This window comes from Argentina anserina, chromosome 2 (genome assembly GCF_933775445.1).
Source record: "Argentina anserina chromosome 2, drPotAnse1.1, whole genome shotgun sequence".
Lineage (NCBI taxonomy): Eukaryota > Viridiplantae > Streptophyta > Magnoliopsida > Rosales > Rosaceae > Argentina > Argentina anserina.
The window spans coordinates 11,304,212-11,448,390 of NC_065873.1; the positions used below are offsets into that span (position 1 = coordinate 11,304,212).

The 144,179-nt window shown below is 37.8% G+C and overlaps 10 protein-coding genes and 1 pseudogene across 19 annotated transcripts; 2 read left to right on the plus strand and 9 right to left on the minus strand.

Moving 5' to 3' along the window:
• Nucleotides 1-40,750: 40,750 nt before the first annotated feature.
• Nucleotides 40,751-43,414, minus strand: LOC126783420 (sucrose transport protein-like). Its single transcript, XM_050508890.1, has 4 exons — nt 42,075-43,414; nt 41,454-41,517; nt 41,301-41,344; nt 40,751-41,182 (listed from the first exon to the last, which is right to left on the minus strand). Exons 1-4 carry the CDS (start codon nt 43,329-43,331, stop codon nt 40,997-40,999), a joined length of 1,551 nt encoding a protein of 516 aa, XP_050364847.1. The 5' UTR covers nt 43,332-43,414; the 3' UTR covers nt 40,751-40,996.
• Nucleotides 43,415-45,263: 1,849 nt separating this feature from the next.
• Nucleotides 45,264-55,013, minus strand: LOC126785062 (protein PSK SIMULATOR 1-like). Of its 7 annotated transcripts, none has more exons than XM_050510645.1 (13): nt 53,731-55,013; nt 52,200-52,494; nt 50,140-50,468; nt 49,919-50,011; nt 49,748-49,838; nt 48,419-48,512; nt 48,144-48,241; nt 47,571-47,640; nt 46,943-47,046; nt 46,377-46,493; nt 46,140-46,225; nt 45,799-45,843; nt 45,264-45,710 (listed from the first exon to the last, which is right to left on the minus strand). In XM_050510645.1, exons 2-13 carry the CDS (start codon nt 52,440-52,442, stop codon nt 45,470-45,472), a joined length of 1,611 nt encoding a protein of 536 aa, XP_050366602.1. In that variant the 5' UTR covers nt 52,443-52,494; nt 53,731-55,013; the 3' UTR covers nt 45,264-45,469. The 7 variants fall into 7 exon arrangements, 6 of the variants coding, with proteins under 6 accessions (XP_050366602.1, XP_050366601.1, XP_050366600.1 ...); XM_050510644.1 differs by lacking the exon at nt 53,731-55,013 and adding an exon at nt 52,982-53,058; XM_050510643.1 differs by lacking the exon at nt 53,731-55,013 and adding an exon at nt 52,807-52,973.
• Nucleotides 55,014-55,057: 44 nt separating this feature from the next.
• Nucleotides 55,058-62,467, minus strand: LOC126785056 (protein PSK SIMULATOR 1). Of its 3 annotated transcripts, none has more exons than XM_050510636.1 (13): nt 62,157-62,467; nt 61,462-62,016; nt 60,621-60,946; nt 60,298-60,390; nt 60,122-60,212; nt 58,515-58,608; nt 57,962-58,059; nt 57,410-57,479; nt 56,734-56,837; nt 56,460-56,564; nt 56,223-56,299; nt 55,933-55,977; nt 55,058-55,849 (listed from the first exon to the last, which is right to left on the minus strand). In XM_050510636.1, the coding sequence occupies exons 2-13, from the start codon at nt 61,798-61,800 to the stop codon at nt 55,333-55,335; spliced, it is 1,959 nt and encodes a 652-aa protein (XP_050366593.1). In that variant the 5' UTR covers nt 61,801-62,016; nt 62,157-62,467; the 3' UTR covers nt 55,058-55,332. The 3 variants fall into 3 exon arrangements, with proteins under 3 accessions (XP_050366593.1, XP_050366591.1, XP_050366592.1); XM_050510634.1 differs by having other exon boundaries at nt 56,448-56,564; nt 62,157-62,465; XM_050510635.1 differs by having other exon boundaries at nt 56,448-56,564; nt 61,462-62,098; nt 62,157-62,465.
• Nucleotides 62,468-65,049: 2,582 nt separating this feature from the next.
• On the minus strand, nt 65,050-69,594 carry LOC126785065 (pentatricopeptide repeat-containing protein At2g13420, mitochondrial-like). 2 transcript variants are annotated; one of them, XM_050510652.1, is made up of 4 exons: nt 67,981-69,594; nt 67,406-67,508; nt 65,819-66,586; nt 65,050-65,735 (listed from the first exon to the last, which is right to left on the minus strand). In XM_050510652.1, the coding sequence occupies exon 1, from the start codon at nt 69,510-69,512 to the stop codon at nt 68,016-68,018; it is 1,497 nt and encodes a 498-aa protein (XP_050366609.1). In that variant the 5' UTR covers nt 69,513-69,594; the 3' UTR covers nt 65,050-65,735; nt 65,819-66,586; nt 67,406-67,508; nt 67,981-68,015. The 2 variants fall into 2 exon arrangements, with proteins under 2 accessions (XP_050366609.1, XP_050366608.1); XM_050510651.1 differs by having other exon boundaries at nt 65,050-66,586.
• Nucleotides 69,595-70,034: 440 nt separating this feature from the next.
• On the minus strand, nt 70,035-73,388 carry LOC126785070 (protein-tyrosine-phosphatase PTP1). The gene is made up of 9 exons (XM_050510657.1): nt 73,151-73,388; nt 72,972-73,068; nt 72,799-72,881; nt 72,556-72,696; nt 72,092-72,226; nt 71,504-71,652; nt 71,259-71,400; nt 70,523-70,596; nt 70,035-70,363 (listed from the first exon to the last, which is right to left on the minus strand). The coding sequence occupies exons 1-9, from the start codon at nt 73,319-73,321 to the stop codon at nt 70,360-70,362; spliced, it is 996 nt and encodes a 331-aa protein (XP_050366614.1). The 5' UTR covers nt 73,322-73,388; the 3' UTR covers nt 70,035-70,359.
• A 5,247-nt stretch (nt 73,389-78,635) lies between these two features.
• LOC126785069 (alpha-galactosidase 1-like) lies at nt 78,636-81,833 on the minus strand. Its single transcript, XM_050510656.1, has 15 exons — nt 81,608-81,833; nt 81,328-81,386; nt 81,089-81,145; nt 80,936-80,970; nt 80,754-80,857; nt 80,566-80,641; nt 80,421-80,479; nt 80,218-80,283; nt 80,032-80,115; nt 79,757-79,821; nt 79,568-79,650; nt 79,368-79,458; nt 79,222-79,271; nt 78,968-79,108; nt 78,636-78,825 (listed from the first exon to the last, which is right to left on the minus strand). Exons 1-15 carry the CDS (start codon nt 81,754-81,756, stop codon nt 78,733-78,735), a joined length of 1,212 nt encoding a protein of 403 aa, XP_050366613.1. The 5' UTR covers nt 81,757-81,833; the 3' UTR covers nt 78,636-78,732.
• Nucleotides 81,834-88,505: 6,672 nt separating this feature from the next.
• LOC126785064 (protein DETOXIFICATION 54) lies at nt 88,506-92,748 on the minus strand. Its single transcript, XM_050510650.1, has 4 exons — nt 92,520-92,748; nt 92,303-92,407; nt 91,349-92,224; nt 88,506-89,497 (listed from the first exon to the last, which is right to left on the minus strand). Exons 2-4 carry the CDS (start codon nt 92,363-92,365, stop codon nt 88,922-88,924), a joined length of 1,515 nt encoding a protein of 504 aa, XP_050366607.1. The 5' UTR covers nt 92,366-92,407; nt 92,520-92,748; the 3' UTR covers nt 88,506-88,921.
• Nucleotides 92,749-97,134: 4,386 nt separating this feature from the next.
• On the minus strand, nt 97,135-100,433 carry LOC126785054 (G-type lectin S-receptor-like serine/threonine-protein kinase At1g34300). The gene is made up of 2 exons (XM_050510630.1): nt 97,382-100,433; nt 97,135-97,282 (listed from the first exon to the last, which is right to left on the minus strand). The coding sequence occupies exon 1, from the start codon at nt 100,270-100,272 to the stop codon at nt 97,765-97,767; it is 2,508 nt and encodes an 835-aa protein (XP_050366587.1). The 5' UTR covers nt 100,273-100,433; the 3' UTR covers nt 97,135-97,282; nt 97,382-97,764.
• Nucleotides 100,434-108,689: 8,256 nt separating this feature from the next.
• Nucleotides 108,690-113,661, minus strand: LOC126785052 (RNA-dependent RNA polymerase 1-like). The gene is made up of 5 exons (XM_050510629.1): nt 113,556-113,661; nt 112,589-113,140; nt 110,523-112,405; nt 109,909-110,059; nt 108,690-109,702 (listed from the first exon to the last, which is right to left on the minus strand). The coding sequence occupies exons 2-5, from the start codon at nt 113,099-113,101 to the stop codon at nt 108,881-108,883; spliced, it is 3,369 nt and encodes a 1,122-aa protein (XP_050366586.1). The 5' UTR covers nt 113,102-113,140; nt 113,556-113,661; the 3' UTR covers nt 108,690-108,880.
• Nucleotides 113,662-129,569: 15,908 nt separating this feature from the next.
• LOC126783943 (uncharacterized) lies at nt 129,570-130,508 on the plus strand (annotated as a pseudogene).
• A 6,737-nt stretch (nt 130,509-137,245) lies between these two features.
• On the plus strand, nt 137,246-140,771 carry LOC126783944 (protein FAR1-RELATED SEQUENCE 5-like). The gene is made up of 4 exons (XM_050509470.1): nt 137,246-137,268; nt 137,636-137,751; nt 138,190-139,243; nt 139,647-140,771. Exons 1-4 carry the CDS (start codon nt 137,246-137,248, stop codon nt 140,581-140,583), a joined length of 2,130 nt encoding a protein of 709 aa, XP_050365427.1. The 3' UTR covers nt 140,584-140,771.
• Nucleotides 140,772-144,179: the final 3,408 nt, after the last annotated feature.

The window sequence follows — 144,179 nt, forward strand, 5'->3', positions numbered from 1 at the left end:
ATCGTTAGTAGTATAAAGTAAGAGGGTATCGTTCACAAACCGGGGATTCAACCAGGGTAAAGAATCACAAACATTTAACAACGAATTCATAAGATATATAAAGATTTGATATAGGATCGTATCAAGAACATAAAAATAAATCCTAAACTAATATATACATGTGATCAACCAACCAACACATAAACATCACCAAACAAAACGTCACAAGTAGCTTCAAAATCATAATCTCATCCTATGCAATCACCGAGCCTTAGCGGACAAGTATTGAGTGAACAAACAACAACCTAATGCCGAACTAGGTTACGTAGCGCATCCCTAACTCGAAACATGGCCTGGTAATCATATCTTAGCGCTTAGAAATTACAAGGTAACATGTCATTCTCAATCTTACCACTTCATTGATTCATCTCTTATCTAATTACTTAGCGCATCTTAGATAACAAATGGATCATGGTTAATTCCTAGTGATTACTAACAAGTCAAGCATGTCACTTACTTGAACAAGTTAACAAAAACACTTAAGAATCCTATATGCAAAACTAACTTAGCGCCTTGAATCACATATAGTTAACGCACAAGAAAGAGAATCATTAAATCATTGAATTATAAACTCACGAAATCTACATAGAAATCATAGAAAACAAAATCAGAACTACTTTATAACATCTTGCAAAATCGTAAACTACATAAGAGTATTCCACAAATTCGGAACTAGCTAAAAACATAAACACAACATCACATAAAGAATCCAAACCGAAAACATAAGTGAAGAAGTAACGAGTTACACTTTGTAAATCTCCTTAGCGGTATCAAAACAAGGCAGCACGGCTTCAACTTGAATGGCAATCCTAGGCGTAGCGCTTTGGATCGAATAGAATGAAGGGAAGATGGTGTTATCGCTTGAATGACTTTGAGGATGATGAGTAGTGTTTAAGGCAGAGCTTTGGCTAGTATTGTGAGCAAGCTTAATGATCATTTTATGTAGAAACCCAAGGGAGGATGGCCACAAAGTCCGCAAAGTTGAAACCAAATTGGTTGAGGTTTCCTAGATTCGGCAGATCTGACCTTTGTCCCTTGTTGTGGCCATAAAGTTCTCTAGAAAATAGATATTGAGATGATTCCAACTGGCAATTTCAAATAGACTTCCGTGGCTTTTCATCCATATATCATGCATTTTCTCAGTCATTTTGAGCTGTCCAAGGGAGTCCGTCAAAGTTGGATGATCTGCACTGCCAGAATTCTGATTTCTATAAGGTTTGCATATCTTTTGCATTAATTGCATATCTTCTTCCTCCTTTAATGCTGACTTCTTTTGCACAAATTTCTTTCTTTGAATTAGAGAGGCAACAAAAGTCTTAATTGTTGCAGCCATGTTTGATTTTCTTACCTCTCCTCATTAAATTTGCTGCATGCCTTCTTTGGTTTTCTTGCCTTTCTCATGTAATTTTCTGCATGCCTTCTTTGACATTGTTTGGTGCAGGGATTTATGTATATTCTGATACATATCTGTGCTCTATATGTAGGAGAAACAAGGTCCCAAGTTTCCCTCGTAGGCCTTGGATCAAAAGCAAATCAATGGCTGAGATAATTCCGCCATGCTTATTGGACCTCCGAGCAATGATTCAGTCATATCTCCCTGTAGGAATAAGATATTAATTTGATTCCAAATCCTACATAAACTAGACTCAAAATCTTTTTTATTCATATAAGGTACATCTTCTAACGCAATCGGAGCTATCCAGGGGAGCCCGTCGAAGTTGGACTACAAATCTTGACAGCATTTTCATTCTTGCATGGATTGGGCTTTTAAGTGGATCTTCTTCTCTTTCCTTGTGGAACTAGGATTGCTTTCCTTCTCCAACATGGATTTGTATTTCCTAATAAGAATAAGTATATTAGAAACAAAGAAATACACAAAGATGAATCCTACTCGAACAAGGAATCATATCTCAACAAGGATTATTAAAACTTAGCACGATTTCATCATCAATTCATTCATAATTGATATAAGCTCTACTTAGACACTTATTCATAGAAAAGAAACTAAAATATACTATATAAGAGGTAACAAAGAGTAAGAATAGGGCATAAACGCATTAAGAACGTCACACTTTGTGCTCTTATCAACAACCCCACACTTAAACATTGCTAGTCCCTTAGCAAACACTAGAAAAAGAAATCAAAACATAAAACAAAAATCAATACAACTAAACTAATGACTCAACTATAATGCCTTCAACATTTTGTCTCAGAGATCTTCAAACTCATAGCATCAAGAATAACACTTAATCGAAATAGATAGAATGAATTCAATGGTTAATAAAGATGAGAACTCGCATAACAAGTAAGACATGGCAGAAGGATAGGTGATATTAAGCTCAACATGTTCAAAACAAGTTCAAATTCTACTCACAAGGGATATGCACTCCAAATATTTTCTCTTAAGAACATGGCATATGCTTAAAAGCTTTTCACACATAAGAGTTATGAACACATAGTGAATTCAAAATCCTCATGAAAGATACCAATCATATGCACAAATGAACCAAAACCATATGCTTACTCATGAAACAAACTCCACAAATCAAGAGCTACTCATTTTAAGAATCATGTGGATCTTTATAAAAGGTAGGCTTAGGCTCGGTAAGGATATCATTTTTCAGGTAAAAGGAATCACAAAGGTCATCCTCAAGACTTAGCAGAGCAATAATCATCCACCTTATGTCGCCATACTCCATTAAACAAAGGCCAATTTTATCATGTTGGACCCATTCTTCATTCTAAACATTGTGAAAACGAACAAAGGCTAAAGTGCAACATTATTGAGCCTTCAACAAATACATCACAACATTATTGACTTTCTTATCTCTTCTCATTTAATTTGCTGCATGCTTTCTTTGACATTCTTTGGTGCAGGGATTTATGGAGATTCTGATACATATTTGTGCTCTATATGTAGGAGAAAGAAGGTCTCAAGTTTCTCTCATAGCCCTTGGATCAAAAGCAAATCAATGGCTGAGATAATTCCGTCGAGCTCACTGGACCTCCGAGTAATGATTCGGTCATATCTCCCTGTAGGAATAAGATATTGATTTGATTCTAAATCCTACAGAAACTAGACTCACATATATTTCTATTCATATAAGGTACGGCTTCTAACACGATCAGAGCTATCCAGGGACCCCGTCGAAGTTGGACTACGAATCTTAACAGCATTTTCATTCTTGCATTGATTGGCCTTTTAAGTGTATCTTCTTCTCTTTCCTTGTGGAACTAGGATTGCTTTCCTTCTCCAACATGGATTTGTATTTCCTAATAAGAATAAGTACGTTAGAAATAAAGAAATACGAAAGGATGAATCCTACTCGAACAAGGAATCATATCGCAACAAAGATTATTAACACTTAGCACGAGTCATCATCAATATATACTAAATAAGAGGTAACAAAGAGTAAGAATATGACATAAACATATTAAGAACATCACACTTTGTGCTCCTATCACTTGGATATGAGTACCGCATTTCATCCTCAAACTGATGGACAGACAGAAAGGGTGAATCAAGTGATGGAGGATATGTTGAGAGCTTGTATTCTTGATTTTAAAGGAAGTTGGTAGGATCACCTGAGGTTGATTGAGTTTGTCTACAACAATAGTTACTATGCTAGCTTTATGAGACTCTTGACGGTAGACCATGTAGATCACATATCTGTTGGGCCGAAGTTGGTGATGAAGCACTAATGGGTCTTGAGGTGGTTTAGGAAACCTCGGAGAAGATCTCAATTATTCGAGATAGGATCGAAACAGCACAAAGTAGACAGAAGAGTCATGCAGACTTAAAGAGGAGACATGTCGAGTTCGAGATTGGGGACCACGTGTTCCTAAAAGTCTCTCCTATGAAGGGCGTCATGAGATTTGGCAAGAAAGGAAAGTTAGCTCTGATGTATGTTGGAGCCTTTGATATTCTTGAGAAGGTAGGAGATTTGGCCTATCGACTAGCTTTACCTACGAGCATGTCTAGTGTTCACAACGTCTTCCATATTTTCATGTTGAGGAAGTATGTACTAGACGAGTCACATGTGATTGATCACAGCTCCATAGAGGTGAGGGAGAATGTCACCTTTGTTATTGAGCCGGTTCGTATTTTGGATAGATCCACAAAGAAGTTTCGTAGGAAAGAGGTGCAGTTAGTTAAAGTGTTGTGGAGTCACCATGATGAGGGCGATGTCTCTTAGGAGTTAGAGTCGGATATGAAGACAAGATATCCGCAGTTATTTGTTGAGTAGAGTACTTGAATTTCGGGATGAAATTCCTTTAAGGGGGGTAGAATGTAATACCCCAAATTTTCGGGTTAAGTCGTATAATTCTTGTAATTACTAAGATTGGTAAATCGAGTGAAAAATCACATTTTTCCGCCTACTCGTCGATGTTAAGTGACACGAAACCAATCCCAAAAATTTAAATTGAAAAACGTTACGTTTTTTATGACTCGATAGTCGACTTTTATTTCGTCGCTCCTTCCGGAAAATTTCATTCAGGGAAATTGTAGAGCTCGTTGATACGAGCTCGTGGACGCGTGGCTATAAAAGGAGCTTGTGGACGTTTCTATTTTTCTAGATGTGAAAGTTATTATCGACGGAATTTGGTTTCCAATTTTAGAAGGCTATAAAAGGACCCTTTTTGGAAACTTTCCAAAACAAATAAAAACACTCTCCGGTTTCTCTCTCCTCCCACCCCGATTCTCTCTCTCGTCGCCGCTCCCTCTCTCCGACGATCTCCCTCCCCCGGAGACTGTGCATGACACAGCCGGTGTCGTTGGGACCGCACGGTCGAGCCACGACGATCTGTGGCACCGGCGAACCACCCCGCGCCGTGATGTGACACCACTGAGCAAAGACAGTCACTGCATCGATGAACGCGGCGTCTACGGTGACGCAGGTGCTCGGGGCCATGACGGTGAGTCTTCCTCCTTCCCCCTAGGCACGATTCCACATGCAGTGAGGCTAAAATCGAGCCGCTTCAGCTCCGATCTCCTCTGCCCAATCCGAGATTTTGCAGCGGCAATTGCGGCAATTTCCTGCCAACTTTGGACAAGCTGAAGGTATGGTTGTGTCTCTCTCCTTGTGATCTACGTTTTTCATGTTGGAAGTTTGTTGATTTGAGGATTTTACATTTCCATTTGTTATAATACTTGAATTACAAACTGGTTTTGTAATAATCTAATCGACTGAGTCGTACTATAAACTCAGTTTTGATACACTGTGACTAAATCTATTTGAGATTGGTTTAGAGTTTTCATGCCTTCGATTTCGAGTTTTATCACTCGAAATTTCGGGGTTGTGACAGATCAATTGTATATAAGTAATTTATGATTTATTTTCAGTATTAGTTTTATAATCAATCTTAAATCTCTCAATAACATGATAAGTTTTTAGGCCATTTTGATTCCTTGGACTGAACGATCCATGCTTATTCTATACTAACAATGATGTTTATTATAGACGTTCTTAGTAACAGTCTATCATTTTGAAATTCGCCTCCTCATACGTGTGCTCCTGAAATGGCTTATAGTAGGGCTTGAATGTCTGACTTGTTTTAACACTTGTAATTTCAATAGCACCATAAGCAAACACATTAGTAACAACAAATGGACCAACCCAACGAGAACGTAATGTGCCTGGAAAACGTTTAAGTCTAGAATGGAATAAAAGAACTTTTTGGCCAACTACAAACTCTTTCCCACGAATCATCTTGTAATGATAAGCTCTCGCTTTCTCTTTGTAGATCCATGCAGCATCAAAGGCATCATTCCTTATTTTCTCAAGCTCATTGAGCTGCAACTTCCTATAAATACCGACTGCATCCTTGTCCGTGTTGAATGTCTTCACAACCCACCATGCTCTGTGCTCTAACTCAACTGGAAGGTGACATGCCTTCCCATAAACCAATCTGAATGGTGACATCCCAATAGGCGTCTTGTACGCGGTCCTGTAGGCCCATAATGCATCATCTAATCGATCACTCCAATCCTTCCTTGTTGGTCTTACAGTTTTCTCCAGAATTCCCTTGATCTCTCTGTTGGACACTTCTGCCATTCCACTTGTCTAAGGGTGGTAAGGTGTCGAAACTTTGTGGGTCACACCATACTTCTTGAGCAATGCCTCAATTTCCGGTTGCAGAAATGTGAACCTCCATCACTTATCAAACCACGTGGTACTCCAAACCTGCAAAAAATGTTAGTTCTCAAGAAACATACAACCACTTTTGAATCATTAGTCCTGGTGGCATTTGCTTCCACCCACTTCGACACATAATCAACAACCAATAAGATATATAAGAAACCTCTATAGGAAGGAAATTGACCCGTGAAATCAATGCCCCAAACATCAAAGATTTTGACAATTATGATAGGGGAAAAGGGCATTTGATCTCGCTTACCAATATCACCAGTCCGTTGACACCTATCACAAGAAACACAAAACAAGTATGCATCCTTGAAAATAATAGGCCAATAGAATCCACATTCCAACATCTTCAATGCTGTTTTACGAGTGCCAAAATGACCTCCACATGTCTCATTATGACAGAAGTTAAGAATTGACCTATGCTCATTCTCTGGGATATATCTCCTAATGACCTGATCACTACATTATTTCCATAAATATGGTTCATCGTACAAATAATGTCTAGCTATTTTCTTCAATTTAGCCTTATTAGCATGCGAAAGTATACTAGAAAAAGTCCTAATAACTAAATAAATGACAATGTCTGCAAGAAGGGAAAGATACATACGAAATAAGATTAGTTTTAACTAAATCATTTGAGTTAGCATTTGTACCTTTTTATGCCTCATGGAACGACACACTCTCCTTTTTGGAGGTAGCTGGATCTTTCTCCAAGTCCTTCTTCATTTCCATTTCATCACTCACATCCTCTTCCTCAAGATGGGCCGTTTGGGCCTTTTTAGCAACACTAGACCGCTCCTTAAGCTCGAGCCCACTACTTGTCATGATAGCTTGGGTTTGCTTATTCCTTGGGTTAGGTATGACACCACTTGGCAACTTCTCTTGCTCAGGAAAACGGCCCATGAAGTCTACTACCTGGCACATATGCGTCTTCAACTCTGCAATGTCCTTGCTATTAGCTTGTTGACTCACCACCAAAGTTTGAGTCACGGTGTTCAACTGACTTTGCCCAGCAACTAAAGACTTCAACATCTCATCATAATTAGGAGCACTTGCAACGTTGGGAGGTGGAACATTAAGAAGGGGAGCTTGTGGTCTTGCAAACAAACCAGATGGACGAGGCCCATATTGCATAGCATTCTGATGTGGCCTAAGCACATTCTCATTATTGGACCACCGAAAATTTGGATGATCATGTAGGCTAGGGTTGTAAGTATTTGAAAATGGATTGTACCTCTATCCTCCTTGATAACCAAGGGCATTAACTTCATCATACCCTCCACTAGAAGCAACTTGAGGACACTGATCAGTAGGGTGCCCCTCCGTACAGATACCACAAACTTGAGCTCCACTTATTCTCATGAACTGACTAATCATCTTGGAACTTGTCAACCTTGTCTTCTAGAAAAGAGTTCGAACTTGAGTTGGTCTCATGTACCTGCCTTGTGGAACTAGCAGATGTTCCAAATTGTTGATTTTTCGTGGCTCTCTTCGCCAAAAGATCTTTTGCTACTACATTGCTCTTGTCCAAAAACGATCTACCAGCAGCTGAATCAAGGAACTCCCTTTCTATTTGTAGCAACTGTTCATAGAAGTACTGAAGCAACATGCCTTCTCTAATCCCATGGGCTGGGCATGATGCTACAAGAGATTTGAACCTCTCATCATAGTTGTAAAATGACTCATCTGCCCTTGCTTGATTTTTGTTATCTGCTTCCTTATGTGAGTCACCTAAAAAGATGGAAAGTACTATGACGAAAACTCAAACAACCATTTCTGAGCACGATCCTCCAATGAGTAAGGAAATACTCTCATCTTCACAATCTGAATATCTGCTCCTCTAGGGCACATAATCTCACAGTGGAACTGAAACACAGTGAGATGTTGATTGGGGTCCTCTCCAGAGAGTCCATGAAGCTTGGGAAAATGATGCAGAAACCCACTCTTTAACACAAAGTCACTAGTCTTGCCATCCTCTGGAACAAGGTATGCAATTTTAGAGGGTGTTGTCCCACCAAATGCTTCTTCAACTTGGCCATTTCGCTCTCTAATTGATGCCATCACTTGCTCTGGAACGTGATTTACTTAAGTTGGAACTTGAATTGGAGGCTATGGATCAGGTAGATCGAAATTCAATTGGCCCAAATGACATAGGCTTGTCAACAATTATAACTCCAGATCCTCAAAGAACAATGGATTGAGCCCACTACAACTTGTTGAACCTGGAAATGGCGAAATGGACCCAAAGTCTCTGTCTTCATGAAATGAATCTTAATCGATGGAAACATTATCTATCTCAACTTCAGGCTGAATTATTTTCAGGGCGTTCACTATTCTCTTCGGACCAACCACTAATCTTGGACATTCATGAGCCTGAAAAAGAACAAATATTAGCAACTTTACAAAGTATGAAATACAAGTATAAGTAGATACAAACTCTCTTTTCCTTTCTTTTCTTTCTTTAATTTTGTCTCTTCCTTTTTCTTTGTCTTTGTTTCTTTCTTTGTTTCATAATTACAAAAGTGTAGGAGTAACACTAAGTCTAATTGATTTTATTCACACACGATCCTAAAATTTAAGGTACTTAGAGTAGAGGATCTAACTGTGCAATGCACTAAAACAGCCCCAAGTAGGGTCTTGCTTTATCCGATATACCTTAAAAGTTAGAATATCATGTTCTTTTGAAACTATATACATCTATTTATACAAAGTTATTTTTAAGTTATATAGCAAGGTGGATGTGCGGCCTAAGTACGTCGTCTAGACACAAACTAATTCCTTTGTTTCAGAAGGCTAGATAACTAGATTCAGAGATAGTCACAAGGTATGACTTATTTGTTGGACACCACCGGGGCCACACCTTTGAAATGATGATTTCCTAATCGACTCTATCACTGAGATGTATGTCAATCTATGGGCCTCTGAGATCCAATTTTTTAAACCTTGAACCAGGGTAATGAAAATAGCATGCCCCTTACTTAGCTCAGAATAACCTTGTGTGTTAGACTAGCCCCAAAGTGTTAATAAAAGCCGTCCTCAACCCCAAGTGACCTTAGCAAGGTACAAATTGAGGGTTAAGGCTAATATTAACAAAATTAACTTTACCTATTCCGTTCACTTTATAACTTACAATAAACTAAGCATAAATAAATATTTAGATTCCTTAAAAATTTAACCAAGTATAACAAGTATCATATATGCATACTACAACATTGTAACAAATAACAACTACTTAACAAACACAAACTCTATCACAATTACAATTTACGATATAAACTTTTTTTTTTCGAGCACTATTCACATAAGCACTATTCAAGATACTGTTCACAGAAACGTTTTTACAAGTATACAATTACACAATTCACAAAATAGCACAAAATTAACACTTCAAATAATTGAGAATTAATCAATTCCCCGGCAACGGTGCCAAAATGATAATCTGTTACTAAGAACGTCTATAATAAACCCTGTAAAACATCATCCTTAGTATAGAATAAGCAGAGATCGTTCAGTCCGGGGAATTAAAAGGGACTCAAAACTTATCATGTTATTGGGGGATTTGAGATTGATTATAAAACTACTACTAAAAATAAATCCTAAATTACTTATATACAATTGATCTAGCACTCATCACATTACCAAACACAAAATATACTCATGAACATATAAGATACACATAAAACAACTAAGAGGCAGCAAATAATTTCGATTCAATCCAAGTTCATTTTAATTTCAATTCTAATTAGAGCCTGAAGTGGTTCATCTAACCGTTAAGACTTCATAATTATTTAGAATCAACGAAGCGTTCAATCCTAAATATATGTTAAAAAAAGTCCAACATTACGAAGCGTATTAGTTAAACACAAAGAAGCACACAAGCACAATAAGCCTAATTGGAAACATATAAACATGCATGCCGTCACTCATCATGTTTAAGCATGCAAATTTCTAGAACTATCACAGCCCTATATAAGTAGCAATAATTGAGACACGAAGCGCATAACTCGATCAAATACTACTTTGGTGAATGAAATCGTAACCCAAGAAGAGTCATGGCCGTGGCTTCCTCAAGCATTGATTTAGATGTACAAGTTCAAGGAATTAATCAAAATAAAACCTAAATAAAAATTGGAATCCCACTGCCCCTAATCATAATACATGGCATCCATACATAAATATGAGTTTATACAATCAAAATATAAAACCAAACAAGTCTAAAATTATGTTCTTCATATATAAAAACGAAAAATACATCTAATAATCCATACATAGAAATCGCAAAAATCATAAAAACAAAGAATAAAATACAAGCCATGGATGAATCACAGTTTAAGAACCTTGAAGGATTCGGCAAGGATGATGAAATCAGTTATGGAGGAGGAAGGATATGAACACAGTTTGTGGTGGTGATGGATGATGTTTGTGGCTTGAATTTTCTGAATGTATTTTGGCAGAGGTTCGGCTTAGCTTTGTGAATGAGAGGTGATGATTATTTGAGGGGGAATATCGTGCTATATATAGAGGAAGCAGGGGAGGAGAGCTGCACAGCATGGGCTGGATCAATCATGAATGCACAGCTAGGATCTTGTCTCCATGAATGAATCGAATGGCTCTTCTATTTCCTTGTTAATTCAGCCTTTATCTCCTTATTTTCCTCATGTATACACATGACATGACTCTTATCCAAGAGCTGAATGGCTAGGCACAACATGCACTCTTACAAACTCTCAAGCACTCCACACGGCTATGACTCCTTCTCCTCTTTGTATTTGGACGACATCTCCTTATTTTATGTCGTGAGTTATCTTCTTTCTCAAGCCTTGTCGTGCCATCTCTTCAGCTGATCCCACACAGCTTAGGACTCCTAGTTTATCTCTTCATTCAATTAGATAATTCACTCCTTTATTCTATATATCTCTCAAGCCGTGAGTTTTCTTCTCCCTTTATCTCTTTGCACGGCTAGGACTCCTTGTTTTCCTTTAGAATTATCTCTTGAATCCAATTTGAAAATAAGAAAAGAAAATACTAAGTAAGAGATAATTCATTTGATAATCTTGTCCTAATCTGGACAATTGTTGTCTTAAAGAGACACGCATGAGCTCAGCTAGATTATGAAAGTTTCTATTTCGCAAAAAGGAAACTTACTAGAACATGAAAGTTCATTTAGGAAAGTTTCGCAAAAAGAGTTTCAGTTCAAATAGGACTCTCTCAAATGATACGTTTCCTAGTCTAACAAGGATTCCTAGTGCAAGTAGGACTCTCAAAATATCACCAATACAACTAAAACGTAGAAAGATGAAGACTCCTAATCCAACTAGATTTCCTAATCCTACAAGGATTCCTACTCAAATTAGGACTCTAGACCAATTCTGCGTTTTCAACTCATTTAAGCACAAAAATACATCTAATACCGCCAAAGACTCCTACTATGACTCAATGACTTGATAATACAACAATAAGAGCTAAGCAAAGTACAAAATGGAGGTGAAAACATGTTAAGAACGTCGCAAAAAGTGCTCCTATCACCAATAATGAGTCGTTCTCCAGCGAAGTTAGCTTTAGCTGTAGTAGCAATATACCTTTTGGTTGTTGCTCCTGCAACTGTTGTAGTTTTTCCTCATGGTAATAACTTCTTAATTCTATAAAGTTCTTCTATTTTACCATTTATTCAGTTGAACTCTGCATTATAAGTGAGATATTAATATTCTTGGCTTTAGTAAATTTAAGTTTCCAAGGATCCTATTCTATATAATATTTCTTGCTTTGCAATTTCCTATGACGACTGTAGGTGATCAGAAGAGTTCATTGACGAGGATACTTGACTTGACGAGGATACTTGAAAGAAAAGAAGGTAACTATGTGTTAGAACACAGGTTCAGTAAGTAATGGAATCAACTTAATCAACACAAGATGTTGTATAAAATAGCCTTTGATTTATACTTCTAATTACAGCAGTAAATTGAGTTTTAAGAACCCAATTCCAATTCTATAAATACAGTAATATTACAACTATAAAATGAATTTGAAGAACACAATTTCAATTCTATGAATACAGTAATATCAATTTCAATTAAACTGAAATAAAAAAGATTGAAAACAAAGAAACTGACTTGTTGATTTTGATAGAAGCTTGCTTGTTGCAATCTCCTAAAACAGAAATTCGCCCATACACTTGTGCTTGTAGATCTTTGGACGTCTGTCTTGCAGGATACAACTATCGAATTCAATCAAAGCACTTCAATTGAATCCCTGGCAAATTCTACTTTGTGTTTCTCAGAAATATTGAAGAAAGAAGAGAGAGGAGAAAATTGATTAAAATTGACCATCTGCTTTGGTTTGTCATCCTTATATAGAAGATTGGTGATGCTTTGAAAGGGTATGACCATTCACTTTAGTTGAAACCCAGAAGTCGTGTCCTTTCGTTCCAAAAGACACGTTTGTTTGGTTTGTTCCATCTCCACAATTCATTTTTACCCATAAATTCTCCAACAATACCCCACATTTTCTATTCAAATAAGAAAATACCCCACATTTGAATAGAAAATAAGCTACATATTAGTCGTCGTAACTTAACGTCATTTCAGAGAAAATAGAATCAATATGCGTCGGAAATGGTGTCTTTTGGACTTGAACCGTTCCTAGTGATAACTTATCGGTATTACCTAGTGAAACAGTGAAATTTTTCATCTTGAACTGTTCACTATATGGTAGTAATACGAGACAACAAGTATCACACATATATCATCTTCACATTTCAAATTTATACGGTTGTGTTCATTTTGGTCCTGAATAAATCCCGACTTCATGAGAGCTCTAGAGAATTTAGCCATATCAATTCTCATGGATGCGACCCACATTACTCTCATATAGGTAATGCTAATTAAGAATAGTCCGTTCTATCCCACTTTAGAAAGTTATTAGCATTATTAAGAATAAATTAATATTCATCCCTTAATCGTCAACGGATTACACACATTGTTACATCATAGGAATAGGCACATGTGTGTCATGCTTTTGAATCTTCCTTAACCAGTTTGCCTATTGAACCTAGACCATGGGATCTCCAGTGTTGCTAGGTTAGGTTTCCGCCAAGTAATGATTCATTGTATTGGCTTGAGACCCATTCCCCTCAATGTAAATACGACTTGCTCTTTAGGTAGGCCTATGGTCAAAGGATCGGCTAAATTTTCCTTTGATTTGATGTAGTCCAATGCTATTACTCCATTGGAGAGCAATTGTCGTATTGTAGCATGTCTTCGCCTTATATGCCTAGATTTCCCATTGTATATTTTGTTTTTGGCTCTATGTAAGGCAACCATATTATCACAATGAATACAAATGGGTGTTAGAGGCTTAGGCCACAATGGAATATCTTCAACAAAATTTCTAAGCCATTCGGCTTCTTCGGCAGCTATATCCATGGCAAAGAATTCTGATTCCATTGTAGATCGTGCTATACAAGTTTGTTTGGATGACTTCCATGACACGGCTCTTCCACCAAGTGTAAACACATAACCACTTGTGGACTTACTTTCTGTGCTACCCGAAATCCAATTTGCATCACTATATCCTTCCAAAATAGGAGGATATTTTGTATAATGTAGACCGTAGTTCATTGTATACTTTAAGTACCTTAGTACTCTTATCAAAGCATGTCAATGGTCTTTATTAGGATTGCTTGAATATCGACTTAATCGAGTTATAGAATAAGCCAAATCCGGTCTTGTACAATTCTTAATGTACATCAAGCTTCCTATTATTTGTGTGTATTCTAATTGAGACACACTTTCACCATTATTCTTTGCAAGCTTACATGTTGGATCAAATGGAGTCATCATCGTCTTATCATCATAGTGTCCAAATTTCTTTAGTACTTTATTCACATAATGAGATTGAGTGAGTGTATAACCATTACTATCTCTTTTAATTCTCACTCCAAGAATTAAATTTGCTAATCCCATATCTTTCATTTCAAATTTGGAACTAAGCATCTTCTTTGTGGAGTTGATAATGTCTTTGTTAGTTCCCATTATCAACATGTCATCCACGTATAAACATACAATGATGCAAGCATTTTTAGTTTGCTTGATATAAACACATTTATCACACTCGTTTATTTTGAATCCAGCAGACATCATTGTATAATCAAACTTCTCATGTCATTGTTTTGGGGCTTGTTTAAGTCCATATAATGATTTAACAAGTTTACAGACTTTCTTCTCTTGCCCTTTAACAATGAAGCCTTCGGGTTGTTCCATATAGATTTCTTCCTCTAATTCTCCATTTAAGAATGTCGTCTTGACATCCATCTAGTGTATTTCAAGATCATATATAGCAGCAATTGCTATTAACATTCGAATGGAAGTAATTCGAGTAACCGGAGAATAGGTGTCAAAGAAATCAAGATCTTCTTTTTGTCGAAAACCTTTTGCGACTAGTCTTGCTTTATATTTATCTATGGAACCATCTGGTTTTAATTTCTTTTTGAATATCCATTTATAACCAATTAGTTTACATCCAGGTAGTAAATCAACCAATTTCCATGTATGGTTATTCATAATGGATTCCACTTCACTTTGGATTGCTTCCTTCCAATAAGATGCTTCTGCAGATGCCATTGCAGCCTTATATGTTTGAGGTTCTTGTTCAGTAAGAGCCACAAAATCCGGACCAAAGTCTTTTGCAACCCTTGCTCTTGTGCTTATTCTTGGTTCTAATTCTTGGTTTTGAACCTTTGACGTAGAAGCATTGTTATTATTTTTCTGTGTATTTGAATCTTCATGTACTCTTTTCTTTGGAGTACTTAATCTATCTTTGTATGGAAATATATCCTCAAAGAATTCAGCTTCATTGGACTCAAGAATCGTGTTCACATGCACTTCTTCATTTCCAGATTTATGAACTAAAAATCTATTTGCTGCACTATTAATTGCAGGTCCAATATATACACAGTCTACTGTTTTAGGTCCAACCGTTTGCCTTTTTTGAGGAGGAAGTCTTACTTTTGCAAGACAACCCCACACTTTCATGGTTTTATATGAAGGTGGCCTTCCTTTCCAGATTTCATATGGGGACTGATCATTCCTTTTAAGAGGAATTTCAGTCAATATTGAGTTTTCATATAATAGAGCTTCACCCCATAAACTTTGTGGAGCACCTGAACTGTTCAACATGGAATTCATCATTTCTTTGAGAGTTCTGTTCTTACGCTCAGCAACTCCATTTTGCATTGGAGTGTAGGGTGCTGTTGTTTGATGAATAATTCCATGTGTAGAACAAAATTCAGAGAATTCATTTGATATGTATTCTCCACCACGATCTGATCTCAGTATTTTTATCTTCTTGTCTAATTGATTTTCAACTTCAGCTTTATATATCTTAAACATACTTATAGCTTCATCTTTACTTGTTATTAAATAGACATAGCAAAATTTGCTACAATCATCGATGAAAGTAATATAATAATTCTTTCCAGATCTACTTGGACTTGATTGGAAGTCACAAAGATCACTATGAATCAGTCCAAGCACTTTATTGGATTTTTCAACAGATTTGTAAGAGTGCCTTGCATATTTTGATTCAATACAGACTTCACATTTATGCTGATCAGCATTATTTCTGCTGTTTGATATGCATTCTAACTTAGGCTTGCATTTTGGTAACAAACCCAAGTTTATCATCCTGTTTAGAGAACGATAATTCACATGACCTAATCTTTCATGCCATAAATCAATTGAATCAAGGAAGTAAATAGAAGCAGTGCTATTGCCTGCATTATTATTATTATTATTATTATTAATATCAGCAGTAGGAATTACATTGAGTTTGAACAACCCCTCAGAAAGATAACCTTTTCCTACATACATCCCACCCTTGGTGAGTACAAATTTATCAGATTCAAACACTAACTTAAAGCCTTTGTTGATAAGAAGAGAACCAGAAATCAAATTCTTTCTAATCTCAGGAACATGGAACACATTGGTGAGTGCAAGTTCTTTTCCAGAAGTGAGTTTCAGTATCAATTTTCCTTTTCCTTCAACTGCAGCAGTGCTAGAGTTTCCCATATAAAGGTTCTCTCCACCAGATCCTTGCACATATGTTGTAAACATGCTCCTTTCAGCACACACATGCCTTGATGCACCTGTGTCAATCCACCAATCCTTGCTATTGGTCATCAAATTTACTTCAGATACAACAACAATAAATTGGTCTTCTGCCATGTTTGCCTGATTTTTATTTTCAGCAGGCTTGTCCTTCTTGTGGCGACAATCCATAGCTTTATGACCAGGCTTCCCGCACACCCAACATGCACCTTGAATTTTCTTTTTGAACATAACAGCTTTTGGGGCAGTAAGTGCTCTCTTGGCATTATCTTTTCCCTTCTTCTGATTGTGAGAAAACTTGGACCTAGAAGTATTGCCTTCAATCACATTGGCTTTTGCTTCCATTGAGGACCAATCAGATTTTTCATTCTTTTGATTCTCTTCCTCCACACGAAGCTTAAGAATCAATTGCTCAAGGTTCATCTCTTCAGATAGGTGCTTGAGATAAATCTTAAAATCCTTCCAAGAGGGAGGCAACTTTTCAATAATGGAAGCAACAAGAAAAGTCTCATTGAGTCCCATACCTTCAGCAACTAATTCATGAGCAGTAATCTGGAGTTCTTCCACTTGCTTCACCACAGATTTGGCATCACTCATCTTACAATTCAGAAATTTTCCAACAACAAATTTCTTGGCACTTGCAACTTCAGACTTGTATTTCTTATCCAAAGAATCCCACAGCTCTTTTGCAGTTTTGAATGTAGAATAAACATCATACAAAGAATCATCTAATGCATTCAGGATGTAATTCTTACACATAAATTCGTTGTGCTCCCAAGCTTCAACAGTTTTCATAGTTGCATCAGGGATATCACCCTCTGCTGGAAATTCAGGAGCCTCAGATGTAATCACTTGTGCCAAGTTCAACGTTGTTAGATAAAACAACATCTTTTGCTGCCATCTTTTGAATTCCACACATTTGAACACAAAAGGCTTCTCAATGTGGTTCTTAACACCAACAGCTGCAGGTTGATCCATTTCAACAAATAAAATTTCGGTTTTAGATTGTTAGAACACAGGTTCAGTAAGTAATGGAATCAACTTAATCAACACAAGATGTTGTATAAAATAGCCTTTGATTTATACTTCTAATTACAACAGTAAATTGAGTTTTAAGAACCCAATTCCAATTCTATAAATACAGTAATATTACAACTATAAAATGAATTTGAAGAACACAATTTCAATTCTATGAATACAGTAATATCAATTTCAATTAAACTGAAATAAAAAAGATTGAAAACAAAGAAACTGACTTGTTGATTTTGATAGAGGCTTGCTTGTTGCAATCTCCTAAAACATAAATTCGCCCATACACTTGTGCATGTAGATCTTTGGACGTCTGTCTTGCAGGATACAACTATCGAATTCAATCGAAGCACTTCAATTGAATCCCTGACAAATTCTACTTTGTGTTTCTCAGAAATATTGAGGAAAGAAGAGAGAGGAGAAAATTGATTTAAATTGACCATCTGCTTTGGTTTGTCATCCTTATATAGAAGATTGGTGATGCTTTGAAAGGGTATGACCATTCACTTTAGTTGAAACCCAGAAGTCGTGTCCTTTCGTTCCAAAAGACACGTTTGTTTGGTTTGTTCCATCTCCACAATTCATTTTTTCCCAGAAATTCTCCAACACTATGGTTGTCAGAATGTCATTGTTAGAAACGAAATAGTGCCCGCTCGTGGTCTAATAGTAACAAGAAAATCCCCTCTGCTGCCACCCGCTAAGAATAGAGCAAGAGCTTACAGTGCTCCGTTATCTCCTCCTATGTTATTTGTATAATCTATGGACGGTTGTGATGTTTGTTAATCTGGTGCTGTATTATTCTTTATGTTCAGAGAATAAATTTTCAGACCTCTATCACAAAACTATGATCTATTTGTCATTCATTCATCACCAATATTAACTTGAAAATGTTATGTAGCATGACAGACATGGATGTCAAGATTTACTTAAAAAATCTGTAGCATTACATGCATGAATGTCAGGAATCAGGATAATGTTGCACCATGAAAAGAGGTGGTGATAATAGTTAGCCAAGTCTATGTTTGAGTTTATGATGATGTTGAACCAGCTAAATTTATTGTTACATAAATATCCACACATGCATAAGCTATCTGCTGACTTGGTTGATAAAGCACTTTAAAACATGAAAGGTATGTGACTAAAACTTAAGGTTGAAATCATCCGTGGAAAAAAAAATCTAAACCAAAGCAGGCAAGAGCAAGACTCCTCTTCAAGTAGCCAACCATCCAAAGTCTTTTATCCTCCATAGTATGCTTACTCCTCCTTTATGTATTTGCACTGCTTACAACACAGTTGATGCGTTTTGAAGTTATTGATTCTGGCTCAACATCGATGATGAATGGTTTTCTGGCAAAGTTTTTAGTGATTGCATCCCTACTATTTTTTATTCTTATGGGGGATTCTCAAGCAACTTCTGGATTGATTCCAACTGGTAATACAACTTTTTCATGTTAATTAATACTTGTGTTGTTGTGCCTGAGAAACTGGTATGCAACTATGCATATATAATTTTCATAAAAAAAAAACTGTACATATATGGAGTTTATAACTGTGTAAATCATCAGAATCAGTGCGGCTAAGTGGCTTCCACATAATCATGTATGGAACAAAAAGAAGAATTTCCAATCTTGCTGAAAAAAATCTGCAAAATTCTGTACATATAACGCTGCCCTGCTTCTATTCAATGGCATAAACACCAATGTTTTCATGTTTGTAAGTAGATTCATGTTATCTTACATTGCTTGCAATTGACTCGAGTAATTTCAATCAGGTGGGAAAGAGTTGTATGGCTCAAGAAAGACATTTTGAAGAAAAGAAGGTTGCTTTGGAATTGCATGTCAAAGAAAAGACCTATCTCATGATACAGGCAGCCAAATGCTGGAGTTCAGGTTGAGGAGCCTTCATCCACCACCACCACCACCACCCAGACGTGGCTTCCCAGTTCATCCACGTCCAAAGATCAAACCACCATCTCCACCTCCACCTCCATCACCACCATTGCACTGACTCTAGGACTATATGAGCTTTCTATGTTAAGATCTTACTTGTGTAATTGTCTGTAACATTTTTCTGTAAATTTGTTCTCGTCCTCCATCACCACCATTGCACTGACTCTAGGACTATATGAGCTTTCTATGTTAAGATCTTACTTGTGTAATTATCTGTAACATTTTTCTGTAAATTTGTTCTCGTCCTCGTCTAAGTCTACATTTCGTCCCAAAAGAAATTTTCCAGTTAATGATTAATTTGCTGCAAAATTGGTTTGTGGGGGGACATCTGAAAACTATGGTCTATGGGATTACAAGTTTAAATGTTGAATTCTTTTAGTCCCATATCTTTCATATCAATTTTAAAATATTGACTTTTGGGACTTATTCAACCAAAGTAGGCAAAAAGGAAAACTCTTATTTTAGATTTCTAGCCATGTCTATAAATAATTAAAAAAATGGTAAAGACGAAGCCAACTGTAATTGTCCAAAATGAGTACCAACAAAGTTTGAGAGGCATAAGATTAATATTAGCTAGGAAATGTACAATGACGATGCGACACTGAAGGAAGCATCTCTCAATTGATAATGTTGTTCAATATCATTAGATGCATTGTCTCCAGCATGGAATCATACAAATATTATCTTTAAAGTAATTATATATGAATTTATAAATGTTTGTTTGAACAAGATTTTTCGAAATGTTTCTTCATCACTACAATATAAAACTAGCAACAACCACCCACACCGTGTGTGGGAAAATGAAGTGGGGAGTTATAAGGGGAAGTTATATGCAGATTGTTGTAGGAAAATCATCTCCTATTCATACTTGGTGTATCTTGTCCTAATTAGTATATCCTAGTTAGATAAGTGATAGGAGCACAAAGTGTGATGTTCTTGCCCTATTCTTACTCTTTGTTACCTCTTATTTAGTATGTTTTAGTTTCTTTTGTATGAATAAGTGTCTAGGTAGAGCTTATATCGATTATGAGTGAATTGATGATGAAATTGTGCTAAGTGTTAAGAATCCTTGTTGAGATATGATTCCTTGTTCGAGTAGGATTCATCATTTCCTATTTCTTTATTTCTAACGTACTTATTCTTATTAGGAAATACAAATCCATGTTGGAGAAGGAAATCAATCATAGTTCCACAAGGAAAGGGAAAAAGATATGCACTTAAAAGCCCAATCCATGCAAGAATCAAAATGTTGTCAAGATTTGTAGTCCAACTTCGACGAGCTCCCATGGATAGCTCCGACCGAATTAGAAGATGTACCATATATGGATAGAAATCTGTGTGAGACTAGTTTATGTAAGATTTGGAATCAAATCAATATCTTATTCCTACAGGTAGATATGACCGAATCATTACTCGGAGGTCCAGTGGGCTCGATATGTCACGACCCCAAAATTTCAAGTATGAAACTTGAAATTCGACGTCATGAAAAAACTCTCAAACAATCTCAATAAATCGAAATCGTTTAAATGTTTCAGTGGATCATTAGTGAGTTCGCAATACAACTCAGACAAACCAATTATTACAAACCAAATTTATAAATCAACATTACATCAAATGGAAATGTAATAATCCTCACAAGTTCTCACACAAATCCACATAAATCCTAACCACAAGATGGAAGATGAACGACTTCGAATCTTCAGAGTTGTCATTCGATTTCCACTAATCGACACCTGCGGAATTATCTCCTACACCATCGAATAGGTTCACCGGGATTGTAAACACAAACCCGGTAAGCTTTACAGCTCGTATGAGTAAAATAACAAATACCACTTGCATATCAATATATACGAAAATCCACAAATCAATAAATATAAATGCACTCATGACAAATTAGACGGCCCATCTGGTTGTCTAATAATGTGAAAATATATGGACTCATGAGAATTGGGTAACCCCTATGTTTACCCAAATGCATTTATAATACGGGTACTCATGAGCGCTGATACACCTCTGTTACCCCTCATTTAGTACACCGCCGACATTGGACAACCATCTGTCATCCAATATCAAAAATATATATGGGTACTCATAACCCGATAACCCATCTGTTACCTCATATGCAGTACCCCGGAAAACAGACTAGAGCTCTAACTGTATCGTAACTTTCGCCCGGCCAAAGGCTAGGTTCTGACATGTCAAACACGTCCGAAGACATAAACACGTCCGAAGACATAAATCACGTCCGAAGACAAACACGTTTTAACAAACCTCAATGTTAAAACCACGTACAATAATCATCATGTTATATTGTAAAAAACATATCACATGCTCGATGTATAAATCTCATTCACCAAAATGATCATATTCACAATGAAATCACGACAGTAATAAATATAGCAAACTATATATATATGTATATATTTACCATTTATACAAATATATATATTCCACTATATCAAATACATGTCATATTTAATTTTTTAAAATTTTGCAAAATCTTTAATCTCCGCAAGGGTAGATTCGTAAATAAGTGAGATTTTACTCACCTAATAAACTCGATCGTAATTCCACAATTCCGACAGTAATTCCTTCCCTTGAATTATTGATCACCTTGAAATGATAAGAAAAGAATTTAGATTCGTTACGTAAACCTTAAATGCAGAAACAGTAATAATATGTTACTGTTAAGCAATTTCTGGTTTTACGAATTTACTGTTCACGCATTTACTATTCACATATTTCTGTACAAATACACATCAATTACGTATTCATGTATGTGTACATACTGTTTACATATTTTTGTATGTATGAATACTATTCAAATGTAAATACTGTCTCAGTAAATAATAATGACTAATTTACCCTTCCGAAATTACTTTTTATATTTACTGAAAGTAATTTATATTTACATTTACCGTACGTAAAATAAATTTACATTTACAGTACGTAAATCACCTTTTTACATTCACCGTCGTAAAAAAAAACTTTTACAAATTACTGTTTGAAAACACTATTGACGCGCCTCCGGAGACCGCGCCACTCACTGTGGCAGCGCGTGGGGCCCACGCGCCGAGCCTAAGGCCGGCGCGTAGCATGCCACCGCCGCCCCAAAACCCCTCCTTTCTTCCCCCTCTTCCTCTCCATGGCCTCACTCCGCCCCTAATCACCTCCACGCATCAACACGCGCTGCCTAAGGCGGCGGTAACCCCTTTCCTCCAATCCTCCTCCGATCTCCACAAATCCAACCCAAAATCATCCAAAATCAACACACAATCACACACAACATCAATCGCATCAATTTCTTACCTAGATTTCACGTCAGAGCCCTTGAATCATTGTTGGAGGTGCTTGAGGTGCCGGTAGCGTCGATTGAGCAGAGGTGAAGGCGCGCGGCGAATCGAGGCTCAACCCTTGTCGTGGAAAGCTCCACAGATGAGGAGGGGTGGAGGCGAGCTTGCCTTGAGCTCGGCGTCGACGGAGGAGCACGGCGGAGGAAGTCTCCGAGCTTCGATCTGTGGCGTGGGAGGTTGCGGCGGCGAGGTGAGGTGCACCGGGCTCGGGGTCGACTGCGGAGGTCCCTGCAGTGCTCTGGAAGCTTCCGGTGAGCGGCACGGCGGCCTGGAGGCGGAGATCGCCGGCGTGGTTTCGAGAGTGAGGGAGAGAGACGATCGGGGAGAGAGAAAGAGAGAGGAGAGAGAGAGAAAAGGGCGCGGGTGAAGGGTTTCCATTAATCCCTAAAATTTTCTATTTATACTCGTTTCCAAAATCGGAAACTACTTCCGTTGTTAATAACTTTCACGTACGATATCTGATTCGAACACGGCACGCGTCCGTGAACTCGTATCGACGAGCTCTACGACTTTCGTGAAGGAAGTTTTCATAAACGATCAACAGAGTAAAAGTCGATATTCATGTCGCGGAAAGGTAACGTTTTCCTAAATAAATGTTCCGAGAACGTTTCCGTTTTCGCTTCAAATTGTCGCGAACCACCAATTGTCGTGTTATATGAATTTCAAAAACTTTATAAATTGAAATCAACTCGATAAATGGTTCCGAAAAATTCGGGTTATTACACGAAAGAATTATCTCAGCCATTGATTGGCTTTTGATCCAAGGGCTATGAGGGAAACTTGGGACCTTGTTTCTCCTACATATAGAGCACAAATCTATATCAAAATCACCATAAATTCCTGCACCAAAGATTTTCAAAGAAGGCATGCAGAAAATTAATGAGAAGAGGTTAAAAAGTCAAAAAAGGCATGCATCAAATTAATGAAAGAGGTAAGAAAAATCAAACATGGCTGCAACAATTAAGATTCTTGCTGGCTCTCTAATTCAAAAGAAGAATTTGTGCAAAAGAAATCAGCATTAAAAGAGGAAGAAGATATGCAATTAATGTCCAATCCTTATCGAAATCATAATTCTAGCAGTGCAGGTCATCCAACTTTGACGGGCTCCTTTGGACACTCACAATGATTCAGACAATGCATGATATATGGATGGAAAGCTACAAAAGTCTAGTTACAAATGCCAGTTGGAATCACCTCAATATCTATTTTCTAGAGAAATTTATGGCCACAACAAGGCACAAATGTCAGATCTGCCGAATTGAGAAAATGTAGGAAACCTCAACCAATTTGGTTTCAAATTTGTGGACTTTGTGGCCAGCCTCCCTTGGGTGTCTTCCTCTATATATAGCACCTTAGTTCCACAGAAAAACACCACCAACCATGCACACAAGTATAGCCAAAGCTCTGCACAAACACTTTCATTCACCAAGAACCATAGAATCCGAATTCACCACCCTTCACCATATTTTATGTCCAAAGCTTGGGAGCCTAGGATACCATACTCTCTGAATTAGCTATCCGGCCTTCTGAAACACCGATTCAAACTTGTGTCTAGGCATCCATACTTAGGCCGCACGTTCATCTTGGTTTACAACTTAGAATCAATCGATTATTGAATTGTTTGAATGATAACTTAAGAATGTTGAAGCATGAAATCGATTGAAAAGTAACTTGTAAAAAAAAATGTTGAGTTGAGAAATTAAAACGAACTTAAACATAAGATTTGACAATATGTTAGATTGGTTGTTATGCTAGTTTTCGTTTTTTTTCCTTAACTTGTGCTTATTATATTTGAATGACTTTTGACATGTTTGTAACTTGTATATCACAATGACTACCTAATTGTTATTCTCTAACTTTTTCATTACATCTTCATCATTTCATTCTAAATGATTTCATTATGCATTTCATTCATTTTGCATCTTATTCATGTTACATTTTAAATTCCACAGAATATCATATGGCTAAAGGAACATAGTCTCTTAAGGACCTCGTGTCCTATGTTATGTTTGGTAGGTTCCCACTTTCACTAATGATTTTAATTGAGATTCTACAGATTTATAGTGAAGTGACCAGCAATGAGCTCCAGAATATACTACAAGGTTGGACAACAAAATGGAGGAGGAGAAACCCCATAATGTGTCACCTACAAAATGATTGAAAGGAAAACTCGGTTTAAGCTATTAGACTTTAAACTTAAGCGCTTGTTGGGAGGCAACCCAATTTTGATTGTTTTTTTACTCTTTATTTGGTTATTTTTTTTGTTCTTTTTGATTTGTTTTGTGCGTGTGTAGGTTAGTTTTCGAGAAATAAAAAAAATGAAGAGGAGCCAAAAAAATTTCGTTCAACAGAATCTGGCAGAAGCAATCCGTCGACTTGGACATGCTGTATCTCCCAGCTCACAAGGAGTTGCAATATGTGTTTATATGAAAAAAAACGGTTTTTGAGTCTAGTTTATGTATCTTTTTACATAATTGGAATTTAGAGGTCTACATCATTCCCAATTGCAATTTGAATGTAGCAAGGTCGTGTGAGCAATTCAGAACTCATGCAGTTGTAGTCCGGAAACGGCAAAACAGGGAGCAAAACAGCCATATATGGATTGAAATCTTGTTGTGTTATCTTCAACTTTCATTCAGGCCACTTTTCCATTCCGGCTGTTTAAGTCAACGGAAATCAGGTATAAAGATGTAAAGGTCATTCTAATTTTTGATTCTATGAACCTGTGTTTTCTAACAACTTTGCAGGGGCATAACTTTCTCCTCATTTGGAGTTAGCGGACGTACTTTATATGCTTAGAAAGCGAGAAACACCCGCTTTCTATTCCCATTTTCTATCTTACTGATCAGAGATTATTTTCAAACGTTATGAAGCATGGAATGCATGATGTTGGACTGCGCCATGGGGGAACTTTTCTCATCTTTTTCTCATGTTTTTATTTTTGTGTGTTTGTTTACTTCCACTATGCTTTTGTCTTTCATTGTATTATTTATTTTTGACATTCATTGAGGACAATGCATGATTCGAGTGTGGGGGAAGGTTTATAAAATAAAAAAAATAAAAAAATGCATTTTTTTGTTTTGTTTTTATTTTATAAACCTTCCCCCACACTCGAATCATGCATTGTCCTCAATGCATTGTTTACTTCCACTATGCTTTTGTCTTTCATTGTATTATTTATTTTTGACATTCATTGAGGACAATGCATGATTCGAGTGTGGGGGAAGGTTTATAAAATAAAAAAAATAAAAAAATGCATTTTTTGTTTTGTTTTTATTTTGTTTTGAGTCTTATGTATGCCTTTAACTATCTAGGATGAGTTGATCTTTGAATGATTGGTTGATAGACGATCACAAGATTGGAAATTGAACTTCATTGCTATTTGATGGTTAATCGATGTGTAGAGATTGTACGAACATGTAGTAGATGAGGATTTTGAAACTTAGGTACAGAATGAGCATGTTCCATGCTTGTTTTGAATTCATGTAACCTTTGTGAGTTTCGCCAGATATGTGCCTTTCTTTGGAGAGTTTAATCTATCATTTATTGGCTATATAAAACCTCATTATGATCTATTTTGATCAATTCATATGCCATAGAATTGCAATAAACTAGAGAATGCTAGAACTTACTTTGTGAAACTTTCAAAACTTTTATCATAATATACTTTGATTTTTAAAATGATGGTTGGATCTTTTTAGGAATTCCACCACTTAAGCCAAAAAGCCGTATGCCTTATTTGTTCCCTGCTTGGGACACCTTAGTATCTGATAGGAGCACTTTGTGCTACGTTCTTAATATGTTTTTACCTCCATTTGTACTTTGCTTAACCCTTATTGTTGTAATATCGAGTCATTGAGTCACAATAGGAGTCTAGGACGGTAATGGATGTGTATTTGTGCTTAAACGAGCTAAAAACGAAGAATTGTTTTAGAGTCCTAGTTTGAGTAGGAATCCTTATAGGACTAGGAAACCTAGTTGGATTAAGAGTCTTCCTCTATCTACGTTTTGGTCGCATTGGTGATATGTTGAGAGTCCTGTTGGCATTAGGAATCCTTGTTAGACTAGGAAACGTACCATTTTGGAAAGTCCTACTTGAACTCAAACTCTTATTACGAAACTTTCCTAAATGAACTTCCTTGTTCTAGTAACTTACTTATTCTAGTAAGTTTCCTTTTTGCAAATTAGAAACTTTCCTACTCTAGTTGAGTTCATCTATTACATGTGTCTTTTTAAGAAAACAAATATCTAGATTAAGACATGATTCTCGAAATGTATTATCTCTTACTATTGATTTTCTTTTCTTATTTTCAGATTTGAAGAGATAATTCAAGGAGAATAAGTTCTTGCCATGCTATCCAATTCAGCCAAGGAGAAGGAGCCCAGCCCATGCCATGCTAACCCTAGAGAAACAAGGAGATAAGAGCTTGTTCTACAAGGAAAAGAAGGGCAGCCATTAGATCTAATTAAAAAGAAGAAATCCCAGCCGTGCATACATGGATCAACCCATTCAAAACCCTAGCAGCCCCTCCTCTCCTCCTTCCTCTATAAAAGGCATAGCCTCCCTCACAATTCATGATCTCCATTCTCTTACAAACAAAGCCGAATTGCTGCCTAAATACATCCAGAAAATTCAAGCCAAAAACCTTCATCCATCATCACCAAGCCGTGCTCATCTTCCTCCTCCACCAATTCGAATTTATCCTTGCTTCATCCTAGAAGGTTTCTAATGTGTGATTCATCCATGGCTTGTAATCTTTCTTTTTATTTTCTGCAAATTTCAAATTCATTGTATGAATCATTGGATGTTATTTTCGGTTTCATATATGAAGAACATAAATTCAGACTTCTTTGGTTTTATGTTTTGATTGCATGAACTCATGAAATATGTGTGTATGTCGTGTGTAGCATCTATGGGCAGTAGGATTTCGAAATTAATTTAGGTTTTATTTCAATTAATTCCTTGAATTTGTACATCTAAATCAATGCTGGAGGAAGCCAAGGCCATGGTTCTCCTAAGGTTGCGATTTCATTCACCAAAGTGTTCATTGATTGAATATGCGCTTCGTGTTTCAATTATGGATACTTATATAGGGCTGTGATAGTTCTAGGAATTTGCATGTTTAATCAAGATGAGTGACGCCATGCTTGTGTAACATGTCTCCAATTAGACTTAATATGCTTATGTGCTACTTTGTTGTTTAACTAGACGCTTCGTTATGTTGAACTCTCTTTAGCATATGTTTAGGATTGAACGCTTCGTTGATTCTAAATAACTAAGAAGTCTTAACGATTAGATGAACCGCTTCGGACTCTAATTAGAATTGGAATTGAAATGGACTTAAGAAGAATCGAAAATACTTGCTGCCTATATGTTGTTCTATGCATGTCATACATGTTTCTTGAGTAGAATTCGTGTTTTGGTTATGTGATGAGTGGTTGATCAATTGTATATAAGTAATTTAGGATTTATTTTAAGTAGTAGTTTTAGAATCCAAATCAAATCCCCCATAACATGATAAGTGTTGAGGCCCTTTTGATTCCCCGGACTGAACGATCCCTGCTTATTCTATACTAACGATGATGTTTTTCAGGGTATTTTATAGACGTTATAACAAAACGCTCTATCAGTATCAACCCATTTGAGCCTACGTTAAACCTTTTCTTTCATTACCAACATGTTAATATCCTTGCTTAGTTTAGTTATATCTCTACCTTGTTCTTTGAGGCTTGGCAGAGCCATTCTGGTGTTAATATGGAGTGATGATTTGATTCAAGTGTGGGGTTATGCTATATATGTATGTGTGCCGTATGAAAAGGGTGAAAAAGAAAAAAAACTAGAAAGATGTCGTGAGAAGAAAAAAAGAGAAAAATACATGAACACGGCTTGAAAGAAAAAAAAACATATTTAAAGAAGTTACGGCATAGCTATGTTTGATGTGAATTTGGAGTTGTGATGTATTTGTTGAAGGCTCAATAATGTTGTACTTTAGCCTTTGTTCATTTTCACAATGTTTAGAGTGAATAATGGGCCCAACATGATAAAATTGGCCCTTGTTTTATAGAGTATGGGGACATAAGGTGGATGATTATTGCTCTGCTAAGTCTTGAGGATGACCTTTGTAATTCCTTTTACCTGAAAAATGATATCCTTGCCAAGCCTAAGCCTACATTTTATAAAGATCCGCATGATTCTTAAAATGAGTAGCCCTTGATCTGTGGAGTTTGCTTCATGAGAAAACATATGGTTTGGGTTTATTTGTGCATATGATTGGTATCTTTCATGAGGTTTTCAAATTCACTATGTGTTCATAACTCTTATGTGTGAAAAAACTTTTAAGCATATGCCATGTTCTTGAGAGAAAAGATTCGGAGTGCATACCCCTTGTAAGTTGAATTTGAACTTGTTTTGAACATGTCGAGCTTAATATCACCTATGTTTCTGCCATGTCTTACTTGTTATGCGAGATCTCATGTTTATGAACCATTGAATTCATTCTATCTATTTCGATTAAGTGTTATTCTTGATGCTATGAGTTTGAAGATCCCTGAGATAAAATGTTCAAGGCATTATAGTTGAGTCGTTAGTTTAGTTGTATTGATTTTTGTTTTGATTTCTCTTTCTAGTGTTTGCTAAGGGACTAGCAAAGCTTAAGTATGGGGTTGTTGATAGGAGCACAAAGTATGACGTTCTTAATGGGTTTATGCCCTATTCTTACTCTTTGTTACCTCTTATTTATTATGTTTTAGTTTCTTTTGATGCAATGCCTATATAGCCTAGTTAGATAAGCAATGTTATCTTTTTCCTGATTCATCAGGATCTTTGATGCAATGCCTATATATAAGGCTCTATGACTATTAATAAAAGTATAGTTATTCTCTCGAATTCATTCTACTGTTTCATGTTATCAAGCACGTAGCTCTAGCCCTGAAAACCCTAGGCCTAGAACCCGAAAAAAAAACCTAAATCCTAGATTTTTTTTTTCCGACCGGCTGCACCTTCTCCTAGAGCCGCTAGCCTCCTCCCAAACCCCTTGTCTGGCCACTGCCTCTCGGTGGCCCAACCCCTTTTCCGCCGTACTAAGTTGAACTAACATCTTCAATGCTTTTCTTGTAGATGCCTGAAAATACATGAACAAAGTTTGACATCCTACATTCTCATGGAACTGAGTATCATCGATGGGTGTCCAACGTGCAAATCACGTTCGTCGGAAAGAAGTTTACTGCTGCCATCAACCCTCCAAAGGAAAAAGTGGACCAAGCGTCCGATGAGGTGAAAGCCCAGGCCCTGATGTTTCTCAGGCGCCATATGGGCAAGGTGCTCAACAAGCAGTGCCTAAAGTGTACAAATCTGAGTGTTCTTTGGGAAGCTCTCAAGGAACGGTTTGATAATGTGCATGACGCACGGTTGCCAACTCTTTTGGCAGAATGGAGATATGTTTGTCTACTGGATTTTGCCAAGGTTCATGATTACCATCAGGTGATATTAAATCTCCAGGCAGACTTAAATGTGTGTGGCAAGGAGAAAACTGACGATGACATGATCGAGAAGACCCTAGAGACCTTCCCAGAATCTACGAGCGAAATAGCTCACCAATATCGCCTTGATTATGAGGCCAAAAGAATCAAGAGTTTTGTTGTTTGATGAACCTTCTCAAGAAGAAGGAACGTCATCATGAGATCAGTCTCAACAACAACAATCTAAGACCTGCAGGAACAAAAAGAGTTCTGGAAGCTCATCAGGCAAGTAAGGGAAAAAGTCGTAAAGAAAAATTAAAGGATCGATCTGCACCGTATCAAATTGGAGAAAACAGAGGGACTTGTCGCAACATGACTTAGACTAGGGATGGCGCCGCCACCGGCCCCCTAATCCTCGAGGCCTTGGTGCCTTCCGTCCCCCCAAATCCGATAACTTGGCCAAGATTCCAAATTCGAATCATCCATGCTACAAGTGCCGTTCAACTAAGCACTTTCATAAGCAATGTTGTGCTCTTAAGGAGATTGTTCGAGCTCACAAGAAGGGCAAGCAATACTTGTCCAATGAAAGCAACTATGTTGAAGATGTGGAGATGCTTAATGCTAATGCTACCATCAAGCTTAAAGTTGAGGACTTTCAGACAAAGGAGAAAGAGAAAGTCGGTCCTAAGGCTCATTCCACTCCTGATTTTGAATAAGATCCATGTCAATTGATTGTCGTTATATCACTTATTTTATTTAAACCTTTAACTTTGATTTGTAATGACAGTATCGCCTTAATAAGACTTTTTCATGTCAAGTGTTTATTTTTGAAGAACAATGTTGATGTACGCTTAGTTTGGCAATTAATAAAAGTTCGTTTTTGGTTATTTTTTATACGAATGTATACACGCGTTACCTTATTTTCCTTAAAGCATGAATGGTTTGGAATCTATAAACGGAAGGATTCATGGAACTAAATTCCACCGGTTTTTGGTGATGATTGAGAATTCATGGTTCAACAATTGAACTAACACATGAGACTTAGGGGGAGTGGCAAACTATAATAGGTTTGCGAGCTACGGCCTTAGAAATTCACCAAGATGTTCCGTCCGCTGCCTGGTTTATCCCTGAAAGACATTTTAAAATGGAAAAATACTTTCTGGGTGGAAACATTTTGGTTTGAAAATTCACCGAAAATTGGCCGGAGATGTCGCAGGAGCCACCGCTGCAGCCCTACCGGACCACCGTAGCTTTGTTGCCAGCCCTGCAGACCCCCTGTAGCTCCTCCGCACGCCCCCACACAACCCATGCATGGCACCCTTGCAGTCCCCCCTGCAATAGCCCTGCACGACCCTTGCGGCTAGCCCGCAGGACCCCTGCAGCAGCTCTGTAGCACCCCCGCATAGCCACCCCGCAGCCCTGCACGGCCCCTGCAGCTCCCCTGCATTGCAACACTGCAGCCCCGCCTAGGCCCTGCAGCCCCACTATGGCCATGCTACCCTGCAATGCTACTTTATTGTCTTTTACCGATCATAGTTACTTGATCTAATGACAACGTGCTTACTCTTTGGCACACATAAGTTTCTCATGTGATTTCTCTAAGTATCTATGATACCGTTATGCACACTTAAGGGATCACAACTTGTTTTGACCCTTCATATTATCAGTTTCTCTTATCTTAGAGAATACTCTCCTTGTTTTTTCGAAGACTAATTATGTTTTACAATTTACTTGTAGATGTCAACCGGCGAGATAGAATGCTTAGCAGATTGTGGAACGACTCACACATTTTTGCGGGATAAGCAACTCTTTACACAATTTGTGTCTTACAAATCCTCTGTGACTTGTCTCATTGGGACTGATCAATTATCCAAGGGCGTGGTATAACACAATTCTTGCTACCTAACGGTACTCCCATCACAGTCAAATATGCACTTTATGTACCAGAGGGGAATTGAATGTTGCTCAGTTTTAAGGATATTCACCTGAACACCAAAGTTGTTAATGGAAAGGAGTATCTTTGTGTTACCTCATGTTATGGACGTCATCGTCGCACCAGAGAGATGTTTGAGCGTGTTACTAGTGGGTTGTACTTTACCACACTACGTGCAATTTAATCCAATGCAGTTAACAAGTCTTTCTGTGATTCTGACGCTTACAAGCTATGACATAATAGTCTAGGTCATCTTGGACGTGATATGATGATTTGTATATTAAAAACTTCACACGGTCATCCACTTTTCAAAGCCAACAGGCATGTGGGAACCCCATAACCCGTGAATGATGCTAACACGGCCGTGGCACATGTGTCCAGCCATGGCTCGGCCTCTCGACCTACCAAGGCTTTCCCACGGTCCTCTAAGGCCATTATGGAGTTCAACAAGTTATGCGATGCCTTTTCCGCAATCTGTAATGGCCATAAATCATTTTGTAAAACTTGTACATTCGGAAAGATGCAGGAAAAGCCTTCATTTGTAGTTGATAATACACAGAACATTCTATTCTTTCAAAGGATCCAAGGTGATATATGTGGACTAATACATCCAGAATGCGGACCATTTCGATACTTTATGGTACTGGTAGATGCATCAACACGCTGGTCACATGTCGATCTATTGTCCACACGCAATGCTGCATTTTTGAAGCTCCTTGCTCAAATAATTAAACTCAGGGATCGCCATCCGATTAAGTATATTAGACTGGATACTGCAAGACAATTCACTTTGAAGACATTTGATGATTAGTGCATGTCAATCGGGATTGATGTCGAACATCATGTACCCCACATCCATTCTCAAAATGAATTGCCAGAAGCGACAATTAAGCGATTACAACTTATAGCTCGGGCTTTAGTTATGCATTGTAACTTGCCCATAATTGCTTAGGGATATACAATCTTGCATGCAGCTGTACTTATTCGTTTCAAACCAACCGCCAAACAACATGTTAGTGTGTACCAGTTGGTAATTGGATATGAGCCTGACATTTCACATTTTTACACATATGGTTGCACGGTTTATGTGCCTATTACGACTCCACTGCGTAAGTAAGAAAATGAGTCCACAGAGACGAATAGCAATTTATGTTGGATATAACTCTCCAACGATTATCTGCTACATTAACCCTCATATAGGAGATCTATTTACTGCTAGATTTGCAGATTGTCAATTCGATGAGACACACTTCCCACATTGAGGGGGAGATAAGAACATATATGTTCACGATAAACGTCGAGAATTGACATGGAATATTCCCACTATGTCTCATTGGGACCCCCACACATCTCATCCTAAGATTGAAGTGCAACGTATTTTGCAGTTATATAAGATGGCAGATTCGATGCCTGACGCCTTTTTGGATATTATAAAAGTGACGAGATCAAGTATACATGCTGCAAACTGTACTGCGAGGTTAGAAGTCCCGAACTTCGGGCAAGATGCCTCCGTACCAGGGCAAGGCTCGGCCGAGCCTTGTCCTGGTACGGAGGCACAGCGACGGTCTCGGCTCCTCCCAAGAAGAGGGGGAGGCCGAAAGATTCCACTGACTCACAGCCAATATAACGAGCTAAAGTCAAGGCACAAACTGATCCTCTCATCATAGACTCATACAACTCGAGCTTCGAGATTATCTATGATTATAGCTATGTCCATGAATCAATACTTGATGATCTGAGGGACGCTTCAGACCCTCATTGAGCGAGTTAAATGCTCTAGAAGTCATGGATATGAATTCCATGCGGAGAGATGATGTGTTTGCTTATTATGTCACTCGGAAAATCATCGATGACGACGACATGGAACTGTGCTCGGTTGAAGAATGTCAATGAAGAGCAGATTGGCTGAAATGGAAGGAAGCAATCCATATGGAACTAGACTCTCTGAATTAAAGGCAAGTTTTCGGTCTGGTCGTTGAAGTATTGTCGAATGTTAAGTTTGTTGGACATAAATGGGTCTTTGTTCGCAAGCTGAATGAGAAAGGCGAAGTCTTGCGGTATAAAGTGTGACTCGTTGCTCAAGGATTCTCTCAGCATCCTGGTGTTGACTATGAGGAGACGTATTCTCCAATTATGAATATCATTACCTTCTAATATCTGATAAGTCTAGTGTTATCTGAAAAGCTAGACATGCAGCTGTTAGATGTGGTGACCGCGTATCTTTATGGGGATCTAAATACAGAGACACACATGAAGGTTCCTGAAGGATTTCAAGTACCAAAATAATTAGATCTAATTAAAAACTATTTTGGTAATTCAAAGTACTTATTCCTAATCGAACAATAAAACACGCACATAATCTGGGGGAGAATCAACTTGGAAATGCTCCAATTTATTCTGTATCAACAATCTTCCATTTTTTCTAGGAGTCAAGTCAGCCACGCAATGCCTATGCCATTTGGTTACAATGCTCACTTTATGGACTTTAACAGTCCGGTAGAATGTGGTATACACGTTTGAGAAAATACTTGATTGGGAAGGGATACAAGAATGATGAACATAATCCTTGCGTGTTTATCAAACGCAATAGTTCTGGTTTTGCTATAGTAGCTGTCTATGTCGATGACATGAACATAATTGGATCTCTTAATGAGATTGGCGAGACGATAAACTACTTGAAAGAAGAATTTGAGATGAAAGACATAGGAAAGACTCAGTTTTAATATTGAATTGAAGAATGTGAGATATTTATGTTATATTGAACCTCAATGCTTTTGTTATTGAGGTTCAGTAGTTTTAGTTTTAGCTTGTAACAATATTTCCGTATGAATTTATTTACATACATTATTTAATGTTAGCAGTTTTAGAATTACTAATATATTGAAATATGTTATATGCAGATTGAACACAAAAAATGGTAAAGACGAAGCCAACCGTAATTGTCCAAAATGATGTACCGACATAGTTTGAGAGACACAAGATTAATATTATGAAATGTACAATAACGATGTGACACTGAAGGAAGTATCGCTCAATTGATATTGTTGTTCAATATTATTCGATGTATTGTCTCCAGCATGTAATCATACAAATATTATCTTTAAAGTAATTATATATGAGTTTATAAATGTTTGTTTTTTTTTTTTGAAATGTTTCTTCATCACTACTATATAAAACTAGCAACCACCACCAACTACGTGTGTGGGAAAATAAAATGGGGAGTTATAAGAAGAAGTTATCTGCATATGAGTTTTTAAGATTTTTTTTATGATTCTGATCTTAATTTTTGTCTTCTTATTTCTGAAAGGGTGTTAATGTAATTTTACAGGTATTTTGGTTGACAAAGCATGTTTGAGTTATTATAGATGATTGTTTTGTATCTAACTATCATTTAACCGTGAATATTTTTACGGAAGTTAATTTTGATCATAACTTCCCACTACCCAATACCCATTATCCAAGTCTCTTTTCCACAATGATCTCTTAATTTTATTTATTTTGCCTTTTACTTTATAGCCCCTATGTTTATTTGTGAGATCTTGATGACATAATGCTAAATCTGTCAGTTTGAAATTTGGTGGTATTCTCCTGCTTGTGTTATAGTAATAGAGATAGAAGCATATATAGTTCTAAAATGTGATAATAGTCTGTCTAATACCCATTGGGTGCAATAGAAATTTAGAATATTATATTACATGTGCAGGTCTTTCATATATTTTAACAAGGGTGATTTGGTAAAATTAATAATAACATAACTTAATTAAAACACAGAACAACTACTTTCGTTAAATTGGGGGTTTGCGCATGGTAAAAACAAACCGTGTATTCGTTTTGGGTAATTATAACCCAAAACGTGTATTGTGTTGAAGGGAAAATACAATTAGTGTGCCTTTGTTAAAGTAAATAACAGAATGAGTTAATGACGTTTATGATCAACGGACACGCTGCCGGGTCTAGGTCGGCGACGAGGAAAGCCCGATTTGGGCTAACCAGAGAGGAGATGGGGTGCGTAGAAAAGATTTATGGGTGCCCTTAGGACAAACGAATTTCTTTTGTCTTCTTCTGCTATTTTTCGGCAAAATGTTTCTAAGGTTTACATCTCTCTAATTTTCTTCACTTTGGATTTAAACTCAAAGGTCAAAGCAATGTGCTGATAACGTGTTGTAGGGAAAATAGAATGGTTTAATCATCTCATTGATAATCCCCTTTATATAGGGGTCATGATTAAAATAGAAGTAAATGGTAATTAAGGCTACATAATAGTAAATGAGTGATCCCAAAGCGATGGGATTAATTTCTAGACCGTTTGATATGAGCACTTTGTGTGACGTTCTTAACATGTTTTTACCTCAATTTGTACTTTTCTTAGCCCTTATTATTGTACTATTGAATCATTGAGTCGTAGTAGGAGTCTTCATCGGTATTAGATGCATTTTTGTGCTTCAATGAGTTAAAAACGCAGTTTCGGTCTAGAGTCCTAGTTTGAGTAGTTATCCTTATAGGACTAGGAAACCTAGTTGGACTAGGAGTCTTTATTTTTCTACGTTTTGGTCGCATTGGCGATATTTGAGAGTCCTTCTTGCACTAGGAATCCTTATTAGACTAGGAAACGTATCATCTGGGAGAGTCTTACTTGAACTGAAACTCTTTTTACGAAACTTTCTTAAATGAACTTTATTGTTCTAGTAACTTACTTATTCTAGTAAGTTTCCTTTTTGCGAAATAGAAACTTTCCTAATCTAGCTGAGCTCATCTATTACATGTGTCTTTTTAAGACAACAATTATCTAGATTAGGACATAATTTTCGAAACAAATTATCTCTTACTTATGATTTTATTTTCTTATTTTCATATTGGATTTAAGAGATAATGCTAGAGGAAAAAGAGGAGTTTCAGCCGTGTAAATAAGGACTCAAAGGGATAAGGTACGGATTGAGAAAATAAAGGAGAGACGTGCGTACATGGAGAGACTCATGACAAAACAAGAAGAGATAAACAAGGAAGCTGTGCATAGAGAGGAAGCCTAGATGCCGTCCATATACTTTGAGAAAAAGAAGGAGATGTCGTGCCAATTCATTCAGGATTTAAAGGATAGAATTATCTTTTTTTTTTGAAGAGATAAATGAGAGGATTGCAGCCGTGTATAAGAGAAAAGAAAGGAAGTTGATGCCGTGAAAAATTCTTGAGGAAAAGAAGGAGATCAAGCCGTGCACAAGGGAGTTTCACATGGCAGCAAATAGAGAAAATCAAGGACTCCTAGCCGTGTCTTCAAATCAACCAAGGGATAAGAGTTCAGCCGTGATACACTTAGAGAGAAATAAGGAGAAAAATGCTGAATTCAACAATGAAAAAGGAGAGCCATTCGATCCAATCATCCAAGGAAGATCCTAGCCGTGCATTGAAAGACTATTCAGCCCAAAACCGAGCAGCCATCCTCTCTCATTCCTCTATATATAGCACGGCTTCTCTCTCAAATAAGGATAACTTCTCATTTGCATTCAAGAGCCGAACCTCTGCAAAAATACTACTTCAAACATCCTTCACCAAACAGCTAAGCCGTCCCCCCTATACCTTCACCATCTCCACCGAAATCACCATTGAAGATACACTTCCAAGGTTCTTACAACATGTGATTCTCGTAACTCATCTCCATGACTGTTTGTTTTTGATTTTCTACAATACTTTGTCGATGAACATTGTAGTATGATGTTTGTGTGAGATTATTGTTTTGTATTAAGAATCAAGATTTTCAGATTGTTTTATTGGTTTTTGGATATTTGTCGAATTGATGGTTTATATGATTATTGAGTTTGTATTTCTATTGCCGTGTTCTAATCTTCTTTCTCATACTTTTAGATAATTTTAGATATGTGCATAAACATTTAGTGCTTGGATGCAGTCCCTAAGATTTTGTTTGAGTGCTAGATTCATTAACCATATGGACACAAATCGAATCATGCCCTAAGTAGGTTCGGTTTGTGTTGATTAAAGTTGTAAAAAATTATGTAAATTTGCATGTGAAACCATGGTGGGTGACGCCACACATGAAACATGTCTCTAACAAAGATTTGGCGCTTAAATGTAATCTTGTTTGATTTCTACTATAAGTGTTATTGAATTCGATTGCATGCAAATTTAGATTAGGTCCTAAGTCAATCTAAATGTTAATTGAAATCATGCATGATTAGATGATCTCCTAAGGCTCTAATTGTATTGGTGTCTAAAGAGTATGTAATTGGTCGAATTAGAATGCATGATAGGTTCGAACTCGTAATTATGAGGTGTAATGGTAAACTTGGTTTAAGATTGTTACAGAGAAGTCGATCATGTAAATAGTAATTTAGGTTTATTTTCAGTAGTAGTTGTATAATCAAACTCAAATCTCCCAATAACATGATAAGTTTTGAGGCATTTTTGATTCTTTAAACTGAACGATCCATACTTATTCTATACTAACAATGATATTTTACAAGATTTATTATATACGTTTCAAGTAATGATCTATCATTGTTCCTTGAGGCTTCAGGTTCATCGCCCCCCCCCCCCCCCCCCCCCCCCAAGGCCTCTATCTTTCTCATGGGTTTCTTGATTTTTGACTCTGCGTGTTGAAGAATTCAATTGGGTTTTTTTTTTTTTTTGCAATTTTCCCACACTGACCGGATCTCCTTTTCTTTTCCTTCTTCTTTGCAGTTCTCATACGACTCGGTTCAAAAGCACGGCTTGGCTTTAGTTTAATTTATATTCAGTCTCCTTCGAGTCTAATAGAAATTTTATTAATTTGATTGAAGGGTGGTTGATATATTGATATTAGTTTGGTAGAATGGTAGATACATTGTGTATCGTTCAGTCAGAAAGAGAGAGTTGCATTGTCATACCTTAATGTTTTCTACAATGTTTTCTTTCTTATTGCAGAGATGAGATTGAAATACAATGTTCGATGGGTATGCTTCGGCGGTAAATTTCATTATGTTTGTTTATAGCACTCTTTGCAATCGGCTTCGGTTTTCTATTCAATTTTGCTTCACTATCTTATATAGTTGATCATGAGTTTTGATCAGGGAATTGTTGTTCTTTGTCTTTTGTCCAGGTAAGTTTGCTTTCCATTGCTTAGTCTTAATATAGTTACCTTTTCATGTCATCTCGATTATATTTTCCATTTGCTACTCATTGGGAAGAGAGAGAGAGAGAGAGAGAGAGAGAGAGAGAGAGAGAGAGAGAGACTGAGAGAGAGAATGGTGCTGGTAGGAAGGGGGAAGATCAAAGGAAATAACTCCATATCATTGTATCCATAGTGTATTTTGATGTGAGGAAGAATTCGAATTTGATAAAAAAAAAGTGTTGTTGTCAGTGTATGGTGTTCTAAAACACACTTCACCTAATTCTATTATGGAGGTACATCACAGACTTCTTTGATTATTAATCTTACAGGTTGTTAAATAAGGAGAAACTCCATTATTGTATACACTTGAACACGTACTCTTGAAATTATTATCGCTTTTCAAGTACACTGTTCTTTGGAGGGTAGCTTCCTTCAATGGTGAATTGGTGATACAACAAGGAATGAAATTAGAATAAGGAATGTAATTGGAAAGATGATGATCCTTCTGTAATCTCTTCTCTTTTTTGTCCTTAATTTCTTCATTTGTGTTAGCACTTAGCAGCAATCAAATTGTATATGCATGAATCAACCATCGTAGTTGAAGTATCAAGTTTTTCCCCTTTTGTCTTTCTCTTCTTCCTGCGTCATTGTTCTTATCAATGATATTGCAATGTTTTGCTAGGTTGATCACATATGACTTTGATTAAGAGCACTAACCGAAAACTGAAACTGATGCCTTGGTTTTGTATTTGTCAAAACCGAAACCGGAAAAATATCTATTAATCACAGTTTCGGCTAACCTACAACTGATTCGGTTCGGTTTCAGTTACGTAACCTACCATTTGCAATAACTTTTTACACTTGACATAAAACAAAAGTTAAAATCAAAATAAAGTAGTAAGCTACAAGTTAGTAAATAAGTAAACTAGATTGCGATGAGTTAGAAATAACAAATAAAATCAACAAAGTTACGATAGAGTATTAATTAAAACGTAATATTTAATGAGTTAAAGACTGTGAGCAATTAAGTTAGACATTTCGAAGCCGTAATCGTGTAAAATCTTGTATATCGTATGTAACTCTTAATCAATAAAAACATGACGTACATCTATTATTATACATATATGTCGATTTGGTTCGGTTCAGTTTGATCGGTTTTTTACACGGATGAAACCGCAAACTAAAACCGAACTACTCAGTTTGATGTTACAATCGGAACCGATAGATCAATTTTTTGCGGTTTCAGTTTTTCGGTATCAGTTCGGTACGATTTTAGTCGGTTTTCGGTTTTCGGTTTTTCGGTGTCTAAAAATCCATCTCTAGTTATATCCTAGCAAACAAACACGGCCATAAGGTTTCGACGGTTGACGAAACCCTCATCCTATTGTGGTCATGCTCTGACATCATTAATTTTCATGCCCCAGTAATTGCAACGTCTAGAAGCGATGATCGTGATCATATTTTTATGTTCACTTTCCCAGTGTATAGGTTAACGTTAAATTTAGATGCTATATAAGGTGTTGCGATTGGATTTTCAGTTAGTCTAAAGATTGAAGGAAGTATTAGTGTGTTCATCCTTATCATAGTGCAAGAAACCATAAACATGCCACTGGCTGCTAGATGAAAATGAAGCAATTTACAAAGACAGAGGATTTTTGGGTCAACCATGCAACGGTTGTATCGACGTTCTGTATCCTGCTTACGCGTGGATACAGATCACAGAGTATTGCTATGCCATTAACAAATGGCAATTCAGCATTTTGTTTTTGAACTTCGAAGAAAGCTACCTACAGGTACACTAGCTAGTAAGAACCCCATTAAGATAAGAACTAAGAAAATTAGCAACACAGCCAAAGTTAAAGCTCTGTACGTAGAGCTCGATCGGAGTCAATGGAATGCAGCAGCTGCAGCTCTTGCGTTCTTAATTGTAGGAAGATCCAGTGGAGGAGATGGTAACATAGTGAGAGCCAATATACCACTTAAAACTGCTGCAACTGCGCCAACCACAAACGCTGGTAAATTACCACCACCAAATAGAGCATCCCATGGTCCACTCGCTACTGACACTACCATCTGCATATTACAATTCACATGAGAAATCGAAACCAAAACGGAAACTTCTTCTGTTGCAATCAGCTGGCCAAACAAGTTCATGCATTAAGACATTAACTAATGTTGGTGATGAAATTACCTGGGGCACAACAATTGCAAGATTCAAGACTCCTAACGAAAGCCCTGCGCGCAAGACAATCCAAGTAAATGAGTGTTGCATTGGTATATAAATTACAGATTTTTTCTTCATATTTGTAACCTCCATATACCAAGTTCATGTTAGAAACTTTACCTTGGCCTGCACCAGAATTGCTGCAGAATATGGATGCCATAGCAAATGGAACACTGTAGGTTATCTGTAGGTGTAGAAATAACGAAGAGATCGATTAGGGAAGCTAGCGGAAGATAGTAAAACTAAGCAACAGAATCGATACTGGGACCAAAAATCAATAAAAGACTGCAAAACTTGGAAATAAATTACATAGTTGACCAAATTTGGCTGGACCCGAAAGAAAAGCACAAGCATTGCCAAGAAGTTTCAACACGAAACAGCTAGTCTTAAATCTTAATCATTAATATAATTACATTCATCGTTTTACTACCATCTTTGATTCTGCAAACTTGATTCCTACATTCAGACCAGAAATTATTTATGAATTGTTCCACATACGAGACCTAAACACCAGTTATGTATGTGTATATAGCAGAAGTTGTTGTATAATTTTTTGTCGCAGCTAGGTCGGATATAACTACCACTTTGTTAATTAAGAGGTGGTGAAATTAATATGAAGGTGTGTTATCCTTATCTGCATGCAGTTGTATATAAAGCAGAAAAATGACGCATGTATTTCCAGACAAAAGTTAATTAAGAGCGTTAGACATAGAAATCGATCAGGGACCAGTTTTTCCTTACCGCCTGAGGTATACCCAAGAGAGCAAACAGAGCCAGCGCACCGGCCTTGATACCGGCGGGGGGAGGCGGTGGCTCAGCTCCGGCAGTCAAAACGGCTCCGTGTCGAGCGGACTGAGCTAGTTTAGTGATCAAGACAGTCATGGCCAAACAAATGGCGAGGAGAAAGTTGACAACTCCCCACAAGCGCTTGACACCACCAAAGGCACGCGTCAGAATCTCAATAACGAGAGAAACGCAGCCCAACACGACGGAGTTGAGCATGAGGCCGAGGGCGCCGGCTCTGACCCCCAAGTCGTACATCCTGCCCTTCCCGACCTGGCCACCGTAAACCTCCCTCCCCATCCAGTCAGTGTCGAAGAGTAAGAAAGGGAACCATGCTATCCAGTTGAGGCATGTCACGACCAAAAGTATCCACATCGGTCTCTTCAGCTCCTTAAATGCCGCTATGATTTCGGTGAAGAAAGGCACCGGCGCTGCTGCTTTCCTCTCCTCCTCTTGTTCAATCTCCTCCTCCACGACGACTTGCACTGTTTCCGGGGGTTGTGGTGGTTCCGGGACGGAGGAGAGGGCGAGGATGGTGAGGGCGATGAGGAGAGCGATGGAGAGGAAGAAGCAGGTCTTGAGGTTGGCGCAGTAGACGTCGCAGGCTATGGTCTTGGTGAAGGGGAAGAGCCTATGGAGATGGGTGTAGGACCCAGCGGAGAATCCTAGGACGTTGCCGACAGCCATGAAGAAAGAGTAGAACCCGTTTGCGGTTCGCATTTTCTTCGTGTCGGAGCCGCATATGTCGGCGAGGAGTGCGCGGCAAGGGCCCTGCAGCATGTTGTTTGCCACATCGAGGATCCAGAACCCGACGACGAAGACGGCGATGGCGCGAGGCTTGGTGGGTTTGTCGAGCGAGTCGCCGAAGAGGTGGCCGAGGTCGGCGGCGTAGCCGATGAGGAAGACTGCGATGGCGACGAGGGAGGACCCGGCTGCAATGAAGGGACGGCGGCGGCCGAAGCGGGAGCAGCAGCGGTCACTGTGGTAGCCGACGATGGGCTGGACGAGCATGCCGGAGATGGGGCCGCAGAGCCAGATGAAGGCGGCCCAAGTGTGGGGAATGCCGAGGAGCTGGACGTAGGGGGTTAGGAGGGAGAGCTGTAATGCCCATCCGAATTGGATTCCGGCGGCGATTGAGGCCACGAGAATGATTCTCCTCAATGGGGTTGATATGGGAGCCTGTGGCTTTGGCTTGTGGATGGTTTCGACTTCCATGGTTTAATGGCTATGGGTACTCTGATTGAGAGAGTGATACTGGGTTTGTTGAGGAAGCAAAACCCTAATGGTTGGTTGTTTATTGCAGAGGGGGGATCGGATAAGGTGAAAGTGGGAAAATGGAGCAGTGAGAGTGAGGGATGAGAGGCGGAGGTGCATGGAGATTTAAGGAGGGGGGAGGTGGTGTTGGATAATGGCAACTGGCAAGGGCTGGCGGCCTTATCCGTTTAGGAGTTAAGCATCACAGTCAGAAACTCATGCCAAGTGTAGAAAACGCCATTACTACTCTGTTACCTTCTCTCGGAAATCCAGAGTTCCAGACGTGGTACCTTCATTTCTGGTCATATAGTCTTCATTTCTATAGAGTTTCACCTGTAATTTCTAACTAGCTAGTAATAAATGGAAAATTCTAATATATATACATCAATGTATGCTATACATTCTACATTCGACGGTCGATATTATTTTATGAGTAGGGTCAGAAAAATAATATCCGTTGTCAATCGTTGGATGTGAGATGTATAACATACATTGATATATACTAGATTAACCCGTAAAAAATCCATATAATTGAAAAAAAAGGAAGGTAATCTAGTTACACAACATGTTAATTATACCATTTCTGTTTGATGACTATATAAACTCCTAGTCTCTATATAATTATAGAATTTCCCCATTATCGGGGATCGAAGAGTACGTACGAGTAATTTTATATATTATACGTGACTTGGAACGACCAAAACTAGTTTTGACTATACCTCGGTGTTTCGAACCCCCAAAATCTGCAGCAAATCAAGAGACAACACAGATTTCCTCATTCATTGTTGACATTAGAGCAAGGAGTGACCACTTGCTGTTGCCCTTATCAACTCATGAGTGTAGTTGGATAAACGGTACTCTATATATATTATAATTTCCCATGTCTATAACAATACTCAGACAACCATATGACGGTTTAGTTATATAAGAATGCGAACAACACTTAACGGCTTCTTTTTCCTTGATGAGGGGAACACACAACGGTTTAGTCATATACATATGCTGATATGCATACAAAGTCTATATATGACCATGTGGCCGGTCTCTAAGTTTGACTCGAGGACAACCCAGTATATATGCATTCACTCCTGCATGTATATAGGAATTAGGAATTAAATATATATGAGAGACACTGTATGTTATACAAAGAGTTTGCAGTGTAATATATTGTCAGTATGTTCATATATACATACTAACACACTAAACTTGGAGCCTGCACATTGTGTCAACTCCATATCAATGACATCCAAGGACTTCACCTAGGTGACGGTATAGGAGTCTATTCGCCTAGCCAAAAAATTTTCAATGGTTAAGTTTATCTTTTGCCAGGAAGTCTAGCTCGATCTGCTACTTTTACTCAGCCTATGGTGACAGTATTTCTTAAATATGAATTCGGATTGCATGATCGAGAATTTAAGATCGGTAAGTAACAGGTAACAATATGACTGATTAGTAAGAATGAATTTGGACACAAAGCTGGAAACAAAACTTGTATACCATAACACTTGAAGATTTGAAATAATGTAGCGAACTAGCAGTTTTACTTGGTTGTGTCAATGGAAATAGGAAGAAACCAATCCAGAGAGTGGCTTCTATTTCAGCGTTAATTTGAGCAATGATGAGCTGCAAGAGCATCATATCTAGAGGTAAGTTGTTTACGAAGTGCTGGCAAGCAGGCATTCTGCTAATAGCAAATAAACATTTCAGGTTTCTCTAGTCCCCGCCACTGCGTATCTACTTTATATTCAAAGTAAAGCAATGACAAAACAAAAGACCTTAATCTTTGATTGTAGTATGGAGATCTCAAAACTCTATACCATTGGAAAAAAAAACAAAAACAAAAATCAGCTCTAGGTTTTATAGTATTAATCTAAAGGAGAACTGCAATGCAAAAATAAATTCAAATTATTTATGTAATTTCAGGTTCCATACAAATGATACCAATTGAACATCATAATTACATTGTTTAAACAAATAGAATGGCATCACTAGAAGTAGTTATGTATTACAAATCAACATCGACTACAATTAAGAAAGAATTGATCACGTCTATCATTCACATATTATAGTCCAGACTCCAGAAAGACTACGACAATGTATTAGCATTTGGACTGTTGGCCTTGCTTATAGATCAATAAATTGTCCTCTCGTTTGGGGAGCAGAAGGGGATTGAATCGGAATCTGATTCGATTATTTCCCACTCTCACTTGGTTGACCAGATGATGAAGCCATACAACCAGCTCAAGAATGTAAGACTCCGTTTTACTTTTATCGGCATGGTGTAGTGTCTCAATCATCAGCAAATCAGTCTGAACAGTAGGTTTCCGGTTCATCTTACACCTAAAAAGAATTCAGATATCTTAGAACTATCCATATATGACTGAATGATACATAAATAAGGAAAAGGCATCTGCAAGTCAGAACTCACCCAGTGTTTGCCCATTCTCCAACCCAACCAAAGCCATGATGAGCTCTAAATGAACACAGCAAAAAGCACCACTCATTACTCATTATATATATATATATATATATATTTATATAGACCTAAAAACTTTGAACGATTTTGAATCATAATTTATATAGAGAGCACAACTTATATTTTATCTACGTTTATAATAACTGGAAATAACTTGAGAGAAACAAATTGCACAATTCCTCTTTCATTTCCATAGCAGCGTTTGCAAAGTACTAGAGGTGAAAAAGCTAACCCAGAACACAAAACAAAACAGACATAAAGTTGATAATTAATCAAATAAAATGGAGCCTTACTTTGTTGTATTAGCAGCAACCGGAACAAGCCACTGCAAAGTTTTTTCCATTTCATCTTTGATTTGATTCATGTGAGGGACTGTGTGCTGTGGGAATAACATTTGAAGAGGATAGATGTAAATCGGTACATGGATGAGGAAACAATTTACAGTCAATCGTGAAATGGATAAAATCATGCTCAAAGTAATATAACTTGATTTGTTAATATTTCCATGAATTAAATAGACTATAGAATACCTCTTCCTTAACCTGAGCCGACTGTAGTTTTGAGCGCAGAGCAGACTTTATAACAGGTGGCAGCCCTTGATATAATGTATCTCGTGTTTTTGGAGGCACAGAACATGATTGAGACACCTGGTTACATTCGAATGTTAAATCATACGAATGTTTCCAAAATATTAATCATCAGATAGTTATATTGCTGAGGAATGGTTACTGAACTTGTAAACGAAAAAAAATAAACTTTCATTATAATCCAGAAAATTACTATAATCGTGTGTTTGAAACCTTGAATCTTGAACTATGTGTTCCGAAAAATGAAGTGGATGCAATGCAATGCACGCTCACTCTCATAGGTTGGTTGTACCAATCTTGCTTTTAGTTAATATAATGATATTATCACCTTCTCCCTCTTTATTAGCTGAGGACTACAATAATACGTTTAGCATGATAACATGTGCATAAAGCCATAAACAAGGAGAAGAAAAGAAGGAACAAATAAGTTTAGTGATACATGCCTTTTCCCAAATTTCCACTTTAAAAAAAAACTTTGCAGTGCTTAAGGGGAAATACTACTCACGTACAAGAGTATCAATCTGTGTGATAATATTTGCGTAATGCAAGGCAAGACCAGCAGGCCCCAGCCTTTTGTGATCGTTATTAGAAACTGTCACAATTTTATAAGAATCTGCAACAACAAAGAAAGAGTTATATAAATCTGATAATAACATTCAAGAATTGATCACAATGATTTTAACTTTTGGAAATAAGTAAAAGCAAGATCAAGTATTGCAAGAAAAATGATAAAATAGCCAGTAGTAGTTGGAGTTTATATGAAACAGATTTTTTTTTTTGGTTAATATATGAAACAGATGTTAGCTAGCTCTTAGTATGGATTATTAATTGAGGGAGTAACAGCATCCTCCTATAAAAAAATTCTGGTGGAATAGTGAAGCTTCAGTTTTAGGTCCTCTAGAAACCAACATAGAGTTTAAAGATGCTTCTCACTTTTTACAAGTGAACAAGGTCAACATGATTATTTGCAATCCAAGTCATACGGAAATTTATCTGGAAGATAAAAGCTAAAATAGAATGCCAAAGGCACATCATATTTTTATCTACACCCTTTCCTAGACCCAAGGAGCAGATGGATCGACGCAAGCATCTTAGAAGATATCTGTCACAAATTTTGTCCAAAAATTTGAAGCATACCAGCAACGCCAAATGCCTCATGGATCTCCAAATTTAAGTAATGCACAGTGTCCACAAGGTTTTCCATGACCTGAAAATAGGAGATATAAGAGTGCTATGAGAACTTGATTAAACAAAATTTTGACACAGATTTTTTTTCTCAGCATACCCACCCAAATTTTAACTCTATGACAAAGGGGTGTGTCACTGCTGGAAATCCCCACACATTGTAACTAATGTATTCCACCAAAAATGAAAGAAATAACCTTCGGCATCACAATATATATTTCTTCATCAGTCCTTTTTAATAAATTTCAAGAGGGTGTGAACTATTTTCCTAATATTTCATACCAGATGGGAAGGTGAAGTAATTTTTTTACTATAAAAAGGTATAACAGTTTTATCACGTGTAGTTTATTTAGATTGGAATTGCCAACAGCTCTGTGAGGCCGACCCCATGGTAAATAACTAAATATCTCATATGAAACAAAATATTTACCTTCCAAATAATAGTAAGCACTAGAGTCAATTTAAAAGAAATGTATCATAACCTAGATGAGATAAATAAATAAAAGGAAAAAATAGGCTTAATACCTCTTCCAGAATGCTAGACCAGAGTGATTTTTTCTTCAAACTTCTCACATACTTCCTTTGACTCTTCAACTCAGCTCTTAAAATTGGAAGGTTCTCGTCTGTGTAAATATACAGATACGACCAGAAAAACTTACTTGATAGTTATAGTTTTATGGCATGGAGAAAAATATATAAGAGTAACAATATCTCATCAATACAAAAATCAGGCCAATGATACAAATTAAATAAAGCAAGTCAAGGTCAACATAAAATGATCAACATAAAATACAAGTAACCTTTTTCGGTGGTATTGGAGTCATCCTCTCCTTCACGTTTACGCCTATAATCTTCTTCAACTCTGTCCAACACTTGCAATTCATGATATAATTCCTGTAACAGGAAGGAAAAACATTTCCTTTAGTAAATTAAGCTCCAAGAAATATTAATGGTCAAGCAGTAACTTTCCCGTAAGAAATCTTTTACCAATGCACTACTTGTTTATCTGTTCGAAAAAAGAAAACAAATTTACGAAACAGCAAGGATTGCATACATCACAGACAACATTGAGCAATCAAACTGGTGATGTACTCTCAAACAATCATATTTGTAATTTTTTCCTGCTAGTATTAAATATACAAGCCTTTTCCAGCACAGTCAGTCACTAAACCGACATACTGACCATGAAATTGCAGTCCAATCCTAAGTACAATAGCCCTCCTTATTTGGTGACAAAGGTGCATATCAATATATGCTGTTTCTCCTTTTAGGTCAAGAAGGCAAGATAGCCGAGCAACAAACAATGGACTTCAGTTCAGATGGTTCAAGTACTAGGTCCATGAAATCATCAGCTTTATTCACACCAAAAGATCCTCCGAAGAGATGAAATTCACTATCGTATTCCTTTGAATTAACTGGAGAATACGATCTATAAAACTTCAACAGGTATAACTTAAAAATTTGATTATCTTTTTTGATTTATCTTTGGCAAAATTTACCATTTGCAAAGAGGCTCTTTATTGCTTACAATATCTTCTAAAAATATTGCAGTCTCTCTCTCTCTCTCTCTCTCTCTCTCTCTCTCTCAATGAGGAATCTGTACTCGATTGATGCTTAGTACATCTGCAGTAAATCCTTTCTGCAGCATTATGATGCAGCTCAATAATGATAAAATTCACTACTATAATAGCAAACTTCTTACCAACCTTTAACAAAGATAAATTTGACGGACTATAATTGCTCATCTGAGTTATACTAGTTAACTTTCATTGACTTTTAATAAACGCACAAAAATTTTATTAGCATCTATGGATTACCAATGAATTACATGCAGCTTCTTCCCCTGTTATATATTTAGACACCATAATTCACAAAGAAATAGCATAGAATGAGCGATGCATGATAAATATAGAACTCAAGGTACAATAAACCCAATGACAATCATATACTAATTTGATTTTACCAGACCGAATATATTACCACAAAAAGAAGTAAATAAAATATATAAAAATTCCAAAATCTCTAGACTAACATGGTTCATATTTTTACATGAACTCTAAGACAGATCAATAATGGATGCAACTCACTGAGAGTCTGAGACGAGCATTCTAATTCATGCATTAACTTACAGATGTATGCTGAACTAAGATCATCAATTGCTGCATCACCAGTTCTGCGTCCTTCTTCAATTGCCTCTGAGGTGTCAGTTCTGTACCCACCCTAATATAGCACAGGTGACCATCAGAATCTGGCATGGGTTCAGTTGAGAATATACAATGAAAACAATACGTAAGGATTACTTCTTGAAGTAGCGATCCAAATTGTTCCATTGAGGATCTTTACTAAGATTTCCAAAACGCACAACTTCTCCCGAAAAGACAGTGAATTCATCTCTGCCACGATTTGATAATAAAACCATAAATCAACTTTCATACATTACATTTCAAAGATTCATGTTTATAACAAAGACATCTTTTCTGATCATTCAGAAAAGTATAAACGGAAAGGTTTCACTGCCAACCTCTTGTCAGCTGCAGCAGTTCTCAGGAGTTCATCCATATCTCTCGATATTAAATTCTGTACCCCTTCGGATGGAAGCACAACCTCTTTCAAATGTTTAATGTTATCCTTTGAAAGGGATTGCATTAGATTTGCACCCTTCACAATTGTGTTTGCGACTTCAAAAGCCAAAATTGAAATTTTATTGCCTTTTGTTGTCACCCCCGAGGTAAAACCAATATTAGTGTTCAAATTGCTACTCATGCTACTGCCAAGGTTGTCCAAAACTTCCACAGCCTTTCCAAGTCGTGCACTACCAGCCCTGCTCAGACGGGAGCTCACTTCTGATACCTGTCATCAAGCATAACAAAACAAACAAATAACTAAATGAGAAAACATAAAAAGAAACATAGAATTTGTTATAATATGTATTTAGAAACATATATAGCAGTATTATTTACTTCCCTCCTGCTTTGATTTCTACTTCAAATACTGACCCACTAAAATTTCATACTTAGACAAGAGCCCCAAATACACAAACTAATGTTCCGATATATGTATTACAGGAGAAAACTAAAACACCAAACTAATAACTTGAAAATTTACATTATCATAATTAGACTGAATATGAACTGGTGATACAGCATAACTAGATAGATGCATCTTAGTCTCCTCGCATATGGATTTCCCAAAATTCTCAGCAATTCATCTCATATGTACAGACAGAATTCTATGTTTGGGATCCCCAACCATCCAAATAGCGGCAGGCCCAAGTAGTCCCTATTCTTATTAACCTATTTCTCTATCAAGGGTGTATAATCATAAATAACTCAGATTTTATGATGCCTTCTAGTATAACCTTTCACAATATAAAGTCTACCACAAGCGGTATGCTCATTCTAACAGCTCCACTATTAAAAGTACCAATTGCATCAGAACTCACACCCCGAACAACTGAGTTTGCAACTTCAAACTGAAATTGTATTTCCTACTATTTGCACCTCAGAATTCAAAGCTGGGTCCCAATTAGTGATGCTACTACCAAACCTGTCCAAAATTTCTTTGCCTTTACAAACCCAGTCAAGCTAGCTTACTCAAAAGCTACAGAGCCTACTGCTGATATAATGTTGCTTGCTAACTACAGGTGGAGTGTGCAATACTCTTATGAAAGCTGAAGGCAGTATCCAGTACTTAATAATGGAAACCTAGAATGGCAAATAGATGCAAAATTTACAGTTTCAGATTGGTGTATGATACATCGCACTCCAGTTTGTTACTCTAATACATATTACTGTTTGTGGAAAAACAAGTTTGTTGATTGTTTGAATGATACAGGAAACAACAGAAAAGTGCAAACACCAGATGGCTAAAACTAATAGAAATGGGCCGATGATACATGCTTTCTTCAGCACTCGAGTGTTGTGGTCTGTTAATTCTCTAGAAACAGAAGATCATAGAGCTGGCATAAGACTATAGGACAACTAACTTCTTCGAATTACATTTACAAAGTGTTGAAGGGATTTCTGTAGCAAACTGATAAAGAGCTTCGATCTGAACAATGTGTACTTCATTTTCCATCATCAATTTTGAATAACCAAGTAACGCAGTGGCAAATGGAAAGACCTTAATCTCTAGTTGGATTAGTATGCAGATCATAAAGTTCTCTCCTATCGGAAAGGATCCAAACAAGCCGGATTACTCCATTCAGGAAGCTCATTAGCCCCAGGTTTCATAGTATTTAAATTAAAGGACAAATATACCGCAGAAATAAATTCAAATTCAGGGTATATATATAAGGATTGACAAATGACACCATAAACCATCACGATTCCATACTTAAGACAATCGGGGTGACATCAGTATCACTAGTCAAGAAATCTGTATGATAAGTGAATATTTACTACTCTTCAAAAAAAATGAATATATACTACATGTATCACATAAACGCTTCACATATTTGTATTCAAAAAAGATAAAAAATTCTCCATAATTCTCCATCATACGTCTTACCATATTATCATGTAAAAAATTAATTCCAGAGTAGCAAGGTCATTCAGAATGTATGAAATTTGTAGATATTACCTTAGCAACAGCCGCTTGCTTAGAGAAGCAAGCAGTCCCATCATTTATATCAACTGGATGTGCATTCCCATTTGTTAATGGAAACCAATTGGGATTATGATCACCAACAGCCACACATGGAGTTGTAATACCATTTGTTGTTGGGGGCAGTTCAGCACTCGCATTACTAGTATGACGATAATTTATAACTACAGTTATATCTTCTACTGGAGGCCTCCTGAATACCTTGTTGAAAAGTCCCATTATGATAATCACCCAAAAAATGTACTTGATTCGTTATTTACAAGCTTCATACCTGAAATGTTTCCAACAATTGAAACCCAAAACAGTGGCAGTGTTAGAATCCACCCAAAAGCTTCGAATTCAAAGGATTGTAAAGCAGTAAACCCATAACATAGAAACTCTATTTGATTTAGCAACCGAAACCATGAATGAATCAGATACAACACTCAAATTCAAAGTAAAGTGACATAAACATAAACTCAAGTACTCAACACAAACCCGAATGCAACAACAGAAATACGAAAAAGTTAAAATCGAGAGAGAGAGAGAGAGAGAGAGAGAGGCTAACAGGGTAAAAGACAGACAGCTCAAGAAACCCACGTACTAAAAGACATTGATTGCAGCTCTTGTAGTGGGAAATCTCAAGATCCCCAAACCCAGATTATATATAGAAACTATGGGATAGGCAAAAGTGCAAAACAGACACGAGCAGAAAAGAAGCAACCAAGGAAATTTCCACAAGGAAGGGTTGAGATATGAGCCTTAAGAGAGAAGCTTACGTATATAGCGATTGGGAAGATGAAGGAGACCAAGAAGACCTTGATATTTAAATTAGATGGCACGTTTGGCGCGTTTACTTTTATTTTCTTCCCTTCTTCCTCTTTATTTCACTTACTAGTTCGAATCTTGTTACTTCCAAATAATCATCGGTTTTGGTCAACACAATGTCAATGAGAAGAGCACACGTGTCAGCCGCGAGCGAATGAGTAAATCTACCATATTTGAACCAGTCATTACACTACTGTACATGAGTAAGTCTAGTGGTTTACTCTTTTGTACATTTCCTTGGAGTACAATAGGAAATTGCAATATGCCCATCAGCTTTGAACTTTCAATGGAGTACAATGGTATAAAATCTAGAAAAAGGGAGATTTTGAACTTTCAATTACGTATTATTGGGCTTAATCTTATTATTTGTGTTCTAGTGTCTTGTTAGGTTTTTGTCGAAATCTCTATAAAAGTCTACAAAGGACATATCGTTGTATTTACTCTCTCTCTCTCCTTTTTTTGTTTTGTACGGGAGAAGACGACATAATTCATCCAAAGAAACTCAGGATTGGAAACATGAGAATAAAACAAACTTAGCTAACTTGTGAGCAAAAACATTAGCTTCTCTAAAAACATGGGAAAAACCAGATCCGTGTAACGATTGAGAAATATTATCTATAATACGACCCAAAATAGACATATCAGAATGATCACTAGACATAGCCTGCACTAACTGGAGACAATCAGACTCAAAACATACCGGAGCAGGAGAGCACTCCTCTACTAGCGTACACACTGCACAGGCAGCCTCCGCCTCAATCACCATATGATAAAAAATGTCCTGTAAAACCTGACAGAAACCAGCAACCACCACTCCACTGGAGTTACGCACAACAACACCCGCTCCTCCAAACTTCAAAGTAGAATCAATAGCCTCGTCAATGGTAACCTTCAACCAACCCGAGGGAGGAGGAACCCAAGGAGAGACAACACGTCGCTGTTTAGGACTAGGAGTCCTCTGCACAGCCATAAAGGAATGAAAGTACGCCATTGATCGGCAAAAAACCTAATTCACCGAAGAAGCCTTGTTGCTCCATATGCGTAGGTTCTGTTCTTTCAACACACTCCAAAGAAGCATCAAGAAAAGAGCAAAGTCCTTACCATAAAGGATCTCATGAGCTGCTACAACCCAATCTAAACCGAAGCAGATCCCTCAAAAAGTAACAATCCCGCAAGATACGAGCTGGGTTTCCCTCCTCCGCATTACAGAAGAAGCAATCATTCAGTATCAGAACTCGTTTATTCCGGAGTTGTGAGGTTGTAGGGAGAATGGATGAACAAACTTTCCAAATATGTACTTTCACCTTCCCTGGGACCAAAGAAGACCACACATGACGCAAACTACTAACAGCATTATTACCAACCCCCGTAGCCGACCCAAACCCGAAACCAAATCTGAATGCAAGTACTTATCATGTTTGGCATCGATGCGAACACCCAGAAATTCATCTTAAGGGACCCTCTTGCTAAACACATGCTACTTTTGGACAAACTAATATGTTGACCCAACGCCAATTCATAATCTTTCAACACCGACTGAATATGAGTGCACTCTAGCCTCTTACCAAATAACATACTGTCATTAGCAAATAAGAGATGGTGAACAGCATCACAAATTCAGATCCCCTGGAGGTCACCATTCTCAACCTTACGGGCCAACAAAGCCAAAACACTTCAGAACATAGAAGGAACAAATATGGAGAAAACGGATCCCCTTGTCTCAAACTCCTGGAGGGAGTTACATACCCTTTCGGAACACCATTAATCAAAAAAGAATACCGAACAGTAGTCACACACTTCATAATAATACCGACCCAGGTCTCATCAAAACCCAACCGAAGCAAAACAACTTCTAGAAAATTCGACTACATACGATCACAAGGTTTACTCATATCCAACTTCAAAGAAAACAAGTAACCTTGGACCGTTGTTGCCAATACGCAGCTTCATCAACAAGGCATCCAACTGAGCCGAGAGCCGGCCAAACTCTTCCTGCTCCGGTATACTTGGATGAAGTTATTGATGTGATTAAAAAACACATGTATTATGAAAAAATATATTCTGTACATACACAAAACTAAGGAAACTATAACTCGATCATCCTTTTCCATTTCCACATCTACAGTGTTGACTAACATTGAATACATTTTTACCTCCCTAGATATTAGCATTCAAAAAGCTTGTGACTCATCACTCAGCATTTGCTTACTAACACAATATCACCCTCGCCACAACCTAAGAGCGCACCCAAGGAAAACAGTCAGATGAACACTTTTCATGTGCATTTCTCTCTGCCAAATGCTCAAATGCTTCGAATTGTGTCCAGTCGATCAATGAGATCCAATGCTTTGCTCCTGTCCATATCAAAGTCAATGACAGGTACAGAGGAGGGTCTCCTTATGGGAAAAGGATCCTTTCTGCGCTCACTTGATGGGGAGTGACTACTACTCTTACTTAACCTATGGTACTTGCTGAACCTCGTCCTTGCAGTGTCAAACTCCTGACTTTTACTAATCCCCGGTGTCAGTTTTCTCTTACTTACATATCTAAGCATTTCTTGATCTTCAACCGTTAATACGGGGGGCGGACAGTTGGCCTTATTTGTAGACAAATGAATTGTCCTCTGGTTTGGAGAGCAAATTGGAGATTTAATAGGAGATCTGATTCCGTTATTTCCGATCCTCACTTGGTTGACCAGATGATGAAGCCATACAACCAGCTCAAGAATGTAAGACTCGGCTTTATTTTTATCAGCATGGTGTAGTGTCTCAATTCTCAGCAAGTCAGTCTGACCAGCAGGTTTCCGGTTCATCTCAGACCTAAAGAATATGTTCTGTTAAAACTACCAAAATATGACAGAGCAACAAGTTAATAAAAAAGGCATCTGCAAGTCAATACTCACCCAGTGTTTGCCCATTCTCCGACCCAACCAAAGCCATGATGAGCTCTAAATGAACACAGCAAAATGCACCAACTTAATATACAGTACTAAAAATTTTGAACAGATTTGAATCATAACTGATATAAGGGTACGGTAAATTTTTTTTTCGTTCAATGTTAATATTAGTTGGGAAAGAATCTGAGAAACTACTTATACAGTTCCTCTTTAAATCAACCACAGATTTGTAAGTACTAGGTGTGAAAAGAAAAAAAAAACAAAAAAAAACGAAAGTACATAATATGGAGCTTTACTTTGTTGTGTTGGCGGCAATTGGAACAAGCCACTGCAGCGTCTTCTCCATTTCAGCTTTAATTTGAGGGATTGTATACTGTAAGTGTAGCATTTGAAGAGAATAGTCAAAACCCAGTACGTGAGGAAACAATTGACAGTTAACTGTGAATTGGAGAAATAACATGATAAGAAATATATAGCTTTGTTTTGTTAAAATGTCCATGAATAAAATAGACTACAGATACCTCTTCCTTAACCTGAAATGACTGTAGTTTTGAGCGCAGAGCAGACTTTATACCAGGTGGCAGCCCTTGATATAACGTATCTCGTGTGTTTGGAGGCACAGAACTTGACCGAGACACCTGGTTAAATTTCAAAGTTAAATCAGAGCAATTGTCATTGAACCTTGTGAAAAAAAATTAAAACAAGAAAACTTTCATCATAATCCAGAATTTTACTTTAACTGTGTATCAAGTATCAACTGAGAGGAAAGGCACTCACAGAGTATCATTGACCAAAAAGAAAACTCACCAGAGTATCAATTTGTGTAATAATATTTGCATAATGCAAGGCAAGACCTGCAGACCCCAACCTTTTGTGATGGTTGTGAGAACCTTTTACAGGTTTATCAGTATCTGCAACACCAAGGAAAGAGATACATCAGATTATAGGCACTCAATAACTGACCACGATGAATAATTTTTGCAATAATTACATCCAAGATTAAAAATCGCAATAAGTATTGATATTATAGGCAGTAGCTGGAGATTATATGGAGGGATTATAGCTCTTTGATTTGAAAGAGTAACTGCATAACCTGGTAAACTTCTGGTGGATGTTAATGTAGCATCAGTTTCAGGTCCTTTAGAATCCACAAAAAGTCTAGAGAACGAAGCTGTATTCCAGTATTTCAATTACATATTGCCAACATAGAGATGCTTCTCACTTTTTCCAAGTAAACAAGGTCAACATGATTGTTTGCAATCCAAGTCATATGGAAATTTGATTTAGAAGGTCAAAACTAAACTAAAATGATTGTTTGCAAAACAAGTCATACGGAAAATTATTTGGAAGGTCATAACTAAATTAAAATGCCAAATTCACATCATATTTTTATTTACACCCTTTCCTACCTTCAAGGAGAATACAATAGAAAGCATCCTAGAAGACAGCTATTAGAAATTTTATCCAAATTTTGGAAGCATACCAGCAATGCCAAATGCTTCATGGATCTCCAAATGTAAGTAATGCACAATGTCCACAAGCTTCTCCATGACCTGAAAATAGGAGATATAATATTGGCTGTGAGAACTCAACTAAAAAAAAAAAAACTTTAAACAAGCCTTTTACACGACAAATCTTAGGATACCCAAACTACCTGCAAACCCGGTAATGTATTTCTCCGTGACTGAAACAATAAATTATTTAAAGAGCCCAGCTGGGGGAAATGATTATTTTAAATGAACTGCAGCATCTATTCATCTTTCTTCAACAGTCCATTACAGTAATTTTCAAAAGGGTATTTCCTGTTTTTCTAATTAATTTTTGTTAAAGCATGGGTAGGTGAAGTAAGTTTCTGACTGTAAAAAAAAAGCTCCCACTGTGTTATCGCGTGACTATAGTTCAAATGGATTGGAATTGACAACTGCTCTGAGAGGTCAACCTATGGTAAATATCTGATATGATACAAAATTAGGCCTTCATAGTAAGTATCTTAATCTAGATGAGATAAAACAAAAAAAGAAAAAATTCTTAATACCTCTTCCAGAATTCTAGACCAGAGTGATTTTTTCTTCAAACTTCTGACATGCTTCCTTTGAGTCTTCAACTCAGCTCTTAAAAGTGCAAGGCTGTCGCCTGTGTCAAAATTTAGACAAGACCAGAAAAAGTTACTTGATAGTTATAGTTTCAGGGTATGCAAAAAAGGATGTAGGATGTTAAAATGTCAATTAAACAACATCAGGATTAAAGATGCATGGACGTAAATTACACCACAGGTCAATGTTGAGTGCCCCTCCAGTAAAAATAACTAAAGGAACTCAAATAAAGCCTTGCAGAAGATAGTCAAATCACTAATTGCTTGTATCAACAGAGAAGATAACATTGATTTTTATACTAAAAATTTTCAGAACTTGCAGTAAATTTGACTTTGCACAGCCAAAACACTAACCATTTGGGCGATTTTAGGGGATAATGATACCCAGGCATACCAAATGCCTCCATACACAAACACACATACACACCAGATAGATGCATTTGTACCCAAAACATAAATGAAAGAACGGACCCAAGGGAATGTGGATACGAGTAACCTTTTTGGGCGGTATTGGAGTTGTCCTCCTCTTGAAGTTTACGCCGATAATCTTGTTCAAATCTGTCCAATGCGTGTAACTCATGATATAATTCCTGTAACAAGAAAAAGATACATTTCCTTTAGTAAAGCTTAAAGGGATATTATAGGTCAAGCAGTAGCATTCAGGTTGGAAATATTATTAGAGAGTGAAATTAGTTTCTGTTTGAAAACAGAAGAAAGGAACTGCAAAATAGGCAGGGATTGCATAATCACACAAAACACGGAGCAATCAAAATAGTGGTCCATAAAGTGCAATGCTATATCCCCAACTACAGTATCCACTCTTATTTGTGCTCCCTTTCCTGCTATAAAGCCATCCAACTACAAGCTGTTTCCAGCACACACAATCACTACACCTAGAAATATATTTCAAGTATTATAGACTTCCTTATTTGGAGACATGAAAACTGCAATCCATGTCTGCTGTTTTAATATTGCTGGCCCTCAAATATCATCAGATACCCAACTTTTATGATGTCTGGACTTTTAGGTCAAGAAGACAAGATGGCCGAGCAACAGCACAACAGGTTTTGTTTCAGAAGGTACAAGTACTAGTTTCATGAGTTCAACAGTTTTATTCTCACCATAATGTCCACTAAAAAGCTGAAATTCATGAAACATACAATAATTCAACATTCTATTTAATTATCTGGAGAATACAATCTTCAACAAGCAAAAATTTTAACTATATTTTATCTTTGGTGCATTTTACCATTTGCAAAGAGCCTCACTCTATTGCTTATAGTTTCTTCTAAATAGAGTACAGGGTGCATCACCCTCTCTTCTCCCTCTAAAGATAGTACTGAGTGCATCTCCTTAAAAAACGATTTTGTCTCCAAGCTGAAACACATCAGTCCCTCTGCACTTATATTTCTTAACAAGGGACATAAGTTGATCTCGGAATGAGAAATACAGCAGCTAGAGGTGAAGAAGAAAATTGAAGTTTATCATAATTTTTTAGAGTGTGGAAACAGAAGAACTACCCTCTCTCTATAATCAAAATCTACAAGTACTGACTATTTGAGTTTGCATTTGATTTATATTTAGTCAATGAAGAATGTCCGCTAAAACAATACTTATGCATCTGAAACCTGCAAGAATGAAGAGCACTGAATCTTCTGAGATAATATGTGTGTATTTAACTATGCAGCATTCATATGTGGCTCAACAATGATATAATTTACTACTGTAACAATAAACTTCATACCACCTTTATCAAAGATCAATTTAATTTGGATTACAATTGCTTATCTGAGGGAAACTAGTTAATTTTTATTGACTTCTTATAAAGACTACAAAATTCATCTGCATCTATGGATTACCAATCGGCTTCTTATATTGTTATACATTCACTCATTCAGACAATCATATGAAACTATGACAATCAAATAGCCCAATTTGTGTTTCCCAGATGAAAAAATATATATAATAAGCCAACAAAAATAAATATATATTAGAAACGTAAAATCACAAGAATAACCCGGTGCATGTTGTTACATGAAATCCAAGACAACTAATGAACTAAACTGACTGAGACAAGCATTCCCTGTACATGCATTAACTTACAGCTGTATACTGAACTAAGGCCATCAATTGTTGCATCACTATTTCTGCATCCTCTTTCAACTGCCTCTGAGGTGTAAGTTCTGTACCCAACCTAATACGAGCAAGTGACCATCAGAATCTGATATAGGTAAAATTGAGTATACACTATGAAAACCAACAAGACATGTTAGGATTACTTCTCAAAGTAGCGATCTAAATTGTGCCACTGAGGATCTTTACAACGATTTCCGAATCGCACAACTTCTCCCGAAAAGACACTAAGTTCTTGTCTGCCAGAATTTGACAACATAACCATATATTATTCACCAACCTTCATATATTTATTATCTAAAGATTCATGGTAAGAACAAACACATCTATACTGATCATCCAGAAAAGTATAGATGAATTTCTTAGGCCCTTTTGGGTCACCATTTATTTAAAAACAAAACAAAACAAAACAAAAAACAAAGAAAGGAAAAAAAGGATAGACTGAAACTTGAAAGGTATTACAGCTGACCTCTTGTCAGCTGCAGCAGTTCTCAAGAGTTCATTCATATCTCTCGATATCAAATTCTGTACGCCTTCAGATGGAAGCACAACCTCTTTTAAATGTTTGATGTTATCCTTCGAAAGGGACTGCATTAAATTTGAACCCTTCACAATTGTGTTTGCAACTTCAAAAGCCAAAATTGAGATTTTGTCCCCTTTTGTTGTTACCCCAGAGGTAAAGCCACTACTAGGGTTCAAATTTGTCATGCTACTGCCAAGGGTGTCCAAAACTTCCACGGCCTTCCCAAGTCCCGCAGTACCTGCTCTGCCCAGGCGGTGGCTCACTTCTGATACCTATATCAAGCATAACAAAACAGACAAAAAATTATGAGTAAACACATATAAAGAACAAATATGTTACCATAGCTAGATACCTGCATCTTAGTCCCATATATGGTTTTCACAACTTAAGTTGTCAGCAAGCTGTCTCATATGTACAGACAGAATTCCGTTTTTGGGATCCCTAGCCGTCCAAATAGTGGCAGACTAACTATGACTTATTTTTCGTGACCAGTTTCTCTCTTTAGAGTGTAGAATCCATTCAGAACTTAGATTTTATGTTGCAGTCTGGTTGTGTGCGGATAGAACCAGATGATACCTTCTAGTCTAACCTTTCACAATATGAAGTACCTGAAGCGCTATGCTTATTATACTGGCTCCACAAATTAAGAGTACCAGTTCTATTTGTGGTTTGAATTGCTATAGAAAAGAAAATGCAGCATCCAACAGCCATTCATACTGTCATTTAAAAGTAGCTATTTCAAAACAAACATTGGTAAGAAGGATTAACATGACAGCATTAGAATTACCTTAGACTTGGTGGCTCTACTCTTCTGCGATAAGGCTCTAGACAAATGAGGAATCCCATCATTAACATCATCCGTGATCATTCCATAAGGCACCATAATATTGGTCTCCGGCGCCATGTAAGGGTCTCTTAATTGTTTATCCATCCCATCAGTAACCGGAGACGGCGTAGAGTTTCTGTTTGCTTTGGGGGGCACTCCTCCGGAGGCATTATTAGCATGTCCATTAACATTAGGAAGAATACCACTGGAAGCAATATTTGCAGTGACATCCTCTACAGTGGATCTCGACTTGGAGCAAAACCCACCCATTGTGATGATAACCCACCAAGTATATTTCATGCAAAAACCAAGCCAAGCCAAGCCAAGATTGTAGCCTTCTTTGAAATACACCCAAGATTGTAAAACGTGAGTGGTCAGATGAGAAACATGTTTAGGGAGCCGTAAAACATGAATGATCTACTTGAAACTCATGTATATAGAAACCCATGTTCAAACCACACAAGTCATTCCAATCAGTGTTGGATTTCCAGTCCATCAACTCAGGCCCAGACAGAGCTGCGAATCAAGAATGAAAAGGCCAAAACCCATTAATGACAAACAACAGTTAGCTGCACTAAAACTGCAATGAGGATGAAATCTGCAAAACCCATCAGGAGAGAGAGAGAGAGAGAGAGAGAGAGAGAGAGGAGACTTACAGTTGGATCTGTGGGGGAGATGGAGGAGACCACAGTAGATTCAGGTGATGGGCTATTTTCTATTAGGGGGGAGAGAGAGAGAGAGAGAGAGAGCTGAGGAAACAAAGATGGGACTGGGAGAAGCAAACGGCTGCAATTCCAAACAGGAACAGAAGAGTGGTGGGGGTAAAAAGAAATTAACTTTGAAGTGTCAACCTGTTTAGAGTGTAGAAGAAGGTGTGGCCTGGTCAGGTCAGTGGTAGCTGTCTGTGTGTGAGAGACTGAGACTCTGAGAGGGCGAAAAGAAAGAGGAGAAGGAGGAAGCGGCGGTAGTCAAAGCCACAAGTCAGTCGCCCGCTGCTGCTGGCCTCTTCTTCTTCTTCTTCTTCTTCTTCTTCTTGTTTAAATTAGTATATTAGTATTTGCTTTGGGAATTCAGCTTAAGAAAACAAAACTAGGAACAAAAACAAGTTAATATGCTGCTCTTTGCCCTAATTACTACTAACATCTTGATTAAAAACCAACCAGTTTTGTACCATTTTTCGTCCAAAACCGTGAAAATGAATACACCCCGACCTTCAACGATTAATATGTCACCTAACATTAAAGTAGTGACCCGTCCATGTTAGAAAATAGACGTAGATTTTTGGAAAGTAAAGTTTTTTTTAAAGGATGTTAATCCCTATTCAAGTAAATGAGTAAAACATGACCATAATTCACCCCTCACGTGTAATTAACATTTTTTAAAGAAAAAATATCTGTTGTTAATGTGCTTTTTTTAGAAAGAATATCTAAAATATTATTAAAATAATCTAAAATACAAACTATGAGATAGACGGTTGGTGAACACAGTTCCTCACTAGCATCATGCATCTGTACCAAGGAAATAAAACAATTACAATAGACAAGAATTGAAATGGATTCAACTGTAATCTAAATTATTCCAGAAACATCGATACTTCTTTATTATCAATCTCAAAAAAAACAACCAATTTCAACACTATATACCAAAAACTATCGGCATATATGCATAGGCAACCTCTCTATTACATTGACACAAAGAATTAACAGTCATTAAATTATTAGTCCCTGAAAACAAACCATAACCATGGCACATCCTGCAACACAACTTTTGACACTAAAACTATCTGGAAAACAAGAAAACAAACTTGGTCCAAAGACCCAAGCCCACCTTAGTTGACCCATATCCAAGCTCAAAAACGAGCCCATGCCCCAAGGAGTCTCCAAAGGATAGCCAATTAAGTTTGGCCAACACACCGCCAACCTCCGACTGCAAAACCGACTTCTCACCGTCAATGCCATCCTCTACCAGAGAGCCACTGTCCATGGTTGTAGCGGAACAGTACCATTGTCAATAATCAAACCAGCCGAGCCACCTTGATATCACACCAACATCTCCGACCGCACCTAGCTCACCACCCCTTGGCAATCCACCATCAGCACTAGGCCATCAATTGGCTTATAACTCATGTCCAACAGCAACCCCAAAGGACGCACTGTCAGACGAAACCAAATTTTTTTTCTAAAACCCTAGGGTGATTTTGGCAACTGCGGAGCTCCCAACCCTAGGGTCAAAACTCATTACTAAACCATTGCTGCTACTGTGCTGTAAATTGATCGAATCAACTGTGAATACAAATAGTATTGCATTTTTGTGTTTGGTAAATATTTACTTTAAAAAATTGTTATCATGCCATAAAATATTTTTTTAGTGTTTATTATGACAACATCTTCTAAAAAAGCAACTATAAGGCTGCTTCTAAAATTTACTTCCAGTGACTTATAATTTTGGAAAAAAAAACTGTTGTTATTTGATTTATCAAACATAATAGAACTTAAAAGTTCACCTAGAAGTTGATGGATTTTTAAAGCGAAAACTATACCAAACTAAATCTAAAGGCCCTAAAGGGTTTTACTTTAAATCGAACCATACAAAACAACCTCAAAAAAACCCTAAGCAATCTTATGATATAAACCTTAATTAGGATGAAGCACAACTTGGTTACAAAACCAAGTTTAATGAGCACAACTTTGATGACTAATGCACTTGCAAGTTTAGTGAGGAAAGGAAAGTAGAACTGTATGCTGGAGAAAAGTTTCTTTACCAAACACTAGTAAATCAAAATCCACCTACGAAACTCACCAATAGAGAAAACCATACTAACCAATATGAAATAGTGGGGTTTCGGGGAAAATGAATTATTATTTTTTAATTCTCTTAGAAGTTCATTTATTCGGAAAAGTGGAAGATCGACCCAAAGAAGGAGCCCGATTAAATTTGAGAATTGATTGATTTAGGTTCCCCTTGTTTTTATAAATGGGAGCTATTCATTTGATCAGACTGAAAATAAAAGTCTTTACCGAGTCCTTAACAATTTGGTCGTCACTATAATGGCTCATTCACCTTAAATTCCCGATAAAGATGCAACAAAGAGAATGAGACAATTCAGTGGAGGGGAAGAGAGAAAACAAATATTGTATCACAGTTAACAGCAAATTGAGATTTTCAATAGTTAAGGAGTGTGGTTTGTAAATTTTGGATTGAAAATTTCAGATACCTTTCTACATTAGCTTGCATGATTTTTTAATTCAATTTGAGAATAATTTCATTTTTCAGTTTTTTTGGTCGATTTATTTTTTCGTTTATACTGCATAATTTCATTTGTTTTCTGTCGATTGAGATCCTTGCTGACCTTTTGTATTTCATTCATTGAAAGAAAGTTCGAATCAGGAGGTTCCTATTTTGTTAATCTGTCACAATTATTAACCTTTGAAAAATACAAGATACTTTTGAGAAACCAAAATAAAACAAAATACAGTACGTGAATGAAGTTTGCAATGAGCAAATTATAAAATGGTACTACAGTATTTGGCTCCACAAATTCTAAAAAAAATCACGACTTATTTGCCAATTAAGGTTAATTTATCCTATACAAAATTATAAAATGCTCGAGTTTTTTTTTATGGGAAAAAAAAAGCTTGAGTCATCTAACACAAAATTATAAAAAAAGTTACATTTGTCTTTTCTCATGATTATTTTACCCTTCCTTCTGCAAAATGCATGAATTAAAATGCCTATACCTTTAATCCTCTCTTCAAATCCATATTGCAGCAACCATTTTCCCCATCCTTCTGTTTTGTCTCCACTGATCACCCAAACGGAAGGCCGATTCGATGCTTCTTAGCCTAATCCAACTATCCAAGCTCCACCAGCTGACGAGTTTTAATACGGCCAAGCTTCCAAGTCATACTTAAACAGTTAAATCAAGCCATCTCACTCACTGGTTCTGATTAATGGAAGCCTCGCCGCCTCTTTCAGCTTTGTCAAATTTTGTGTTGTTAGAAAGTGACACTGGAAACAATACTGCACACTTTACCTATTTACTTATACAGCTTGACATATTCGATTTCCAACTTCTCAAAACCTTTCACAATAAGCCCAGAAGATTCTTTTGTAGCTTCCTCTCCTTCTCCATGGAAATCTCTGAAGTCAACATTAGCCGCATTGAAGTGCGCCTGTAAATGGGCTAAAGTAATCCCTATCTCATAGCATACCAGGCACCAGAAATGGTTCTGATCCTGAAACATTCTCTAGAACCTTAGATGTTTCTATAATATAGTTGGAGAACAGAGTAAAACAACTAGTCCCATCAAACCAATACCTTGGTATCCCAAACTTTTGAGCAATCTCACATGTCCATGTCAGATGTTTGTCCGAGGTTATGCAGCTTGGAATAGGTTCGAGTGTCTCAAGCAATTGCTCTACTGGATCCTGCAGCCTGCTAACTGCATCCAAGAAATTCCGAAACAAGTTTCTTGCAGGTACTGCTTCCAATGTGTTCACATCCATCTGGCAAGCCACACTCGGCAAGTGGCAAACTGAACCGGACTAGATGAAGGGAGTGACTTGAATCAATGACACCGATCAATCATCACTTCATCAGTTTGATCCGATGGCATTGAGGGGTGTGGTGATAATAGTGACCACTGGACCATGATGTGCCAATAGCATAGCCAGGCCATGTCTCCATGTCGGTCTGGAGACATTAGTGGTATGAAAACAAGGTAAGCTGATCATGGGATTGTAAAGCCATGATCAGCTTACTGAAGTAACTGAACCACAGTTGTACATATAAATCTGGTTGAAGAAATGATAACCAAACCAGATTTGTTAAAATTTGATTGAACTAATGGACAACCCATGGCTAGGCGGAGGTCTAGGAGCTTTGAATGAATATGTCTGCAGATTAGCGCTTGGATAGTGAAGATCGACCATATAAACCTCAAGTCTACCAGTTCAACCCTAAACCAAAATGCCACCTACTAGCCAATCATATTCACTTTTCTCGTTCTCTTTTACTTATTCGTTCTGCTCCTTATTCCCTGATTCCTTCTGAGTGCTTTATAGTTCCAAAAGCTCTGTATAGTACCTGGCGGATCAGAAACATCAATACAAATCTAAGAGTAAAAGTAATCTCAGAAGAAAATACTAAAACACACCACACATACTGATGATTTTGTAAAATATCCATACACGTTATTAATTTATTTAGTCCTTTAATTCCAAATTTTCAAAGCAAGAAACTAATGAACCATCATCAGTGCAACTAATTAACCTCATTGCATATGAGAAACGACATTTTATACACCACAGTACTTGCACTTTTATAACAACTTCGCTTTAGCCCAGATATTCAAAATACGAAATGGTTGGAGTGATGGTTGAAAAGCATGTAGACATGAACTTTCAAATTCCCAAAAACCAGAACTTGATATGAAAAGCAGACCAAAAATAATTCTGAAATACGGATCCATTTCAATAAAAGGCACACAAAAAAATCTCATTTCCCATCAAGACATATCAAATTCCTTTTTCTTTTTAAGCTTATCAGCTCCCTGGTGACAAGAATGGCAGCAATTCAAATTGCCAATAGTCAACTTTTAATGGATTATAATAACAGTTCTAAACTGAGCAATTAAAGCCTTAATGATCGTATTTGAGAGTAACAGAACAGTTGAAGGAGTCAGAAAGCTGAAGATCACATGCCACGCTTTATCTCTATAAAGGCCTACTATACTAGATATAAAGGTTAAAAACACTAAACCAACACTGATTCCAATCTCACCATATATAAAGGTTAATAGTCTGACAATATGAATTGGATATCCCCAAACTGATCTACTAACTACTCAATCAGTTGTAAATTTTAATGCAAAGCCAATGACATAAAATCGAACGTCTTAGTTACCTGGTTCAAGCTCAACAACGATTGATGAAACTCCAAGTCCTGTGCAAGTCTGATTCCAATTTGAAACTATGCCCCACGAAGTATAGACGACAAATCTGACTGCCTGAAATGAATAATGAATTAAACCACAACACCAAAAAGCTATAATACAATGAACAAACGACGTTTATGAAATTGGTGAGCTACTTACAGCATAGAATTAAAACAATGATTGATAATCTAGAAATGTAATAGCCCTAGGAGCATAAACCATCAACATGGTTATAGTTGTACCATGACAGAGTATCACCCTTGGAAAAAAAAACCCACAAAACCCAATACCAAAACTGGGCTAATGAATACAAATTCACATCAAAGAACTACCAAGATGCCAGTTACCTACACTCAAACTCAAATATCAATTAACCGACAGTTGATTAACTCAGTGTTCAAAATAATGCTCAAAGGTTTTGTTGGTATGGAATCAAGACAATTTTAAACTTCAATTAATTCCATTAAACACTGTATCTACAATGAAATGATGATCATACTGTAATAAACAACAACATGACAGCAATGCAATTGTTTAATGGTACCTCAAAATATAAGTAACAGAAAAAACACATCCCGATCATCTCCTGTACGGCTTAAGGTGATAATTTTGGAATTCCGACCCAAAAGTAACAGACTCTTGATCAAGCTTCTTCTTCAATCTTCTCCAAGTCCTCAACATATCAGACTGTATTAACCCTCTATAGAGTGTCTCAAAAGTAACTTTCTGAGGAAGAAGCCCCTTCTCTATCATCTCCACAAAAAACTGGCAAGCCTCTTTCCACTTCTGCTTCTCACACAACCCATGAACCAACAATGTATATGAATCCAAATCCGGCCCTGCCCCACTCTCTTTCATGTCAGCCCAAATCTCTCTCACAATCTCCACTCTATTCAACTGCAAGAACATCCCCACTAATATATTATAAGTATGCACACTCGGCGCAAACAACCCCTCCTCCTTCATCTTCCTATACAGCTTCAAGGCGCTCTCCGCGTCCTTCCTCCCCCTATACTCCTTAAAAAAACAATTATAAGTAGCTGCAGAGGGACTCACCCCAGTCGCCACCATCTCACCAAGCAACTCCTCTGCTTCCTCAAGCCTCCCACAGGAGCAAAGACACTTGACAACAGAAGTGTACGTCGCCACGGTGGGGCAAATCCCCTTCTCCCTCATTTCCTTGAGCTTGTCTAGACACAACTCCGGCTTATGCCCCCTGCTGTAAACATGAAGCACAATGGAAAAACTCGTCACGTCGGGCTCAATTCCTCGGCCGGACATATCGTCGAACACCTTCTGTGCATTCACTATCGTCCTCCGAAACCGGTCGTCCGGATGCAAACTCGCCCGCCGGCAAATCCCGTCGAGCAACACATTGTATGTCACCACACTGGGCTCTATACCTCGATCAATCATCTCTCTCAAGAACCTCTCGGCCATGTCGAGACGGCTGATCTTGCACCAGCCGTAAACCATAACAGTGTACATTTTCACGTCGGCGGCGAAGTGATGCTTCCGCCGGTTGAAGAGTTCGGCGGCGAGCTTGACGTGGCCGTATTTACAGAGAGTATCGAGTAAGAAGATGAAGTCCAGGGCAGTGGGCGGGGTTTGAACGAAGGTCTCGATGTCGTCGAAGGCCCGGACGGCCTGGCGGGTGAGGCCGGAGGCGACGAGGCGGCGGATGAGGATGTGGAAGGCGGCGGCGGAGGGGTGGTCCATTTGGAGGATGAGCTGCCAGGCGAGGTCGAACTGGCGGACCTTGGCGACGGTGTCGATGAGGAGGTGGAAGGCGGCGGGGGTGAGGGGGGAGGGGGAGGGGAGGGACTTGGCGTAGTGGAAGAGGGCGAGGGCAATTTTGGAATTGTGGGTGAGGCGGAGGAGGGTGTGGTGGAGGAGGTCAGGGGTGAGAGTGATGCCGTGGAGCTGGAGGGAGGACTCCATTGCGTGGAAGGGGTTGTGGTGGTGGAGGAGGATGTTTGATACCAGTGCGGCGTCGTTTTGGGGGGTTGTGGTGGAGAAACGGCGAGCTGAACGGAGGTGGAGAAGAAGAGAGCGGGAGAATCGAGGCTGTGCCATTTCGCGATGCACAAAGTAAAGTGAACTGTAGTGTTCTTGATGTTTTCTATTGGAAGAGAAGAGCTACTGAACTGTTGTGTTCTTGATGTTTCTATTGGAAGAGAAGAGCTACAATCCCATATTCTTATCTTTTGTGTCTTTAAAATAATCTCAAATGATTATTAGTCATCTTGTTAAGAAATAAATGAATTAAACCCAGAAGTTTTAGTTTATGGGAGCATAGCTACAGAGGTTGGGCTTAACAATAATCAAGTGAATTCATAGAAAAAAATTGGTTCAGGAAGAATTTGATGTATTAGGAAGCAAACACAATTGCACTCGAGACTATCAGAACACCCCAACTCCCCCTCCGTGCCTCATCTGATAGTCTGGAGTGCAGTTGTGTCTGCTCTTTAAAATTAAACCCATTTGGTTGAGATCAAAAGTCTTTACCAAGTCTTCAAACTTGGTCCTCATTGGAAATGGCTACGATGTGTTAGAGGATAAAACAAGAAAAATAAATTTGCCAAAAATCAAAGGAGGTATACAAAGTAATTGGGGAGGTGCAAATAGAACCCCCTAGTTTGATTAGTTACGACATAAATGGTCGTCTAGTTGGGATTCTGCAGCAAACATTACACTCAGAAATGTCTAATAAAGATAACCATGAACAAAGGAGGCTAATGAATGTATCTGCCTCTCGTGGTAAAAAAAAATTAGCAGAGATTAAGCAATATTTGTGCCATCAGAAAGGTGATACCATCATATCTTTCGTGCCCAAATTTGCAAGAAGCTACATTTAGGTTGCCCACTCCTTCAACAAGTAGGCAGACTCCTTTGAGCTTTATCCAGCCTCAATGTTATTGAACTAGCTGCCGTAAGAAATAACGAAAAGGAAAGTTAAAACCAAAGCAGCAGATAGTTACCACTAAAGCTTCATACTAACAATACTACGCAGTTAATCTAAGTTTCTAACCATATGCAGCAATATAAAACTACTACAAATGACTTAAACAGCTTTAGCAACATACCTCTTTTGGACTTCTTTCACCATGAGTTCTTCCAATTCATCAACGATTGCAGAGTAACAGAAAAAATATTGCTCCTAGTAAAACGCAAAGCAAGAGAGTTTAAATAATTTATTGAAAATAGTTGGACTATAGTATCACATTTCATATATAATTATATATATATATACATATATTTAAATTCAAGCATTTCAACACAGAAGAAGATTCACTAAACACCATACTTCAGCTCTGCTGAAACACACATAAAAGATTCACTAAAAGTGTCATCAATAAAGTGCAATAAAACCTTGGGTAGCAGAACTACCTAGCAAGTTATAACGAATGTAAATACATTAGACTGATGCAATCTTTTAGGTAAAATATTGCGATTAATAAAATAAGATAGTTTCCTGAAACTTGTTCTTTTGCAAGTCTTCGTACCGTTAATCTAATCATGAAAGTGAAGTATAGAGTACTGCATGGATGTTTGGGTAAGAGATACAAAGAGCCTGTGTTTGGATACGTAAATTTGAACATCTATATGGAGTTATTTCAGGAATTAATCTCATTTTTAACCTGTGTTCAAACCTGAAGTACTTTTACTCTAATTTCTTTATTTGTAGCTTTATTGCTTTTATTTGAAATAACGTATTTCTATGACACTACAGTTTGAAGCATAAAAGAAAAGTCTAATTGGAGAAAAGTATTAAAGAAGAAGAAGAATTAACAGAAATAAGACCGACAGGGAAGAAGATACCAGTGTCTGCACCATTCCATTACGCTCAGTCCTAAACGTGGTTATTGTATTAGCAAGATCTAAAGCAGACATGTCCCCAGAAAGAATTCTCTGAATTGTGTTATGAATTGTACAGTATGTTCCAGTCCTCCCAATACCTGCACTGAGAAAGTGATCACAGTGTGTCAGACAAATGAATGTTACTTATTATACATGTCGAAGACATACAGTATATGGAAGTAACGAAATTTGAAAATGAATGCAACCTGCAGTGCACCACTACTGGGCCAAGGTTAGGTGGAACTTGATATATTTTCTTCAAGATTTCACGAACAGCAGTTGTATCTGTGGGAACTCCATGGTCAGGCCATTCAGGATACTGAATATGCAACACAGAAATTGGTGGTTCTTCTGACTACAAAAGAAAAGCAGTGGCAGACAGCTATGAATTTCACGTTTAATATCTTTATAAGCGTTGGAAATAACATTTACATACATCCATATAGTAATATTTAGTATCTAAGGTCACAAGTTAAATGGCTTACAAAAAGTTGGGAAATCATAAAAGGATCAAAAAACCAGAATCTGTGGAACTGAACTAAAGGTCAGGCATCACTTAAGATAATACTTTTAAATACATTCTAAATGTAAGAAGATATAAAAATACAATCCACTCCCCAATTACATTCTAAAATGCTGCCACATTACTTTATCCCTGATTGTTATAAGAAAGAATCAATGATGTCATACTTACAAAAAAAAAAAGGTCTTTAGTATGATACATGAGTTCCATCTGTATAGTTTACATTTGATTTAATTGCTGCTTATTCTGAAGGGGATGCAAATGCCTTTACCTCAGTACGGTTGACCTCCAGAAGGCGGAATACTAATGAAGTTCCAGTGGTTCTTATCCACTTGGTGGCTATAATTATATTACCGAATTCTCTAGGACCATCTTCAGCCTGAAAATAATCTCCACACTTGACCATCTGCACATACATGTAAGAAGATATAATAAAAATCCGGATGTATCCACCAAAACACAAAGCATACAGAACATTCTTACACTAGAACAAAGTCTCAAACATATTTTTATGATGAAAATATAATTCAAGATTCAGTTTGTGTTTATCTCTCATGACAGTTGAGGTGCTCTCAGTTGATATAAGTAGGGATTATTTAGTGCTAGAAATATTTGTGCTAAAAGTTTATCTTTTTGATGTGCCAAAGACAATTGATCACTAATTCACAAAAGAAAATTAGCGCTGAATTTGTCTGAACAATTCAAATCACAAAAAAAAAACTATCAGAGCAGTACCGTGTGATAGTCAACTAAGCGAGTAAGCATGACAACAACAGGGCAACGGTTCTCAAGTACCATCTCCCAGAAATCCTCATAGGTGTGCGGAAGTGGACCTTGCGTTGCAATAAACCTAGAAATGTTTTCAGAGGAACAAGCCTACATGAAGAGTCCATAAGGTCATTTACAGAGCAGCTCTCTCATGTTTCCAACCAAGTAAGGTTCAAAAATAAAAACAGATAGCACATAAGTTTTTTGTACCGAGATGAAGCTAGCATTGATATAGCCCCTTGCTTCAGGTCTGTAATCTTTACAACAGCTGAGTACTACCCTAGTCTGATCAACTGAAGCCAACAAACAACGTAATCTATCATTCTCAACTGTCAAGTATATCAATAAGTGCAATGTAGAGAGAGGGTGAAGCTCAGACATACATGGTACCACATCGGTGTACCGGTTTTTGGAGACATTGACACTGTCCAGAGCCACAGTGCACCTTCTCCTCATCTCCGACGCTGTGATCCTCTTCCCCTACCATTAGCAATCACTCAATCACGAGTTTCAATAACCTAATTTGAGTGAAGGTCAAAGCGAGTTATGAGAAGAGAGAGACCTGTAAGAGAGTGAACTCCTGGTTGATCTGGTGAGGCATCTGGAGCTTGTCTTTGAAGAATTTGAGAGCCTGGGAGCAATAGTTGTACTGATCGGGGGTGAGTGTGAGACTGGGAGGCGGAGAATCGGCGGAGAAGTAAGGGAGGGGTTGTGGGGCGGCGGAAGAAGCCATCGCCTTCGTTCTCCGGTCTCTGCGGGAGCGCCTGGATACGACGTTCCCCAGTTTTTCTGACTTGGTTTAGAACTTTACCAAAGATTTTAAATTTAAATGCCCAATCACTACTGACTGCTGACTATATGTGGTCTATTTTTTATTTTTGCATAAAAATCCAAATGTGATGCTGGATGAAAATAATTGTGTATTATTGAATGATATGGAGGCCTATATATATGCATTTACAAAACCACAATCCCGTAGGATTCGGAGTCCTAATCTATTACGGAGATGCTAATCTATCTCCTAACAGGAAACCTATTAGGCTAAGACACACACAAGGGTATAATAGTAATTCTCCCGGAACACTCCCCCTTGTGTCGCATGCCTAGGTTACATGGCGCACAACGTTGCCTCGGTAAAAACCTTGTCAAGCAAAACAAAAACCTCTTGGTTAAAACAAAAGCTTGATCGAAGTCCCTAGAGTTTATCGGTATCCCCCTTTTCCTTTGAGGAGCCGAGGCCGAAGCTGCTCCATGCCGGGCCATCTTGGCATCGTCGCCACAAGGGGCGCCGGCAACACCACGGCGTACGATGGTGCCGCCGCCGGCCTCCATCCCACTGTCAGGGGCGGTGCCAATGTTGCTAGGTCCAGGAGCTTGTCTTCCACGCCCGTATTTCGGGACATCCAACCGTGCCGGTACGTTCGCAGCGGGTATGTTCGATCTCGTCACTTTAGCAATATCTACAAAGCCGTCGGGCATCGAATCCGCGACTTTCTGGAGGTCGATAATGCGTTGCACTTCTAACTCGCTTTGAGCAGTGCGGGGATCATAATGAGACATAGTGGGGACACACCACGTCAATTCCTGACGTTCATTTGGAATGATTACATTCCCATCTCCCCCTAACGACGGGAAGCATGTCTCATCAAATTAACAATCTGCAAATCTTGCAGTAAAGAGATCTCCGGTGGTTGGTTCTAAGTAGCGGACAATCGTTGGGGAATTATAGCCAACATAGATACATAATCGTCTATGAGGACCCATCTTAGTACGCAGCGGAGGCGTAATAGGCACATAAACGGCGCAACCAAAGATGCGTAAGTGTGAAATATTGGGTTCGTAACCAGTTACCATCTGGTACGCACTAAACGCTTGGTTAGCCGCGGGTCGGAAATGAATAAGTGTCATTGCATGCAACACTGCGTATCCCCTCGCAGAGACCGGCAGGTTAGTACCCATAACCATTGCCCGAGCAACAAGCTGAATACGCTTGATGGTAGCCTCTGCTAGACCGTTCTGTAAATGAACATGAGGAACGGGATGTTCAACTTCGATCCCAATAGAAATGCAGTAATCATCAAAAGTTTTGGAGGTGAATTCTCCAGCATTATCCAAACGAATGGATTTGATAGGATAATCGGGGTGGTGAGCCCGAAGTTTGATGATCTCAGCTAATAACTTAGCAAATGCAGCATTCCTTGTGGATAGCAAAGTGACGTGTGACCAACGCGTCGATGCATCAACCAATACCATAAAATATCGAAAAGGTCCGCATTCTAGTTGAATAGGTCCACAAATGTCACCTTGGAATAGCAAAAGAAGGACTTCCTGAAAATTTAGCAAGAGAACAAGCTTTGCAAAACGAGCGATGGGCATCAGAAATTGCCATGGAGGCATTTGAAAGTACGGGAGGCATCACAAGCTCCTGTGAAGGAGGGATGCCGCCACCGATGGCATGAAAGCCGTGGAGCTGCCGAGTGAGGCATGCGCGGCCACACCATGCAATGCATGGGTAGGCACGGCCTCACCGTGCGGAGCACGGGTGAGGTGATCCTCCAATCGCTTCCGGGACTTGAAAAATGGATGACCGTATGAATTCTTAAGAATTCTAATCATCATATCACGTCCAGGGTGCCCGAGACGGGCATGCCAAAACATATAAGAGTCCGAATCACAAAAGTTGCGTTCAACCGCATATTATTCAAATATCCGAATGGAAGTAAGATACAACCATTCCCAAGACTCTTCATCTTCTCTAAGATGCGGCGATGGCCTACTTTTTCAGAGGTAACACAAAGATATTCCTCTCCATTCTCAACATAAGTATCGAGGTGAAAACCATTGGCACGTATGTCCTTAAAACTTAGCAAGGTGCGGGGAGACTTCGGCGCATAAAGTGCGTCTACGATGTTAAGAGTCGTACCATTAGGCAACATGAAAGAAGCAGTGCCTCTTCCTTGAATGATGGATTTTGAGCCAATCATTGTAGTCATCGAAGAAGTCGAAAACACTAGATCCGTGAACAACTGCATGTGCCGTAGGACAGTGTGGGTGGTTCCGCAATCGGCTAGAAATTCGATTTCACCACGGGACATCTACAAAATGACAATTAAGAGAGTCAGTGACACAGGAACAATTCTATACAATACGCCGTAGGATATTGTAAGAATGGGAATCGGAACAAAGTTCGATCCCATCGAATGTATCACATGGCAATAGTACTACATTCTTCAACTAAAGAGTTGGAAATCATGGTATTGAAGCAGTGAAATACCAAACAGTAAACTAGGGTGGTAGAAACCATCCAAAAATGGTGTGGAAACACACACAAAGAGTGCCGGTGAGCGCATATAACGGACTTGGAGAAAACCGGAAAAACGAACCGGAAAACCATGTCAAAAGAACTCAAAACCGGGTGAAATTTTGGACGAGGAAAACGTGGCAGCATGGACTGCTGAAATATGCCGGAAAAATGACGAGAAACGACGGAAAAAAAATCGTCGAAAAACTCGTTGGAAAACCGGCGGCACCGATTGCCGGAAAACCGGCCGGCGGCAGTCGGAATTGGCCGGTATGGAGGCCGGAACTTCATGTCCGACAGGGGACGCCGGCAGGAACCGGGTGGCGGTGCCGGAAAAGCCGGGAAATGGCCGGAAGACGGCGAATACGCCGGCAAAACGTGCCGGAAATGCTGGAACAGTGTCCGGGTCCGGCCAAGGGCAAAACGACGTCGTTTTCGACGTTCCGAGGCTTGTTTTCTGAATTTTTAATTCCAAATTCACAATGTAATGCTATTGGGGTCCCATGTAACCCAAAAGCGTCCAATTTAAAAACCACGTGAGTTGCACACGTTGATCATCATGCTAAGTGTAAGGTAAATAAAATTCTCAAAGAGATCGTCTTGTAAGCAAGAAAATGAGAAATTTTATTGAATGCCAATCTTTAATACATCACACATGAACTTCTAATTCCAAAATCAAAAGACTATTACAAAGTCAATGAAAATAACAATGGCGGTCGGCCATAATAATACTTGAATCATAAAGCTAAAGAAGCTAAAATGACTAGTCAAAGTCGGGAGTGTCCATGGTAGTGGCCGGAGGCCTAGCCTTAGAGACAAGGGGCTCGGACTTCATGGAGATATGGTGAGTCTCGATCTCATGGTCCTCATCCACATGATTCGATTCGGGTTGTAAAAACTTCTTGTAGGCGGAGTAAGCCTTGATCATCTCTTTGCTAGCGCGACAATCGCGATTAAAGTGCTTGAAGGAGCCACATTTGAAGCATGGATACTTGCCATTACCGGAAGTGGAGGCATTAGGAGGCACACGGCCTCCTTGGAGTTTGGGACGGGGACGGCCTCCCCCAGAGGGTGCGGCGCCGCCACCATCACGGGTCCAAGTATTGGACCGAGGCCGAGACCGGCCTTGTTGCCTCCCACCACGAGAGTTGTTGTTTTGGTGCTGATATGGAGCGTTCCTTGATTGATTCTTTTTCTTATGAGCTTTCCCATAGTTAGACTGTGGCGTAGAAATTCTTTTAGTGCCAACATGTCTATTGTTGTTGTTGAGGAGGATCTCAGAATGTCTCTCCTTCTTAGCCAAGAGCGCCATTAAGTCGGCGAAAGACCGGATCTTCCCTTCCTCTACATGAGTGCGGTACGTATGAGCTTGAACGTCATAGTTGATTGGAAACGTGTCCAATGTCTTATTGAGAAGATCTAGGTCGGTCTTGATGACACCAACGGTGCCAAGATCGGATTGCAAGCATAGCATATCCTGATTGAAATCATCCACTCTCTTATAGTCCAATAGACGGATGTTATCCCATCTAACGGTCAATTCAGGAAGAAGCTTATCATGAACGTTATTGTACCGCAAGCGTAGTTTGTCCCATAATTCTTTAGGATCTTTTACGTTCAAGTATTGCCTCTTGAGAGTTGCATGGATGTGACGTCTCATAAAGATGAGAGTCTGAGTCTTAGCCATGGGTGGGAAATCAGCAGGAGGGTCGGAAAACATGCCTTCGATCCCTCGGCTCTCAAAAGCGAGCTCCATGTCGGAAACCCAACGGTGGTATTCCTTTCCTTCTAGATCAAGAAGGCCAAATTCCGGTTGAGATGGCGATGACATCTACAGCCCCGTGAATTTCATTAACTCCAAATCTCTTTAGCTCCTAAGCAAACACCTTCCTAAAAAAAATGCTTTCGCTCCTCTCTCTCTCTCCTTCTCAGCGGAGCCGCCGGCCATGCTTGCTTCTGGCGTGCGGTCTTCGAGCTTTTCGATCTGTCATGAATGTAACCAGAGGTGCCTTGTTGCATCAACATCATCCTTCTTCTCCTTGGTGGGCTGATTTTTGTATCATCAAATTCTGTGTTGGTGTCAAATTTGATGTCGAGACCCACTGGCTTTCAATTGCGACCATTGGTGGCGCGGTTTGACTCGGAGTAGGGTGGTTGATTTTCCAGTTGATGCTCATTTGGTTGCCGGTCGTTGTGCTGGCACTCAGGACGGCAGTGGATGGTTTCTTTGGTTGGGAGGGCGTGCCGACCACCTTGCTATGAAGGTTGGTGGTGCCTCTGGCTCTATGGTGCCTCCTCCCCTCTCTTGACTACTTGATAGTCTCAGTTCAGTGAACCCTAACGACATGGTGGTAGCTCATGACAGTGGCGTTTCCAAGCTCAAAGCTTTGGTTATGGGCTTTGGGTCTGATTTCCTAGGGTTGCTAAGCGGGCATATTGACCCAATTTTTTCGTGTCTCAGGTCCAATTTAGTTCGTTTAGATCCTGGGGATACCTCCTCTGCATAAGGTGGTCCTCATGGTCATAAAATAAACGAGTTAGTCACACAAATATTTTATTTTTGGTTACTGGTAGATTTATTTTTATTTTTTTGAGGTTCATGCTAGGGTTGTGTGAACTTAGTTCCTTAGTTAGGGTTTTTCCTTGCTTTGGTTCTTTGCTTACTTCCAATTTATGCCGGGGTCCCCGAGGGGGTGAACTAGGTTGTTGTATCTTTCTCATTCTTGAGTTCTATATCAATGACAATATCGTAGCGTTTCAAAATAAAGACATTATTTATTATGAAGCTCCTGTAATTTAAGCTTTTTAATTCAGAATATCCAACTGAATTATATTCATGGTATTCATGAGATTGGCTTCAACACATACATTTTGCAGGCATGAGAGTTCATGGTGGCAGTTAAGTTTCCAACAAAGCTTGTCTTGAGTGTCTTGTGCTGCATTAAACAGAAGATAAATATCGTCACAAAATACTAATTCTAGATCGATAATAAAACAGAATAAGAGCACGAACTGCTACTAGAGATTGAAAAGGAATGCTGTTAAGAATGCCTAACCAGATATATAAGTAACACATACCTCCCAAAGATCTCTTGCTTCAACAACAGTATTTGGGGGGATCCCTATGTCTTCCCATTGAGCTGTAATTGAATTGCTCCAAGGTCCTTGGTTGATAAGTAGTAAAGCTACTCTGTACCCTGATAGTGGCCCAGCCCAAATCTGGTGGAAATCATATGAAACAATGGAAGTTACTTTGTAACTCTACTGACACAACACACTGTCAGTATAACTCAGCCTACATATAAGAAGAATTTCTGGCATTTTAATTGTACCTCAAGATCTCCTTCCCATCTAACCTTTTTAGCTTGGACACCAAGTGGATCTGTTATGGTTAATCGACACAAATTGGAACTCAGAGTTTCATATAATCACTTCCAATCATCTGGAAAAATAAACAGTCCATCTAAATTGTAGTTACCTTGGTTGATAGAGATGACCTCTTTATTTGCAACGATCTCAAGAGTCTCTTTTGTCATATTCCTCACATCACAACCAAGAAGAAGGGGAGCCTGCAGTGGTAGTGATTTTCAGTAATTTGCGCCAAATGAAATGAGCAAAACATACATGCCTGTCTGTAGTAAAACATCTAGCAAAAGGAAATGTTCATGAGTTAGGTACCTTTGATATGGCCCAAATGCTAAAATGGACTTTATATTCATCTTTTGTCATTCCTCCATTTCCCACTTCAAGCATGTCTGGATCTGTTTAGATTAAGCAGAAAAATAAGAAAATTCTTTGGAAAATTTTAAAGAAACTCCCAGCGGCAGTATATTTGGGCAAGCAAAAGTGCACTAAAGGAACACTAACCATTCCAACCACCAGGCCTGCCATAATCAGCATAAACTTCATTCATGTCTGCTCTGGAGACCATACTGAAAGCAAAATGCAAGAACAGTACAATGGCATCATAAATAAAGGACAATCTACTGTCCACATAATGCATGTGAGCTTCAATAGGAGACCATTTTACTTAGTCCTCAACCCCACTCTGAGAAAAGGAGAGAAGAAAAGAAAGCAAGAAAGAAAGAACCAAAGTATGACCAGAAAGACCCTTCAGAATTTGGGGAAGCATAACTCTTTACCTATCCCATGTATCAGAAATGTCCTTTGTAGTTCTCCAGCTATTTCCTAACTTGGCACCCCATAACGCAGGGTGCATATCTCCCCTAATAAATGAAACAGAACATACAGTGAAAGAAAAGCAGTTAATTAAGACTGTTATAGTAGTAGCAAATTCATTTTGCTTAATTTTTGAACTTTAAGATCACCATTCGCAGAGAGAAAAGAATATGGGACGGCCTGCTTTCATCAGAGCTCGGGTCATTACAGGGTATCTGCAAAAAGATATCAAACCTTTAGAGAAACAATAAGCATATGAAAGTTCTTTGAACTAGCTGTCGAATGAATGATCAACTAACAGTGCTAGTCTACTGTGGTATCATGATATTTGTATTTTGTAAATTTGTATTACCTAACAGTGGGGTTTGAGCCATCATTGTAACAGTTATCATACTTCAAATAATCGATACCCTGAAAAAAAAAACATAGTTTAAGGATTTAAGAACTGCCATTAGATATGTATCCTTATAGTGGAAATTACTAGAACACCATCGTACCCAAGCAGAAAAGGTATTGGCATCTTGTTCTTCATGACCAAGTGAACCCGGCATGGTTTTGCTGCAAGTAAAGTACCTGCAGGGTACGATGCATGCACCAAGCCCTTTGTTAACTATGTGCATATATCAAGTTGGACAACTGTGCGGTAAATCTTTCCATTTGGGTGTGTGACTATTATGTTATGTACCCTGCATCTGAGTAGATTCCTAGCTTAAGACCCTTGCTGTGGACATAATCTGCAAGAGCTTTGATGCCTGATGGAAATGCCGATTTCTTGGCCACAAGATTACCCTGAACATGAAATCATGTGCTTATTTAATCTCTACCAAAGCTGAACTTGTTTGTCATTGGAATAGAAACATGTTATACCTTAACATCGCGAGCTAATTCGGCCCAGCAATCATCTTTAGATTTGAGGAAATGAAGTTTCAATTAGCCACTTGTGACAAAATGATTAACCAAAAAGAACAATTATGTACAAAGCTGTAAAAGAAATAAGAAGAGATGCAGTGTACTGTTTACCTATGTTGACATAGGTATATCCAAGTTTAGAGAGACCAGTGGACACCAGAGCATCAGCTATCAAACAACAGAAACCAAAATTGTTGGTAACCGACGGCAATCAGTATATGGGTAAAACACCAACATATCGGTAATAACAAAACTAGATAGATGCAATTATCACTATGCTTCCATATATAGATTCAGAAATACAACTTTAGCATCACATGCTTAATGATTTAGGCAGAAGATCAAGTTACCAGTTTCTTTAATGGTTTTCTCCTCAATTTTGCAGTTGAAGTGGTTCCAACTATTCCACCTAAGGAAAAAGGAAAATTGATTAATCAGCATGCTCCAATAGCTTGATTCAAGGATGAGATCCATCATCAGAACCGAGAAGATGATTCTTAGTTTTATATGCAAACTAACGTAAGGCTCCTGTAGTGAACTTTGTGGGCATTTGGCATTTGTGGAGTTCATTTCAGTTGTTGCCAGAAAATAATAACAGAGAAGGCCTCATGGGAATTCATATTAGCTTACCCCATTGGAGGAGTTGCTCCAAGGCCATTGGCAAGTAGACTTCGTCTGAGTTGCGAACCAGAAGCACCGATTAACTCGAGTGAGCATAACATGACTGCCATTACAATCATTCTTGTTGGCACTGCACTACTACCCACCTTCTTCCTCATCTTCACTATTCCACAGCTGCTGCTGCTGCCTCTTCTTCTTCTTAGTCAATATCAGTCTCAGCTCACTCCTCTATTACTCTAATACCCTCCCACGCACGCCATTCTGATATGGTATGCAACGAAAGGTAGCCATATATCATTGGGAAAAAACTCAAAAAATGATACTTAAAGTATTGTAAAATGTAGTTTTTACTTAAAGTATTGTAAAATGTAGTTTTTAGTACTTACGAATTTTTGTTATCCGAAATGGTACCTGAATTATTGCGCCGTTACAAAATTTAGTACCTCCGTTAGTTTATCCGTTAAATTGATGATGTAACATGTATTTAGAGTTTTTTTACCAAATATAGTAAAACCTAGTTAAATAATACCCGATTAAATAATAACCTCGTTAAAATAAAACTTTTTCCGGTCTCAACTCGGAGCCAACGTGATAAATTAATAATTCACTAAATTTATAAAATAATGGAAGTTCGAGAATTTATTTAGCTAGACCCCATCAAATATATAAATTATTAGTGTCATAATTTATATAATAAATTTTAAATTTATGAGGATTTCATTAAAAATTTTAATTAATATAATCATCATCAAACAATATAATATTTTGAACAATGTTATACATCAAAAATAGTATATTTAATAAGGTATACGTAATAAATTAAACAATGTAAGTAAAAAAAAATTTCTTCAACAAAATGAAACAAAATATTTATTATATTTTGATAAATTAATAAATTATAAATTTATTAATAAATTAATATATTATTAATTTATTGATATATTAATATATCGCAAAATTAATAAATTTTATCAATCCCGAGACTATTAATTTATAGAGGTTTTACTGTAAGTAATAGGAAAACAATAATTTTAAAATTAGTTTTGTTATATTGCTAAACAAATATATATACTAAAAAAATGATAAAATAATGTTGGTAACCGTACCATGCCAGCCCTAGTTGAAGCTGCGAATGAGGTATGAGGAAATGAGGAATAGGTTTAGCCTTTTAGGAGGTTAGGGTAGGAATTGACGGTTAAGATTATAGGATCTCCATTTAACGGCTAGGATTAATACAATTTAATATAAACAGAAATTAACTGTCGGTATGGTCATTACCGTGGTAATGAAAATCTATTACCGTACCGTACCGCCAAGTCTATAATTAGTATGGTAACTAACTACAAAAATCGGTAACCGACTATGTTGGTTACCAATTTAATTGGCTCGGTTGGTTTTGCGGTAATCGTGGTAAATTCTCATACCATGCCAGCCCTAATGTGTACTGTCGTCAGCATCCACGCACGATAGACTCTTTAATCTATGAGGTTCCTGTGGTGCCATTTCTCGAATTTAATCGACATTATATTTGTACTTTTCTCCTTTTACTTCAGCTGATTGAATTGAACGAGCTTTATTGTAAAATAAAGTCGTGATCTTTGAAGCAATTAGAACAAGTAGGCTGAACCAACGAAAGAATTAATAACAAATATAAAATAGAAACTCAACGTCAAAACTCATAATGAATGAATTGAAGTACGTTGAGCTGATAACAAGTCAAATGGAAATTTCTGAAATTTTATTGGTAACTAGATTTACCAATAAGTTCTTTGAGTAATTAGAGAATCAATGCGTTTGCAGAGAATTGCAAACGAGTGATGATTTAAATCATGACCCGATTAATAGAAAATGAATGTAGATGGGTCAACAGATAAATATGTACATTATCACTGAAATAAAGGCATCAATGATAATTGAAAACATAAAAGGTGCAGTCATTCAAGCAATTCGCGTGATTGATGCAAAAACATGGAAGTTGTAAACAATAGTTTACAGATTGAATCTGAATGAAATTTATACCAAAACATCAAGGAAGATTTGAAAAGTACACATTTTTCGGAGTTATAAGCTCCTATTAGTCAATATGGCACAACTAAGACCTTCACTTAAAGAAGAGAAATGAGAGAGAAGAAGACGCGAAAGAAGAAGTTGGGCTCGGGCCTTGGGTCCGGGTCAAAAAGAAAACTAGGCTAAAAGATAAAAGGTCCAAAAATTTTAAAACCCAACACAAACTTTGAAAATTCGTAAAAACATAACCGAGCATCAGAAAAACACTCCGAAGACATTTCTGAACTCGTGGCGACATGTAGTCTAATAACAACGTATTGAAATACATATTTGACATTTAAGCTAAATGTCGATTAATTAGTCATAATGTGTCGGTAATCGAGATTAGAAATCTCAGGTCTTACAGGCTGCACAACTTGATCTCTCTGTTTTTTTGTGATATGAGCACTTTGTGCGACGTTCTTAACATGTTTTTACCTCCATTTGTACTTTACTTAGCCCTTATTATTGTAGTATTGAGTCATTGAATCGAGTTAGGAGTCTTTGGTGGCGTTGGTTGCATTTTGGTGCTAAAACGGGTATAAAACACAGAAATTGTCGAGAGTACTATAGAGTAGTATTCCTTGTCGAACTAGGAAACCTAGTTGGGTTAGGATTTTTATTATTCGACATTTCTGTAACATTTGTAATTTATATTTATTCTTTTCTTTCTTTATTGTCAGAATTAAATGAGAGATAATGGCTTGGAAATTAAGGAAAGAAAGAGGAGAAGAAGGAAACAAAAGGAGAAAAAAGGAAAGAAGTAATATAGTTTCTGAATGAGATGAAAAGGAAGAAGCATGCAACCTCAAGGAAGGGAATGTTCATCCGGCCATAAAAAGGAAAGAAAGAATAAAAGAAGGAAACAAAAGAAGAAAAATGAAAGAGATAACTAAGAGATATTTCAGAAGAATGCATGTGGCGTAGAATAAGGGAGAATACATGTAACCAACAAAGATGATCATCATTCAATTAAGAAGGAAAGAAGAGAAGAAAAAGGAAAGAGAGAATCAGCTCATAACCATGCAATCCCTCTCTCTCATTCCTCTATAAATAGTATGGCATTCCTACACATTGTCATCACTTCTCTTTTACAAACACAAGCCAAAACTCTGTCAAATTCTCAGTCTCTCCACCATTTCATTCACCTTTCCTACCACCACCTCACAGCCCTAGTCCTAAGCAGCACCATGTGACACTCCACCATCCACGCCGAGCAGTACCCTTTGGAGCAGAAGAGCCCACCAAAACCACTCCAAAGTGTGATGCTCGCAACCTTCACCATGGTTCTGTTGATCTTTGTAGTTTCATATTTGTTTGTCTATGAACGATTTGAGTTTGTGTTTATATTTAGTTTGGTATTGTATGTTGTTAATAAATTTTCAAATTTTATTTGATAATTAGAAGACAATTTACAGTCCTTATGTCATAACAATTTCTCTATTTTTAATTCAATTCATGTGTTCTTCTTTGCCTTTATATGTTTTTTGAAAATTTTCAGTTTTGTGCAACCAAAATTAGTGTTTGAATGCAGTCTTTGTGATAGTGTTTGGGTGCTATTTTCATCTACCATTTTGATACAAATTAAATCATGCGCTAAGTAGGTTCGGTTTGTATCAATTAAAAGGGTTTAAATTTATGGAAATTTGCATGTATTCCATGGTGAGTGACGCCTCCATGTTAGCATGTCTCCGAAAAAGATCTGGTGCTTATATGTGATCTTGTTTGAATTCTACGCTACGTGTTTGAATGTGATTACATATAATTTAGGTATTAGGCGCTAAGTCAGCCTAAAATACATAGAGATCTTGCATGACTAGATGACCGCTAAGGCTCTAGTTGTATCAGTATCTAAAATATGTAAATATGTGTCGAATGCGTAATTGAATCTGAATGTGTAATTGTTTTGTGTTAGGATTGTTTTGGTGAAACTTTGCGAAAGAGGAGTCGATCATGTAAATAGTAGTCTAAGTTTTATTTTTACGTGATAGTTAGATAAATACTTTTAAATTCCCCATTTATTTGTTAACAATTTTAAGTTTAGAGTTCCCTTAAATTTCCCCGACAGAACGATCCCTGCTTATTCTATACTAACGATGACATTTTACATGGTTTATTGTGTGACGAAGCAAAGAAGAGAAAATGAGAGAAAGGACAAGAAAATAAAAAGAGAAAGAGAAAGAAAATGGGAAGAGGTCGGCAAATTGCGTCGGTGGAATTGAAAATGTAAGGCGCGCGTGTTTTAATTTTGGACCAAAAAAAAATCTATGATGAATAGAAATGTCAAAACCCATTACACTACTACGTGACGATTAACAAATGTCATGGAAGAGTTTTTCATGACGGCTAGAAAACGCCGTAACATCTTTTTATCATGGCGTTTCAAAAACATCATGAAAATATATATCATGACAATCATAAACTGTCATTAAATTCATGACAGTGAGAAAACATCTTAGTAGGACTGAGAACAACAATAACGTTTACCAAACCGTCATAAAACTAAACCCAGATTAAGATCAATGACGTTTCATCAAAAAAACGTCATTGAAAGGTCTTTTTTATGACGTTTTAGAGCAAATGTCATAAAATTAGTGTCATTAAAGGGCATATTTGTAGTAGTGGTATGCCTTGATCATCTTCTTGTTAGCTTGACAATCGCGATTAAAGTGTTTGAATGAACTACATTTGAATTATGGAGACTTGTCATTACTAGAATTAGAGGCATGAGGAGGCACACGGTCTCCTTGAGGTTTGGGACATGGACGGCCTGCCCCTGAGGGTGTGGTGCCACCACCATCACGGGTCCAAGTGTTGGACTTGGGCCGACAACCGCCTGTTGCCTCCCACCACGAGAATTGTTGCTAGTATGGAGCGTTCCTTGATTGATTCTTTTGCTTAGGAGCTTCTCATAGTTAGGCTGTGGCACACCAATCTTTTTAGTGCCAATGGGTCTATTGTTATTGTTAAAGGAGGATCTCATAATGTCTCTCCATCTTTTCCAATAGCGCCATTAAGTCGGCGAAAGTTCGGATCTTCCCTTCCTCTACATGAGTGTGGTACATATGAGTTTGAACCTCATAGTTGATTGGAAACGTGTCCAATGTCTTATTGAGAAGATCTAGGTCGGTCTTGATGACACCAACGGTGCCAAGGTCGGATTACAGACAAAGCATATCCTGATTGAAGTCATCCACTTTCTTATAGTCCAATAGACAAATGTTATCACATCTAACGGTCAATTCAGGGAGAAATGTATCATGAACGTTGTTGTACCGCAAGCAAAGTTTGTCTCATAATTCTTTAGGGTTTTTATGTTCAAATATTGCCTCTTGAGAGTTGAATGGATGTGACGTCTCATGACGATGAGAGCTTGAGTCTTGGTCATAGGTGGGATAATAGCAAGAGGGTCGGCAAACATGTTTCGAATCCCTCGGCTCTCGAAAGCGAGCTCCATTTCGGAAACTCAGCGGTGTGGTATTCTTTGCCTTCAAGATCAAGAATGTCAAATTCCGGTCATGATGGCGACGACACAAATACGTAATCGATTAGATTCAAATATAACAGGAATTAAAAGGGGTGACGTATATGGTCACAAGAAAAATCGATGCAAACGACGATACTCACGATCGCACCCAAAACAGGGGTGCACTCAGGCGATCACATGAAATCGATTAACTTCCCCTTCAAAACAATCGTGACTCCCCAAGACCGTTACACGAAAAACATTGATCAAAGAGAAGAGTGGCGAGTTCCCTCGTTTAGCCTCATCGGCGGTATAAGAACGGCGGGAGATTGAAGTAAGGTGAATATTGCCCAATATAATATATCTATAAGTTCAAAAGTGGGAACGTGAATTGAAATTACCTTTGAAGGTGTGGAGAAGACGAGAATAGTTTCTCTTGAGCGAAGATGTTGCTTGTTAAGTTCGCGTTGCTTGTATGAATATGCCAGAAGAGCAATTTGAATGCTTTGATGCGGGGTCTTGCAGGGTAAAAAGTTGATTTTGCGGGGCGAATGCGTAAGAGGCCCTGCGGAGTTGCGGGGCTGCGTGTAGGGACTGTGGGGGTCTGCATGGGCTGCTGGAGATGCGGGGCCGTGCAAGGCAGTCGCCAACGAGGAGCGTCGACGGAAAAGGTGCCGGAGGCCGGAGACAAAAGCGGCCAGCGGAGAGGAATTTTTTATTTTTTGGTAAAATAATAATTCTCCTCGAATATACATCAAATCCCTGCTCAAAATCACATACATAAGCCTGCATTTGGGATATATTCACCTTACTGGTATCTTTTTAAGGAAAGAAAGGGCCTTACTGGTATAAGAAAACTTTTGACAGAAGCTAATAGTGACTGAGCTTTTGCATTTTACATTTTTTTGTTCTAGGATATTGACGTTCTGATCCAACATTCAAAAATCAAAAGTGATCAGTTATCTTCACATACTCTGTTAGTGCTTCAAACCGCTAATGCAACATGAATTCTTCAAAATTTATGCTGCCACTGGAACTTTGGGTAATTAGAATATTAGATAACCAAAAGACTTGATGAATATGCAGTTATTATGCAGATGAAATAAGAATACATTCATATGACATATACTAAGTATACATCTTCGTAGGCTCATGTGGTTTTGGAATCTTGGAGAATATGATAGTCATTGATGAGCTTCGTCCTACCGAAGCAATGATCAACAGTCATGCATTTCGAATCATTTGACTAGAGAAGTAGAGATTGTTCATATATTTACATAGGAAGTTCATATGGCTGCTCACTCCTTTCCCAGATGCATCCTTGAATATGAGCTTGAAGTTAGGATCAACCTCACATACATTAAAACACTATAACAACGGTTTGTTTAATGACCACATGCTCAACATGTTGAAAACTTACAACATGAGTGTTTACTGTAAAAATTTACAACACAAACTACATGTCTTGGTGAACCTAGAACAACAATCAATGCCTGATGTTAAACCATTACATGCAACTTCCATAAGCTCCATAACGTACACAACGTGCAACATGAGTTATATGTTGTTGAAAGTCATTAACAACATATGCATTTCTTGATGCCAGACTATTTCCAGCACCTGGATAGTGTTAGCTAGTGACTATTTCTGGTGACAAAACCCGAACACCAGACCCATGAAAACTAATTATAACGAAACAAGAGATCCAAAACCCAAAATCTTGAGCATGCATGGCTGCTTCGATCACGTCATGAGCCTAAACAACGTAACCACACCACAAAGGTCTCTCTCTTCCTCTCTCATCCATAATTTTAATAAAATTCATCCGTGTTATTCTCATCATGAAGATGATGGTTTTCATTCTTCAATAAACCTCTGTTTTCTTCATCATCTTTCTCATTGCACACACCCATTTCTACTCCAGTCAGCATCTTGGCCTTCAAAGCCTCAGCTTCCCAATCAGTCTTCACCAGCACCACATAGAGAATAGACACAGCACAAGCTACCTGAGCAGACAACAGACCAAACCAAAGTCCAGCAAATCCAATCTTGAGCCAGAAAGCTAGTCCAACAGCTACAGGAGTTCCCACAAAGTAAAACGAACCTAAGTTGATACGTGCACCTACGGCTGGGCGTGCAGTGCCGCGTAGGATGCCGCAGCCAGTAGTTTGGGGGCAGTTACCTAACTCGCAGAGCCCCATTATCGGCATAACTGATGCAACCAAAACTTTGACGAGCTCATCTTCGGTGAATAGGCCAGCCCACCTCTCCCTCAAAATTACCGTCCATGTCACATTGATGATACCAATTACAAATGCACATCCCAAAGCAACCATCGCTGCAAGCTTGGCCTTGTATGGCTTCCCAGCTCCGAGTTCATTCCCAACCTATATCATAAACATGATACAGAATTACATGTGGATTATACTCTTTTTGGTACAGTAACTACAGTTATGAGATTAAAGAAGAATGCGGCATTCATGATTCTACATTTTCCTTCAATCTCCTCAATTCATACTACTAAACTACATGCCATTGTTGTCATCAATGGTAGACAAAGTTTGATGGATCAATTCTCCCTTTGAAGCAATAAGTTGGGGCCCTTGATCGATGAATGATGGCCTCAAATATGCATATAACAGAATCCACTATGGTTTTACTCTATGACTTGAGGCATAATAAGTCGAAACATATGCAGACACAATATTCACAGGGATATCTTTTGCCAATGGGTACATCTGCATAAATGATCAATCCTTTTGGAAAATAAAAGATCCTTACATCCAAACAACTGCATGTAAAACCAAACCCTAGCCTGTTTCTCTAACAAAGTAACAATAGATATGGCTGGATTAATTGATGACTGAAAGTGAGAGGTAGTTGTCACAGAAAACACATGCAATAGTAGTAAATCAAAAGGACAATCATTGTCTTGAGAAGAAGATTGTGCTCATGAGTCATGACCACTACTAAGCTACATATTCATATCTTCATTTATCTTGGGTCCCAAGTCCCAACTCTAAAATGATGTAATAATATATACAGGTCCTGCTGGTTCACTTTGTTTTGTTGATTGAATTAAATGGGGTTCGTCATCGAAATGGTGGAGGGGAGCTTTAAGCGAAAAAAGGAGCAATAGTGTAACTAGTGGCATGGCATACATGTCTGTCCTATGATAATTTTGTCCTATTATTCACATTACATTACATATACATGCGTGACCTATCTGATTTCATATAAGTGATGAAAGGAAATCCAATAACAGATCCAGAAAAAGAAAGCAAGCATATCTCCCATAAACCCCTTTAATTCCACCATACATGAATTGGGAATATATGCACTCTAATTGTCGTCTTTTTTCAAGATGTTTCTGTTTGGTTTTTTAAAGGACAAGTAATCAATCAATAAACCACACTATCTCAACTCAAAATCCAAAGAATTTGTTCTGCATAGAAATTTGTCAAACATATCATAATCAAACACATTCCTCAATAGTGGACCAGCCAAGTGACCACTTTGGCCCATCCGCAAAACAACAATACCACAAAATAACCACACAAAATTGTGCAAATTCACCAAGAACAAACTTCAAACTTCATACTGGAGCCGAAGTAGTTACGAGCCATAAAGAAACCCAGAAAAAATTGCAACTTGATGAACAAAAAGAACCCGATACATAAAGAAAATGGTGGTTTAATGTTTAGCATTTAGCGTTTAAGGTTTAGCCAACTATTCCAAAGAGAAAGGCGATAAATTAATTTTCAAGTACAAAGATCATGTACAGAAATGACGTGTGAATAACAAAAAATGGTACGTAAATAGCATAACACAGCCATCGATCTCAAAGAGAACGGTGATGAATTATTTTCAAGCAGAAAGATCATACGAAGAAATGATGTGTTAATAGCATAGTTAAGTAATTATTTTCTCTAACTCATAGTTAAATAATAATAGAGCATACGATGTGAGTACAAAGTGGGGTAGAAAGTGGGCAAACGAATGGGTACAAAATGGGCAAATTTGCTTCCATGTTAATAGCATCACTCGGAAAACAAAGAAAACTTGTATCCAAAAAAATAAAAACTACTATTCGGTATAGCCGTATGGCAAAATCAATAAAAGGAACACAAAACCAGAAAAAGAAAAGAAGAAGACAGTAGTGCATGCATGTCTGTCTGAGACTCTGAGATATGATATGATATGATCCCCCGACAACAATAGGAAGAGAGAAAGCTTACTCTGGCAGAAACACAGCCAGCTAGGGCCATGGGGACAGTGTACATCATAGAGGTGGTCTGAATAAGAATCCCAGTGGCGGCGACGGCCAGAGTTGGGTGAGGCAAATAGCCAGCCATGATTATCACAATCTCATACCACCACCACTCCAAGCATATACCCAAGCAGCTCGGCACCGCCAGCTTCAACAGTGGTCCAAGTCCACCACACACCTCTCCAATCCCTGCCGTCCATCTCAGCACCGTCATTCCCTTCCCCCACCACACGTACCCCGCCATGAGCACCACCATGTTGAGATTCGTCAGCACCGACGCCACCGCCACGCCTGGGACTCCCAGCCCCATTTGGTTCACCAGGACATGATTCAGCGGCACGTGGAAGGCCACTGCCACCAGGGTGCAGTACATCTGCGGCTTCGTCACCTTCTGCGACCTCAGGAATACCCGCAGCGGCTGCAGCAACGTGTTTGTCAGCAAGTCCGGGAGGGAGTAGAGGCAGTACGTTGCGGCCATGGCGGTGATGGCTCTGTCCTGTCCGGCGAAAACCATGATTCTCTCGAGATTGAGCCACAGCACGGCGATGGGAATCGATGCGAGGACGAGGATGAGCACCATGCGCTGCAGGGACCGAGTGAGGAGGTCCCAGTTCTTGTTACCAAAGGCCTGACTGCAGACGGGTTCGAGGCCTGAGGCGAGACCCACCAAAACAGAGTAACCAGTGATGTTGGTGAACCCAATGGACAGAGCGCCTCCGGCGAGCTCCAGGCTGCCCAGCCGGCCGAGGAATACGACAGACACTGCGGCGCGGACGAAGACGAGACAGTTCATGGCTGTTATAGGAAAGGCCATGCCCCATAGCTCCCGGATTTCTTCCATTACCTGAAAGTCGGTTCATGTTATAGGGAGAAACAGAGAGGAGGGAAACGAAAGCAGAGAGATTGGGTGCTTCTGTTTTACCTGAGAGGCACAAGGGAATTTGTGAGAGTAGAAATCAGTGTCTTTCTCAGTTGCCATTTCCATTGCATGCACAAAGGCTACTGTTTGTTAAATATAGCAAGCAATCTGCGAAAAAATGGAAAAGCTAGGTTGATCTCAAAGAACCTAACAAGCTGGGAATTCAAATTTCACCCAGACTCAACCAAGCAAATGATCATACACAGCAAAGGAAGAAGACCTTGAAAACAGAAAAGGAAGAGAGGCCTGAAATGTAGATAAAGAAGGAAAGAGCAGAAAGGGTATAGTGGATTGGTTTGGAATGATTTCAGATGTCAATCAAAGAAGGAAAGCAAACTCACAAAGCTGGCATGGATGGCTTGCTTTTAGCTTGATATGATGTGCAATTTCACTGAAAAATGGAGGGGAAAAGCAGAGCAATGCACAGGCTAATGGCGGCCGCTAGCTAGCTTAGAGTGAGAGACAGAGAGAGACAATAGAAAATAGACAAGACCGGAGTTGGACTAGACTTGAATGGGAACTGAAACGTTGTATATAATAATAAGGTGGAGAGGGAGTGGAACATGACGGAGAGAAAAGCTTTAGGGAGAGAAAGGCAAATCGGTTTTAAAATAAAATGGAGATATATCCCGGAATATTAGAAAAAATTATCATTTCTATTTTAAAATTATTTATTTATTATTAAATTACGTATAAATAAATACAATTATTAGTTTTATCTAGTACTATAAAAAGTCTCTAAGTATTTGAAAGGACACATGTTAGTTAATAAAACTACAATACTCTATCTAAGACATACGAGTCATATAGTACAAATTGTAGTGGTTAACATAATAGTCATATATCTCTTTCAAACTGCCGACAGTTTCTCCGAGAAGTTGATATAGTAAGGATGAATCTAACTCAATGATTGATCATATACTTCTCCAAACTGAACATAATCGTAAATAGGATAACCAGATTGATAATTGACTTTATGTGATTTGTTTGACGTCTCACTGTATTCTGTGCCTAAACTGATAGAATGAAAATGTAAAGGAACTGAAGTAACAACAAATGAAATACTTTGATAATCAATCACTCATCTTATCCTCCTCCTGCAACTATTCTGTTGTTACGCACCATGACTACCTGTTCTAGATCTATTACCTCATATTGGGTAGTATGATTAAAATTACTCGAAAATTGACTCTTCATCTGGAATGAGAGGTGGCAAACTGGCCGGGCCGACCCATTTTAAGTGGGCCAAAACCTTGCTCGTGTCGTGCTCTGGCTGACCCATTTGATTTTAGTGCCAGACTTGGGCCGACCTATTTCCTTAAACATAAAGCCCAGCCCGGCCCATGGCCCAAGCCTATGTCGTGTCGGACCAAGAAACGGGCCGGTCCGGCCCATTAACATTATAACACACAATTAGAATAAAAAATATTATGTAGTTAGAATATTTGTTTTGTATAACTAATTATAATAGTAAAATAAATAAAATACTACAACATATTTTATAATCTTATTTGTAAAATATTACATATATCAAAACAATAATATTTTTTCACTACTTTGATTATATTTGTGAAATATTGTAGTTAAAATAATGAAGAAATTTTAATTTAAAAATTCTAATATTCAAGTCTAATAGTGATAATTGTTTAAGTATTTATATAAATTATATAAAATTGTGTGTTTAACGGGCCAGCCCATGAAATTATCGTGCTCGGACAGTAGCGGGCTTAAAATGAGCTCGAGCCAACCCATTAGAATAACGGGCTCGAGCTGGGCCGGGGGTTAACGGGCTTAGGCCGTGCCGGGCCGAATTTTAACTGGCCAGGCCCGTGCCGGTTTGGGCTTTCAGTATATTTCCCACCTCTATCTAGAATTCTGGATATCCTCTTATAGCCTTCATGGGACAACTCTGTGACCTTTTATTTTGGATTCCCTCAAGGTTAAACAGAGCACTTATCACTAATATAGTTTGACTCTTAAGAGTTAAGATTTGAACATTCGCTCCTCATCCAGATATCTTTTATGAAAAATAAAAAATTAGCTGATTGAAATATTATTCTTCTAGTCTTGTTTTTGATATCCCTCAAGGCTCGAGGTGATTAATTAATTAAAAACTCATCTCTAAGAGTCCCGAGACATCCTTAAGTTGAAATAAAAAAATTTAAGTGAAAAATTTCAAATATTTCTCTAAAATATCGATGATATATCGGATATATCTTAAAATATCATAACAATATCTTATGATATTTAATATATTTTATGTTATTGGAGAAATATCGTGGATACGAGAAAAATTAAATATTTACCCCTAAGATATATTGTTTTTTTAAGTGAGATATCAGAGTATATATCGGAAATATCAGAGAGATTTTGAACCTTAGGAAGCACAAAGTAGCAGCACTACCAATCTAATATAGAAATTATTGTCGCCATTCTATACATGTTTTTAGGTCCAAGCATTCATTACTTGTTTAATTAGAGAGAATGTTTAGGACATTATGTAACATTAATTTGTTTTTGAAATGTAACACTAATTTGTTTAGAGAAAATAGACCAAATAGTGTCTCAGAGCGTATTCTAGTGACAAGATAAATTTCACCAATAGTAGGGACGAGATCACTTGTCCTAAACTTTCAATCTCTCAATTATGTCCTCCAATGCTATAGGTGACACGTGTCACTTAGGCATGTGGTTCAGCTGCACCATAGTGCTCTGAACATGTTTCGCCTTTTAGCGCCATTTTAATTTTTAATATCTCAACTTTGTAAAACTTAAAAAATGTATCTCATATTTTCTTCTCGACACAAGATTGGTATATGGACTATTAGCTCCTTTAAAAAAAATCTAACAGTTGACAAGTTTGGGACTGTACTCACATTCCAATATTATCATCTTAGACCCATGGATGCCATATAATCCAATATAATCAAGTTGAGAAGAATCAGAGAAATAAAAACCTAGTAAAAATATGATCTTTACCCGAAAACAACTGATGTCATAGAAGAATTTCTATATGTTGAGATTGAGTTGCTCTAGGGCCATATAGATTTCTAATTACAATGTCAAGCTAATTGAAAATTTGTGGTGTCAAGTAAATTGAAGATTTGTTGGTCTTACTAGACGAGAATATAAGGATTAGAGAGATACTTAAGAATAAAATGAGATTTTAAGATATATGAAAGAGTAATATTACTAATCATAATAACTAAGATATATAAATGGACCAATAAACCCTTTAGTTCATGTATTTCTTAACAAAACTGCCATTTTTATACACTAATCTTCTCTCAGAGAGAAAATGTGAGATACTTTTATGAAATTTTATAAAGTTGAGATACCAAAAATTAGAATGGGTGAAAGGTGAGACACTAATTAATCTATTTTTCCATTTGTTTAATCTTAGAAATTGAAAAACAAAAACTTTCCCCTTTTCTCCAAATTTGAGATGAAATTCAAGTCATGCAACAAATTGCGTGGTCATAAGAACTCACCACACTCCATGAGACATATCCTATAACCAGAGGCATATCTAGCCTATTTTTATTGGTTGATTTCTACTCAGCCAAGCCTCCCCTCTTTAGGATGATTTACTCTCTTCACTTCATTACCACAGTTCCTCTAATCTACTTTGTATTATTTTCCTCGATAAAATCTCAAAAATCCTCAAGTGCAACACCGCCTCTACTTTGCTTTTGGCTAAAAAGTTCAAGCATCTGCAATGTTGAAATCATGCATCTGTCATTGCTTCTCCTTATTTGTTTCTACCTTAACTCGGAACAAGTGAAAGTATTGTTTGGTGATCACTAAGTTCAGAGATTAGGGGCATATTCAGCAATGCATGTGGTGAAGGAGAATAAAAAAAGAGACCATATGACTAGTCTTCACCCATCTGATGCCAAAGTAAGCTATGTATTGATGCTCACTAAACAACCATAGATGAGTAATATATGGGTATCTTAGACACTCCCAGGAGTCATTTTATGTACAGAGTCAATAACGTGACTGCGCAGTCTGAGTGCAGAGTCGGAGCATTGAGGTATGACGGGTGGAGTGTGTAAGTCTAGCCACTGGAAAAAAAAAGTCTTAGCCACTCGAAGCTCGCACGAAAAAGAAAAAAAAGAAACAAGGTTTAATGTCTTCAGAACACAAAATTCATCTCAGGAATGACTATTCTAATGCGAATCGGGTGTACTGTGTTACTGACAGAAAGTCCACATTAGACTATTTCAAATTTTTTGAGGAAGACATGTTTCTGGGCAAAGTAACAAGAATAGAAATTGGTTGTAGGATATGGCTCATGGAGTGTGGTGAGTTCCTATGACTATGCAATTTGTTGCATGACTTAAGTTTCATCTCAAATTTGGAGAACCCACTTTCCTCATATCTGCTAAGAAAATCTCGACATGGATTGATATAAAAGCCGTCTTATTTTGAGCATCGTGGTACGATACTGTCATGTGTAAGTGTAAATGATCAGTATATGTGAATAGACATCTCAACATTTCTACAAACCCATAACTCTAACAGAAGGTAATGAAGAACAGACTATGAAGGGAGCATCAATAAGATCGATGAAGACGATTTACCCTGACACAAGAGACCCCTCCATCCAACAATTGAGTGAGTAAATTGGTCACTGGTGATTATTTGTGTGGCTAGGCACCAAGTTACTATTAATATCATCAATAGAGCTTTTACTGAGGGTTAGTAATGACTAACTTAGGTTCTTCTATGAATATATTTTGTGCTTTACTGAGATTCTTTATAGTTCCTTAATCTAGCAAACAAGAATGAGGAAGAACGATTAAGGTTGGCCAAAATCTGGTTCATGTTGGCAGAGATGGAAGTGATGTTGACAAAGACGCAAGGAAAGGAGGAGCTGAAACAACTTGCATAAGCGAACCAGAAACCTCAAGAACATAATAAAGACGCCATGAAACAAGCTGAAACCATCCAGTGAAAGATTTCATTGCACTTTGCAAACTGAAGTGAAGGAGTTGAGATTGAAAACAAGAAAATTATAGTTATAACTAAGAAATTCAATGCCTTACAGCCCAAAACATTTATCGATTTACCTCTTACCGGTCAAATCCATCTCGTTCGATCCAGCACTTTCATCAGTGTAAACTGTGTAATCCATCATACACTCAAGGGTAGCAACCAGGAAGTTGTACATGCAGATTCTACAAAATCAAATGGGGAATATATGAGGTTTGTTAAGGATGATAACAACGATGATCAATTTCACTCATCACTCATTGTGCGTAATTACAAATATTTCATAACTGCTAAATCTAGTTCTATAAATGGACAGAGTAAAAGTAATCTAGTTCTACAGGATAGCACACGAAAAATCACGCCTTATTCTTAGATGGGGGAACACATTACTATCTGGCTTTCCTGCTCTACGGAAATGAATTCATATCCAAAAATGGTTCTACCATGCAGACCATGTCGAAATGAGATCAACTCAGGTCTGACTGTATAAGTGATACGGTAGCCTTCTCCATGTTGCTAGCTGGTGTAGAAGGCAACACTCCAGAACTTTGAAATGATGAAATAGAGGAGGGAGCTACAAGACTAGTGCTGGTTCCACTAACAGGGCCTTCAATTGTGGGCGCTTCAATGATAGCCCTGGGAGATGGGGGTTTTCCCATCTCTGTAATTCCTTCCAGCATTTGTACAACTTTTCCCATCATTGGCCTATGAGATGGCTGCTCTTGTATGCACCAGAACGTCACCTGGATTGCTCTAATCACTTGATCCATATCAACATCTTGGCCAGATAGCCTTTTATCGATGATTCCCATGACATTACCCTTCTCGAATGCGTCGTAGGCCCATATGGAGAACTTCTTCCTATCTGTTTCTTCAGAAACTTCAAAATTCCTCCTCCCACTAACTATCTCTAACAGAACCATACCATAACTATAAATATCAGATTGAGAAGTTATTGGCAGATTTGCTAACCATTCTGGTGCTAAATAACCTCTAGTCCCTCTAACACTGGTCAAAGTTCGGTACCTGTGGTCCTTTGGATTAACAAGCTTTGCGAGGCCAAAATCAGATACTTTGGAATTGTAACTCTCATCCAAGAGAATGTTCTCTGGTTTTATATCACAATGCACAATGCAGTCTCGGCATTCCTCGTGAAGGTATGTGATCCCCCTTGCGGTGCCAAGTGCAATCTTGAACCGGTTCTCCCAACTTAAGAATCTTCCTGACTGCTCTTCTGTGGCAAAAAGGAAATCATCAAGGGACCCATTTTTCATGAACTCATATACTAAGAGCCTATGACGGCCCTCTGAGCAGAAACCAATCAGCCTCACAAGATTCAAATGATGAGTGCTACTAACTGTTGCAACCTCCATCCTAAACTGCTTTTCTCCTTGCTCAATCCCCTCAAGTTGCTTTACTGCAACAACAGTTCTATTAGCAAGAATTCCCTTATAAACAGCTCCAAATCCTCCGGCTCCAAGCTTCTCCTTGAATCCCTTGGTAGCACGCTGGAGTTCTTTGTATGAGAATTGAACTGGCGCGCCTGAAGCATACTCAAGTAGAGCATATTGAGCGGACAATGCACCAAAGCTTGGACTGTTCCTGCAAAACCACCACCACAGACCACCCTCCAATGCCATCAAACCCAGAAGGGAAGCTACAACCACAAGAACCACTATCCAAGCCTTCATCTGCCAACCCTTTTTCTTACCAGCACCATCCACCACAGAGGGCGGATTTGGAATCACTGGTCCACAAACCTTAATAAAAGAACGGCTAGTCAAAGCTGGACTGTGATACCCGCTGAGATAACCCGGTGTCTTGTAGTAACACATCCCTGTGCCATCTGACAAAGCCGTTGAAGCATCACAAGGATTACTAACAAGACAGTTCAATATACAAGCTGATATACTCACAGAGAAAATCTGCGAATCCGTCTCAGGAGGGTATGTCAAGAACCTAGTATGATCCAAATCCAACATAGTCACACTCTGAGGACAATCCTCAATCTCCATCTTCCTCTTACACCCTTTCCTGCTATCCTTGGGATCCACAGCCTCGAAATTGAGAGAAGGGCAGCCACATATGGGATTGGAATCATTATAACTGCAAATTCCCATGTTCCCACAGTAGCCAAACACTTGACACTGATCAGTAACAGCTGCCCATCCCTCAGTTTTCGTCCCACTACCTTTAGCAGAGCTATAAATCCTCACATTCCCATCACTCTCAAGCCTCAAGAACCTAAGAATATCACCGGCCTCGGCATAATCATTACTATAAGCAACAATAGCAGCCGTGGCCAGCTTGGGATCAGAAATGGTCAAAATCCCAATACGCTGCAACTCTAAGCTAGGAGAAGTCAAATTAGGAGTATTGCTAGTAACAGAGGAGTTCAACCCTTGATTCCAATACACAATAGTATCGTTCCACAACAGAGTCAGATTCCCATTCTCTATGAGCTTGAAGGTATACACACCCGATCGCAGAACCTTAGCCACAGTGAAGTTCTGCGACGGCACGATCGTGTCCGTCGGGTTGTCGAAGCTGGACCAGACGGCGGCGGTGGCGTTGCGGAGGACGAGGTTGCCGGAGTCGTCGATCTGGGCGGAGGAGACGCCGCGGCCGGCGGTGTTGGAGTCCCAGACGGTGCGGTTGGAGCCGTCGACGAGGCGGAGGGCGCCGGAGGAGAGGAAGTGGAGGGCGCCGGCGGAGTCAACGGAGGGGCCGGCGGACCAGATGGGGAGGCCGCCGGAGTAGGCGACGGCAGCGGTGAAGGAAGGGGGGAAGGTGGGTGGGTCGGAGGGGAAGAAGCCGAAGGAGAAGGAGGAGTCGGGGGAGGACCAGGTTTTATTGGGATTGGAAGCGAAGAGAGAAGAGGCGAGTGGGATAGTGGCGGCGGCGGCGGAGATGGGTTTGGTTAGGAATAGGTGACAGAAGAGAGAGAGAAGCAGAAGGCGGAGGTAAAGGGTCATTTTTGGGTTGGGTGCTTCAACAGAAGCTCCCCAGTTTGGTTTTTGAGGAGGGAGGGAAGAGAGGGAAGAGGAAGACTTTGACCAAAGAAGGTGCAGCTCAATGGGTGGTGGGTCAATCACGGTCACGGCCTTGACAAAAGGGTCTGTGAGAAGAGAAGTATTCCAAGTCTAGTCTAGTTTCAGAAATCTGACTGCTCGTGTTGTATGAATGGTATGTTTCTGTCTTTGTTTTCTGTTTTATTCAAATGTTTGACTCTTCAGTTACCAAAATCTAATTTTGATTCCTTTGTCCAAAAAAAAATATTATAATTTTGATTTGAACATCCCCGCACCCTTTCGGAGAGAGCCTTCGGAGCATGGAGAGAGCGAGGGAGACAGGGAGTTATGATAAACAATGTTTACGATCTTGAAGATCACATTTAAACAGTCGAGTTTTTCTGCGTATCATTCATGTGATCTGCATGAAGTTTGACTCTCTTCGGAGATGGATTGGATTTATTCTGTTTAATAGTTCTCATTATTTAGAATCATAAACTGATCACATTCTTCGCTTAAACAAACTAACAATGATATTGCTCCCTTTAAAATTTGCAGTAAGGGATTTTGGCTAAGATGATAAAACTTTAGGAGGATATTGAAAGATTTAGATGTAAGATGCTTGTAACATAATTTCTAGTTTGAAACATTTTTGAATATGGTAGTGAAAATATTGGTATGAAAGCTCAGACATTCGAAGGGAAAGATACAACTTGAAAAAGAGACACGCATTAAGGCCTGGTTTTAACTGTAGTGAAGTATGATAATTACAGTAAAAAGAATCAGAATTGCTTGTTGTGGACATTTTTTGTTAACAACAGCAAATAGTGCTCGAGTATAAGTGTGCCTACATGATTACTTTGTCTCTGGCTATGATTGCAAATGCTTCTCAAAAGAGGGCCTGAATATGGTGACTATAACTAGACGAAAAATGGCATGAACATAACTTGACGAAAAATGGCATGGTGACTATAACCATCTGGTCTCATTGAGAAACAACATGTACTCATAGACCACAAGAATTTTGCTTCTCTAACAGAGTAGTAAATTAACAAGAGGCCTTGTTATGATTGCATATTATGTGTCAGGTATGGCCACATGTTAGTTACATCACTTAAGTATGATTATGTGTATTTGTGTGTGAAACTACCTACTCCCAAATATATGAGGTTAAGTTTTAGTAAGGGAAAATGTAAAGTATCGTACCAAAGGGATTGAGGAAAACTCAACTCTAACTAGATTTCCGCTAGAAAAACATGCATTCTAACTTTTTACATTTGGAACCTAAGAGTCATGGAGATAGTATTAACAAGTGGTAGTGAATCAGTTGGGTTGATTTTAGAAGTAAGCTAAGCAAACTAATTCTTGCACAAAAACAACAAAGAAAGGTAAATGTAAATATATAATCAAAAGAGGAGTAGTGCTTAATGTAAATATATACTCATGCACAAATGTAACTCATGATTAGTGCATAAAACATATTTGACAAACTTCCCCCTAGTGCTTTGGTGAAGCTACCAAGAAGCCAACTAATTATACAATTTAACAAAGTCTTTTAGAACCAAATTAAATTACACAACTGTAGTCCCAATTATATTACCTTATAATACAAGTGGGCTACGTACCACAAGCATAACACCCCCTTAGAGTAATTATACTCATGACACGAGCATTAAGTTCAAGGTAAGAAATCCAAGCAACTTAATATTTCCCGTAAGAAACACTAAGCCACCACCTAAAGAATACTCATGCTCACGGATTCAAGAAGTTGTCAAGTTCAAGTTCTAATTCATTAATTACCTAAACATGTTTGTAGGTGATAAAACTAGCAGCACATTTAGTAAGCAGTTTAAGTGTAGAAGCCCATAGATTCAACAACATCAACGTCAGTTAAGAGTAAAATAAATTCATTAGCACATGAGTTTGGCTAGCCCTAGCCTCAAATCCAACTACTCACAACCCATTAAATACAATAAACCCTTGAAAATGAAATACATCAAAAGAGAAGTAGAGTAAAAAGAGAAGAGATTACCAAGGGTTTAGTACAAATGATACCAAACCGTACCTCTAAAGGTTCACTACCCACAAAGATGTAATAAGAAAGAAAGTGTTTCTAAGTATGGTATTAATGGGTTCTAACAAAGGTAGAACTCCATGAACAACATACTTTGTCCACACAATCTAGGAACAAAGAGCAAGAGTCGAGGATGATTATGAGTAGAGGATGAAGAGAGTGAAGTGAGTATGGCTTTGGTAAAACCCACACACTATCACAACTTTTTACTCAAATCCAAATCTATGAAACAAGTTTGTGATTGATCAAAGGCGTAAAAGATCTTTGGTTTTTGGTGAAAACCCAAGACACTTTACACTTCTCTCTACACAACTTGATATCTATGACTTAGGCCTAAGAAAACTATGTGAAAACTATGGAAAAGATGAAGTTTTGATGGAGTTTTAGTGTGGTAAAGGATGCAATCTGTTTTTGGGGAGAAGCAGAGTATTTAAAGGCCTTAGGGTCACAAATAAAGGGTGGAGATGTAAGGGGATGAATGACTAGATATGATGGACAAATGTGGAAGCACAAATTGTGGATCTTGTTTTTGAAATAGTCTCATTCATTTGTCTTCTTCTAGTTTGAATTTGAATTTAAATTTAACTCCACAATTCATGAAGCACAAATTGTGGATCTTGTTCTTAAAATTGTCTCATTCATTTGTCTTCTTGTATCTTGAATTTGAATTTGAATTTAAATCCACAATTCATGATTCACCAATACTCCATTGACTTATTGACTTTAGCCACCACCATTTCCGGTAACCACCTTCTCATCGCCGAAGTTTAACCAGCATTTTCCGGCGTTGACTTTTGTTTTCTTGTGAAATCTCCACATTTGCTCGTTTTGGCTTGAAACTTTCACCCGAATCTAGAATGTGCGCTAAATCCACTCATTTTGACATGTTTCCAATCATTTGCACATTTTCCTAACATGAGTAGGAAACGTAATAAGAAATAGATAAATATACAAAAAGATAAAGTAAAAGAATAAGAATAAGGCAAACATATTACTAGGTTAATATTAACCTAACACCAGATCAATTTAACTTTGGAACTAAAAGTGCTCTTCCTACAATTCTTTGTCGTTATCGTAGATTCTTATCTCCAAACAGCACGGTTGAAGCCTTTACTCTCCAATTGAATATGAACCGTACAAAATAAAGAAAACTAACAATGTACGTAGCCTCTGCTAGTTACACCCAGCATAACACAAACTCCTTAAATTGCAGGATTGCAATATGAACTGATTTATAATCACAACTTAGTCTCCCTAGCGGAGTCGCCAAATGTAAGAGGGTGTTTTTGATGCGGTGTGACTAGGCCCAAAATTGATTGAGACAAGGATCCAAGAATGATTTTGTTATGATTGGCTTGATGGCAACAACATTAAATTTGAAACAATTTCCCAAGATTGAGACTTATAGAGTGTGGCGAGGGAGCTGGATGCCTAAGAGTTTAGTAGAGAGAGGATTGCATGGTTTTGGGTAACAACTAAGGTAAATTGGATGAAAGTTAGGTTTGAAGTGATGAAACATGATCTATTTCTTGAGGTTTCTGGATAGTTGTCAATGTCTCTATAACAATAGCTATCTCTTTTTATATAGTAAAGATGGAGAAGAGGGACCTTTAGAATCGATGAGTTTGAAAGAATCTCTTAACTTAGGAGGAAGATACTTTGAACTCATGAATTCAGACCCGTACAAAGCTATGAAAAATAGGGGCGGTGGTGATAAGAATCTAGGTCGGCGTCTCCAAAATCTGTGCTTCTGTGTCTAGGAAGGAATATGATTCCTTAAACGTGCTCACAGGGGGTTACAAGGGATGGAAAATCGAATAGATCTTGGGTGATATGGTCGTGGCTGCTTTTCCTTGATTCCCTAGTGTTGTCGGAATTAGACGAGCATTAGTTCTAGTAGCAAACTGAGGGAAACATCATAGCCATTTTGGGGAAGGAGGTGAATGAGTGGGTTTTGGACTGCATGGTTAATTAAAGGACATTAGGCCTCTGATAACTCTAATGGACTTTTGGGAGTGGTTGGAGTTTAATCCTTTTTTCTCTACTAGTCCATGCCAAGACTTAAGTTACATATAACATGAATTTTGGCTCCCAAGCCCAAATTATATATGAACTTCGTCTTAACGATGGGTCTTGTAAGATATGTTACCTTCCACACCACATTATTTTGTATAAGCCCAAAAATGTAGCTTGAGTTTACGTGGATTATGTTCGTGTTTAAGTTGGGCTTGGCTTGATATTAGGTTTGGCGTGACTTTAGGACTATTAACCCAAATCTTTGCATGTCGAACTTTGGCTTTGAGGTACTTGATTCTATTAACCCAATAATAAAATAGACAAAGTCCCTCATTTTTTTTAGCGGAGTGAATCAAATTCATTTGGCATAACGCCATACGACCACAAGGATCAAGCAATTGGAATGACAAGCCATCCCAAAAGCTACTTAACCAATCAACCATGGTAAATAAATATGCATGTAGAGCTTATGCAAACTAAGAAAAAACCAATTCCTACCAAGAAAAGAAAAGCGTCCAAAATAAGCGGATATAACTAATGTGAAATTAAGCAAAATAAAACTCCAGGGACCCTAGAATCATCAAAGCACCTAACTCGAGCCTATGCTAGCAATTGGTACTCTACATTAGATGCTTCCAAAACTAGAGCCATGGGTGGCAAAATCATGCAAGACCTAAATGAAATATATTGAGAAAGAAATGACCCAAATGTACTGGGCTTTAATGAAAAGCTCAATAAGCTGGTCTGTTGCCCAAACCCAACACACTCAATCCAGACCCATTGTAAGGACCGGCAGAGAACCTCCGCAGACCAACACCGCTGTTGCTCGAGTTCTGGCGGACAAACCCACCCGCCCTTTCGCCATAACAATGAACAACATCCTAGATCACAGTGTCGCCGCCTAGGGAACCTAGTATTGTCTTCGACCACACCGATCTAACCCAGATCGCACTTGGCTCCAAACTACCATACTCCAATCTTCGCTGCAGTCCTCGATTACTAGCACCTCACTTTATTTGGTCACACCTCATACAATGCATCTCAATACATTGTTTCTCTTGTTGATTTCTCAAGGATTGATTGATGAAGGTCGAGTGGATGAGTTCAACTTGCCTTTCTACGCTGCCTCACTGGATGAGGTGGAGGGGCTTGTGCTTAAAAATGGATACTTTAGCATCAAGGGGATAAAGTCTTCAAACGCGGTAGCGTGGTTGAAAGGTCCAGTTCACATACCACGCTGAAGCTTGATACGCAGTAATTAGAATATGACATTCTTGTTAATCCCAGAAATATAGACTCAGAAATGTGAGTATCGTATCCACAGAGAGCAGTGAGCAAATACACAAAGTAGAGAAAATGTCTGAGAAAAGAACAACTGTATGAGTTTAATTGAGAGAAAATTCAATAATACGAGACACTAAGGTGGTGTTTAGTAACGTCTTCATACCCATATTTTCATATTTGAAAATGAAAATAGAATAAAAATGCGACGTTAAGATATTTCTCGAAACACAGAAAATAGAAATCGAAAATATTTTCAACTTTTACAAAAAAAGTGAAAACTTTAATTTGATGGTTTCACTTTTTCATTTTCTAATTTTTATTTTTAATAACTGTTTTAAAAAACGTTACCAAACAGGGCCTAACGTTTCGGGGTTCCACCTTAAATCACACCAATTATACTATTTGATTATTTTCTTAAAACTTATTTAAGAGTCTACTCTAAAGATGAATCAAGTTCTCGTTGTTCAGACAAATAAACCCAACTACAATCAAAGGGATATCTCAAGCATAACCTGTATCAATAATCAATTCCGATGAAATTGTATAACAACCTGTCATTCACTTAATCTCAGAAGCATGGATCTTTTTGCTACACAATAGGAAAAACATGATTGAACCTAGGAAATAGATTATCAAATACCCATCAACCAAATCAGAAGTGAAAATAAAAATTAGAATTGAACAACTAAAAACTGAATTTCCATTGAAGTTCTGTAATAACCCTAAATTTTTCAAAACAATATTTGATTTAATTTGAATTCTATAAAGTTATGAAATTCAGTTTAAATGAATATGATTGTTTGCAACTTTACGGAACGGAAACGGAAACGTTCTCGGAACGTTTAATAAGAAAAACGTTACGTTTCCGAACGAAATTATCGACTTTTATTCTGTCGCTCGGTTGCGAAAACTTTCTTCACGAAAGTTGTAGAGCTCGTCGATACGAGTTCGTGAGCATGTGACGCGTTCTAATCGGACGATGTACGTAAATGTTATTAACGTCGGAAGTTAGTTTCCGATTTGGAAACTAGTATAAATAGGATAATTGTGTGTTTATGGTTTCCATATCAGGAAACCCACTCTCTCTCTTCCCTCCGCCTCCCTCATCTCTCTCCCCCTCGCGACTCTCTCTTTCCCCCGATCCCACCTTCCCCTCGAATCACCCGGCGATCTCCTCAGCCGGAGCGACGTGGTCCTCACCGCCACGCTCTACGGCCTCGCGAGCTCCCCCGCAAGCAACCCCGAGCTTGCAGCGCTCCAGCTCGCCGCCGCGAGCTTCTCTCGTTTCCCCGACCCTCTGCCTCGCGCCCCGATCGTCGTCTCCAAGCAGCTGTGCCCTCACCGCCGTCTCCTGGGCATCACGAGACCCTCTGCTACCACCCTCTAGCACGCTGTGCCAAGGAGCCGCATCGACGAGGGAAGCTCCTGCACGAAGCTCATCAACGATTCAAGCGTTTCCAACGCGATTTGAACTCCGATCTAGGTAAGGAGGCATTTGATTCATGGTTGTGATGATTGTGTGATGTTTTTGGGTGAATTGGGAGGTTGTTGGTGGAGATCGGAGAGAGAGGTGGAAGGAGAGGTTACCGCCGCCTTAGGCGGCGCGTGTGGACGTGTGGAGGTGGCTAGGCACGGTGCGATGCCGTGGGGAGGAAGAGAGAAGGAGGAGGGAGAGATTGGGCGCGGCGGTGGCGTGCGGCGGCGTGAACAGTGATTCCGAGAAGGGTAATTTTGTAATTTATTTTTACGTACGGTAAATGTAAAAGTAAATTTTATTTACGTACGGTAAATGTAAATTTTATTTACGTACGGTACAATATGATGTGAGATTATTGTACGTGTTTGGCAAGTCGAAACCTAGCCTTTGGCCGGGCGAAAGTTACGATACAGTTAGAGCTCTAGTCTGTCTGCCTTAGTACTGCATGTGAGATAACGGGTGGTTGTCTGCTCATTGGTACTCAGATTGTTTTGGATGTTGGGTAGCGGGTGGCTATCCAATATCGGCGGTGTATAACGAGAGGGGTAACAGATGTGTACCAGCGTTCTTGGTACCCGTAATATAAATGCATTTGGGTAACCAGAAGGGTTACTTAATTTCTCATGAGCGTTTTATTTCATATTTCTTTGGGACGACCAGATGGGCCGTCCATTGACTCATGAGTGCATTTATATTTGATGATTTGTGATTTTTCGTATATATTGATATGCGATTATATTTTCATTTTACTCATACGAGCTATAAGCTTACCGGGTTTGTGTTTACAATCCCGGTGCACCAATCCGATGGTGTAGAGGATAATTCCGCAGGTGTTGATTAGTGGAGATTGAGTGACGACTCCGGAGGCTCGAAGTCGTTCGTATCCTACTTGTGGTGAGGTTTCTAGCGTGGATTTGTGTGTGGAAATTGGTGTGGTTTTATTTGTGAGATTTGTGAGTTTGTTGTGAGGATTACACAATTCCATTGTTATAATATTGAATTATAATTTGGGTTGTAATAATCGGTTTGACTGAGTTGTATTTTGAACTCAGAGATGATCTGCTGTGGAATTTTAAATGATTTCGATTCATTGAGATTGTTTGGTGTTTAACGATTTTGAAATTTTGAGTTTTTATACTCGAAATTTTGGGGTCGTTACAAGTTCCAATCTAACCAAATTAATAAGAACTGCATAAGAAATCCAAGGTTTCACGTACCCCTTAGCCTTAGCCAGGCTATTCTCCAAAAAAATAATGAAAACAATTAAATTATTCATTGGGGCTGATAGCTGCTGCGTTTTGTGAGAAGAGGACTGGGTGTACGTATTTTACAAGGAAAACAAGAGTGAGAGAAGCCTCTCCTTTTCTCAAGTTGATTGAAAGACTCCAACTCCTAGTAGTAACATCCAGTAGCACCTTCAGGCCTGTAATTATCCAAATCCATAATCTGATAGATATTCACCTGTTGGATCCGAAATAATTTAGACCAACAAAGTACTCAATATATAGCTTAACAATTGTGAGGTTCCGCACATTTTAGACCACTTATCATGCCAGAAGTGAATGACAAACCAAATCTGGATATTATACAAGGAAATAGTCTTAATCATCAGCACCATCAACCAATAAAAAACACAAACCCAAGGTGGATATTATACAAGAAAATTGTCTTCAGGTCTTGATCATCAGCACCATCAACAAGGTTCAATTTTGCCCAACTTATCAGAACACATACAAGCCATTCAACCGCCTCTCAAGAGATGACATAGCTTGCTTGACTTTGTCCCTCTTTATGTGAACCAGCTTGTCATGAACACACCACGGAAAACTGATAAAATGGTCACGTTTCATTCCTTCATTGTACAAACCAAAATAGTTGGGATGATATGTGACATGGTACCAAGCTGAAGCTTTTGCGTAGACATCATCACCTCCGGAATCTGTTTCAGTTCCTTTTTCATTGAACCAGGCCCTAGCTTCCTTCCTTAATGACTTCACAGCCATGTTTATAGCATCTGCATCCCGCCTCTTGGTGAAAGATTTTGACATTCTCATAATATTCCCACTCAATATCTCAGCCTCTGTCTTGATCCCATAGTAATCCAACAGGTTTCCCAATTTGTAATCATAATTGCCTTTGTAATAGAAAGCGTCTTCAAGGTAATCCTCAAAGCCATCAACCTCCATGTCAGGGTCATAAGATTTTTTCGCTACTTGAAGAGTGAAGGATGTAATACAGTTGTCATGGGGTGCAATGTCCTTCACCTCACGAAAAAGCTGTCCAATCACATTGTATGAAACATACATACTTTTGTCGGGCTTCTCCATGAAATCTGGATACTCTTTCACATACAGATTTGGTGGTATCACAGCTGGCACTCCAGTTTTTGGAAAGTCTACAGCAGTTGAAAACAGCTTCGCAAGCTCTATGCACGGATGACTCATTGCTTTTTGATGCTCTCTGTCAGCAAAAACAGTGTGGGCATTGGAAATTATCCCCAAACTATCATTGACTATGTAATTCACAAAGTACTCTTCTACTTCCTGCACCACAAAAAAAAAACAAATAATTGACTCATTTAATTGCGTGAGTACAATTAGATCAGCAGACACATGAAGTTTAAGTCAAAAGAATGGCTTTGAAGGATTTCATGATTAATTTGAAGACCGAGTATTAAGGAGAAAATATCCACCTTATAGGTGAAAAAATTTCAATGTTTCACACAGCATATGATAAGTCAAAGTAATACCTCAATCGTGACATCATGATCCATCTCTATGGTTGGTGCTGGGGTATAATCCATAGGTTGAATTTGATTTCGAGGAATCAACTCGGGGTCCCAGCAAAGAAAGTATATATCTCCATCAAGATCACTCCCAGAACATTCATTTGGATGAGGCCTAGCATTATAAATAAGATTTCAATCACTAGTCACGTTTACACAACTAATTAATACTTTGCAAGAAGTTCTAACAGATGAAGCCTACAGAAGAACTGTGCCCTGCAAATTTGAAAGCCTTTAAAACAATATACAGCATGTAAACCATATCAAATCATTTGCTCCTAGAAAGGAAATGGAGATCTGCTGCATAACAATGGAATGCGACGGTAAATACTGATTTATCTTGTGAGAACAAAAAAGAGACCAAATAGGCATGTAATGCTGATTCCTGAATTCAAAATCCCCACTTTGATATAAATCAAAGCACAGCCTCAAAGTGTCCAATTTATAACATTAAGTAAGAGATCAACATACTACAAACTAATTGTAAATTTATCATAAATCAATGAAGATTTCACGACAGGCAATGTTAATCAGCTCAGGTTGCAGTGTTGTGGTACTAAAAAAAAGTTGTATTTTACCTTGGTCCTTTTTGTGGAAATACCACACAGTCCACCATGTGGTGTAACTCCGGCACATTCACAGCCCTTAAAACACGCACATCACCAGGGTGTAAACATGGGTTCTTTGCAACAACCACCTTTCTTTCAATAATGAAACAGTTGTCTGATGAGCTCCAACTATTCATGAATGAATCATCAAATAACTGCCTTCGTCTGTTTTCAGAAATTTGCACAAACACCTGCCCATATTCCAAAGTTCTTGTTTCATCTAGACATCCCATCATTGCCCTTCCATCTGGGATAAAGATTCTTGTTTTTGTCCTCAATTCCAACAACTTTGATGCTCGAAACGTTTGGAGCATCATTGAAAGGAATGGTTCAACATCAGGTTTATAACCACACATTAGCAGTTCCTTGAGGATGTTTGTAGTCTCACCTGCAGACATCAAATCAAGAGCCTCCTCTGCTTTTAATGGGTCAGTCAATATGGCATTAAGTTGTTGTACAGCTGCTCTTTGCTTTTTCAAGAAAACTTTATCTTCAACTTCAAGTGTAGACAGAAGAGTTATCAATTGGCGATTTAAAAAACAAGGCTGATACTTGCTACATGCTAGAACATCTAGCTTTGTGTTTTCAGAATCATACTTGGACATGCTCTTTCTCAGTGATAATTTCATTGATGAGGTTGGATCAACAGCTACAACACCTTTGTAACCACCATATCGAATTTGAAATGCAGATGTGAACGCTTTATAGCCACATTTAGAGGCTACTTTCCTTGCAAAATCAGCTGATATTTTTCCAATCCCATCGGAGAACACATATTTGTCTCCATCGCAATCAACAGTTACATCAGGAATAACTTCAATCTCATTCCTGCCAACACTTAGAGTTTCAGTAGAAGAGCCAAAAGATTGACCCAACCTGGCAGCATACTTTGCCACATTTTTTATCTTGTGAAAATTCCCCATCCCTGCTCTTATCTTATCAGCACTGATGTTATCGGTTGAAGCAAACATCCACAATGAGTTCTCTCGCAACTGACTTGATGAGAATGCAAGAAACTCAAACTTCTTATTTCCAATTACTATGCCGTTTCTGAGGATTGAAAGAACTCTGTTGTAGATGCGAGTTTTCCTAGTAGATGTGCGGGGAGATAAATCTGTTGAATAGAGCTTTTCCATCTCCTCATCAACAAATGAAACACGAAGAAAGTTATCGATATGACTAGAATACTGGCGTACAATGCGATTTGAGACATTAACCTCAGGACCCGAAAAATACACTTTAGATGGTGTTACTTGAACCCTGCGTACATATACCAAACCTGGATTTAAGGAGATAAGTGCAGGCTTTGGAGGTTTCTTTGATGTCATGTACTTCAGGTGCTCCTCATAAAGCCACGTTGCAGGTTGATAACAGCACTCTTTCAAATTAGATAATTTATCTAAGGCACACTCTATACAGGATAGAGATATTCTTCGTGGATCCACCAGCCTATAAAAACCATTATCAAGTGTCGGCCCTGATAGACAACCCATTTGAACCAGCAAATTTACTTTAAACAATATATCATATGGCAAATCAACCCCTGTAGGAGGACCAACAATAGGAACCAGGTCTTGGTTGCAGGAGAAAGTTGAGCCATTCTCCAAGATAAAGTGACTATCGCTCTCCTTGTAAAAGGCAAAATTTTCTTCAAAATCAGGAAGTTGGCGACCAGAAGGAAGTTCTAAACATAATGAAGAGGACTGCCCAATATAGCTTCGCGGAGTGAAATCAGTAGTCCGAACCCATTGGTCATCAGGGACATCCCTAAAGTAGTTCATTGTAGGGTCTTCAAACACATTTCCAGAAGAACATGCTTCTTCTTGTTGGTAGATGCGAGGAGCTCCATATAACTGGTAATTGTACAAAAAAGATCATATAAGGAAGGTCAGGCATGCGATAAAGAAAGTATCATACCATCACTATGCAGTAAGAAAAGATATAGAAGGAGCAGTTATAAGCATGCTCCACATATGAATGCCAAGAAGATTACTAGAAGACAATAGCTTCCAGCATTAATTAAGAAGGTGACGAACCTGAATCACAAGGTACTTGGCAGTACGACCACGTGGACGATGCAGCTCAATTTGCCAGATGTTCTCATATGAAAGCTGAAGTCTATATACCTTCTGATGATATAACAGCCGAAATTGAAATTTCCGCATTCCAATCCCAAAGTCAACTGAAACTTCGGCCGATCTCCACAAAACAGACAACTTATCATTTGCAACCTGGCAGCCAACATGCAATACTAAATCTTGCAAGCTATGCAAATAAGTTCTTGGCTTTGGTACAATATCAAGGTCCACCGGACGTGCGCTCAAATAGGATCTCCCATACCACAGCCTAATGTTAGCCAAAGAGGTTATTTTCTCAGCCTGACTACTGGACTGAAACTGTATGATAGCATATAATCTTCCTCCCTTTTTGGCAGGCCGTAATTTAAGAGCGTAAACACTTCCTTCTCCTGTGTATTGCTCCAAAAAAGCCTTAATCTTTTCGGCAGTTTCACCCGTAGGAAATCCATATAAATTTATTGTCTTCCCCATCTGGCCCTATTGAATTTCTTCACCGCATTTATGTTTATGCTGCCAAATCATAGTTGTTACTAACAATACTTAAAAGGCTGAATTTTGTACTATCATACTCAAGCTTGTAGTTGAGAGTTGAGAGGATCAATTTATAATCGTAAAGACTGAAGACCACAAACTTCATTTGTCCAATTATAGAAAAGAGTAAAAATTCAGATAGATATGAGCAAAAACTGCAAAGAATGGGTATCAAAACAAAGCAAAACAGCAATCACACTCATCATGGTATCAAAACAACCAACAAAGACATGAACTTGATACGGATTGTCAAAGATTCAAGCACAAAAAAGACATGAACTTGATACCGACGTTATTCCAAATTTCAATGAAGCAGGAAGCGAAACGAAGCAAAAAGTGATGCGTAAAAACCCGGAAGAAAAGCAAAAAAAGCAGAGAGTGGGAGAAGAGAAACCTTGACTGATCGCAGAGGAAGAGTAGATAAGTCGGAGATTCAAACAAACACAAGTCATGTTCTGATGATGAAGCGCAGAGAGAGAGAGAGAGAGAGAGAGAGAGAGAGAGAGAGAGAGAGAGAGAGAGAGAGAGAGAGAGAGAGTCTCTTGCTTGTTAGTCCCTTCTGGTCAATTTCACTACTGAGAGTGTGTTTGTTCTGTTTCTTTTGTTTAACTGAAACGACGTATTTTACAAGACAAGGGTCACGTCCGGGAAGTTGACGTTTAAGGCAAATAAAAGGCATTTTAGGTTAGGAAAGAGTCATTCATGTAATGTCAGCCTAGAAGTTCAAGAAAAATGAATTCTGAGGGCAGAATCTGATTGATTTATTGCCTCATACGCGCAATCCCTTTTACCTTGAACCACTTATCAGAACTGATGATGATACAAGCAAGTGACGTTTAAGCCCATGTCATTTAGCTACATTTTAAAAAATTGAGAAAACCTGCCTTCCCCATTAAGTATTCCTATTTCTTTCTTAGCTTTGATGCTCATTGATTATTTTTCTTTCCTAATCCAGTGATTGTGCATGGAATCTTATTGAATCCAAGGAGCGATCGCCCTTCAATGTGAGTGATAAGGCCTTGTTTTTTTGTTATATATATATATATAATCCGTTTTAAGTGCGGACGTTCACACCATACGGATTCGGAGATTCTGGCAACCAGCGGCACGGGATACAACGCAAATGATACCAGCTGCACTCTCCCCCTCCCGGAGCTCCTGTCTATGCCAGCCGGCCCACGTCGGTTAGAATCTCAAAATTTTAAGTTTCGCGGCACTGTGAGGAAATTCCAGTAAGGTTCTCATCCTTATCAACAACGCTATAATCAGTCCCTTCATCATATTTTAAATCAAAATCTTCATCGTCAGACCCTATTTTCTCATATGTCCCCTTTCTAAACTTGGTAGTTGTAGACTTTCTCTTTCCAGACTTGCTCTTTTCGGATTAATCAGCATATGACAATTTCTTTGATGCACCAGACTTCTTGCTCTTTCCGGCTTCAGGAGGTCTCATACTACTATTGCCGGGCCTATCCTTCCTAGATTGAACAACTTGCTTCGCTGTGATCAAACGCGGACTTCTTCTCGTTGGTGAACTGAGAACCTTAATTTTCTTTGCTGGACTGGGAACAGTCTTTGTCGGACTGAGAACCTTCCTTGTTAGACTGATAGCCTTCCTCTTCTTGGCTTTGGACTGAATAACTTCACGATCTGCAACAGAATCTGCAGCTGTCTCGGGTACAGTAGAGGACTTGTTGCTTTGACTACGCATACGTGCCTGTTGAGCAGCCTTAATTTTCAAGGCAAAGGCCCTAGCATTGAGGCTTTCCATGGCACTGCTATTACCTGAAATAACAAACACAACTGGTTAGCAATGTTATATAGATGCTTCATATTGGTAAACCTGTTAATTACCACACATATGAGCATTAATGCAAGGTATATATGTATAAATAAACCAAAAAATATAAACTAGCAGATGAGCATCAATCGAAATTAAGCAACATGATCCCAGCAAAATAATTAATTAACTTAACACAAAATGCGACTAACACAATCAAAATTACACTAGCCTAGGACATAATCCACTGTTTTGCATATCAAATGTGATGAAGACATTCAAAATGGTTGCAACAACCATAAATCCCTAACGCTAAACGTTATTTATTCCTCAGCTGTATTAGGTGGATCTTCATTGTGCACTTGTTCCACCCATATTGCTTCACCACTAGGACGAATATAATTGCAATACTCATCACCGACTAAATCGTCAAAAGACTCGACTGATGGCATTGTTGCCTGAAAAGGCTATTTTTCCACTTCGATGTCAACTAACTCCTCATCTGATTCAGCCCCATGGTAGTTTCTATCAGGTAGCCTTACTACCACTGACCACTGAGTATCGATAGGATCTTCAATGTAAAATATTTGCTTAACATGAGTAGCTAAGACAAAAGCATCATTAAGATGCCCTTTCTTGTTTAGATTTACCAATGTGAACCCTAGTTCATCCACCTTGATGCCCCTAGCATTCTCAACCCAATCACATTTATACAACGGAACCCTAAACTTGTAGTAGGCCACCTCCCATATATGTTAAATAACACCATAGAAGTCCTCCACTGCATTGACATGATTTTTGTCCTTCACACTCGAAACCAGCATTATATCAGCAACCAAAAGAACTCTATTGTTTTTCACTCAGCGCATATTGTCCCGGTTCTTAGTGTAGAACTCAACACCATTGACCCGATATCCACTAAAGGTCGGTACTACGTTATTTGGGTCTGCCGCCATCCACCTAATTGTTTCTGAAACATTATTGTCTTCCACTTGCAGAGCATTTGAAACCTACAAATTGAGTGGAACAAATTAGTCAATAACACATATCCCCCGTTTTAAGTACAACTATATATACTGATCATTAAGGACGTACGTACCCTCTCCTTCAACCAGGTAGCAAAGTTCTCGTTTTGCTTATTCTTTAGCCACTTCTCATTTTTCGCAAACCTTTGATTTTTCCGCTTCAACAATTCCATATGTTCACTGAACATCAGAAACACAAAGTTCAACAATTTAAATAGAAGAACAATGAGCAAATGGACTTAGTTATGAACTTTGGATAATTAAAACTCGAAAACTTACATGAGATAAGGCTGCACCTCCTCAGTATTTTGCAGTATACATAGATGTGCTCGATGCATCTCCTTGCTATATACATATATCATTGTACGAGCTGACAAGGGATTGGAGGCATTACGAACTTCTGGTTTAGAACTTTCAGGAATTCCGGCAATAGAAACATCACTAAGCATGCGCTCAACAAACAACTCAACTGCCTCTTCGACAATATAACACAACTATGCATCTCTCCGGATGTCTTCGATTTGTGACCCACCCTTTAAACACTTTCATGTACCTCTCGAAGGGGTACATCCACTGAAATACAGGACCTCACAACTAAACTTATCTCACAAGATGCACAGTTAAGTGGATCATAATGTCGAAAAAGGAAGGCGGGAAGTACTTGTCTAGTAAGCAAACAGTCACCACTAAATCTTGTTGCATTTTCTCTAGCTTCCCAATGTCGATCACCTTAGCACAAATTGCCTTAAAGAAGAAAAGGCAGAAGCGAATAATGGCATATCTTACTGGTTTCTCAAGAACATAGTATAAAGAAACGAAAAGAAGAATATGCAAGATAGTGTGACAATCATGTGACTTGAGTCCAGAAAGTTTCAGCTCCTCTATAGACACAAGATTCCTCACATTTGAAGAAAATCCAGTTGGAACTTTCATTTCGAAGAAAGAACCGCAAAACACTTTTTTTTTCTTCAACATCAAGTTTCAACTGGCGAAAGGTAATTTATTCTTTTTCCCATCAGCTTGGGGGTGCAAACCAGGCCTAATCTTCATGTCTTTCATATCTAAACACGCTGCAAGGCCATCTTTTGTCTTCCCTTGAATGTTCAGTAATGTACCAAGAATTGCCTTATCAATGTTCTTCTCAATATGCATGACATCGAGAATGTGTCAGACTAGAACGTACATCTAGTACTCAAGTTGAAAGAAAACAGACTTCTTTTTCCAGCAAGGTCTAGGTTGGTCTTTACCACACTTCACAAGGGGTTTGCCTTTCCCAAACTCAACAATTAGACCTTGTACTCTAGCCAACACCTCTTCTCCGATCAATGGTATAGGATTAAGGTCTTCCTCTACAATGTTGTCAAATGCAGCAACTTGCCTCCTATACGGATGATGTCTAGGAAGGAACCGGTGATGCCTCATGTAAGCATGCTTCTTACCTTTCTTTAACCTATGAGGTTTGGTTTGGTCAAGGCATATTGGACATGCATTGTATCCTTTAACAACACTACTAGACAAGTTCCCATATGCGGGAAATTCATTGATAGTCTAAAGAAGCATCGCTCTCATATTGAAGTATTCCCCTCTATGTGCATTGAATACTCCGTCAACTCCATCCCACAACTTCTTCAAATCATATACTAAAGGCTGCAAGTAGACCTCATTGTCATTACCGGGCTGCTTCGGTCCAGATTTTAACAAAGTCAACATCATAAACATCCTCTTCATACAAAGCCATGGAGGAAGGTTATATGTGACCAATATAACCGGCCAACATGAATACTTGCTAGAAAGAGACATATGAGGGTTAAATCCGTCCGAAGACAACGCTAATCTAATGTTCTTAGGCTTCTCACTGAAATCAGGATATTTTTGGTCTAATACTCCCCAAGTAGGGAAATCAGCTGGGTGCCTCAGCAACCCATCTTTTTTTCTGCCCCAGTCATGCCAAGGGAGATTTTTAGCAGTTTTACTTAATGCATACATCCGTTTGAACTTAGGGATTGGTGGAAAGTACCATAAAACCTTCGCATGTATTTCTTCTCTCTTAGTATTATCCTCTCTCAATTTCCATCTTAACATACCACATTTGTCACACTTTTTAGCATTTGCATAATCATTTCTATACAAGATACAATCATTAGAACATACACAATCTCTTTTTGGCATCATACACAGATAAAGGGATTTGATTCCCTTCAGGATGTAGACCCTTAATCATTTCTAGCATATCAGAATAGCAAGAATCAGTCATTCGATACTTTGCTTTCAAATTGAAGGTCTGAATTAGACCATTTAGCTTGGTTGTATGGGTACAACCAGGGGACAAAGGTTGAGCCCCATCCTCTACGTACCTCAAAAACTCATTATAGTATTCCGACATCTCCTCCTCATCATCCTCACTCTCTTCGATTTCTACATCATACTCCCATGTTCCAGGTTCCCAATTTACACTTTCTACTGAGTTAACTCTACTCTCATTTGGAGGTGCTGTGGACTTTTCCCCGTTCCATCTCCAAAGCTTATAACTCCGGTTAATACTATTCTAAAATATATGATCCTTAATGACTCCAACATAAAATTCCTTTGTGTTACAACAACTCAAGCAAGGACAAGAAATTCTATTTTTGTTAACCGCATTAGACTCAGCAAACTTTAGAAACTCCTCTAATCCTAAATCAAACTTCTTGGACCTTCTATCAGCGTCCATCCATGACTTATCCATCTTTAAGAAAAATAAAAAACATGTATTAAGAACAAAAAATAATCCTAAACAGTTACAACAAACCAGCAATATAAGCCATATATGTACCAACAATATATACCAACAACACAGCACAAACAATCCTTATATGTACAGAGCAACAAATATACCAACACATCACAAAGTACATGCATATACCAAGAAATATATCAATATATTGATCTTATATACCAACAACTATAACATGAAGACTCACCAGTGGACCAGCAAACCAGTGAACTTCCAACATTAGCTCTCTTGGCAAATTCTTCCCTTCCAGTAAATTCTTCCCTACAAAAGAAACCCAATCAAAATTTAGATACTTTCCACCAATCTAGCATTATGGACCCTTTAGAGGCATGCCTAGCTCATTTTGGTATTGATTTTGATTTTGACAAATCTATTAAAGAGGTCAATGCTTTGTTAGATTCTGTCCCACTCATAGATACTGCCAATTGGAAATCGAAAGTAGAGCCACTTCCTTTGTCTTTGTCCCCTCCTATCCCTTCCATTGTCAAGCCTCCAAAGTTAGACTTGAAACAACTGCTTGATACACTCAAGTATGCGTTTTTAGGTCCATTTGAGTCATTGCTTGTCATCATTGCTTTTGATTTGAATAATACTCAAGAAGAAAAATTGTTGACAATTCTTAGGGAGCATAAGGAAGCCATAGGATGGTCGATAGCTTACATTAAAGGTATTTCTCCTTTTGTCGTCATGCATAGGATTCATCTTGATGAAAAAGCTAAGCCTTCTCGTGAATCACAAAAACGTTTGAATCCTGCCATGAAAGAAGTAGTTAGAGCTAAAGTGTTGAAACTTTTAGATGTTGGTGTCATTTACCCAATTTCTAATAGTGAGTGGGTGAGTCCTGTTCAAGTTGTCCCGAAAAAAAGTCAGGTATCACTGTTGTTAAAAAGGATGACAACGAGTTAGTTCCCACAAGAATCCAAACTGGTTGGCGCGTGTGCATTGACTACCATAAGTTAAATGACATGACGGGGAAAGATCATTTTCCTCTCCTTTTCATTGATCAAATGTTGGGAAGGTTAGCCGGTCATGCATACTATTGTTTCCTGGATGGTTATTCTGGTTATAACCAAATTCCCATTGCACCAGAGGATCAAGAGAAAACCACTGTCAGTTGTTCTTTTGGAACCTTTGCCTACCATCGCATGCCCTTTGGGTTATGCAATGCACCAGCTACTTTTCAGTGGTGTATGGTCTCTATGTTTTCTGATATGATAGAGCGTTTCCTTGAGATATTCATGGATGATTTCTCAGTCTTTAGATCTTCATTTGATTAGTGCTTGCACCATCTTTCCCTTTTCTTAGCTCGTTGTAAAGAGAAAAACCTTGTTTTGAAATGGGCAAAATGTCATTTTATGGTCAAAAAGGTATTGTCTTAGGTGTTAGGTTAATATTAACCTAGTAATGTTTACCTTATTCTTATTCGTTTCTTTTATCTTTTTGTATATTTATCTATTTCTTATTACGTTTCCTACTCATGCTAGGAAAATATAAAAATGATCAGAAACACGTCAAAAGGAGTGTATTTAATGCACATTCTGGATTCGGGTGAAGTTTTCAAGCCAAAATGAGCAAATGTGGAGATTTCACAAGAAGACAAAAGTCAACGCCGGAAAATGCTGGTCAAACTCCGACGATGAGAAGGTGGTTGCCGGAAATGGTGGTGGCTGAAGTCAATAAGTTAATGGAACAAATGAAGGGGACAATTTCAAGAACAAGATCCACAATTTGTGCTTCCACCTTTGTCCGCCATATCTAGCCATTCATCCTTTTACATATGCACCCTTCATCCTCTTACATCTTTACCACACTCAAACTCTATCAAAACTTCATCTTTTCCATAGTTTTAGCTTAGTTTCTTAGTCCTAGTTCATAAGTATCAAGTTTGTGTAGAGAGAGTGGTGTAGCATCTTGGGTTGATAACTAAAAGCTAAGATTCTACACCTCTTGATCAATCACAATTGTGGATAGATTCATAAAGTCTTGTTCTTAATCTTCTTTTTGTGTATGTAGATTTGTATAGTGTTTTGGGTTTGAGAAAACCAAAAATACTATACTTTGATGCTTCACATCCTCTTAGTTTACATCTAGGAAGCTCATGGGTATTGTGGTTCTTTCTCACACACTCTTTGTTTTTATGATGTATTACTCTATTATGGATTTTATGTATTTATCTATATATTGTGGGTAGTGGAGTTTAGGCTAGACCAGCCTTACCCACACTTGTCCAGCAATGTAATTCATCAATTCAATTTCTTGTTGATGCATGTTTGAATCTATTGGCTTCTATATTTAATGCTACTAGATATGTTAGCTAGCCTTGTCACCTAGAAAGCATGGTTAGTAAACTAATGAACCGGAAACTTGAACTTGACAACTTCTTGAATCCGTAGCTTAAGTATCACTTAGGTGGTGGCTTAATGTTGCTTACGGGAAATATTAAGTTGCTTAGATTTCTTACTTTGAACTTAATGTTTGTGCCATGAGTGTAATTACTCTAAGGGGGTGTTATGCTTGTGGTACATATCTCACTTTTACTATAAGCTAATATAATTGGGACTAAGGTTGTGTGGTTTAACTTGGCTCTAAAAGACTTTGTTAAATTGCATGGTTAGTTGGTTTCTTGGTAGCTTCACCAAAGAATTAGGGGGAAATTTATCAAAAATGTTTCATATCAATTATTTGTTACATTTGTGCATTAGTAAGGGTAGGTTCTATGCCTAAACTTTTACTCCTCTCATTGATCTACTTTCTACACTTGTTAGTTTAGTTGCTTTTATTTTTACTTTACTTTAGTTTTGTTAAAACAAGCTAAAAAATCATTTGACTACCCTCCATTGTAAATATTACCAATTGATGGTGTTGGCTTCCAAAGGGCTTACACCATTAAATTGTAAAAAGGTAGACTTGCATGTGTTTTCTAGATTTTATTCGTGGTAATCTAGTTAGGGTGGAGTTACACCACAAAAACTTGTTGGTTGCATCACGTAAGTATAATTATGTGTTCACGCAAGTCTATCTTTTTACAATTTAGTGGTGTAAGCCCTTTGTAAGCCAACACCATGAATTTGTAATATTTACAATGGAAGGTAGTCAAATGATTGTTGAGCTTATTTTAACAAAACTAAGGTAAAATAAAAAAAAAGCAACTAAACTAACAAGTGTAGAAAGTAGATCAATGAGAGGAGTAAAGGCTTAAGCATAGAACCTACCTTTATTCATGCACAAATGTAACTCATAATTGATGTGAAAGATGATTGACAAATTTCCCCCTAATGCTTTGGTGAAGCTACCAAGAAACCAACCATTCATTTAATTTAACAAAGTCTTTTGGAGCCAAGTTAAACCACATAACCTTAGTCCCAATTATATTACCTTATAATACAAGTGGGTTATGTACCACAAGCATAACAACTCCTTAGAGTAATTACACTCATGGCACTAGCATTAAGTTCAAAATACGAAATTCAAGCAACTTAATATTTCCCGTAAGAAACACTAAGCCACCACCTATTAAGCTACGAAATCAAGAAGTTGTCAAGTTCAAGTTTCCGGTACATTAGTTTACTAAACATGTTTTCTAGGTGACAAATGTCACGCTCCCAAATTATATGAAAATATGGTTCCCGAATTAGAGGTGTGACCTTAAAATCAATAAATTTTCCTTAATAAAACTAATAGAAATATATGTATGAATAATACTTTTATTAGAAAGTAAAATCAGAGTTATTTTACGATACAGCGAATTTAGAAATACTAAAATTTAGCAAAGATACATGAGTCTCGCATTTATTGTCTTGACATAATATATGAAGAAAACCATCATTTTATTTAGTAGATTCATCCCATTCCGCAAGCATCTGCTCATTACCTAAAAATAAGATTGTGTAGCATCATGAGTAACACAGACTCAATAAGTACATAATACATTCTTATAATAATTTGGCTAATGAGAAATTCAAATATGAACAATCAAGTAAAATGTACCAAAAACCAGGTGTATTTGGTCACACGAATTCTTACTTATGCATATAGATATACATATCAGCATCAATATATTCAATCAATTGTGTGAATTTTCAAGAAAACTTGTAATTAATCACAAAGTCTCATGTTAGGGTTCACGTTTACCCAAAACATGGATAAACCTCAGCATACCGAGGCCAACACCAAAGTATATATACTCAAGGTCAATTCTCCTATGAGTATAATAGTGCACTATCTGTAGGGACTAGGGCCCAAGGCTAACTCACAAAGAACAAAATAATTTTACCAGCAATTCACTTAAACACGGGGTAGTACTAATCACCCGGTTTCACACCTCCAACTCAATAATGTCAATAGAATATCACAAAGTTTAGTAATTAAGATAATATTTTAATACTTAATATATATATATATATATATAATCTCACACCAAGATATAAATACTTATTAATAACTCAATGTGTGCATGAAATAAACAAGTTAATAAACTTGAAAGTAAATGTGCAAATAAAGTAAATGTACTTTAAATTAAAAGTAATTAGATAATATTAGTTAGTAGTCAAAGGATTAGTAGTCATTTATCCCACAATGAGGAAAGTCCTTGTTCAAAGTAGCAATTGTCATTCAAATAATAATGTCAAAATCCGTCAACTTTCCGTATCAATAACTCAATCAATAAACGTCCAAATTAGACAAGTTAGAAGTCTATATTCAAGGCTTTTTCGTAAGGAATCCAATAGGATAAGTCATACAGTCCAGTTCAAAGTCATACAGTCAAGTTCAAAGTCATTAAGTCCAAAAAAGTTCAGACACAGTAGCAGTGCAGAAACCGATCATCAAGTTATCATCTTAAATGTCTACATATTCTACTTGTAACCGAACTTTTATATTTTCTTCTGAAACTTTCCAAATTAAAAGTAGAGGTGTTATACTTTAATTTGATATAAATTTTGTGGAAAATGGTTAAAAAATGAGTGAGATATGAGTTTTTAAAATTGTGAATGCTACAAAAGATATTCAGTGAGTTTATTAACTCTAACTTTGATTAGCCATAACTTCTTCAGTTTTAAACATTTTTGAGTGATTCAAAAGCCTAAATTGAAGAATTTTTCATGAGTAATTTAATGCTATTGTTACCTTGGAAAACTCAGATGTTATAAAATACGAAAATATAACTCTTACCAAAACATGGTCTTTTCCATTTTATCCTTAACTATGCATCTTGATAAATCTTAAAAGACAAAAGATTATAAGGATGTAAGATGTACTTTCCTTGAAGTTTCAGGGGTGAAAGGAAGGTTTTGATGTGGATCCAAAGTTGGATTATTTTAGTAAAGAATAAACTTGTTTAAGAGAGAAAGAGTGAATGTTAGAATTTTAGCTTGAGAAACATTGGATAGTTGAGTTTTCTATTAACGAAGGGAACTCTAGACATAAGGATTATATATATATATATGTAGATATAACAAACACATTTATGTGTGTTATTCTAAAATGTAAATGAATTTACTATATTCATTTCATAAGGTTTTTAATATATTTGCACTATCTAATATAATATAATGCATAAAAAATAATACTATTACTATTAGTCTTAAACTCGATTACAAAGTATCGAGTATACGCAAGAATGTAAGCTAACGTATTCAAATCGTGGTCTAATACTTACAAAAAAATATCTATCTTTGAAAGTATGTACATTAGCATCATTAGTTTCTAAAGAGAAATATTAGAAGAAAATTTGAATTTATTCTAAGTTAATATAACCTTAAATTACTAAATAGTAAATTTCGGGATATTATAACAAGGCTAGCTAACATATCTAGTAGCATTAAATATAGAAGTCAATAGATTCAAACATGCATCAACAAGAAATTAAATGGATGAATTACATTGTTACACAAGTGTGGGTAATGCTAGTCTAGCCTCAACTCCACTACCCACAATATATAGATAAATACATAAAATCCATAATAGAGTAATACATCATAAAAACAAAGAGTGTATGAGAAAGAACCACAATACCCATGAGCTTCCTATATGTAAACTAAGAGGATGTGAAGCATCAAAGTATAGTATTTTCGGTTTTCTCAAACCCAAAACACACAAATCTACATACACAAAAAGAAGATTAAGAACAAGGCTTTATGAATCTATCCACAATTGTGATTGATCAAGAGGTGTAGAATCTTATGTTTTGGTTATCAACCCAAGATGCTATACCCCTCTCTCTACACAAACTTGATACTTATGAACTATGACTAAGAAACTAAGCTAAAACTATAGAAAATATGAAGTTTTGATGGAGTTTGAGTGTGCTAAAAGAGGTTGCCCGAATTTGGGAAGATGGAGGGTGTTTAAAGGCCTTAGGGTCACAAATGAAGGATGGAGATGTAAGAGGATGAATGGCTAGATATGGCGGACAAAGGTGGAAGCACAAATTGTGGATTTTGTTCTTGAAATTGTCTTCTTCATTTGTCTTGTTCTATTTTAAATTTGAATTTAAATTTAAATCCACAATAAATGCTCCATTGACTTATTGACTTCAGCCACCACCATTTCCGGCAACCACCTTCGCATCGTCGGAGTTTGACCAGTATATTCCAGCGTTGACTTTGGTCTTCTTGTGAAATCTCCACATTTGCTTTTTTCACCCGACAGAATATGCGCTAAATCCACTCATTTGACGTGTTTATGATCATTTACACATTTTCTTAGTATTAGAATAAGAATAAGCCAAATATAAGAATAAGAATAAGCCAAGCATTACTAGGTTAATATTAACCTAAAAAACTACCTCACAGTTAGACTTTGTTTGTCCTCAAGCAAAACAAAAACTAAAGTAACACAACCAAACTAAATGGGTCACTTGCTTCCATCGAATTCTACCAATTTCTTTTAAAAAGCCATGATATCAATTGAGCATGATTAGAAACTAAATTTTCGAAATGGATTTGGATAGTCATGCTTAAGAAAGTATATATATGCGTATGCCATGTGTGTCACCTTAAAGTCATTCATATACAATTAATTTGGACTACATTTATCTAACCATCAAACTCACATGGATACACTCATTTTCACTCAAGTGTTTTTGGTTAGTGTTTACACACAAAAACAATTCAATGGACACGTTTTCCATAGGGTTGCTCTTCAATCTGTTCTCCACAAGGTCATTGCATGAGTTCTCTCGGATCACAAAGTCTTTTATTTTGGTTGTAATAAGGCTTAAGACGAGAGCTTAAGAAATAAATAGAAAGATATCACAAATTATAAGCCTCGTAATAAACAATTCTCTTGTTGAGATCCCATAATACACTTTCACAACTTTATATGCTTTATAACTTCATCATTCCATAAATCCAACTACAACTAGACTACTAAATTATTCTCCTCACTCTTTTTTAGATTTTTCTTTTCTTTTCTTTTTCCTTTTCTTTTTTTCAAACTCTCTTTTTTTGACAACAAAGTTTTTTTTCACTAGTACTAATTTTCCGTGACCCTAGTCCATATTTGATTTTGAGTGGTTCTTTTGATATTGTGAACATGTTTCTAGAGTCACTATTTTTCCTTTTCTTGGCTACACACAAGACTATTCTACCCCACCTCACACTTATTCTTTTGAAATACCTTAAACTCATTTACAAGCACCAAATTAACTATAGGACTCACATTGCTTACCACTTGGGTTAGAGAGGATATGGAAAAGTGTTTAAGTTTAAAAAAGGTAGACATTTATGGTGGTAAAGAAATGAAAAGCCTAACACAAAACTACATAGGCTCAAATTGGCTTACTAATAGATTTTTTTTTTAAATGATAAAAGCTATTTGGCCTTGGTGGATACCTAATGCCTTGGTCTTCCCCAATAACAACTCATGCCTTGATAAAAAAGTCTTGAAAGATTTAAAGCAAGTTCTAGATTGCAAGGACAATGAATTGATCACACAATGATACAACTAGTGCATTACAAACTTGTATGCACTCTCATCGGCTCAAAATCTCACATATGCATACATCGTTTCAACATATATAGTACTCATCTTTCACACATGAATGCATTTAAAATGACATAGGCAATATGACTCTAAACACATGTGAGCACAAAATGCCAAATCCTCATATTAACAAAGCATTGATTTGTAACCGCTAAACATGCTCAAAATCAATCTATCCAAATATGAGGATTGGTTTGTTATTGACACCAAGCAAGTAAACCACAAGCAAACTTGTTTTTGCATTTTCCAAAATATCTCAATTTTTATGGATTTTTTTTTATAAAGTAAACATAAAAAATAAAACAAAAAGGATAAGGGATGAAATTACTTGGTCTTACACCTCACACTTAATTTACACATTGTCCTCAATGTGCCCTGAACAATAGTGAAACAAATATAAGGAATAAACTATGCTTATCAACTACCACATTCTAGTCAACACAAACTAAGCATCACAATTGCCTAGCAAGTACCTCACACTTTGAACATCATATAGTCCTTAATGTAGTATGAAGCTATTAAGATCCTATCAATGTTTTGGGGAGCATGCATCATTAGGGCCACAACTAGCATTCCAAACAACTAACTAATAAAGCAAAAGAGAGAATGTAGTTACCTCACACTTAAACTTTGGATAATCCTTTCAATAAAAGCTAAATCTTTTGTGTTTTATCCATTAGTCAAGGATGAAATGACTATCCAAACTCTCAATGCCATAATTTATTAACATGGAAACACAAACACAACTAATGCGTAGGAAAATGAGAGTTAAGGATAAGAAAACGCAAACTCTTTAAAGACATCCGTTTAGCTCCATAATGCATATCTTTGATGGTGAAAACCAAATAAGGCCTTGTTGGGGCTTACCATATATAGATATAGATAAATAAATAAAAGCCATAATAGAGTAATACATCATAAAAACAAATAGTGTTTGAGAAAGAATCACAATACCCATGAGCTTCTTAGATGTAAACTAAGAGGATGTGAAACATCAAAGTATAGTATTTTCAGTTTTCTCAAACCCAAAACACTATACAAATCTACATACACAAAAAGAAGATTAAGAACAAGGCTTTGTGAATCTATCCACAATTGTGATTGATGAAGAGGTGTAGATTCTTAGGTTTTGGTTATCAACCCAAGATGCTACACCCCTCTTTCTACACGAACTTGATACTTATGAACTAGGACTAAGAAACTAAGCTGAAACTATGGAAAATATGAAGTTTTGATGGAGTTTGAGTGTGGTAAAGGAGGTTTCCCGAATTTGGGAAGATGGAAGATATTTAAAAGCCTTAGGGTCACAAATGAAAGGTGAAGATGTAAGGGGATGAATGGCTATATATGGTGGACAAAGGTGGAAGCACAAATTGTGGATCTTGTTCTTGAAATTGTGTCATTCATTTATCTTCTTCTATTTTGAATTTGAATTTAAATTTAAATCCACAATTAATGCTTCATTTACTTATTGACTTCAGCCACCACCATTTCCGGCAACCACCTTCTCATCGTCGGAGTTTGACCAATATTTTCTGGCGTTGACTTTTGTCTTGGGAAATCTCCTCATTTGCTTTTTTGGCTTAAAACTTTCACCAGAATCCAAAATGTGCACTAAATCTACTCCTTTTGACGTGTTTCTGATCATTTGCACATTTTTCTAGCATGAGTAGGAAACTTAATAAGAAATAGACAAATATACAAAAAGATAAAGCAAAAGAATAAGAATAAGGCAAGCATTACTAGGTTAATATTAACCTAACATTAGGCCACGTGATTTCTTCCAATGGAATAGATGTTGACAAGGCCAAGGTCGATTTGATTTTTAATCTTCCACCCCCAAAGACCGTTAAGGAGATTCATTCATTCCTAGGCCATGTTGAATTTTACTGTAGGTTTATCAAAGACTTCAGCAAAATTTCTCGTCCTTTGTGCAGTATGCTTGCCAAAGACGTTCCATTTGTCTTCACTGATGAATGCCTACATGCTTTTGAAAAGCTCAAGTCACTTTTGACTTCGGCCCCCATCATTCGACCTCCCGATTGAAGATTCCCTTTCAAAATCATGTGTTATGCATCTGATTATGCCATACGTTTTGTCTTAGGACAACAAATCAATAAAATTCCCCATGTCATATACTACTCTAGTAAGAGTGTCACTGATGCACAACTCAATTACTCCACCACTGAAATAGAGTTATTGGCAGTTGTTTTTGCCCTAGACAAGTTTAGGTCTTATCTCTTAGGATCTAAAGTCATTGTTTTTTTCGGATGATGCTGCATTGAAGTGTGTTTTGTCTAAAAAGGATGCAAAACCTCGTCTAATCAGATGGATTCTGTTGCTACAAGAGTTTGACATTGAGATCAAAGATAAAAAGGGTTTTTAGAATGTTGTAGCTGACAAATTGTCTAGATTGATTGTCGAGTCTAGTAAGGATTCTTCCCCAATCACTGAGTCTTTTCCTGATGAGTAACTTATGCATCTTTCTCATTTTCCATGGTATGTCGATATTGTCAATTATCTTGTAACTAATGAGATGCCATCTCATTGGAGCAAACAAGATAAAGCAAAGTTCTTAGCCTTGGTAAAACACTTCTTTTAGGATGACCCTTACTTGTTTAAGTATCGTCCCGATCAGATAATTAGGAGATGTGTCTCTGAAAATGAACAGACCAACATCATCTCCTTTTGTCATGATCATGCATGTGGTGGCCATTTTAGTTCCAAAAAACTGCTGCCAAAATCCTACAATCTGGATTCTACTGGCCATCCATTTTCCGCGATACACATGAGTATTGCAAAGCCTGTGACTGTTGTCAAAAGTTAGGAAGCCTCTCTAGGAGAAACATGATGCCCTTAAACCCAATCTGTATTGTTGGACTCTTTGATGTTTGGGGTATTGATTTTATGGGACCATTTCCTAACTCTTTTGGTAACTTGTACATCCTTGTTGTGGTTGATTATGTGTCTAAGTGGGTAAAAGCTTTCGCATGCAAAACAAATGATCACAAGGTTGTGATAGGATTTTTGAAAGAGAATATATTTCTCGTTTTGTACCCTTCGTGCGATCATTAGTGATTGAGGAAAACACTTTTGTAATAGACCATTTCAGAACTTGATGAAACAATATGGTATTACACATAGAGTTGCAACCTCATATCACCCACAGACAAGCAGTCAAGTTGAAGTCTCTAATAGGGAAATTAAGCACATTCTTGAGAAGACGGTTAACCCACAAGAAAAGATTGGTCTTTGAAACTCACTGATGTATTGTGGGCATATCGTACTGCTTTCAAAACCCCTATACGAATGTCACATTTTTGACTTGTCTATGGTAAGGCATGTCATCTCCCTGTTGAGTTAGAACATAGAGCTTATTGTGCCATCAAGCGCTTGAACCTTTCTCTCAATGAAGCGGGATCTCACAAGAAGCTCCAACTCAATGAATTGGACGAAATTCGGAATGATGCTTACGACTCTGCAAAATTGTACAAGGATCGAATATAGGTGTTTCATGACAAGAACATTTTGAGCAAAACATTTACACCTTGTCAGAAAGTCCTCTTGTATAACTCTCGTTTGCATCTGTTCCCTGGTAAGTTGAAATCTCGATGGACCGGTCCTTTTCTTGTTCGTACTGTTTACCCTCATGGAGCTGTTGAAATTGAAAATCCAAAAAATGGTGATGTGTTCAAAGTTAATGGTCAAAAGTTGAAACCATTTTTGGAGTTGAAAACTACTGAAATTGAAGCGGTGCTCAACACTGGTCCTGCCTATCAGGATTGATACTTTTTGTGATTTGTGTTCTTATAGTTATAGTTTTGTTTTATTTTTTCCAGTATATTTTGTTAGTCATGTGTCATTTTCGTAATTTCTATCGAATTGTGATTTAACAAATAATCGATTATGTTTCACTGTTGGATTCATTTCAAGAGAAATTGGAAAATCGTCAATAAGGTACTATCTTTCTTAACCTTCCACTATCTTATTTAATGTTGTCATGCTTTACTTGTGTAACATTGAGGACAATGTTAGATTTAGGTTTGGGGGTAGGATTTTGAGAGTTCGGTTGTCTTTCTTTGATGTTTAAAAAAAAATTAGTATATGTTCTTCGTTGTGTGTTATAAAAATAGTATGTTAATAATTGAATATTAGAATCAATTTGGTAAGTTCTTGCACTCGGGGTATATTTTCATATGAGCCATATGGTACAGCTTGACGTTGATGAGTGAGATTTGAGTTAAAAATCTAGATGAATATCAGTGGAGACTTATAACTCATGTAAGATTTGAGCTTGTCCCATTTTTCTAAGGGTTATACACTATTCTGATCCTTTCTTGTGTATATTTTTGTCAAAGATCTCATTATTCATTTCATTTGATCAGTTGCCGAGAAACACATCTATTGTGGGTTACTACTCCTGAGTTCTTTTGAGAAACTTAATGAACACATGAATCCAGAGAGACGATCAAGGCCATGTTTGTTACATACACTTGAGCCGTTCTAGCCATCCCATTCAAAATTAATACTGCTAGAAAGCCCATTGAGCCTATATATAGTCTTTTCTTTGTTTACCACATTTACGATTCCCTACTCCATTTGAAGAGTACCATCTACTGATAAATAAACATCCATCATCCTATTTTCTGAGAACTTGTGACAGAGTTGAGATAGTTTTGTGGCATTTATGGTATTCCAATTAGTTGAAGAAAAAAAAAACAGAGAAAAGAGAAAAAAATTCGTATTCTTCCAAACTATATGAAAAAAAAAATCTATTTTATTTATAGAAAGTTTGGGAAATGAAAGTCAGTGCCTTGTTCATGTGTGAAGACCTATGCATAGTTCTCAGAAATTTTTGAAACCCCTTCCCTTTTTTTGTTAGCCATAACTTTAGCCTTATATTACAACCTTAAATAAAGTCCTTGTGATCTTGGGAGAAAAGTGGTCAGAATGTGGAAAGTGCATTAAGGAACTCTGGTGTATGGGATTCGACACTCTCAATGGTAACTGGTATCCTTTCATGAGATCAATTTTACATATTTTTCAGAAAGAGCAATTTCTTCTTGATACACATATGTGAGACGTTTGCATTCTTTTACAATTATTCTCCTCACATATGAACTGAGTGAAATACATACCCATATCTCTGAGCGTTGCAATTTTTAGTGATTTTGTGAGATTTGAAGTCGAAGCAAATTTTCAAAATGAAATTTGGCTTGAGTTTAACTTTGAGATGAAAGGTTGTATTTGTGTTGCTTCATTGATACAAACCTTGGGTTAAGATACATTCTAAATAGATCATTACCTCTATCTTAACATACTATGTAGCTTATTGAATATGTTGTTAGTTGTGTTATGTTTCTTTGTTTTGCTCGAGGACTAGCAAAATATATGTTCGAGGGTATTTGCTGAGCACATTATATATTATATTATTCTCCCTTATTTATATTTGTTATTGACTTATTTTTATTAGTTTGAGTCCTTTAGTTTGATATTGTGTCCTTATAAGTATTTGTTTTACATTAATAAAATGTTAAAGAAATTGAAGCAATTTATCTATTTTCATATGGTAAATTGAGTCCTTGATTTAACATGAGTGTTTTTCCATTTTAATAAGCAAATAAGTTCACCACATTCTTCTTGTTCCCATAACATGTGTAGTCTACAATTGATGGAATGCATTCTCATTGCATTAAGTGTGCTGTATTGAAAATATTACCTTAGCCATCAATTGTTGAATTTACTTTTGCTTGTTTGAATCATAGGATACATACATAAAAATGGAAGCTAGCTAGAGCATGAAGGATGCATGAGACAATCTCTCATGAAATAAGGTGGCTAGAAGCAAGCTCGCTTGAAAGAAGGAATTAACTTTTCACTCTTTCAAAGATTGTGTTCTTGGCATTCATTTTTCCACATAAAAAATAAGAGAGAGAGAGAGAGAGAGAGAGAGAGAGAGAGAGAGAGAGAGGGCAAATGGAATGTGATGAAGATATGAGTGATGTATGGAAGCATTTATGAGTGAAGACTTATTGACATCAAGCTTGAGAATTTTGAAAGAGGGAAAGTCATATTCACATGGAGATGGAGCTAGAGTGAAGATCTTTGTTTCCCTATAAATAGATGTTGTTTCAAGAGAATAAGGGAGGAGGAGAGTGAGGAGAATTTGAGAGACATATTGTTGCTCTTTGTTTTTCCATTTTCTTAGCTATTTTTCTATGTTGCATTTTATGGTTTTGAGCATGTTTTTAGTTTGTATTATGTATTGTTAATTTTCCTTAACCGTAGTTAAGGAGGAAACCATATTATGGAATAAATTTTATTCAATTATCTATTGATTCCCATAATGACATATTTCATGCCTATGATTCTTGCTTCAATATGCATTACTAAAATCTTTGTTCCTTTTACCTCTAATGTCATGCATTTTTGGTACCAAATTAAGAAATCTAACCCTTTATGATTAATAAAAGCTTTGTTCCTTTCCCAGGCAATCCACCCAACTAGCGCCTAGCGTTTTTTAGAACTTTGGTTTGTATGGACTTTGAATTTAAGTAATTTTGAAGTTTAGACTATTTTGAAAATTAATATTGAGCATTATTATATATATTTAATCATATAAATAGGTTAAATACATGTATAAAAATAAATAAATATTTAATAATTCGAATTTGCCTAGGTGCCGCCTAAGAAATCGCCTAGACGGCCTATCTAAGCGCTAGGAGGTAGATGTCTGTCTGCATACCGCCTAGCACTTTTTCGAACCTTGGGTATATAATGGTTTCTCAATCATATTGAACTTCACTATACTAGTGATGGTTGGTAAGCATTTATCGCAATATAATTGACCCTTAGTGTACTAATATATTAAATTTATCATAATGCTACTGACCCTTAAAAATATGTAATGCTATTAACCCTCAGATATGTTAAATACAATTGGCCCTAAGAAATGTGTAATACCACTGACCCTCAGTAATGCCGTACAAAAGTGAAAGAATAAATTTGTAATTAATAGTTAACAGGTTCTATTAGTTAAAATTGATAGAAACTTGCTAGTGGTAATTTTAAAGGGATGTTTGCTATGGGTATTATGAGCTAAAAATTGTAACTATCAGTAATTTTGTATCTTCTTTTTAATCTGTTTATGTCTCACTAGCTCCCCCATGCATATCTGACTTAAATTAACATATCCATATATATAGCTGGCTGGACTGATTTGATCGATTTTATAACATTGACTATGGGAGACCCTAAAATATATATGAAAGCCAAGGTAAAAAGCTTTGGTCTCCGATCAAACCGAGCTATTAATTCATTCATTTAATCTAATTTCAATACCTTAGCGATGTCCGAATTAGATGAAATTTTGTAGAGATGATCTTGAATAGCATATCTAAATATTGAATCGCTTACAGTCCCTATCCAGAGTGAAGCTTCACTCTGAAATTACAGAGTGAAGTTCCAATTTTGACACACTTTTCGGTCAAATGTTTTCACCATAAGCGATTCAATATTTAGGTATGTTATTCAAGATCATCTCCACAAAGTTTCATCCAATTTGATAATGGTTTGAGCTTTCAAAATTGAGATTTACACGAACGGTTCACGTTGAACAATTTTAATTAATTCATTCATTTAATCTAATTTCAATACCTTAGCGATGTCCGAATTAGATAAAATTTTTGTAGAGATGATCTTGAATAGCATACTTAAATATTGAATCGCTTATGGTGAAAACATTTGACCGAAAAGTGTGCCAAAATTGGAACTTCACTCCGGATAGGAACTGTATATATATATATATATGCCTTTTTTTTTTTGTTTTTCATTTTTTATTGAAGAAGAAGTTTCTATCAATATGTTGGATGGCCGGACTAGCTTCTCGGTACATGACCGTATGCCAATGCTAATTAAGCTATATATCAAATAGCAAGTGACCTATATATAACAGAGTTCGGACGCTTGCCGGCCGGGCATCATTGATCACAACCAAATACCGAAGATTCAATTGTATGAAATATTATCAGCTTGATTTTGTTGGGTATGCATTTTGTAAAGGGAAGGGTTCGCTCTTCTTCAATTACTGTATATCTTAACTTTTTTAGTCCTTTTTCGTTCATACTGTTCATAAGATAAGGCACGGTACTCATTCTTAGACGTCATCTACTCAACTACAACCAAATTTTGCAGTACAGATCAAATACAGAAAATGCACACACACTCACATTGATGGTTTCAAAATATGGCTAGCTAGCTAGGTCCATAAGACAGGAAGTAAGTTATACTTATATTTAGCTAGGTTGCGCATATTTCTTTTCCACTCAGCTGCTTTCATTAATATGAGCCACGCACACTTCAACATTATTCAATATTGAACCTTCTTTTTCTTCCGAATCTGAACATCTCACTCATTTCCAACTCGCACTCTCCCAGATCGAGTAAGTTTTTAGGCATGGATCCATAATTTGCATACGCAAGATGCACAAGTTGGTAGATATGTGATACGTAATTACATGTAAACGAGAGAAGAGCGATTTAAGAAACTAATAATAGAAATGCCATAAATACATACCATGCCACTCAACTACATGCACGTATATTACAAGAATAATTTCAACAAATAGTACTCTAACTATTGGTCATTCTAACTTTTAGTACCTCACATTTGAAAACTATCACATTAGTATTTCAAGAATCTATTTCAGGTTACTTTTAGTTCATTCCGTCAATTAACACCGTTAGTGCTTTATTTCATACCAATTTTTAAAGGCATTTCGTCACTTTATTTTCAACTGATTTCACTTAATTTATAGCCAACATTTTATACCATTCAAATTAACCAATTGTTATATAAGTATTTTCTTTTGCTTTTGAAACATTTAAATGCCCATGATAGAGTTTTTTAGCATATTATTATAACAATATGATTGTTGGTTGATGGACATATACAATATGAAATATATGCTGGTTTATTTTATAATTGCGAATTTTAGCTTGTTTGTAATAGTTGTGGTAAATGAATAATGCTTATTAATTTTATAATAAAATGATATGAATTAATTAACTTAGTTTTTTTTTAAATATGCAAGTTAAAATTGGAGGAAAATGACAGATCAAATCGAAAAATAATGAAGTGATGAAAATTCTCTTAAAATTGGTGGGAGATGAAGCTACAAATGGTGTTAATTGATGGAATGAACTAAAATTAAGTTGAAATAGAAACTTGATGTACAAATGCAATAGTTTTCAAATGTGAGGTACAAAAGTTAGAATGACCAATAATTGAGGTACCGTTTGTTGATTTCTCTCATATTATAAAGTCCTATCTGATGGCCGGACTTACTAGTTAATAACTCCTGCCAAACTTCAAATAAGAAAAGGTTGAAAGTCTTAAACGAACTTGGCTAAACACGCACCATATATATCTTACTAATCTTGGAGTACCATTCTTCGTTGGCAACGGCTGGAATGCACCGTTAACAGGCCGAGCCCTTCTTTTGTTTTATTACGTGGCACGATCTGATTGGATCTTTTTAAATTGCTCGCTCCACATGGACTGCCTCATCCCTCAGACATCATATGGCTGTTTATAGTCGGCGCGGCTTGTGCAAGCCGACTCTAGTTGGGTAAGATTTGCGATTGAGGACGGTAAGACGAGAGAAGTGAGGTGTTCGAGAGAAGCTTCATCACCAGATCTATTTTTATTTATCTATACAATTAAATGAAGACATTTCGAATTAGATCTTGAATTTGGGTAAGATGGTTTTGGAGGGTTTCAGAGGGGGAAGAGGACGATTTCGCGAGTTGATCGAAGAGGTGGCGCCGCCGCTCCACTGACTCAACCCTCGTAGCCGCCACATCAGTTCCACCGTAGACGGAAGCAACATTCAGTTTTTGTGAATCCACCGCCATCTCTCCGTCATTGAGATGCAGCCGCCAATTGGGTCCCCTCATAAAAGGTCAGTAATCGATTCCATATTTGAACTGCTATAATTGAAAGTCTTGTTGAGGTCGTTGTTTGGTAATACAAAGTTGTTTATAATGAAGTTCGTTATTATCTGCATATGTTTGCATACCTGATATTTGCAGTTAATCCTGCTGTGTTTGAAGTATACCTAGCCATAGAGAAGTTGCATAAACATTATTATTGTCTTATGCACATTCCCTAATGTTAGGTTAAGTGTTTTTTTGTTGGGCTTTAGACATGAAACAGAAGAGATTGAGAATGTGAGATAAGTCAGAACGCTAATGTAAGGGCCACGAGGAAGAACCATAATTTTCCCTAATAAAACTAAGAATATGAGTAGGGTGAAGTTCCCCTGATCCTCCTCCCAAACTGTGTAGGCCTCAATATATCTCCCCCAATAAATGGTAATTTATTTTCTAATATTGACGTTAATATTATAATTTACAAAGTTGTCTTCTAAGACCAATCCATGCATTGCCTAATTTGCCTTACTGGCTTCATCATGGAGGTAGATGACAACCCTAGCTAGGTCCATGGTTTTGTAAGTACATACATGCAATACAACAATGCAGAAAGGTAACAAGGAGTAAAGCTGAGGCTATTTTCAACTTAGATTTATAGATGCCTTTAATTCTGGTTAAGAGTTGTGTCTTCAGAGTCATATCTATTGTTTAATCTTCCGTAATATAGTGAACTAAGGCCAGCTAGGTAGGCAAGTTTATGTTAAAAATGATTACACGCATACATATAACGATTTTGCAGACCACATAAGCAATTGGGATGGTTCATGTAATATATACCCCTCATGCCCTCCTGTATTTTTCTTATGCACTATATGCTAGGCCATAGGTATTTTTGTCTAGATCTACATATAAAATACATTTGTCAGATTTGATATACAATATGTACCTACAACTACTGAACAATTTGATTGGTGTTTCAGGGTTGGTATGGCCCATAAGATTAGTGTTGACGATGTTGAAGAGCGTGATCGTGATGGTGATCTCCGTTTTAGTGAGAAGTCTTACCAGAAAGTCTCAAATCCTGATTCTGAAGAAAGTGATTCGGAAGGACCGGAAGAGCTGGAAAACCAGGGAGAGGATGAAATGCTGCCTCCTGAGGATAATGATATATAATTGACATAACATACCTTGGAGCAGGGAAGTGAAGTCACTGACTTTTGCAAAACAGGCTCACGTATTGGCGATTTTATGTCCTGATCTCAGTGATGATACCGATTGGTTTACATTTATTAAGGACAAGCATTTGGCCGGGTTATGTATTAAAGATTTTGACAACATCTTGTTTAACGACATTGATGAGGCTGAGAAGTTTTATTCTTATTACTCTTTCATGGTTGGCTTCAGTTGGAAGAGGTGGAGACTGGATACAAAGCTAGTTGATGGTGTCGAAACAATTGTGAGGAGGTCATGAGCGTGTTCCAAAGAGGGGACTTGCGTCCCTAAAAAAAGGAAGGTGTGGCTATTGTTGATGCAGAAGTTGCTGATTTTGATGAAAATGAGCTTGGTGTTGCGGAAGAGAATGAAAAAGGGAAGGGGCCCCATCTAGTTAAGGGTAAGAGAAGAAAGAAGACTGTTGGAAGGGAAAGAAAATACAGCAGGACTGGTTGTAAGGCTTTCCTTTCCATTAAGCCGCACAGGGATACGGGAAAGTTCAAAGTTTCTAGATTCTCGACAATTCATAACCATGAACTTGTAGACATTTTTGAGGGGCATTTCCTACGTTCTCACAGGAAAGTTACATTGCAGGACATTTTAGAGGTGAAAGCACTACATGAAGCTGATGTGAACACAAGTGATGCATTTAATTATCTAGCTCAACAATCCGGTGGTCGGGCATTTGTAGGTTTCATGCTAAAGGACTTGTACACTAAGTTGCACAATTACAAGCAATTGAATTCACAATATGGAGATGCGGAAGCAGCGATGAACTGGCTGCGAATAAGAGGAAGTGAGGAGGAAATTTTTTTCTGTAGGTATATCAGAGATTCAAAGAAGAGGCTAGCAAGATTGTTTTGGAGGGACAGCCACTCACTCATGGACTATGAGTTGTACGGTGATGTCTTAGTGATAGATGCCACTTATAAAACCAATGTGTATGTCATGCCCCTTGTGCTGTTTATTGGTGCAAACAATCATAGAGCTACTGTGGTATTTGCTTGCACTCTGATTTGTAATGAGAAGGAGGGCACGTACGATTGGGTGGTTAAAAATTTCCTTGAAGCCATGAACAACCAGAAGCCAAAATCAGTTGTGACTGATGGAGCAGATTCAATGCGTAAATCGCTTGATACGCACATGCCGCAGACAAAGCACAGACTTTGTGCGTGGCATATAGGCAGGAATGTTGGTCAAAATGTTAAGGATGAGAAGCTGCAGAAAGCGTTGGGGAAGATGATATACACTTCATATAGTAGAGATGAATGGGAGAGGGAGTGGGGGAAGATGGTAAGGGAACACAATGTCGAGGAAAACACCTGGATCCAGTCACTTCACAATAAGCGGAAGAAATGGGCAGAGGCATACTGCAGGTAATACATATATTGTTGTAGGTCTTCAGTTTACACCAGCGTGATCACAATTTACAGCGAACCCGACACACATTAATTAAGCTTGTTGCTAAATTATATTATAAAGTTGGTATACATGGATGTTAATGTCAGTATGTCAAATGTATGATATAGTGAAGTACTGAAGTAGTTGCTAAATTAATATCTTATGTCAAGGCAAAGATGATTATAATGAGTAAAATGATGCATTCTTACGAGATCTCGGTACATGAAACTCACATAATGAAATATCATGCTTCCCCGTGCCAGAGAATGATATATATTTGTTAATTATAGACAATTTGAAATATTTGTTTGTTTTAGTTGTTGTGCATCCCCTATGATTATGTAATGAGTATCCAAGATGTAACATATGAACATGCAGGGGTCATTGGTACGCAGGGATCTGCTCAACCCAGCGGTGCGAGGGCATGAACTGTACCATAAAGTTGAAGGTTGGTAAGTCCACAACGTTGATTGAGTTTGTACCAAGGTATCAAAGAGGTATAAGTCGTTTGAGGGACAGGGTTTTGTTGGATAATTTCAAGTCAAAAAACCACAGCCGGGAATACGTTTCTCACCTGGTGTGTATGGAAGAATTTGTGTTTGAAACTTTCACAGAAGACATATATCTTGTGATCAGGAACCAGATGGACTTTGAGAAAATATTTAGGGTGACCAGCCGTATTCCCGATCCCTTTTCAGATAATTTGATGATATATGTGACACAGTATGACAAAGCGGATAGGTGCTGGGCGGTTCAATTCATCGCACGCAATAGTGAGAAGTCACAAGATGAGTCGTACTCTTGTTCGTGCGAGCTTTTTGAATCTGACAATATTCCATGTGCCCATATCTTATGTGCTATGAAAAATGAGGGAGTTTTTGTCTACATGAAATCACTGATATGTGAGAGGTGGAAGAAATCTTGTGGGAGCAGACCTCTTGATAAAACAAGTGTCCAAGTACAAGTAATCAGATTCGCGCCATGTAGGTACTTATCGTTGATAGCAGCAGCTAAGAGAGCATGCTATAACTTTGCCCAATCAGCCGAAGGCTTCAAGGAGGGGATGGTGGCGCTGGCCAAGCTCGAAGAACACTCATTTGAATTCCGGGCAAAGAAGAAACCAAGACTGATTGTGGAAGACAACAGTAACGTTGTTCTGGATCCCATAGTAGCCAGAACCAATGGCAAGCATTGTAATGCAAAAAACGGGCTGCAGCCTAATGGTACGAAGGTGAAAGCATGTGGGCATTGTAGAGTTCCTGGTCACAATTTGCGGACATGTCCTGAATTACAAAGTGATGATAATGGGAAATAATCCCCGGTTATCGTTATCAGAGGACTGGGAACTATTTTAGTAACTGATTGTATGAACCAAAGGCAAACTTTAGTTCGAGGAATGCCGTAGTTTGAAGGTGATTTCTGGGATTTCGGGAATGTGAGGCAATTTTTGTAACTAGCCCTGCCCAGCCTGTAGAACATTATTTCATTATTATTTGATATAACATCATGTCATTAGTAACTACTCATGCCTAACATCATGTCATTCTAATACGACATGAGCTGAACACATCTTTGAGCATATCAATTAGTATATGCAACCATGCCTTACGAGCTACTTGAAATGTCTACTACACTTTGAGTATAGTTTGATGCAAACAAGCTTTACCATCCACTTAAATAAGTCTTGTCCCTTGATTTCAAATTCTGGAATATTATTCCTTGTAGCCTTATAGAGCAAAAACCAAATAAATATGTTTCACGCTAACACCCTTTGAATTAAATCAGTACAAGCACCAGTTACAGCCATTATATTGGTTATGTGATCATCAAAACAGTCTCTATTTTGATCAAACTCACTTTTAAGCTGTTGGTGACTTTATATTCCCATTGAAAACCTATGTGGCATTGAAATTGTCATTGTGGTTTCATCTTCAAAGGAGCAACTAAGGCGCCCATCACATGTTCGACTGAATGCCAATGAGAGACTCTTATGCAAATCGCTCCCTTCCTTTATTGGACCCTGCCTTATTTATTCTTTCATTGCTTATTAGGAATGTGGTTCTCATGTTTGTTCACATCCCTTGTGGCATTGAAATTGTCCTTGTGGTTTCATGTGCGAAGGAGCAACAAAGGCACCCATCACATGTTCGACTAAATGCCAATGAGAAATTCTTATGCAAATCTCACCCATCCTTGACTAGACCCTGCCTCATATTCTTTCATTGCTTATTAAGGATTTTTTTCTCATGTTTGTTCACGTCCCTTGTGGCACTGAAATTGTCCTTATGGTTTCATGTGCGAAGGAGCAACAAAGGCACCCATCACATGTTCGACTGAATGCCAATGAGAAAATCTTATGCAAATTTCACCCCTCCCTGACTGGACCTTGCCTCATATCCTGTCATTGCTTGTGTTTGATTTCATAATGGGTTTAAACTCGAAGTCGAGGCGGAGTAGATTACCTACAACCATCCTTTTTCAAGAAGAATGGAGCTGCCAATTCCAATTTCTAAATACAAGCAAAGTGTGCAACAAAGTTATTACTTCAGTTTTGGCCTTCAATATTCCGGCTAAGTTTTGGCATAAATTTTTGCCCCACTATTCTTCTATCTTGTACTCAGTGATTGATACCAGCAAAATCAACATTCTGGAGAAAGTTCGATTTTTACCAACTCCTACATATTCATGTCTGTTGGAAATGCATGCTGCCTCTGGACAAGTAGATCCTGCTATGAAGTTGTATAATTCGATGACCAATGCAGGTTTAAGACCAGGTATGTGTACTTCCACTGGCCTTCTGATACTCTTAGCTAAGAAGAAGCTTGTGGACGTGGCTGCAACAATATTGCTCGAGATGAAAAGCGTGGGATATTCTGTTGATGTGAGTGCTAGTGATGTACTTTTGGTGCTTAAGGTAAACTGTTAATGCATGTTGAGACAATGAAGCTTAAGCACTGATGCATCATTACATGAAATACTCAAATTAACCAGATGAGAAACATGAATGTGCTTGAGCTTCATTTTTAATGATCTCGTAATGGAATATGAGTCACTGACAAGCTCATGAGTAAAACACATCGGTCTTCTAGTTACTAGAAGCCAAACCAACCAGTATTTAAAAGCATTTTGCTTTGCTGAATTGTGGGCTCAGTTCTTGCATGGGGACCCTTGCGTGTAAGTTGTATTATCTCATGAATCCACAATGTTTGGAATCATGTAATATGTAGCTTTGTTTATTTGGACAGAGCTGAACCAGCCGACTTATCATGTGCGTGATCTAAGCAATTATAAGAAAATGTTACATTCAGATGCAATTGCAATGATTGAAAATGTTTCTGAATATCCATGTGAGATAAACATGGATACTCTCCTCCCACTAAGTCATACATAACCAAACAGACGGCGCGAATTCAAAACGTTCACGACTTGATTCATAGACCTAGCATGAGCACTTTGTGTAGCCACGAGCGGATTGAGGACACCCCTTGTCCATACTGCCAGCAAAATGTCACAACACCTTGTGCTCACGCCCCTTCATCCAGCCGGTCATCATGCTCTAGCCTCTAGGCTACATCAGCATAACTACTTGGCCAAGGGTTGCAAAAACAATGTAGTAATGCTCATGCATTACATTCTTCATGGAGACGATCTCGACACAAACTCAGAGAAAGTGTCATAGTGATCTTCACGGACATCGGCTGATACCGCATGTTCTGACTCTGAATTCACTACAACAACTTCTACAACTTCGTTAGAACCATTAACTATTGGATTATATCCGGTTACTCCAACTAGCTCTGTTGTGTCCACAAAATTTTCAGGAGTAGGAGGACGAGGGTCCTCTAATACTGGTGGAATCCTACCGAAGTGCATATCATCTGCTAGCCACTGGATATAATCATGGGATTGATTCGCATGCGACTTTAGGCACTGGAGAAGTATCAACAACTTGTGTTCATCCCCGTCGTACTGTTATAATAAACACTCAGCTTCATCACCACTACTAACAATATTTTTCAAAACCTATCAATCACATCCATCACCAGACACGACCCTGTGCCTGATGCTCAACTTAAGATAGTTGCAAACATGAAAATATGAAATTTCAAACAATGCAATCACAATTAACAGTTAATTACCTGTTCCCACCACACTTGTCTATAATGTTGCATTTTCTGAATTGCATAAATCCCAGATCCATTTAGTTCTTTCTGTTTGGGAACATTAGGGGGAACAACAATCTCATATTCAGCAAAATCATGTGGATTATCATTTCCATCTGCCCCTTCAAACCTCATAGTGTTTCGGAGGTATCGCAGCTGCAGTCAGCCAACCAAAAAGGACCTTACTCAAATGCTACAACCATCAAAACTAGCACATGTAATTAACTTTGAACACAATAACGACAACTCACTGTATTGTATGTCATCCTTCTTGATGTTGTTGAACTTGTAAACGCAGGTGCACTATCCCACATCTCAGCTACGCGCCTCCTAGTGTCAACAACAATAAGCCACCAATGCCCGGCCGTGATGTGGACCGGAATGAATATCTGTAGTACAATAGTGCAACGAAATCTCAGTGTTATATTTACATGTTTCCGGGGCAGAACCTTGATAAAATAAATAAATACATCAGAAAGTAGAACATACGAAATGGCATGTGTCAATCCGATTGTCAAATCGGTATAGGTTGCATACGTTCCTAGTGTGGGCTAGGAAACTAACAAGCGACACCCCTTCAGCCCTATTAGTGTTTGCCTGTGTCTGTCGGTATCACAGATATTAAATTCAAATATAGCTATTAAATGTGCCATCACTTACGAATTTATAAGTTAAATCTATGTTCACTGCCTACCAACTCAAACTCGTGAATTGTTCATACCGCAAAATAAGTTGGAAGGTTCCAGGA

What these genes read in the sequence shown, in the direction of transcription:
- LOC126783420 (XM_050508890.1), bottom strand. Translation starts at nt 43,331, where the DNA reads ATGGAAGTCGAAACCATCCACAAGCCAAAGCCACAGGCTCCCATATCA. An exon ending in TCTTGGGTATACCTCAGGCG is followed by an intron (nt 41,518 to 42,074) that starts GTAAGGAAAAAC and finishes CTACACCTACAG; the next exon opens with ATAACCTACAGTGTTCCATT. An exon ending in TTGCAATTGTTGTGCCCCAG is followed by an intron (nt 41,183 to 41,300) that starts GTAATTTCATCA and finishes TGTAATATGCAG; the next exon opens with ATGGTAGTGTCAGTAGCGAG.
- LOC126785062 (XM_050510645.1), bottom strand. Translation starts at nt 52,442, where the DNA reads ATGGGACTTTTCAACAAGGTATTCAGGAGGCCTCCAGTAGAAGATATA. An exon ending in TTGGATCGCTACTTCAAGAA is followed by an intron (nt 49,839 to 49,918) that starts GTAATCCTTACG and finishes GTGCTATATTAG; the next exon opens with GGTGGGTACAGAACTGACAC. An exon ending in GGTCTAGCATTCTGGAAGAG is followed by an intron (nt 47,641 to 48,143) that starts GTATTAAGCCTA and finishes TCCTATTTTCAG; the next exon opens with GTCATGGAAAACCTTGTGGA.
- LOC126785056 (XM_050510634.1), bottom strand. Translation starts at nt 61,800, where the DNA reads ATGAAATATACTTGGTGGGTTATCATCACAATGGGTGGGTTTTGCTCC. An exon ending in GTAGAGCCACCAAGTCTAAG is followed by an intron (nt 60,947 to 61,461) that starts GTAATTCTAATG and finishes TGCTTGATATAG; the next exon opens with GTATCAGAAGTGAGCCACCG. An exon ending in CATTTCAGGTTAAGGAAGAG is followed by an intron (nt 56,300 to 56,447) that starts GTATCTGTAGTC and finishes CTACACTTACAG; the next exon opens with TATACAATCCCTCAAATTAA.
- LOC126785065 (XM_050510652.1), bottom strand. Translation starts at nt 69,512, where the DNA reads ATGGCACAGCCTCGATTCTCCCGCTCTCTTCTTCTCCACCTCCGTTCA.
- LOC126785070 (XM_050510657.1), bottom strand. Translation starts at nt 73,321, where the DNA reads ATGGCTTCTTCCGCCGCCCCACAACCCCTCCCTTACTTCTCCGCCGAT. An exon ending in AGGAGTTCACTCTCTTACAG is followed by an intron (nt 73,069 to 73,150) that starts GTCTCTCTCTTC and finishes TGCTAATGGTAG; the next exon opens with GGGAAGAGGATCACAGCGTC. An exon ending in GTACACCGATGTGGTACCAT is followed by an intron (nt 72,882 to 72,971) that starts GTATGTCTGAGC and finishes TGTTGGCTTCAG; the next exon opens with TTGATCAGACTAGGGTAGTA.
- LOC126785069 (XM_050510656.1), bottom strand. Translation starts at nt 81,756, where the DNA reads ATGAGGAAGAAGGTGGGTAGTAGTGCAGTGCCAACAAGAATGATTGTA. An exon ending in AATTAGCTCGCGATGTTAAG is followed by an intron (nt 80,858 to 80,935) that starts GTATAACATGTT and finishes TTTCATGTTCAG; the next exon opens with GGTAATCTTGTGGCCAAGAA. An exon ending in GGAATCTACTCAGATGCAGG is followed by an intron (nt 80,642 to 80,753) that starts GTACATAACATA and finishes CGTACCCTGCAG; the next exon opens with GTACTTTACTTGCAGCAAAA.
- LOC126785064 (XM_050510650.1), bottom strand. Translation starts at nt 92,365, where the DNA reads ATGGAAATGGCAACTGAGAAAGACACTGATTTCTACTCTCACAAATTC. An exon ending in AATTCCCTTGTGCCTCTCAG is followed by an intron (nt 92,225 to 92,302) that starts GTAAAACAGAAG and finishes ACCGACTTTCAG; the next exon opens with GTAATGGAAGAAATCCGGGA. An exon ending in CTGGCTGTGTTTCTGCCAGA is followed by an intron (nt 89,498 to 91,348) that starts GTAAGCTTTCTC and finishes TTTATGATATAG; the next exon opens with GTTGGGAATGAACTCGGAGC.
- LOC126785054 (XM_050510630.1), bottom strand. Translation starts at nt 100,272, where the DNA reads ATGACCCTTTACCTCCGCCTTCTGCTTCTCTCTCTCTTCTGTCACCTA.
- LOC126785052 (XM_050510629.1), bottom strand. Translation starts at nt 113,101, where the DNA reads ATGGGGAAGACAATAAATTTATATGGATTTCCTACGGGTGAAACTGCC. An exon ending in CCAAGTACCTTGTGATTCAG is followed by an intron (nt 112,406 to 112,588) that starts GTTCGTCACCTT and finishes TACAATTACCAG; the next exon opens with TTATATGGAGCTCCTCGCAT. An exon ending in ATCATGATGTCACGATTGAG is followed by an intron (nt 109,703 to 109,908) that starts GTATTACTTTGA and finishes TTTGTGGTGCAG; the next exon opens with GAAGTAGAAGAGTACTTTGT.
- LOC126783944 (XM_050509470.1), top strand. Translation starts at nt 137,246, where the DNA reads ATGCAATACAACAATGCAGAAAG. An exon ending in AAATCCTGATTCTGAAGAAA is followed by an intron (nt 137,752 to 138,189) that starts GTGATTCGGAAG and finishes TTGTTGATGCAG; the next exon opens with AAGTTGCTGATTTTGATGAA. An exon ending in TGGGCAGAGGCATACTGCAG is followed by an intron (nt 139,244 to 139,646) that starts GTAATACATATA and finishes ATGAACATGCAG; the next exon opens with GGGTCATTGGTACGCAGGGA.